A 144,179-nucleotide genomic window follows, 5' to 3' on the forward strand; every position below is an offset into this window, starting at 1 on the left:
AACTGGCTCACACTATTATGGAGAATGACAAGTCCTGAGATCTGCAGTCAGCAAGCAGGAGACCCACGAGGGTCAATGGCATGGTTCCAGTCCAATGGCTGGCACCCCCAGACCAAGGAAGACCTGATGTTTCAGTTCAAGTCCAAAGATAGGAAAAAAGCCAGTGTTCCAGTTCTAAGCCAGTCAGGCAGGATTTCCCTCTTACTCAGCCTTTCTGTTCTATTCAGGCCTTCAACTAATTAGATGCAGCCCACCTACATTAGGGAGGGCAATCTGCTTTACTCGATCGACGGATTCAAATGCTAAAACTCATCCAAAAATACCCTCATGGAAAGATTTGACCAAGTATTTGGGTACCCCATGGCCTAGTCCAGTTGACACATAAAATTAGCCATCACAAATGGTTTAACTTTTTGTTTTGCCAATGAAGGGCACTGCAATTATCATTATCTCATAAAATAAGAGGCATATTCATAACTTTAAAAAGGACTTTAAGAGGATGCAATTTCAAAACAATTCATAAATAGAATTAAGTGTGGCTATATGAAAACTATAGTACATTGTCCTTAATTTTCTCATTTTACTATGGACCAAAGTAAACCCTGCCAGGACAAAACAAGTCAGAAAACTGTGGTTTGAAGACTACTGGGATAGATGTCAGAGAGCCACCAAGGGAGTAAAACACTGAGAGAGGCCTCTGCTAAAATCCAGAAATGATGTGAACAGGCCTTGATTGTTCTGGTTGTGCCAGTGAGAATACAGACGGAGTGAGGAATTAGGCATCACATAGTGTATGATTCCATTAATATGAAATATCCAGAATAGGCAAATCTTTAGGGACAGAAAGCAGATTTGTGGTTCCTTAGGCCTGGGGAGATGGGGCAGGGGGTAAAGGAGTAACAGCTAAAAGGTATGGGTTTCTTTTTGAGGTGATGAAAAACTGAAAGTAAATAATTATGAACAAGAAAATGGATGCATAAGTTACTGTAGACTCATACCCACGGAATATTGGGGAGTCATTTATAAAATAGGGCTATTTTTTACTTTGAAAGATTTCCACAAGATATTATTGAAGAAATGAGAGGTGAAATAGCATGTACAATATGATCTCATTTTTATAAATAAAAGATAAAAACCAGATGTATGTCTAGATCTGTACAGAATATTATGAACATGGAAAAATGGAAGGAAGGGTACATAACATGGGCTACCTTGGTGGCTGTACATGGTATGTATGTGGGATAGCAGTCATGTAGATAGAAAGAGAGGGGTGAGGACAGGAACGCAATGCTAAAGAGGAAAAAAAAGGTACTGAACTTAAAAACAAAGCATGTTTTACATAATCCCCACTGAATCATTTAATAATCTGATTGACTACCATTTCTCTGCCAGGTCTTCTGAGTTTACCGTACCATTGAGCAACCTGGGAGTTAGGAGACTGGAGACTATTATCTCCATTTATTATCTCCATTTGAGTTTGAGACTATTATCTCCATTATCTCCAGATGGGGAAACTGAAGTTCATAAAGATTAAATAGCTTGCAAAACAATAGTGTTGGTGCAATTTTGATAAACAGGAAAGACTCCCACCTAAAAAATTTGTTTTGGATGTCAAGACTGATGATGCCATAAGCACACCAATAGGATATGAAACGGTTTATTACTCATATAATGAGGACTTCTGGGGAGAGCAATGCTGGCTTCTCAGGATGATTCAAAAATGGTTTGAGAGAGCTGGGAAAGAAGAGGTGTGGGGTTCTTATGGTGGATAGGGGTGGATTCCCACATGCAGGAAGGGGCTTGCATGGTCTGAACTTCCTTCCTGTCAGTGCCAAAGGAAGAAGCACTTGGGCTTTCTTAGCAGCTTGCCCAGATGTGGGGCAGGAGGGGAATAGGGAGGGCCGAGACTTAAAAGCTGTCAGTGAACATCAAAAAATGGAGCCAGATTTTTTATTGCAAATCGTTTAAAATTTAAAAATTATACATGTCATTATTTAAGAAAACTTTAGCTTTATTTCTGGATCTGTGTAAGTGAATTTCTTGTTTTAGTTAAAACAATTTAAATGTTTAAGTTTTTACTTAATTCATAATACCCAAACTGAAGTCATGCATGTAACATAACATGCATGGCTAAATACTTTAAATTTTACTTAAAGTCTTGAGGAATATTTATCTCCAAAAATTTACAAAAATTAAATAACCAAATAGTTTTTTATTGCTATAAAATTAATGTAAATCATTCTGTATGATTAATATTATTAGAATATAAGCTGTGAGAATCAGTGTGTCTTTTTCATTACTTTAGACCATAAGCACCTACAACTGTGCCTTATAAGGGCAGACAATAAATGAATGGGAGAATAAACTTGATAAAGTTTACCTTAAAAAACAAAAGCTAGACGTGAGTTGTAAAGAGCTTGTAAAAAATACCAAAAAAGAATATATTTGCTAGTGGGAATATGATAAGAATTTCTAACTAATAACTCAAATAGTAATTTAAATCTATCTTGGAAACACTTATTTTAATTGTGGAAAATAATTACTTTTAACAAATCAACTTTTGAATAGTTATCATTAATGTTTAATAATGCCAAATCTTTTTTTTTATATTTACTTCAAATTCCTAATATCAAACTGAACAGTATTTCAGGGGAAATGATGATGAAATAAAAGTGAATGCACGGTATACTTGTTAACATATGCAGAATTCATATTAGAATCTATGACAGGCTTGAGCTACTCTAGGAAAAGAACACACTGCAAGCAGCTATTTCATATTAAACCTTTTATTAAAACTGAGTCTTTACAACACTGTCATATTCCACAGTCATATATTTTTAAAAAATTCTATATGCAATTATTGGCACACAAATTTAAGAACATAATTATAACTAAGCTAAATCTCTCTGTATATCACATAGATAGATATATATCTCCAAATTCATATCAATGACCTGGAATACCTGAGTTTTTAATTTGTTGGTTTTCCAGATAGTAAAAAACACTTCTCATCCACTTTATAAAGGACACGGCAGATCTAGAAAGAATAACTTTGGTTGATAGATGCTGTTCCCCAAAGATCAACAGAAGGGGACCTCGACAGGATTAAGGTTTATCTTCAGAGTCTTCTTCCAAGTGGAGGTCGGTCTGTGATGTAAGGAATGATTCCCACGTAGCAAGGCACTGCATAATGGAAACACACCATGAGGTGATCAACAGTAGTTCCCTTTCAGTGTAAAAGGATTAATAAATCTTGACATATCTGTTCCTATAGCAATCTGCCCTACTCCTCTCTCCCATCAGCTTGCCAGAATCCTTGCCATTTTCTATGTATTTTAATTCTTAATGGAGGAACTATTGCTAAATAAGGGGAAAACATTAACAGTGAAAAGATTAGCATGAATTAGTGTGCTGAAATAATCCACTATTATTCCATTGTCAGGAAAGAAATCAGAGCTCTAAGTTTTAGAGAAAAAGATGGATCCACTTGTATCTGAGAAGCAGGGGTAGGCATGTAGACAGAAGAGTGATGAAACATGCATGCTGCAGTTAGATCTGAATCCCACTGCATCAGTGTGAGCTTGGGAAAGTTGCTTAACCTTTATTATAGTTTCTTCAACTATAAATTAGGACGATGATAGTACTTGCCATGAGGGCAACTGTGAAAATTAAATTTATATAAACTGTATAAATCTTTATGCACAATGCCTAGCACAAAGTAAGTGCTCAAAATGTTAGCAAGCATTATGATGGTCTGATAGGACTGGCTGGTAAGACTTGGTCATTAATGTGACACAGGAAATGAAACAGGTTAGGAAGGGTTTGGACGTGGTGGGGACACACAAATGTAAATGTGGCCTATTTGATTTTGCCTAGGGCTGATCCTCTTAATAGACTAGTCTAAAGTTTCTGTATGAGGTTTATCTACAGCATTATTTTAACAGTCTGTACATATTTAGAATTCTTCTAAAACATACTTATTTTAATGTATATTCAATCTAAGCTACAATTATCTAAGAAAGAAATTATTCTTTTTTTCAAATGTGGATAGGTTGCTATATACATGTCTGTTTCTATATAGCATACTCCAAAGCTGGACTAATTAACAGTTTTACTTGCCTAAACTGCTTTCATTATCACTTATTTTGCCTCTAATCCTTTTACAGCTTTAATGTGTCCATTGCTAACAACCAATACTAAATGAGTGACCAGAGATTTCTCAGGCCCTATAAAAACTCAAATGTTCAAGGCTCCCAAATTATAAGTGTGCTGCATTACAAAAAGTATACATGAATATATATATGTGTACATATATACACACAATTTTTTTCAAACTGAAGATTTACAATATGGGAAGTACTATGCAAAATCAAGTTTTTATAAAGGTTATGTACAGTTACTTAATTCTGAGATAGTCCCTGAGAACCTAGGAAACTAATAATATAGCCAGAAGATGTATATTTGCATGAAAAAAGTAAAAAACACTGTTGAAAGACCTAATTGTCAAATAAACAAAAAAGATACTGGGTAAAATAGTATTTATTTTGCAATATATTTATTTTGAAGGCCAGGCTTTGAGTAATGCGGATCTCATTAGAATGGTCAAGTCTATAAGGCTTTAAGAAATATTTTTACTTTTAAAAGCTTTAGTAGGTACTGGGAGCCAGGTACAATACAAGAAGCATAGGCACTGTTATGAATACAGCTGAGACTTGCTTTTCTCTTCCAGTAAGTTACTAACTTTCTGATATTCTACTTCCTCAGAAATATAATAATAATAACCTATCTCATAGGGATGGAGACATAAGATAGGAGTAGGCGAGGAGTGGGTAAGGGAAGAGAGAGAGGGTTAGGTAGCTACTACAAGAACCAACAGGTAAGAGTGACCTCCTCTTAGCACAGGAGAAGAAACCAGATGTTGTTAAGTGTACCTAGATATCTATACCCATTAAAGAGCATAAACAATACATCATTTTGTATATTTTTCAATTTTTGGACCCTAAGTAATCTATAATTGTTCAAACTATACATGATTTCAAGGGTAGAGGGATGGGCATAAAAATCCATTCACTCAATAAATATTTTTGAGTTCTTACTATATGCCAGGCATTAAGATAGGTATTAAGGAATAGCCCTTGACCTCATAGAAACTATGATTTACCATGAAACACAAGTAAGCAAATATAATTAACTACAGAATCTATGACATTCCAGAGTATGATGAGAGTAAACAGTAGCTAATCTAAGTTAGACTAGTGTGCTAACTAATGTTTCCGAGTGGAAGTGATCACTGGGTTGAGACTGAAAGATGAACAGAAGGTAAGCTCCATAAACCTCTGCATGTTTGTGGAAGGGCAACATGAAAAAGAAAGTACAGTGATCAGGAACTCGGGACCAGGACTTCTGTTGCTAACCACAGTGGTGTAACAGGTGTAGAATGGGCTCTTCTGCCTAAATCAATCAATCAATCAATCAGGCAGACACAAATTATATGAAACAATGGTTTTCAATACCCTGGACAACAGGCAACAAAGGAGACTGATCTCGGAGAAAAGAATCAAATGAGGTGAGTGTTATGATTACATTGGCAGCTGAATTTTGTTCCCCAAAAGTCATATGTTGAAACTCTCAGTACCTTAGAATGTGACTGTAGTTGGAGATGAGGCCTTTAAAGAGGGAATAAGGTAAAATAAGGTTATATGGGTGAGCCCTAATCTAATCTGACTGGTGTCCTTACAAGAGGAGATTTGAACACAGAGAAACACCAGAGATGAGAACAAAGAGGAAAGACCATATGAGGACACAGCAAGAAGAAGGTGGTCATCTACAAGCCACGGAGAGAAGGCTTAGAAAAAACCACCCTGCTGATACCTTGATCTTGGACTTCCAGCCTCTGTAACTGTGAGAAGATAAATTTCTGTTGTTTAATCCACCCAATCTCTGGTATTTTGTTATGACATCCCTTCCCAACTAACATACCAGCTCACTGGCTTAAGATAATTTCCAGGCCATGGTGAAGGGAAAGTGAACTTAGATATCACCTAGCTGACTCCTTGAGTCGAAGGGATGGAGCTAAGAGTTAGGGGAAAATGCAGCTGGAGTTCATAGTCCAGAGTACCAGAGAAGAGAGAGGTGCATAGAGAGAAAACTCTGAAAATGAAACCACGTAAAACTGTCTATTAATCCAAAAGAAGGAAAAAAGAGGAAAATGGGAACAATGAACAGATGGGACAAATAAACAACAAACAACAAGACAATAGACTCATGCCTGAACAGATCAATAATGAATTTAAAAGTCTGCAGATAGCCCAATAAAAGATGTGGATTATCTATTGAATAGATTTATCTGTATTCTGCTTAAATTTCTTACAAACACTTTAAATATAAGAACATAAATAGGTTAGAATTAAAAGGATGAAAAAATATATACTACGAAACACATGTCAAAATAAAATGGAGAATAGCTACATTAATAATAGACAAAGTAGATTTCAGAGCAAAGATCATTATTAGAGATAAGGAAGATCATTTCATAATTATAAAAGGGCCAATTCATCTAGAGGACATAATTTAAAATGTTCTACGTAATGATAGAGTTTCAAAATACATGATATAAAAACTGACAGAAATGCAAGGAGAAAGACAAACACACAATTATAATTGATTCTGATATCCCTCTTTCAAGAATTGATAGACCATGTGAACACAAAGTCAGCAACGATATAGAAGATTTGAACCACACTATTATCAAGTTGACCTAATTGATGTCTATAGAACAAAAACAGAATACACACTTTCTTTTATACACACATACATTTCTCAAAACAGACCATATTCTGGGCCATACAAGAAGTCTCAATAAGTTTTGAAAGGTCTAGTCACATTAAGTAATTCTCTAATCATAATGGAATTAAACTAAAAATCAGTAATAGAAAGATATCTGAAAAATATCCAAATACTTGAAATATAAAAGGGATAATTATAAAATATAGCCTCTATATCAAAGAAGAAATAAAAAAAATCAAAAATCAGAAATTAGAAAGTATTTTGAACTGAATGAAAATGACAACATATTATATTAAAGATTTTGGTTTGCAGAGTGGTACAATAGACACTGGAGACTCAGATGTGGGGAGGCTGGAAGGGGAGTGAGAGAAGAAAAACTACCTATTGGGTGCAATCTACAGTTGCGCTTGAAGCTCTGACTGGGGTGGGGCAAAGGCAATATATGTAACCTAAACATTTGTTCTCCTGTAATATGCTGAAATAATAAAAAAACACAATTAAAAAATAAATATAAATAAATAAAAAATAAAAACTCAAGTTTGATAATGTCAAAAAAATAAACTTGTTTTTTCTTGTTAACACAAAAAAAAAAAAAACCTAGACATCACCACTATACAATTCATCTATGTAACCAAAAACTTGTACCCTAAGTCTATTGAAATGCATAAAAAAATTTTTGGTATGCTACTAAAGTAGTACATAGAGAGAAATATATACCACTACATGCCTACATTAGAAAAGAGGAAAGATCTCAAATCAATGACTTTGGTTTCTACCTTGAAAACTAAAAAAGAACATATAAAACCCCAAATAAGCAAGAAAAAAAAAAACAGAAAGGATCATAGTGGGAACCAATGAAAGAGAAAAAAAATAAAGAAAAATCAATAAACCCAAATGTTGAATCTTTGAGGAAATTAATAAAATTTTTAGCCATAATATCATAAAAAGAGAGAGAAGACACAAATTACCAAGGGTCAAGAATGAGAGAGTAGCATAGGTTCAGCTTCTATTGAAAGAAAAAAGGAATAGTATGAAGAACTTTATGGCTATAGATTTAACAACATAGATGAAATGGACCAATTCTTTAAAAAAATATACTACCAAACTCACTCCAGAAGAAAGAGGTAACCCAGACAGATCTGAATATGTAGTTAAATATCTTCCCACAGAAACAAAAAACACTCCAGGCTAAGAAGTCTGCATAGGTGAATGCCATCAAACATTTAAGGAAAAAAATCATACTAATTCTATACATTCTGGAAAACTGAAGATATAAGAATGCTTTCCAACAAACCAAAACCAAAGACATTACAAGAGAAGAAAACTACAGACGAATATTCTTCAAAAACGCAGAAGCAAAAATCCTATAAATTTTAGCAAACCAAATCTAGCAATAAATATTAAGAATTATACAATGACCAAATGCAGCGTATCCCAGAAATGCAAGATTGGATTAGCATTCAAATATCAATCAACTGACTATATTAAATGCAATATCATCTCAATAGACACAGAAAAAGCATTTGTCAAATTCCAATCTGCATTCCTGTTTTTTTTTTTTAAAGTAGCAAATTAGGAATAGAATTTCTATCATCTAAGGAGGAATATAAAAAAAAACTATAGTTAACATCATCAATAGACATACAATAAATACTAGCTGTTATTAGTATTTTACCGCATTTGAATGCCAAGAAGAAAAAAATATTCACTAATATCTTTTACCAAATTTTGAGTATAAAAAAGAAGGAAATATAAAAATACCAAAAAGTAACTTTTAAAAATATATAGACAATGTTTACAAAACAGAAAACTATTAACTGGGTTGGGCGGGCTGATAGAAAACAAAACCATGCTTCACAACTGGGGAGAGCCCTCTGTTTCCCTTGCAACCTTCTTTCTGCTAGAGCTCTCTGGTCTCTTCTCTGCAAATCTGTACACAATCTAGTGTCTGTTAACCCTGAAGAGCAGCTCAAGGCAATTACTGCTTTCTGAAGATAACATATCTTTTTGATAACTATGCAAAATTATCAATTAAATAAACTTCTGAATGTTCTCAAGGTAGAATTCCAAATGAAATTCTCAACAGTCTGCTCTATTTAGAATACCCGTCAAATAAGTGATGCAAATTGCGCCAAAGATGGCATTAGTCCTCAAGTGAACAAACTTCTGTCACTGTCATATTTTGCTTCAACTATGTTAGTTTAATAAAAATATAAGGTATTCAGTAGCCATTCATGCTGATAAATGTTGTGAATTAACATCTTCATTTCTAAAAAAAGTCCTACAAGAACACTGAAACATGGTAAAAGACACAAATCAGCTATTTAACTATCTCCTTACCATCTTCCATGCTAGAAGCAGAAAAAAAGATTTATATATTTTGAAATATAGAGCATTATAGAACAATTAACATAGAATAGCAACAGAAATAATGTTAACAACTGCCATATATTAATATGAATACTTGGTCAGACATTATAACAACTACTTTATATAGCACCTTCTTAAACCTCATAATGACTCTTATGAATCCTTCTTTACAGATGAGAAAGCTGAGGCTCAAATGGCTTAAGTACGTTTATGATATGGTGGATTTCGTAAGTGGTACATCCAGTATTTATTCATCAATAAATGGAGAATAATCAACCTCCTGAATACTACCAGGGTACATTTAATAAGTCACTGGCCATCAGAATGAGATGCCTTTCTTTTAAATAGTGGAAGGAGGGCAATTTAGAAGGAGAGGTGGGTAAGGATGTATGACTGCAGGGGCATCAGTTTGATAAAATTTTAGGAAAAAGGATACACAGAAGTTGAGAGTATGGAAATTGATTTCCTCATATCTCATGGAAATTTTCTGTGTGTTTGCAGGAGCACATATATACTTTGAAGATGACTGAGTCAATACACTCCAGGCATATGCTAAGTGCTCAGAAAATATAGATGACTGTAGAGAAGGAATGTAGTAAACAACTGATGCTAAGATGCTGGTCATCACAAAAACTGTATTTTTCTATCTGAACACTAATCAATTGACATCCGGTTTCTATTGCTCTCTAAACTTATTAATGTTAAGTTTTGCCCTAAACGCCTGATCCTCATTCAAGTTGCTGAATAGTAAGGTTTCTGGATCTGCAAAACTGAGGATTTGACCTTGAACTATGTAGCTCGTGATATTACCAGATCTCTTTTGGAATCTTGAAAGCAAATTTTTTACCAAACAAATATGTTAACTGCCCTTCCCACCAATGTTTAATAGTCATCTGAGTTATCTGGTATCTTGCCCATATATCAAGTTAATGTACATAAATTTTTTTAAAAACAATAAAAAGATGATCTCTAAAGCTTCTTAAATCCCTTTACTTTCTTGCTTTCTTTTGAGTATGAAAACCTAAGTAAAATTCAAGAAATAGATTGTTTATACCACATAAACAATTCAGTTCAGTGCATATCTACTGTGTGCAGGATTGTGGTAATTGGTATATAAAGAATCATTAAAACAACAACCAAAAAAAATCTCAAAACCTAGTGTGAGACTTGCTTATAATTATAAATCATGTATTTTTAAAGAGTGCTTCTTTTTGTTATTTGGCTTTGCATTGCTACCAAGCAATTAGTTTTTTTTCTACTTTTAAATCAATACAATTAGTGAAGAAAGCTAATATCTATCAAAATCAGAGTAACAATCGAAAATACTCAGCTTCGCTGCTGGTCTGACCTTTAACAGTGCTGATCAGCTCATTCTAGCTTTGGATTCCCATATTATCACAGGAGAATCAACAACACCATAAGCTCCATTTTCATTTCAGTAAGGTTTCCTTTTCCATACATATTATTTCATACAACAATACTCTGATGAAATCAGGTAATTTCATTTTACAATTAAGAAAACAGATTCTCAGAGTGCAGTACTTTATTTTTCCCAGTGCTCAGTATGAAACCATAGCGAATATCTCCTTGTCACTGCAGGAAGAGAAAGCTGATAAATATGCTACACATGCCAGGATGTGAGGTGACCAGAAAGCAAGTTTATCACAAATCCTCATTAATTGAGAATCCAGTGCACGTTTTCCCTAGGTGGCTCCAGTTTATACATAGCCAAAGGCCCAAACTGCAGCTTTTCTTTGAGGGCAGAACTCTGAGCAAAAGAGCCATCACAGTTAGGAAAGTGAGCCAGAGCTGGGGGAAACAGACCCAACAGGTAAACAAAACACTTTTGTTCCTATGCACATGCTTAAAACCTTTTCAAATACACAATACATAAAGACAGAATACGTAGAAAATTAAGTTTTAATTTCAAAACTAATTTTTAGTTTTGAAAATAAATCTCTTGCTGCTTCAGTGAAGGTGGTGATGACATTTTGCATTACAAGAGATAATAAATGTCTCTTCTGTTCTCATAAGTAGGTAGTAATCCACAAGCAGGTGTGGCCAAATTTCCTAAAGAGTAAATGGTGACAATAATTGTGCTTCCAATGGAAGCTTCCACATTTAAGAATCAATATTTTCTCAAGCTTGTGGCATATGAGGAGGTTTTGTTACCATACTGTGATTTTAGGCAAATATCTTTACTCCTCTGGGCCTGTTTACCTATTCACAGAACAAGCGGTTTGGACTATGTATGTTCATTAAGTTTCATCCCAGTACTAAAATTGAAGGTTTCCAGAGGCTAACTGGCACACAAAAAGTAAGCTAATGAGATCACATACAATTTACAAACATGCTTTGCTCTGTTTGGGTTGATCCACTGTGGAATGCAGCAAACAAAATTTGGCTGGGCGCAGTGGCTCACACCTGTAATCCTAGCATTTTGGGAAGCCGAGGAAAGAGGAGTACTTGAGGCCGGGAGTTCAAGATCAGCCTAGGCAACAATGAAACCCCATCTCTACAAAAATTAAAAAAAAAAAAAAAAATAGCTGGGCTTGGTGGCCCATGCCTGTCATCCCAGCTACTGGAAAGGCTGAGGCAGACGGATGGCTTAAGCCCAGGAGTTTGAGGTTGCAGTAAACTATGATGATGCCACTGCACCATCGTAACCTGGACAATAGAGCAAGACCCACCCTCAAAAAAAAAAAAAGAAAAAAAAAATTTTACTTCTCCCCCCAGCAGTTGGTATTTATAATTATCATTGTAAATAATTTCCAAAGATAACATTCATAAATATATGAGAAATACTTTCAATAACCACTATAGCTGCTATTACAACTAGTAGCCTATTAATACATTGAAGGCTTATATGCTAGAAAATAAGTGCTTTTCTTTCTTTTCTTCTCTCTTTCTTTCTTTCTTTCATCTGTTTAGCAGCTTTAAAACCTATTTTCTACATGGGCAATTTCAGGTTCCAAGTAAAATTAGTGGCTTAAGGCATATGCTGGTCAACATTCTTGGAAAGAAATCTATGAGTATGAAAGCTTAAAAACTATTTTTGGAACTCACTGGAACTTTGCTTCTAAGACTTTTCTTTCATCTTCATGTATGCCATTACACACACACATACATACACGTATATGTACATACATTTATATTTTAGTATACAAATTTGTGAAGTAGGTACTATTATTTTTAGCACTTTATATTAATAGATGAGGATACTGAAGCTCACTGAGATAAAGAAAAGTCCTCAAGGTCACTTAGCTCAAAGTCAGAAGTTATGCCTGTCTCCTAGCCACCATGTGATAATACCAAAGTAATATTTGATATGTCTAGAGGTAATGGTACCAACTTGTGCATGGAAACAGCTAACAGAAAATTCAGTTTCATCCAAATTATTACCTAAGTAAAAAGCAATAAAATATGATCTATGTATCTCTATGGAAATGAAGTAAAATAACTACAAATTTGCCTAATAACATGATATCTATTATTATAGAATGTGATAAAGACAAATCTAACCATATATTTCTTTTAAAAACAGAAATTCCCATATTAAAGCAAAAGTGTTGTGCTTCTATTTTTCCCTTCTAATCTAGAAGTACCTTTTAGAGAGTACCATGATAACTGCATCTCTCTCAATAAACAAGGGCAAGTATGACTGAGTGTCCTCTAAGTATTTTAATATTGTCTCAAATGATCTTGGGCACAGACAATATCATCAACATTTGAGGCAACGTTGAAACTCAAATTCGTAATAATTTCTACACTAGGACAATTTTATCACAATATTATTTAACATCTATAAAAATTACATGTTATGCCTAAAATGAGGGCAACAGTTGTATAACATTTTAGTAATTGCTTCTTATCACCTAAACTTAAGATTTGAAACACTAATGAAAACTTTCAGAAGATAAATATTTTGAAATTCTGAAATGTAATCAATCCAAAAAGAAATTAGAGATAATGTTTCCAGGGAAAAGCAACTTTTGTTATTTTGCAGTAGCTTAAAATTATTCACTAAATTTCAGTTTTTGGAAAAGTCTAAATTCAGCTTCTGAGAATCATCTGCCAATTTGTAATTTTAGAAATATTAATAACTTTAAAATAACAAGATTTGCATATGTTTCTAAAAATTACTTTTATACACCTTGCAAGAATGTAAGTGATAAGTCTGCATTTGTAAATACTGCAAATACTTAAATGACTACAACACAGAGTTAATACAAGAGAACTCATTAACTACAAACGCCATCTTGTGGTCAATTTTTTATTATTCTGTAGTGTTATTCTGTAGATGCCTAACTCAAGACCTGACAGATGGAGCCTTAGATATTTATTCCATTTCTCTCGTTTTTACACATGGCAAAATTGGGGCTCCAGAATTATAATATATTGGAAATATTTATAAGAGGAACTTAAAACAAGAACCAAATTCGAATTCATATCCTGTCTACCCATATTTTTTTCTATACCCCATCATCATTGTTGTTGACTTACAACAAGCCAATTACATGAAGTTTGTCCAGTTTAATACTAGACACTTCAAACATCAAGCTAATCTATTTTGGTTTAACTGTATACTGACTACACAGAAGAGCACATGTACCTCTGGATTACTGGAAAATTTATCAAGGCACAACTATGATGTTTAAGCACATTATTTTAAAGCATTGGCATAAACTTGGTATAACTGCCCATTTCACATCTAAGCTCAACTTCATTTGCATAGATAATAGAGAAATAATTGTATTAGAGAATATAGGAGATTGTGAGGATATTTTTAATAGGAGTTTTTAAGAAAGCAGAAACCTGCAAAACAACAAAAATCTTTAAGACATATCTGAGACATAATAAAAAAGGTCCAAAGTTATGTGGAAACATGAGCTATGACTTTTAAATATTTAATTCAGAATAGAAATCATCATTTATCAAACAACAAAACTGTTAAGTAGATAATAATTTAGAATTCTAAAAATGAAAGGTATGCAATTTTAAGGTTTCCTTAAAAGTAAATAAAAATTAAACTCTGATGCATTTAGACTTAATTCTTTTGCTGATTGTGTTTTATATACTTTATATGATGCTTTAATATTAAATAGATTATAAACTTTTAGAGGAGAAAGGATCCTACCTCTATTAAGTCTAAGATATAAACAAACTCTTAAAAACTAGAAGAATTTTATAGCAGTGTTTCTGCTATAAACTCTGGCAAAGAACAATTGTTTTTTTCTTTCAATTTGCTAAGGACCATTAAGTGGTCCTCCTGACCATGCAGTTCATGCCACATATAAATCACCACAAAAGTTGGACAATATCTATTGTTCCATAGCATTCAACAAGTCAAGTCTACTAATCACCTACTTGGATGTCTTGGCAATGTCTAATTGCTACAGAGGATTCTAATTACTTTCAATTTCTGAACTGCCTCTGTAATAACTAACTTATGAGATGGGCACCAGTCTACCCTTTAAGAAGCATTACTTTAGAGATCAACATAATTACCTAAGGTTTCCCAAACCATGTTTGGTGGAATACTAATACTGCATACCACTATACAATTATATACATGTAACAAAATTAAACTTATATCCTCTAAATCTATTAAAATTAAAAAAGGGGGAAAAAGAAAATTGGTTGTGTAGAGAAACAGTTTCCCATTAGACTCTAAGCTCCATGAAGTCACAATATATAATTTTAACCACTGCATCCTGTTCATTTATTATTTGTTACATTATTTTATTATGTTTATTTACTTATGTTGTGAACAATACCTGCTCAAGAATAGTAAAACTTCATGTACCTAACTAACACATACCAACTAAAATTTATAGTTGTCTATTTGAACATAAAATTTATGCATAAGCCCTGAAAAAAGCATTTAAAAAGCAAATTCAAAGTGATATTATGAAGTATTTGACTTCCTTAAAAGAATAAAGTGGCTAAATGGTTTGGGGTGGGGGGAAGAAACACTGAGATCTAATCAAGGAAATTATTATGTTTCAGATTCACAAATCATATAAGTACATAAAATACTCTGAGGACTTTTTTAGTAAATATATCTGCTTAATTTAATTATGACTTTGCTCTATATTGTCAGAAGTGTCTTCTAACATGACTCTCATAAAACTTAAATTTTGATAAAAGCAGATTTCAAAGAGATCACCAAAATAAATACCTAGTAAATAAACTGATCTCTAAAAAGTACACTATTATTCTACATGCTAAATATTATCTTATGCAAAATGTACAAAGATTCCTGAAGAATGAAGCTAGTTAGATTTACCTCTTGGAATACGAAAGCAGGACCTTGTTAATAACATACAGGATAGTATTTACCTTCTTATTTGCTATGGTAGGGGAATACTCATCTATAGACCAGTGAAAAGCTGCATCATATCATTTAGACATAAGCTCAAAAGTTAGTTGGCTATAGCAGAACAATCTTTTAAGCCATGTGGAATTGGAAACTCCTAAAGAGTTTCTCAGAAACATGCTATGGTGCATTGCCAACCTTCTCCAACAGAGTGAAAACAGTATAACCTAGATGGAAGGCACCTGGCTATCAAGTTGCTCTGCTTGGTGATAGCTAAAGTAAAATCAGTGCAAGAAAATGATTGTGAGATCAACTATGTTCCCAAATATACAATAATTAGAGACTCAAAGAACTATGCCCAGGGACTTCCTCTGACATTTGTAATAGTCAATTTAAAAATGTTTTTATGAAATATCTTAAATATAGATGTTCCTAAGCTCAACTTATAATTCTTGCTTCTTGACTTATCCAAAATTTCTGGGTAACAATTTGTCAAACTGAGAAGACAGTTTATGGATGGTGTCTATGGTAGCTAATCTCCAAAGACATCCTAGGATTATATAAGGTTATTCTATCTCTGTGTATCTTGCTCTAATCATTTTTATAGTGTATCTTTAGATTCTATTTGAAATAAGAACTGATTGCTCAACAAAAAATGATTTCCATGGTATATACGGTAAAAACAGAGGACAAGATTAATCATTAAGTAATCAATCATGCTGGTCTCTTTATTAGAAACACAAGAAGAAACCCCTGGATATTCAATGGATTGTCATTTAATGGCATTAAGAAAATGCAAAGTGGGTGTTTTCCTTTTGCTGATGGTAACCATCCCTAAATGAATCAGATGGTCCATAGAAAAGTAGCGTGATATAGGCTAACACGTGATATTTCCTAATTCGTTCAGGCTTCCAATGACTGCCTCCCAGTGGATAGGACAGTAGACAATATGGACACAAGGATCTAATGGATTAGAAAATTGAACTGGTACAGAAATGGCTAGACTCAGTAAATTTCTAAGCCTTTTAGCCTCCCACACTGGTGTGTTTGGTTTGCAGGAAATCTATACTACCCATAATGGGAATCTATCAATTTTAGGGTGCCTAACGTAGTTCTGAAGTATTCTTCATATAGTTCCAAAGATACAGTCTGGTCTTTTTTGAAGAGCTGTTTTAGCACTATCAGGAAATCTGTCTTCCTGGGTCCTAGGGTTTAGGTCAGGGTTTAGTAACTGTTATGAGGCATGATTGTAAACAGAAATGCACCTTGATATGGATTAAAAAAATCCCTGTCTGAGATAACTCTGGATTATTCTAACTCTAGTCAACTTCTTAATTTTTATGATAAGGAAAGGGAGTTTAAATAAGGTACCTTTTTACTTATATTCATCGTAGGATATGGGCGGGGAGTTAGCTACGCTCCCCGCAAAGAGGTTGCTCGGGTCCCTCAGGCAGGGGTCATTGCAAAGGATGAAAAATTAGTAGGAAATAGAAATAAAAAATAATACGCAGAGCCAAAGATATAGTTTATAAAGTAAAGATTTATGAAGATAGACAAAGGAGGGTGTCCGGATGATTACATCTCTTCCCACGGAAATGCAACAAAGACTGTACTTTTACACAGGTACTTATAGGGCAGATAGAGATTCTTGGTTGTCAAGGGTAATTGGATTTACATAATAATAGGTAGTTTGGTTTAGGGTCAAAGTCTTCTAAAAGGCTACCACAGATCCTTTAACTAACTCTATCTAGGTGAACTATGAGTTACAAAATCTTCTTAGGGCAAACGTCTAAGTTTTATGATAAGGCTATTTCTTTAGCAAAAACAGAGACATCTTGGCTCTGGTCATCATGTGTTAGAACAGAGATTTCAGAAGTCAACACGAGCTGTGCCTTATGCTAATTACTTTAACCGCATAGTTCCATCTGGGCCCGGCTTGGGCAGTAGCATATCTGTTTGATCAGCTCTTAGCATATCTATTTGATCAGCTCTCATCTCCAGTAGCCTGTCTTTGTTGATCAGCTCTGGCAACCTACGGCTCTAGGCAAGACCTGCTTTGTCTTTCAAAACAGGTGACAGCCATAACCAGATTGCAGCCTTGGAAAGCAACTGCTACTGACCATTGAGATGCCCTCCTGAGGCGAGGCAGCTTTTGATATGTGAACTAACATGTTTAGATTTTCCTTTAAGGCAAAACCTCTCTTGACTTCTGAAATCATATCTGTCTCTAAAAATACTGGGGGCATTTCTATAAATTAGTATTCTTCGGCTCAACAGATATGGCCAATATAAAAAAGAATTAATGATTCAATACAGATTATCTATTATGCTTCTGTCCCAACATTTTGAAAGAAAATGCAAATATTACCTGTCACTCCTTAGGCTCAAAACTATGTTAACCAACTATGTGAGTAAATCTTCTATGACTTCCATTCTTTCCTCTCCAAGATAGGCTATTCACAAAGAATGGAGCAGTATTAGGTGATTGTGTACAATGTGTATTAAAAATTACAGAGGAGGTTAACTACTTTGGAAATGTGTCATTGTTCCAGTATTCCCAAAAACCTTCTCTGGAGCTAATTTTAGTATTCACCTAGGAAAGAAACATGGTCTGCACTTCTCCTGGGTAAGTGAAGGTCTGTCAATCTTCTCTCCAGGAGCAAGTTTAGAATTAAAGGCTTCAACTGAGGTTTTGTAAACACTGCTTTCAGGTTGGTAAAGGAAGGGCTTTTGTACTGCTCATTGAAAAAAATATACCCAGCTTTCTCTTTTTGTGACAATGAATAGTTTTTGTTTTACTATCTCTATAAATATACTGGATTTTAGTTATCTTTTATTTGTATTTGCCTCACCCTTTCAACTTATACTTTTATTCTCCTTGTTGGAGAAAACAAGAGTGAAAGAGAAAGAGACAGCTGCTTTCTCAGTTTCCATTACAAGATTTCTCCATTTCCACTAAGGATTCATTTCATTAATTTTTATTATAGTTTATTCCTCAATTCCTTGCATCTAAAGAGTCTTGTTATACCCATTCTCATTTGACTCTGGTACTGTTTGGAAGTTCTTCACTTTTTTCCCCCAAAACCTCACTTCTTCTTGAAATGTGCCCTCCCTGACACGTCCTGTTTTTTTCTTATTCATCCTTGACTGTAGTGCCTCTATCATCTTTGCCTTCCATACATAGTGCGTGGTGCACAGGTATAACCAAATCTGATTCTTTATCTGCTTCATTCTTTTCACTTTTTAGAATTGCTCACTCCTCTTAAGTCATATTCTCTTTTAGAGTCTATGACTTTGAAAGTATAATTTTTCAATAATTTTTAAAGCCTCTTACTAAATTTTAGGGAATATGACTGAGGATGGCCAGGGTTTCCTTCCTTTGCTTTCACCTCCTAGATTCTGAAAATAGTACTTCCCCTCTAGGTGGCTGCCATGTTAAAGTAACAGTACTTCTTTGTTAGTTAGAATTAAGTCCAGGGAGGCTATTCTCATTGCTCCTTTCAATTCATACAGATGAGCACAAAGTCAATAATTCCTCTGATTTTCAGCTTTTAAAGAAATGTTTAAATTTTTAAAAATTTCTGTCAGAAATCTAAATGCCACCCATACAAATCTTGCTTAGGAAGCAGTTTTATAATCATTATGAATATAGATTATGCTCTTAAAGTCAGAATACTTGGGAAGAGTCCTAATTTGGAACAGGGTATTTTCTAGTAAATATTCACAAAATCTACAAAATGTTCCAAAGTATGTGACACAACACTTCAATTAAAACAAACAACTCTTTCACTAGATTTTATTTTGCCATTTCCTCAACATGATATAAATTCCTAATAAACCTACAGCTGAAGAACCTTCTGGACACTCAATGCTCATTCATTACTTCATTACTGAGTCTGTAGAGGACTGCTGTGAGATCTACTTTTTCAAAATTTCTGTAATTGTAAAATGACCCATAAATAACTGGACTTGAATTTTAGGAAAACATTGGCAGTATTGCTCATTTGGATAGATGGTACATCTATGCAATGATTTTTTTCTTTCCTCATTTATCTTCAAGAAAATGTCCTTCACTATAATTGTTTTTCTGCCTCATAAATGTCCGTATAGATACATATAGTTATGTTATCTACTAAAGATAGAACCTTCTATTAAGTCTGTCCATTAAAACTTAAGCAAATAAAACAAATTTAAATATTCCTCCACTAGAAAAAGTAACAATTCGTAGGTCTGCATAAAGTGAATAAATTTTATATAAACATAAAATTTCTTCTCTAAAACTTAATCTCATAATGGAGAGATTTAAGTTTCAATTTGGATCTCTCCAGTGCTTAGAACAGGGCTTTGATGATAACAGAATCGTAAATGAATAATTTTTCATGAGGCAACTAACATTCTTAAGTAAGACTGATAGCATATGAAACGCAGTAATTATAGACCTGGTTATCTCTTGAAATTCTTAATAAGAAAAAGTTTTTAAAAAGCTAATGTTTATAATTATTTTTAAAAGTATTATTTATGATTATAAAAAAGAAAAAACACAAATGTTCAACTATTAGTAATTATCTAAAGTAATGAAGATATATCAATATGGTGTGTTATATGAAGATTATGACACTATGTGGAAATGTATGTAAAACAAAAGAAAAATATGGAACTGAAAATAATATATATTCACTTTAATCATCATGACACAAAATCAGTAATCATGTGTTTTTATGATGACACATTCAGAAAGCACCATGCCTCATAATTCTCTGAATTCTTAGGGAGGGGGGAAGAAAGAGCCATGCAGAAAAATTAACATTAATATCTTAACCTTAAAATAGTAAATTATTTTTCTATAACTATATTTAAATACATCACTCTCTAGAAAAAGGGTTATGGGTATTCTTTATTTCTTCTTTACACATTAGTGTATTTTGCTTTTGTTGATGTTATTGTTTGTTTTCAAGGAGCCTTAATTAATTCCATAACGACAAAAATAAGGCTATAAAACAAGGACTTACATATATCTACTATTAATAATAATTCTAAAATAAACTACACAAAGGATTAAAATATATTCTAAAACAAACTAGGCAAAGAAATTAATTATATTCCTTTATTATATGAACTTAACTACAAACTGCTTAATTTGGCAAAAATTAACATTACTGGAAAGTCAGGCCAGCTGGATTAGGGGGAAGAAAGCTACCTCCAAGAGTTACAGAGAAAGTTAAGGGAGATGCCATAAGGGACATACAGAGTAGGACTGACCATAGCAGGTACTCAGAAGTGTTACTATAGCAGGCATATATTAAGAATCTGCTATGTGCTACAGATGTGCTTTGACATAGCTCCCTTTACTGACCCTAGCTTTCATCGTAACTTTCTTTTGAATTCCCCAACCTTTCTTACATCAAGCTGTCCTTGGTATGTTAAAGACAAAGAAAACAAAGACATTAAGTTGATCAAAAGGCCTTCAAGCAAGAATGTAAAGGAAATCAGAGCTGTCTGACATCTTCTTAATTACACAAGTGATTTAACTGGACTGGGTAGATGGTTCTCTATTATTTTGTGATCATCCCTCCAAAACATAATTGTTCCTTCTAAAGTTCTTGCCAAGTCCAGAGCTATTCTAAAGCAATTCCTAAATAGCTACACATTCTTCCGAGAAAGCCCAAATAAGCTCTCAAAGTCTAACTGTAAGAGGTCATAAGATAGCCAAGTGAATTCAATGATATTAAAATTAAGCTTTGATAAGAATATATTCTTCTAATTCATCACATTTGCCAAGGATCCCTTCCTCTCAAGCCTTCCTCACCATTAGCATCATCAGCATCAACAAAAACAGATTCTCTTGTGTTCTTACAAGGGAACAACTAGAAAACATCTATGTGCTTCATCCAACATGTCATATTTTACTGTTTTAGAATCCCTTCATATTAGAAGGAAGTCATCTTTTTTGGTTACTTGGGTATTAACGTACTTTGAAATTATTTACTCTGTTCAATTGGATTTTTGGTTTTATTGTTCTGTTATTCTTGTTTTTTTTTTTAAAGACTCAATATATTTATCTTTAATTGTTAGTCATATAAAACAAAATGAGAATCATCATTTTACCCATTCAAAATTTAGTTGGAGATACGTATTTTGTATTTGGAGTCAACTGTCTCCCAGTAAATTGATAAATCTAAGAACGTTTCAATATGACAATAAATGGAGTCTGATATAAACGCATACTTTATAATCTGATTTTCCTCTGTCACTTTGATACTTAAGTTTTAATTTATAAACAAGCTGTGACCATTTCACTTCATACAAGTTAATCCAAAGGCAAATGCATATAACCTATTTCATGTACCACATTAGGAACAGACACCTTTGGAAATTTATCTATGTAAATATAGATGAAAAAAGCATTTCCATTAGAATGTGATTTAACAGGGAATGGAAGGACTCTGAAACCTTTCACTTTCCTATATATCTGAGATATTCTGACCTTAATAGACAACAGCAGATTGTTACTGTTTAGACCTCAGTCTTTCTGCTAAGAATCCTTGAGTGTTTAACGGTTTCAACTTCCTGATTATGTTTTACTGGACTGATGTGCCAAATCTACTACAAGTTTTTCACTCGGAAAAAAAAAACAAATAACTGGAGCTGTAGGGGTCTTTTGAAGTTATACTAGAAAAAAACAGTGATTCCTTCAAATTTATACAGCCAAGATGCAGTATACTTGATACATTTTTGTAACATTTAGAAATATAATACACTTGGGGAAATGACTTAAAAACATAACAGACTGATAGAAACTGCTGTGAAGAACAAACTTTGCAATATGGCACAGAGATGCTAATTTAACTGTTTCTAAGAAAATGGTGTTTTGTATCAGCTAAACTCAGTCTATGAGACTGAAAAAAAATACATATATATTTATATGAGAAGTACAGGCAAAACCCAAACATTTTAGTTGGAGTTCTATGGAATTGTTATGAACATTCCTCTTAAAAACAGAGTTCAAATTTGGAAAAAAAATGGCAGACCTTATCATTTAAAGGAAAATATATTAGGAATATTTGTCATGTGATTTTTACACCCTAATCTACTTATGTTTTATAATCATAATCATGTGTTATATATTGCATGTTCTGATTTTCAAGACATTCTCTTATAATATCTCAGGTGATTTTTACGATTCTATAATGTAAGTGTACACAGGTACTACTGTCAAGGAGAGGTAAAGTTACTTCTCTGGATTGAAATAGTCAAGTGGTAACAAAACCTTATGCTGATAAATGTGCATTATTAAATGGAAATATTTTAAATTATTCAAAATCTGAGATTTGTGGGAGATTCCTTTTACATACTTGAATTTACTTAAGGATGTTAATGCAGACTAAAAATTAAGGAGACATAGAAAATAATCTTACCAATTCCACGCACAAAAAAACAAAAACCAAAAACAGCCCACAAATCTGTTCACTAATCATTAGCCCACCGACTCCTGGGTCAGTTCACACCTCTGCCTTTGTTGCGGCAACAGCCTGCTGACTAGTCCCATCACGTCCAGTGTTGCTCCACTCTGACCCATATACAGCTGGGGTGATCTTTCTAAAAGGCAAGTCTGATATTGTCACTTCCCTGCTGAAAACTCTTCAATGGCTCCCACTTCTCTTAGAATGAAAGATAAAAGACTAAATTTATATGGGGCTCTTCAGCCTACCCTTTCAACTAAACACTATCTCCACCCCTCCTTCCTCCAAAAAAGAACTTCAGTTAGTTGAACATGTTCTCTCTCACTCTGTTCATCTTGGACGTGTTTTCTCTGCTTGGAACTCTCTCACATCTTTATCTGGAGTCCTCTTATTCATCGTTCAGGGCTTAGCATAAAAATATCAGTTGAGGAACCTTCCTCATTCCTTCTAGATTAGGTTAGATGTCCCACAATGTCTTTCTATACTGGAATTTACACCACTTCATTATGAGCTCTTGTTTTAAATGACCGTTTCCCTCGTTTGCTATAACTAGAAAAGGATCGTGTTTGTCTTGCACACTGTGGTCTCTCGGGGGCCAGGCACCATGTCTGGTGAGAGAAGAGGCTCCATTAACTCTTATTGAATGAAAATATCAGTATCAGTTAATCTTTCAAAATATATAATATTTCAATGTAAAATACCTTTAAGCTGATCAGCACTGCGGACTATAAAACATAATTTTCTTAATGTATCAATTTCACATATTCGTTAATTCAGCTGAGATAAGGATAAAGATACATGTTAAAATATACTTTCCAGAAAAAGTTTGTTTAGCATATACTGGGTAGAGAAAAGTGATAGTACTATAAAGCTCATTTAAAAAAATAACTTACTTGAGCAACTGTTAAGTTATAAAAACTAAAAATGAAATATAATCATTTGAAAAGCAAAATGATGACTAGGCTCTTTTCTGAACTTTAAAAAAAATGTTGTCACTCTTGTGCTAATAGAATAGATGCTCCTTTGTGATAATGTTTGAACAGCAGCTACGAAAAGCCGGGAATAGCAGAGATCTAGGGTACAGGCCAGAACTGACTTTCTGCTCATTCAAACCTCTGCTCCTTTCCTTCCTTTGCAAACTCTTTATAATATAGAAAAGAGAGAGGAAAGAAGAGAAGATAGGAGAATTATTAGGAAGCATTATCAGCGCTTTTGAAGAATTCCTATCCTCCCAAAATAACCCCCTGAGGGGAAGACAAACAAAACAACATTCTGAGCTGCCAGAGAAGCATTTGAATGTGATACTGGTTCTTTAATAGACTCTTTCAATATAGAACAGATAGAAAATAAGAGAGAATATAACTCTTTAAAAATGCAGCAATATCAAATATCACTAATTACCTGTTCGTAATAGTGGATATTCTCCTCAGCCATATCTGTAAATGCTGACTTGATATCATTTTGCATATTTTGTTTCCATCTTTCCCAATCTGCTTTCAGGGCATTATTAGCACATTCCACTTTATCTTCAAGTTTGCCAATCTCTTCTGTAAGCTGAATTAGGTCACAAAGAGATAAATTGATCTATGCATTCTTGCCATTAGGTGAATTCATCAAATTTAAGTTGAACATTATATAAAAACAGTCTAAGTCTTTTTTTTTTTTTTAATGTCACTAGTATTTACCATGTGTATGAGTTGAAATAAAAAAAAAAAAAACCTGGATTCAGTCAGGGCTGTTGAGTAGAGGTCTAAGGTCTGCCACTGATTAGCATTTGACCTTGGCTAAGTCTCTCAAATTCTGGGCTTCAGATTCACTATTTACAAAACAAATGAAATTGAAGTAAAAACTATCTCAAAAGTTTTTTGAACTAACACTCTCATTACCAGTATCATTTCTGGTGATAATATTATGTTAAACTTTTATTCACTTTAGCTTCCCAGTTCTGTTCTCCTATTGTTTTTAACAGAAAGTTCAATTAACTGAGAGGTTATAACATCTAGGCCCTGGGAATTAAACTGCCAAATTTCACTCAGATAGCTGGTAAGACAGGCAGGGTTATATCTCAAGATGGCTGACTCTCAGTCCATGCGCCATTAGATGGGCTTAGTGTAATATTTATGCTTGTCCCTACCTTACCTGCCAACCTTTCAACACATAATCCACTGATTTATTCTTCTATATTTGCATATTTATACATATTTATATTATAGTTATTCATATATTCAGCATATGTTTATTAAGTGCCTTGTCTGTACCAGGCATTCTTCTAGGACCTAGAGATTTATTAGTGAAGAAAACAGACAAAAATCCTTGTTTTCCCAGAGCTTATACTCTACTGGAGAGAGACAAACTATCAGCAAGATAAATAAAATATGAACTATCAGCTGGTAATATATGCTAAAGAGAAAAATGAAGCAGAAAGGTGGATGGAGAACATTAGGATGCTGCAATTCTAGATAAGGTGACCAGGGAAAGCCTAAATAGGAAAACATCATTTGAATATATATCTGAAGTAGATGTGAGACTGAACCATGGGATTCTCCGTGGAAATGCCTTCCTAGCACAGAAACAAGGGCAATGGCCTGGAGGTGGAAGCATGCTGGCTTATGCAAGAAGAGCAGGAAGACCAGCACGGTTGTAACAGACTGAAAAAAAGAGGGGAAAAGAGAGAAAAAAGAGGTGGGGGGGAGTGGGAAATGACATCAGAGAAGCAATGAGTGTCCAGATCTTACTTAGCCATGTAGTCCAGGGTAAGGTTCTTGGATTTTATTGAGTGAGATCCAAAGTCAGGAAGATTAGAGTGGAAATGACTCCATCTCTCTCATGTTTTAAAGAGGGAATTATACATTGCCACCATTTCATGACTGAAAGTATTTGTAAGAGGCCATCACATAAGAAGAATTCCTATTTTAAGATGTTAAAATATATGTCTTAGAATTAACAAGCTTTCCAAAGCTTGTTTGAATTAACTCTTCTAATATGGGATTTCACTTCTCTTTTTTTATTTCACTGCAGCCTTATGTGTTTTCATTTTCCAAAGAAAAGATATTTGGTATTATATAAATCTTGTATTATCTATGGAAGATCTATTTAAATGGTAAGGTTGACTTGTATGTTTTTGTGTGTTTTATTTTTTTCACTTTCTTGTTTTGGTTTTAGTGTAGAAGTATCTCAGTGAGGCCATTAGTTTACAGGTATGTGTATTCTTTTAGGTAATTATTTTGTTAAATCTTAGAGAACATGTCTAGTGGGATGTTACTGGATAACTCATAACAGTAAGCAGCGGATGCTGAGGGATAAGCTAAAAGTAAAACCGTTGAAGGCCACAGTCACACAGGACCTGGGTCTGCTAGGAAAGCTTAGGGACTGGTTAGATAGCCTCGATCCTCTGGGGTGTTGGATGGAGTCTTGCCATTTGCATAGCCAGATGGAGATTATCAACAAAATGTCTCTCCTGCATATAGGATCAAGAGGTACACACACCCGTTGTAATCATACTGTTATTCTCCTCTGTTTAGGCTTTGCAGTCTAAACTTGCTATGCACTAGAGTGGAATTACTGGCAGAGTGTCTTTACTGAAATTGGCTTTTGGGAAAACAGTGTCTAAATCATATATTCTATCTTCCTCCCTTTCCTAATGGCGCATAAAATGGTGTCACTGCCGTAAAGGATTTACAATGAAGTTTTCAGTTTGCCCTTGTCAGTCTGTAAATCCCCCTCATTAGAACCCTTGGAAGTGGTGGTCAGGTTGGTTGGTGGTTCTGCTCTGACCAAGAGCTACTGCATTCATAGAGAAGAGCTTAGGAACTCATTCTCAGAACTCTGGCCTCTCACCTAAAGAAAGGAGGTTTGCAGCCTTATCAGTATAGCGCTGTAATTAAAAAGACTGACAGTAGGTTAAACTGACCTCAGTTTATTTAAGTCTCAAGCTATGTGACATTGCATAAGACTATCTGTTGAAGCCTCGTTTTTTCATCTGTAAAATTAACATAAAAATAATAATACTCATTTCACAGGTATTTTTATGAAAATTGCATTAAATAATGAACATTGATTGATTCACACAGTCCCTGACAATTTGCCTACTAAATGTTCTCTATTACCATTACCACTACCGCCACCATCACTAACTGGTTAAACTGATATTGATTCTCTCTCCTCTTCCAGTATTTTAGTCTCTGGTAATGTCATTCTTCTACCAGAGTCTAGGTCTTAAGTCAATTTCTAGTGCTACTTCTTAATCTCTTCTCACCAGTGTAGAAGACGATATGCTTTAAATATGTATGATCAATTCTTGTTATTTTTTTCTGGCTATATCTTAACATTTTTTTTCTTTGATGAGTTCTTCATTATTTTATTTGGAAAAGGAGAAAAGAAACATTAGGTATTTCCTTTCAGTAAATCATCTTCCCATAATTTTAATTCCAAGAAACACTAATTGATAATAAGCACAAAACACATAAATTAAGGATGATCTGGTCTGTATCTTAGATGTCCTTCCCCTTAGCTGATTCAATTTTAGCAAGCTCTCCGGTTCAAGGACTATGCATTTTGACTGTGCCATCCACCCAGGCTCTGACAGATGTACATACTCAACAAAAATTAACCGAAGTGGTAGGATGAGTTGTTAGCAACCTGCCAGGCCAGAGAAGCTCTCCTAGTGCTCCACTGCCTCACAGCACCACACAGCAGGTTTCAATAATTCTAACCGTTGGAAATTCAAGTCATACTCTCTAACTGCAAAACAGCATGCAAGAGACTGCGTTTAAAAGGATTTAAAGCTTGTAGAATTCTTCTTTTCACAAATACTGGCAGCAATTTGGCCCTCCATTGGTGGAAAAACTGAAGAAGCAAGCAACCCTTTTTGCCAGCAAAATGTTATAAGGCTGCCAGAATAAGTACTAATAAAAGATTGTAGGATAGTGCAGAAATGGTTTAACAGCAAGGCTAATGGGTAACTTCCAGCTTCAGTTATATTCAGCTAGAAATTAACCACACAATCAAAAACCATTAATACTAAGAGCACAAACAAAACAACACCCTTCTCCAATGGCGAGTACATAGTGATAGTAACAGTAACAGCAGTAATAATTACCATTTACTGTATTTTCACTATGGGCCATATTTTAAGTTATATGATTTGTATATATTATTTGTTTAATCTGAATAAGCATGTTGCAAATTTAGTATTATCATCTTCCTACTACAAACTGGGAAACTAGGAGAAAGAAATGGCAGAGATAACATAGCTATTTGTGGCATAGTAGGGATTAAAACCAAGGTCTGCTTAAGTGAAAGCACACGCTCTATTTATACTGACTGAACAGCATCAGTCATTGATTGAACTAGCTCACCTGTGGCTTTCAAGGTTAAACTGACTTAGGTCTTATCTCAAAGGTTTGTAATCTATTAGGGTACAGATATATAAAAATAAAGCAAAAACCAAAGGCTATAATAAAAAGCAGAATGTTATACATACCATAATGGAAGGAAAAAATTAAAGTGGCATATAAAGATACAGAATGAAGGATTAAAATTCTGATTGTGGGGTAGGGGATACTTTGTTAATTCACTAGTCAGTGACTGGGTCAAGGAAACACCTAGCTGAGAGTATACCACAAACATAACGACAGACAGAGTATGCTACAATGTGTGACAAAAGAATGCACAACAGGCTGGTTTGGAGTCTGGAGAGGGAAACGAGGAAAGTGGGAAATGCAGATGGACAGGTAGACTGAAGATTGACCATTAGGGGCTAGAAATGATATTGGGCATGACATGGATCTGCAGGAAATGGTAAGCCACTGAATGTTTTGCTCAGGGCAGAGCCGTACTTCAGAGAGATTCTTGAATCAGAGGTACTTAAGAATTTTTCAAAGAGAAAGGAAGGAGGAGGGGAAGGAAGGAAACCAGTTCACCTGAAATGGGACCAAGGAGACAATCATGAGCAGCGGTGAGGAGGATTTGGTTTGTTTCTACTCACTCACCCAGCAGCTTCCACTCAGCACCATCTAGTCTGGGTTAGGAGCTAACATACAGGGAAAAGAAATGGACCTTGACCTCACAGACTTAAGCCAACACGGAGAAATTAAAAAGCAATTGGAAAAAGAAAACATGAAGAGCATTTCACATAAAGCAAGCTGCAGATGTAAGTTCACAGAAACAAGTTTACCTTGGAGATTTTGAAGAATTACAGGTGGTTCTTTAAGGTTGGTACCTAGAGTAAGACCAGGGGAATAGCAAAAGACCAAAAGGACAGATGGTGCCAGGTCCCAAAGGGGTTTCCCTGGGGGTATTCAGATTTTCATAGAAGACAAGTGGAGTCGCTAAAAGTAGAAAACTGGGAGCAGTGGCAATGATCAGATTCCTGATGCCACAGGAATTGACAAGAGGGGACTAAAATGCTGGAGAGTCTCTTACCTGACTATAGAGTGGGAATTGGGAGAAAGTTTGTATTGCTGATAAGGTTAGCTGGAAGGACAGGTAGGGAAGATAGGAGATGAAGCCCTGAAGGAAAGAGTGGTAATACAGACACTCACTGTCCCAAATAGTCTTTCAGGGTGAGGGACACTGTTATGCAAACATTAGAAATCATTCAGTTGCTTACAAAGCATCAAACAATTTTTGGAGGTCAACAGGAGGCAAGATTACACTTAAGCTTTGAAACTCCAAAGTGATTCTACTATTCTAATTTGGGAGGTTTGGGCATGTTGGGAGGTGACATGGTATACCAACTGACATAACAAGTGTACCCAAGCAGATCTGAATATTTTAAATAATGAAAAATCAGAGCTATATGTCTAAGGAAGAAAGGTAAAACCATAAGGAAACTACCTGGAGAAGTGCTTTGTCCCTCAGAGCAGCTGATATGCAGCTCTAATCCTTTGGGAGAGACCTCTCTCCACTGTCAAGGTTTTTAACTTGATATTTTAATAATGCCTAAATTGCTTTTGCTTTAGAATTCCTTCTAGAACAAAATAAATGGTAATGTAGCTCATTTGGAAACTGTTAAAACACTTGGTCCAATAAAACAAAGCCTAATCCACCCCATTAAAATAAATATATAAACCTGGTTCTATCTGTTAACTGTGACCACGTTTGATACAAATCAGTTATAGGTGCTCCTCCTCTTACCTACATCCTGATAAACCCATTGTAAATTGAAAATATCATGAGTTGAAATGCATTTAATGCTAGCTACACAGAAGCCTGTAGTCCTAGCTACTCTGGAGGCTGAGGCAGGAGGCTTGCTTGAACACAGGAGTTTGAGGCCACAGGAGCTACGATCATGCCACTACACTCCAGCCTGGGTGACAGAGAGACCCTGTCTCAAAAAAAAAAAAAAAAAAAAGCCCAAAGAAAAGGAGGGCAAGATTAAAGAATACAAAAGCAGTTCATGCTCAAGAAAACCACCTTGTGAGAATTATATACTAAAAAGATAATGAACTTTATTCACTCAGTTAATAAATGTTTATTCCTGTCTGCTATTTGCAAGCCACACTGCAGATGTTATGGGGAGATACAAACAATCTAATGAGCACAGATTCTTGAGGCACTTTGGGCTAAATACATCTTACAAAAAACAGTATTTTTACATTTTGGAGTTTTCCCCTGTTCTAAAAAAAATGGTAGGATTAAACTCTTAATTGTTTTTTTACTTACATGATCAAACTTTGGTAAGCTTGTGACACATTTCACTAAAAATTCTTACTATTATTCTTACAAAGTAAAAACAAAATTTACTGATATCTGAGAAGGAACAGTCACAGAGGAAGAAATTAAAGGAAACAATGAAGATAAAAACACTAAAAACTAAAAATAAGTCCACAATTAACATCAAAATATTAAATATTAAAGTAATTTTTAATTACATACTTCATTATTTCTCATCCACAGAAAGTACAGCATAAGGGGGGGGGGGGTGTCAAGTAGAAGAATAAAAGATCCGTGAGGTTCATGTCACATTCCATCGACTGGAGGTAACTCAGATTCAGCTGAAGGGAGTTTCCTCCTGTACTTGTTAGATTGGGTGTTTTGTTTCTTCCATTCATGAAGGTTATCTAGAGAATGCTCTGATGATTGAAAAAGTCAAGAACAAATGCGCTGGGCTCCGTAAACCCAGCTACAGCTGTGAACCCTGGTCATCATGCTGTGTTAGTAGGTCACGTGGGAAAGCGGGGAAAACAATGTGAATAAACCCAAGCAGATCATCATTACTAGAAACCAAACCAACATTCTATTGGCATGGGCTCATGGGACCATTTCTACCACTGTAGACCATTATACTCTGTGTAACAGTTATTCAAGTTTTGACGTACATATGGCTGCTGACACGACCACAGGTGCACTCACTTCTCAAGCCCATTTAACCACATTGGAGGTTTTGCTCCCTATAAGCTGAGCACTGACATTAGGTGAAACCAGTCAGAAACTCTACACTATTCTACTAATTTTCATTAAAAATGGCTTTTATACATTTTAATTTTATATTACTTTTACAAATTTAAATTTTCAAAAATAAAACTTCACATAAATACAACCATCAGAAACAGATCTAATATTACAGAAAAGTTACATAAATCTATCCAAATATGGTTAGCTTTTTTAACCAAATAATTAAAATATGAAAAGTAAAAAAATTCACAGAAAATTACTTTAAGATAGTATTTATTAACTTTACAGAAAAGATATAAGTGATGAACCATCATAGGATCTTATAAGAGAAAAAAGATAGTTTTTATCTTTTTGATAAAATGTGAATGAAAATTATATCACAAATATCTATAAATACAATATTACAGATGTGAATTATAGTCTCACAAAGTTACAGTAGCAAATAAAATAAAGATTTTTTTTTAAATGTTAAAAAGACCATGCTCCACAAATATAAATCTCCAAAATATTTTACAATAAATAAAATTTGGAGACAAATTCTATAAAATGGGATTACTTGAATACTCATCAACTATATAAGATGTAAAAACAATGTATCCAGAGTGTATACATTTGATCTAACACAAAACATTTGAAAATAATTGGGATTTTCTTCTCAGAGATTAATATGTGCTTAAAGATGATTGGGTCAGCCTTTTGTTCTTTAGACTTAAGTTTGATCTTTTCATGCTCTCTCTCTCAATATGTTTCCATCATAGAGGCAAGAACTCTCAAATTTACTAATAGAAATAACAATTATTTCACTGAATTCACTTGGCTATCCTATGTTCTCTTACAGTTAGAATTTGAGAGCTTATTTGGACTTTTTGGCAGAAAAGTGCAGCCATTCAGGAATTACTTTAGATTAGCTCTGGACTTGGCAAGAACTGGAAAGCAAAAGAATTACCTTTTGGACAGATGGGCACAAAAATGGGAACCATCTACCCAGTCCAGCGACATCACCTTTGTTATTAAGAGGATGACAAACAGCCCTGATCTCCTTTATGTATTTTTGCTTAAAGGCCTTTTGGTCAACTTAATGTCTTTCTTTTCTTTGTCTCTAACATATCAAGGACAGTTTGATCGTAAAAAAGGGTCAGGAATTCACAAGAAAGCTATGATGAATTCAGGATAGGGAGCTGAGTCCCAGCACACATAGCAGATTCTTAATACATGCCTGTGTTTGGCAAACTACATCTAAGTTGATTTTTTAATATAAAACTTTTAGTTTTATTTATGCATGCTCTTTCACACTTTATACATCTTATTCCATGTTAACAGTGCCTCAGAGTATATCAATCTGTTTTCTATTTTTCTTCATAAAATAAGGAAGTACTCCCCAAACTAAATTTTAAGAAATCTAGAATATCAGATCCAAAAATTCCCCTTAAAAAGAAAATATATATTTATATCCAATAAGTATTCCTTATTGCACTAAATATTCACTTGTTGACATTATACGTGAATATGATAAGTAAACAATCAAATGTAATCAACTCAGATTAGGTGACATCCTCATTTCCAGGACATTTCTCTACATTCAGTGCTCTGGCATGTGGGGAGAAGGATGTGTACCTGTTATGAGGGAGGTTGGAGCACCTGCCTCAGTGATAAGTTCCCTGTCTCTTAACAAGAAATGCTTTTGGCTCTAGGTTAAGACTTGGAATCTACATATACTGGCCACTTAGGAAGCTTTACTTTGAAGAAATAATATTTCATCTTTCTCAGCTACCTTAAGGTATTAATTGGTTTTGTCTTCTCCTTTTTTATTAAACTACAAAAATTTCATAATGACACACATTTATACGTCAGTATCTAAAGCCTGGGCTTTGAAGTCCCATGAGGCCAAGTCCTAACTACATAACCTCAGACAAGGTCAGTTCCTTGATAGTGTGCAGTTTCCTCACCTGTACAATGTGAAAGAAAATACTTACTTCATAGGATTGTCTTGAATAATATGGTAGCAAAGTGTCTGCAACTTAAGAATTTAACATATATATTCTAGGGTTAGAGGGCACTCTTGGGGTGATGATGAAAAGATTATTGTTAGCATATAGGAAGTTACCTGACTGAATCTGCCCCCTCGTTCACTTGTCCTATGTTAGGGAGTCCCTGTTGAAAGCCAGCATAAAAAAGGAACAATAGCCACAGGGGAAACAAGAGCTATTTTATTAATAGCTCAGAAAGCTCCCCAAAGGCCCCAATGTGCCTAAGAATATTCATGGCTGAAATGTACAGCGTCACAGGCCAAAGAGTCTAAGAAAGAACCTCCTCCAAATCAGATAGGTGAGGACAAAAAGCCCAGAAATTACCTCTATTTTAAGAAATTAGGTTGCCATGTCACCTCAATAAATTATTCCTCTGCAGTTTAAGAAGCATTTGTATCTTGCATATTATGGAATGATAAAACCCTAAAATAAAATATGCAAATGATATTTTCCCCCTGACTCTGGAAGAATTTTAGAATGTACTTCCTCGTCACTGTCACTTAAAAACCCTGTCCAGTCACTAAAAAAAAAGCTTTCTATCAACAGTAACTAAAAAAACCTGTTGAGCAATGTAAGAAGAATAAAAGCAAAGACCCGCGCTCTCGTACTTCCAAACATCATTTTAGGCCTTTAGTTTTTCTTGCCTATTAAAGATAAGTTTTTAGAAAATATATTAATTCATCCAACAACTATTTGTTGAGCACTTACTATGTGCCAAGTATAATACTAGGCATGGTGCCCTTAAGTGAAATGTTCTTCTTCCTTACTTATTCAAATTTTGGAACACTTCTTTCACAGAGGCAAATATTTACTTAACATCAAAAAAGTCCTCCCATTTCTGATACAGTCACATGATGAGACCAATATGGAATGTTTTCCTGTGTATTCCTCAAATTGGGATTCCTATAACCACATCAATACTCAGTGATGGCTTAAGGATAGCCTAAGTCATGGATAAACATGATATAATCTTGTCATAAATATTTTATAAATTCAGAGAAAAAAACATTTTAAAATTAACATAAACATATCATAGAATACTGATATTCAAATGAAACTTTAAAACAGGAGATCTTAAAGAAACGTTGAGCTTGCATTGGCCACTGATGGGTCTTTCTCAGATTTACTGGGGTATGTATTACAACTTTCTTATACCATTGAAAGTCAATTCTTTTGGTAAAATTGTTTCAAGTACATGACACATTAAAATGTGTTAGAAGCAAATCTGCTTGACTGCTGCACTATACATTTAATAAGTAATTAATATACTTTGGCATGATAATTCTAGAGGAGTTAATTGCCATGATTACCAACAGTTTTCTCAAAGTATCAATTATAAAAATTATGGATTGAGAAATCAGCACTCCTGCAGTCTATTTCTCTAGGAATAGCTGCCAGAATAACAGAAGAAAATATCCAGTCAAATTTTTTTTCAATCACTATGATTTATCACTGCTAAAAAGCAATCTATCTAGGGAAAAATTTCACTTACCTCTCTAAGAAAGAACCACCCTTATTGACTATTTAATCACCAATCTTTCATCACTTATCCCTGATATTATAATCTAGAACTAATGGTAAATAAGCATCTTTTATCTTTACCCTGCAATTCTCTCTATTTAAAAGTAAGGTCATATGGGTAGCACAATTACAATTCAAAGTCTCTCTAATATTATGACTGAACCCCCAATGTCTAAACAGCTTATAAGGTCTGCTCCTAATGCATTATTGAAAGAGTTATTCTTTCATTAACAAATAATGGAAATCTCACACAAATTAATCTGGCCTGAAGAAAATTATGAGGCTAGCATAACCTTGATACAAGAAATGACATTTCTGGTAGCAGTAACTGTAATTCCAAAGCATTTTAATTCAGAATGTTTATACAAAAGTCCTAAAAAATAAAAAATAAAAAAAGAGCAAGTCAAATCCAGCAAAGGCCAGGTTGGGTTTAGCCCGGGATCCAAGAATCATTAAAATGAGAAAATTTCTTAGTGTAAGTCACAATAAGATAATAATAGAGGAAAATCATACAATTATCTGAGTAGATATAGAAAATAATTCAATAAAATTCAACACCCACTTATGAATCAACCTCTCATCAAATAGGAGTAGATGAGAACTACCCTAACTTAATTGTAAATACACAGAGAAAAAAACTATAGCAAACATCATTCTAATGAAAAATATTTTGGAAGCATTTACGTTAGAATCAGAAATAATGCAAGAATGTTCCATCACTAATAATACCATAATGCTTTTTTGCTGGCTTACCAACAAATGAAAATGAAACAAAAAATATAATTATTGAATAAATGAAATAAAATTACCAATATGTACCAATGATAAAATTTTCTACACAGTCTACAAGTAAATTATTAAAATTAAAAATAATTGAGAAGATTGTTAAATACAAAATAAATACACAAAAGTAAATTATATTTCTATAACTCTGGCCAAAAAAAGTTAGACAATAAAATGCTTTAAAATACAAAATTTATGATAAATTGAAACAAAAAATAAGGTACTAGGAATAAATTTAACAAAAGGTATAGACCTGTTTGGGAAAAAAATTAAAACTTTATTGAGAGACATTAAGGGAGACAAATAAATAGTGAATTATCTTAAAAAGTATTCAAATTTAAATCTTCTAGCTAGTTCTCTTTAATTTCAGTTTAAATAATACTTCCTCAGATAATCCTTCCCAGAACAGCATTTATGTTTTCCTTCTTTTCTTTTCTTTTCTTTTTTTTTGCTATTCCCTATCTTAGTCAATGCTTCATTTCTTTAACATTGGTTAGAACTAGCAACTATTTTATTTATTTGTCTTGTACTTTTCTGTTGGATTGTAAGTTCTGCCATGAGGGGCCACACGTCTATCTTGTCAGCATTATTCACAGTGCTTACACTATGTGGGCATTTGATAAATATTTGTAGATTGAATGATTTAGGAAAATGAAATGTTAGTAATGAATCTAAGCTTATTCCTCTACTGGCTTTCTAAGGATTATTTCTTCACACATTTAAGTACTATAAAAACTTAAAATGTGCCTGCACCTTACTTTAGAGGTATATATCACCAAAATTTTTGAGCAAACTAATACAATTTGAGGATGATAGTTATCCTTACTTAAAAAACTATCATCATTGTTTTCCTTTTTAAATGGCTTCTCTATTATTTCCTTTTATGGAAGAAAAATCAACCCTTCAATCTATTTATTCAAATGCTAAAAATTTCTCTTCATAATTAGAAAAGCTGGGAAATTATCATTTTGAAAAGTTCTTGAAAATAATATACCTAAATACAAAGATTTAGATTGCCACTCCATCAGAAGACAATAGAAAATTCAAAAATTCAATTCCAATCTGACAGCTACCTCTTCTTAACAAGTATTAATTAAATTGCAGGGGAGAGATAAGAGGGCTCTTAACAATAAAATTGTATTATTTTCTGATTCATGAGAGAGATAAAATGTGTCTAAAGAAATTAGGCACTTGATTATTCAATGCTGCTTAAGCATACATGTGATTACTAAGTAGTACCTTTTTTTATATAGTTATAATACACACTTTTCTTAAAAAATGGAAACCTCTCTCCCTGAAACCCACTGTGGATTTTGTTATCCAAATGTAACTTACTCAGTAAAATACAATGCATTTTCTAAAAATGACAAACTGAGTCACAAAACACCAACAAATCAAGCCAGTACCTCTGACACCGTTAATATCCCTCAAATAATAATTATGATTTCTTGTCACATTACGGGCAACAGAAAGCCAATCATTTAAAGAGTCACATTTTAGGAAAGATAGAAATCTCCTCTGAGCCTTCTGCACAAACTATGGAATGACAAAACCCTAAGGAAAAATACACAAATGGATATTTTGCCCCCTGATTCTAGAAGTACTTTGGAATATACTTCCAAGTCACTAAAAACCCTGTCTAGCAATGTAAGAAGAATAAAAGCAAAGATCTCCTTGTACTGCCAAACATCTTTTTAGGCCTTTAGTTTTTCTTGTTTATTAAAGATCAATTTTTAGAAAATATATTAACTCATCCAACAACTATTTGTTGAGGACTCACTATGTTATCTTTGCTGTAATACTGTGAGCACTATACTTTTAATCAGGTGAATTCCCCTCGTGTTTCTGTCAGACATTCATTTCTTTTCTATCTGAATCCCTACCAAAGCTAAAATGTTCATGATAAATGACCTCTTCTTTGATTCAATCAACCAAAACTACCATACATACAAAACAGCTCTTAAAGTTACAATATACCCTTAAATTTTAAGGGTATATTTGGCACCAGGGACCAAATATACTTGTCTTTCATGGAAGACAATTTTTCTACGGACCACAGAGGGGTGAGGGCGATGGTTTCGGGATGATTCAAGCACATTACATTTATTGTTCAGTCAAACCTCTCTGCTAATGATAATCTGTATTTGCAGGGTTCCCCAGTGCAAGCATCACTACCTCAGCCCCAACTCAGATCATCGGGCATTAGATTCTTACAGGGAGTGCGCAACCTAGATCCCTCACATGTACAGTTTGTGGTAGGGTTGAGCTTTTATGAGACTCTAATGCCGCCACTGATCTGACAGGAGAGGGAACTCAGGCAGTGATGTGAGAGATGGGGAGCAGCTCTAAATACAGATGAAGCTTCGCTCTTTGCTTGCCTGCCACTCATTTATTGCAATGTGGCCCAGTTTCTAACAGGCCATGGACCAGTATGAGTCCATGGCCTGAGGGCTGGTTATCACAGCCCTAAAACAAAGCTAGCCAATAGAATATTCTGTGATGATAGAAATACTCTCTTCTGGACTGTCCAACATGGTAGCAACAGCCACATTTGACTACTGAAATGAGGTTAGTGCAATTGAGAAACTGAATTTTTAATTATATTTAATTTTAATTAATTCGAATTTAAATGTAAATAGCACATGTGGCTAGTGGGTACCATATTGTGTAGCATAGCTTTAAAAAACTGTGATCATGTAAATGGAATAGCGTATGTACTCAAGTACATAAATTAGGGATTCCCCCCAAAAAAGTATCCTTTGATAAAGATAAAATTGCTTTTATTTGTCTTTCTAGAAAGACTCTAATATTATTGAGTATTTTCTCAATCACTTCATTCTGAAAAACAAAATACTTTGGAAGAACTATTAGCCTAAAGAAATTCAATTAAAGGTACATTTGACTATATATATATATATATATATGTCTACTGATAGTTGTTTTCTTAAAAGGAGACAAAGAAACAATAGATTACTTATTTCTAGGAAATGACTTCATAATTAAAGTGTTTATTATTATAAATATTTCAAAATTTACTTTTAATAGAAATGTAAAAAGCAAGAAGAGAAAAAGTGGGCGTAGATAAGTCCTACGACATATAAAACATATTCTAAAGCCTCCATTATTAAAACAGTATAGTCCTAGAGCATTAACTAACAGACAGACCAAGAGAACATAGTTTTAAAATAGTCACACATGAAGACAAAAATTTAGTATATTTGACACAACTGGAGTTATCTGAAAAATATATATATATACACATATATATTTATAATTGAATGGAAACATCACATTTATAATCAAAATTAATTCCAAATGGCTCACAGGTTCACATGTAAAAAAGGAAAAACCAGGTGTGGTGGCTCATGCCTGCAATCCCAGTACTTTGGGAGGCCAAGGCAGAAAGATCACTTGAAGCCAGGAGTTTAAGACCAGCCTGGGCAAAATAGTGAGACCTCATCTCTACAAAAACAAAAAAAAAAAGAAAAAGAAAACCAAAAACCAAAAAACACAAAATTAGCCAGGTATGTGGTGTGTGCCTATAGTCCCAGCTACTTGGTAGATTGAGGCAGGAGAATCACTTGAGCTTAGTTCAAGACTGCAGTGAGTTATGATCAGGCCACTGAACTCCTGCCTGGGCAACAGAGCAAGACTCTGTCTCTAAAAAATACTAATAATAATAATTTAAAAAAATTGAAAAGGAAACCCAAAAAGTTAATAGAAGAAACTATGAGATAATTCTTCTGTCACCTGAAGCAGAAGAGGACTTTCTAACTTATCCTTAAAACTAAAATTCTTATGAAAAAGATAAATCTGACTCTCAAAAATTAGAAATGTTTGCATAGAAAAAAATCAATATAAAGAATATGAGTAATAAATAAAGACTAACTTCCTTAATAAGAATCTCCTAAAAAATCAGAGAAAGACCCAGAATAGGGAAAAATTAATGAGAAAAAAATAATCACAGAAAAAGAAATACAAGTTTTACTTAAATATATAATTAAAAAAAATGTTTGACCCCACTCATAAGAAATGCAAATTAAACCTACAATGGGATACCATTTTTTACTTTTCAGATGGCAACAACTCTACAGTTTGATAACCAGCATCGACAAGGCTGGAGTGGAGGATACAAGAACAGGCAAGATGGTAAGAACATGAATAGCTCTCCTTCTGGAGAGCAACTTGGTGTTAACAACAGCAGCTAATTCTTTTAGTCTTTCCTGTGTGCCAGGCACTATTCTAAGCACCATATATGGGTTAACATGTTTAGTACTATGAGCTATGTACTAGTATTATCTCTATTCTACAAATGTAAAAGCTGAGGTATAGATTAGTTAGCTAACTTGTCCCCAAAATCTCACATTTAGTAAAGAGCTATCAAAATTAAATATCCTTTGATTTAGCAGTTTCACTTGTAGGTATTCTACATATTGACAAGTACATTTACAAAATAATAAATGTATGAGGTTCTTCCCCAAGGCATTGTATATAGTAGTATAAGATTAGAAATATTCACCAGCACAGGCCAGGTTAAATAAATTCTGGTACATCCATATGATGCAATATCACGTAGCTGTAAAAAGTCAATAAATGTAATGACCCCCAAGATATGTTACATTAAAAAAGCAAAGTGCAAAAATATTTATAACATATTACCACAGGTATTAAAAAAGAAAATCAGAATGTATATTTGTATTTGTCATATATCTATAAAGAAACTGGAAGGCTACAGAATTGACTAACAATAGTATGTACTTACAACATGGGCAGTGGGACTTGGGAGGATAGGGTATGGGGATGAGAAGAAGACTTTTCACTGAATGTGTTTTTCTAAATGTATGAATTTTGAACAATGAAACTACGTTTCAACTCAAATAAATCATTGTTCTAGGTTTTTTTAAATTAACATGTCAAGTAGTTATGTTAGAGATCAAAAACATATCTTACAGGACAAATGAAATGCTGAAGTTTCTAATGTTATATAAATGAGTAGTGGAGGTTGACAGTAATACTTATAGTTACACATTATATAGGGATTCAAAAAAATGGGGCATTAAAACAGGCTCTGATCTCCTTTTTCCTGATTGCTGATCTGTATATACATTTCCTCTTCAAATAAAAGAAAGTGTTGGATGACTCAAAAGAAGTATTGAAAATGCACGTGAGTGAAAAAAGGTCATACTTCTACATTATTATTTAATATATATTAAAATCACACATTCATATGTATGTGATCTTAAATATGTATAATTACGTGAATGCAATGTTGACCCAGCAACTTCATTTCCTGGTGCCTCAATTGTCACATTTATAAAATGAGGAAAATAACAGTACCTACACCTCATTGTATTGTGTGAGGCTTAAATGAGATAATCATGTAAAACACTTAGAACTCTGCCTAGAATATAGTAAGTGCTTAAGAAATGTTAGCTGTTATTATTATCACCAATTAGTTTTAGCATAACTTGTTGATCTGGTTACAATACAATTCTATACAATAATTTCTTGAAATAAGAATAAAAGAACTTCCACTTTCTGACATCATAACTCTACATGTTCCAAAGTGTTTCCAAGTTGCAATCTCCAATTTATTATGAATTCTATTTTTAAAGGGGATAAAAGAATAAAGCACCAAACTCTTAAAATTCCTTTTTGTTTTGATTTTAGTAGTAGATAATTGTCATCTGCCTTCAAATTTTCTCCTTTCTCTGGACTTCAGATGCCTCCACCCCATCAGAAAAGAAAAATAGTATTTATAAGAGATCAGGGAATGCAGAGCTAGGTTACAGTTTAACTATCTGTATAACTGTGGGCAAATCACCTAACCTGTCTTCTCCAAGTGTCCACTACTATCCCCTTTATGCCATCCTCACCTTCTTCCCATTGCACCAGACTTAACACAGCTTTATTTTTCCCATGCTGGAAACATAGTGAGCATTTAAAGGCAACTGTTGGCCCTTTCTTTATTCTTTCCCTTCCTTAACAATTCAGTTATAAAGCAGAGCAAGACTGATGCCCATGCTGGTGGAGGATAGGGGAGACAATGTGGCGTGGCCTACAGCAGGTTGTGAAAACAAGATGGGGAGGTAGTCCCTGCAAAGGCCTGGAGTGGAGAGTGACAGCCCAAGCAGGGTGAAGAGGGCACCCTGTGGCAGTAGGGGGTGAGCCTGGCATGGGGAAACAGAGCCCTGGAGTGGTAAAGTGAAAGCTTTCTCTTGTATGTGGCCCAGTGCAGGGTGTAAAAGCCCAAATGGAGTAAGGAGAGCCCCCATGTAGGAAAGGACGTGGGCTATGCAAGATTGGTTACATACACGGGATTAATCAAGTAAGTAGATACATGAAGGATAATGGGAGCCTGTTTCCATCAGAAAGGGGACTACAAATATGGAAAAAAAAACCAAATCTAGAATGAACCCTTATGATTATTGGATTAAATTTGGAGGCATTGGTGTAAACTCATTGTTTTTTGTTTGTTTTTTAATTAGAGACAAAGTCTCAAACTCCTGAGCTCAAGAGATCCTCCCGCCTCAGTTTCATGTGTAGCTAGGTCTACAGGCATGCACCACCATGCCTGGCTTTTGTAGTTTCTAATATATATAAATAGACAAATAAATATAGATATAAAAATACATGAGGGAGTGTGATTACACATAGATATACTCTCTAGCTCTGTCCACCAAGAAGGTCTTAGATAGTTATTCCTCAATAGCAATGAACACATCTAATGCCAAGATACTGTGTTCTAAATCTGATTCTTTCCACTAAAAGGAACCAGGGCTCAATAGAGAAATGACTGATTCCAGAGCTGGGGCAGGTTAAGTATAAAAAAAAGCCTAGAAAGTTTTGTTGTATCAGAAGCAAACAAGTGCTCAAAAATGACAGGAACATGTCAAAGACCACAGAAGTCAGCCTCAAGATGGCCCCATAGACCAAACTGGGGGCAATTCATATATCAAATAAGTACTGATAATAATGGACTGAATATTATCCAGCCATAAAAAAGAATGAAATCTTGTCATTTGCAGAAACATGGATAGAATTGGAGGTCATTATGTTAAGTGAAATAAGCCAGGCACAGAAAGACAAATACCACATGTTCTCACTAATATGACAGAGCTAAGAATTTCATCTCATGGAGGTAAAGAGTAGAATGACAGTTACCAGCAGCTGGGAAGGGTAGTGGGAGTGGGGGGACAAAGAGAGTTAATGGGTACAAAAATACAGCTATACAGAAAGAATAAGATCTAATGTTTAGTAGCACAACAGGGTAATTACAGTTAATAATTTATTGTATATTTCAAAATAACTAGAGAAGTGGATATAGAATGTTCCCAATATAGAGAAATGATAAATGTTTGAGGTGATGGATACCCCAGTTACACTGATTTGATCATTACACACTGCATGCTTGGATCAGAATATCACATGGACCCCATAAATATGTACACATATGTACCCATAAAAATTAAAAAGTCCACTTAGTAAAATAAAAAAACCACAAATATAGACATGTGAGTAAATTAAAAGTTTAAAGTATAATAAGGAATGGGATAAACACTCAAAAATCAGCCCCACAAAATATTTATTAATTATAAAGGGAAAGAAGTGATTTTATAGTGGAGAAGCTAGCCAGGCATCATCTTAATCTGTGATCAAAGCGTACATCATCATTAATGGGACAAATAATTACCATGTACTACCTAAAAAGAATCAATGGAGTGATCACAGTATCACTTAAGCGATATTCCTGTCAGACACTGATAATTTAAATCTAATTATAAAGAAATATCAAACAAGTTAAAATTGGAGGCATTCTACAAAACTGGTTTGTAATCTTCAAAGTCAAAAGTCAAGGAAACATGAAGAAACTATTCCAGACTGAAGGAGACATCTAACTAAATGCTTTCAAGAACAGTACAGAGCACTTTCAAAACCTGTTGGGATCTGAGCAGTCAGTAATAGGAATGTATAAATGATAATTTATTGGTATTGATGGCCATATTATGGTTATGTAGGAGAACGTCCTTATTTATAAGAAACCTACTGTTTAGGGGTCATGAGCATAAGCTTTATAACTTATTCTCCAATGGTTCAAGGAAAATAAAGTTCTTTTAGCTATACTTGCGACTCTTCTGTCACTTCAAGATAAAAATATCTAAAAGCACATAACATATCAAATCACAACTCTTCCCTAATTAAAACCCTTCGGGGTTCCCCACTGCAACCAGAAGAAAACACAAAGCCTATGAGTTCTTCTGCTTGTTTCTAGTCCTCATGCCATAGACCCTGCCTCCCTATCCTCCACATTTCAGCTACATGGGACTTAACGAGGCTCCTGGAACATGCTGAGCTCATTCTCATTTCAGAGAATCATGGATCTTTCTTCTTCTTCAAACACTGGTGCTCCAGAATCCAGGTCGGCTGATCCTTACTAGCATTCAGCTGTCCTTTCAAAGTCATCTCCTTAGATAGGCTTCCTCTGATCACTTCCCTTCCTGGTATTCTTTAACACATTGCTCTATTTGAATTTCTTCATAGCACTAATTACTATCTAAAATTATCATATTCATTTAATGTAATTTTCACTTATATTTAGTCTCCTTCCACTAGACAGTAAGTTCATAAAGGAAAGGGGCTATCAGTCGTATACACTGCAGTTTCCCCTCTGCCTAGTGTCTGGACATTAAAGGAGCTAGTAACTGTTTGCTGATTGACTCTCTAGGACTCAATTTTCTCATCTACAAAAATGGGAACAAACTACTATTGACCTCATATGATTATTCACTGGAGATATATGCAAATGCATATGCACAGTGCCTGGAATACAAAATGTACTAAACAGATCGTAAATGTGCTTACAAAAGGAAAGCACTGGTTTGGGCCTAGAACTTCTTTTAAAGTTGAATGGTGATGTGATTGGGGTTACCCCCACTAAACTGACTTCCCTGCTTACTAAGATTCAGCAGTGAGAAAGGGCTTGTTCTCCAAAGCCTAGAAATATATAAGCACACCTCATTTTACTGCTATGCACTTTGCAGGACTTCACAGATATTCTGTTTTCTACCAATTGAAGGTTTGTTGCAACCCTGCATCGAGCAAGACTATTGGTGCCATTTCTCCAATAGCATGCACTCGATTCATGTTTCTGTGTCACATTTTGGTAATTCTCACAATATTTTACACTTTTCCATTATTGTATGTTTTGGTGATCTGTGATCAGTGATCTTTGATGTTACCATCGTAACTGCTGTGGGGCGCCACAAACTGCCCATATAAGGTGGCAAACTTAATCCATAAATGCTGTGTGTGTTCCGATTGCTTCACTGACCTGCTGTTGTCCTGTCTCTATCACTCTCCTTAGACCTTCCTATTCCCTGAGACATAATAATATTGAAATAAGGCCAATTAATAACCCTACAATGGTCTCTAAATGTTTAAGTAAAAGGAAGAGTCACATGTCTCTCACTTTAAATCAAAAGCCAGAAATGATGAAGCTTGATATGGAAGCCAAGGTAGCCGAGAGCTAGACCTTTTGAGCCAAACAGACAAGTTGTGAATGTGAAGGGAAAGTTCTTGAAGGAAGTTAAAAGCACTACCCCAGTGACATGTGAGTGATAAGAAAAATAGCCTTATTGCTGGAAAAGTTTGAGTGGTCTGGATGGAAGATCAAACCAGTCACGGCATTTCCTAAAGCCAGAGCTCAATTCAGAGCAAGGCTCTAACTCTCTTCAGTTCTCTGAAGGCTGAGAGGGGTGAGGAAGCTACAGAAGAAATGTTTGAAGCTAGTGGAGGTTGATTTATGAGGTTTAAGGAAAGAAGTCATCTCCATACCGTAAAAGTACAAGGCAAAGCAGCAAGTGCTGATGTAGAAGCTATAGCGAGTTATCCAGAAGATCTAAGATAATTGATGAAGGTGGCTAAATGAAACAATGGATTTTCAGTGCAGACCAAACAGCCTTCTATTGGAAGAAGATGCCATTTAAGACTTTCATAGCTAAAGAGAAAAGTCAATGGCTGGCTTAACAAACTGACTCCCTTGTTAGGGGTTAATGCAGCCGGTGACTTCAAGTTAAAGCCAATGTTCATTTACCATTTAAAAAATCCTAGGGCCCTTAAGTATTATGCTACATCTACTCTGCCTGTGCCCTAGAAATGGAACAGCAAAGCCTGGATGACAGCATATCTGTTTACTGAATGGTTTATTGAATATTTTAAGCCCACTGTTGAGATTTACTTCTCAGAAAAAAAAAGATTCCTCTCAAAATATTATTGTTCATTGACAATACACCTGGTTACTCAAGAGATCTGATAGAGATGAACAAGGAGATTAATGTTGTTTCATGCCTGTTAACACAACATCCATTCTGCCACTTATGGATCAAGAAGTCATTTCCACTTTCAAGTCTTATTCTTTAGGAAATATACTTTTTAAGGCTGTCATTCCCATACATAGCGATTCCTCTGATGGATGTGGGCAAAGTAAATTGAAAACATTCTGGAAGTAATTCACCATTCTAGATGTCATTAGGAACATTTGCAGTTAACAGGAGGAGGTCAAAATGTCTGCATTAATGGGAGTTTGGAATAAATTGATTCTAACCATCATGGATGACTTCAAGTGGTTCATGACTTCAGTGGAGGAAGTCACTGCAGATGTGGTGGAAATAGCGAGAGAACTAGAATTAGAAGTGGAGCCTGAAGAGGTGACTGAATTGCTGCAAACTCGTAATAAGACTATAACAGATGAGGACTTGCTTCTTATGGATGAGCAAAGAAAGTATCCTGGAGATGAAATTTACTCCTGGTGAAGATGCTGTGAACATTGTTGAAATGACAACAAAAGACTTAAAATATGACATAAACTTAGTTGATAAAGCGGTGGCAGGGTTTGAGAGAATTGGATCCAATTGTGAAAGAAGTTCTAATGAGGGTAAAGTGTTATCAAATAGCATCACATGCTACAGAGAAATCTTTTGTAACAGGAAGAGTCAGTCAATGTGGCAAACTTCATTGTTGTCTTATTTTAAGAAATTGCTACAGGCACCCAACCTTCTGAAACCACCACCCTGATCAGTCAGTAGCTATCACCATGGAGGCAAGACACTCTAACAGCAAAAAGATCATAGCTCCCTGAAGGTTCAGATGATCATTAGCATTTTTTAACTTAGGTATGCATGTTGGTTTTTTTAGATATAATTCTATTGCATACTTAATAGATCACAGTATAACATAAACATAACTTTTATATGCACTTAGAAACTAAAAAAAAATATTGTGTGACTTGCTTTATTGCAGTGGTCTGGAACCAATCCACAATATCTCTGAGGTATGCCTGTAATAATTGAAAATGCACCCAATTTAGTGATATCCGACTGTGCTAGAAGAACACTACTTGTTCTACATTTTGTTGAATTAACATTTTTACATTTTAGGACTGTTTAAACTAGTCATACTTTAAATAATATACTTTATCATACCATTATTTATTCTCTAATAGTTTATACTTTCACACTATTACTTATAAAAAGTTTTACTAACACAAGTTCTAGATTTATAACCATTAATGCATCTTCAAAAATTTTTCTTTAAAGTAAGCATAACTTCTGCACATTCATGGATAAAAAATAATTAATATCTGATTACGGTCACGAGTTAAGTAAAAGTAAATCAAAGCCCCCTCCAGGCTTCTGATTGCCAGTGTGTTATTGCTCTAAGCATAATGAAATATTTATTGAGTGCCCAGGCAGAGCCAGGAGTGAAAAAGACAGACCCTTAGGACACATTCTTATTAACAAACAGTCTGAATTAAAAGGAAATTGAATCTAATTTGAGTTTCAGCACAAGACAGCTGTTTAAACTATTCTATCTATGGAAGGCTAACCACACCACAAATCCAAAGGACATCGTAAGTAGAATTTCTTAAAATCCTGAGAAGAAATGACGGGAATTTTAAACTACCCCTTTTACTTATCCATCTGTTACTTTTTCTGTTACAGTTAAGACAGCAAAAAAAAAAAAAATGTTTCTACAGAAAGACACAGAGCTTACAGTCTTTCTTTAGAAAATCATCTTCAACAATGTTACACTGCCTCTCTTTTTCCAGTCTCTCGTTGTCTTTTCCCTTCTTCCACCCTTCCACTCTCACCCACCACAAACATACACAGGCCTTATTCATTAAGACTGTAAGTTTAAAAATTCTCTTTTTAAAATTAGTAAACCTTAATATGTAGTTACTTTCTTAAGCAAATTTTATTGGTAAAATTTTGAAAGTAGGACATTTTTTTCCACCTCGTCCTCAAATGTCTCCTGTGTAGTTTTCTGGGTAATGGTTACATGAGTCATTTGGTATTCAGGTTAGTGTTCACAACAGACATGCTGGTGTTCGTGGATTCCAAAAGAAATAACTAACAACATATATATATATATATATTTTTTTTTTTTTGCGGGGGAGTCACAACGTGTGGTAAAAAAAATGTGTTGTTCTTTGAGATGATTTGGAATACTTCACCTCTAGTTCTTATTAATTTGTTTCTAACTTATTCCATATTGGATTTAAGATGGCTTCCAAAATTGTACAAGTATAAAAATAGTAAGTAAAGACATTGGTGCCAAGAGAAAACAAGGACAAGCAAAAAACTCTATGAAGCCAGGGGTGAGTTTGACACACAAAAGACACTTGCCAGATAGAAGTACATCAGAACTGGGGCTCTCAAGAGCTGAGAAACTATCATAAAGAGTGGGATGAGAAGTGGGATAGGATAGGGTGTGCATGAATTGATAACACACCAGCTACTCAGCAGAAATAAAACCCTGTTGCTGGTGCTGGGATGTACGTGAAATCTTTCTCATGAGTCCTCCTAAAAGAAAAGTATAAAGTAGTCAGTGCTGCTGATGCTCATCACAAAAGGATTGATTGTTCTCCTTAAAATGCCCTTCATTAGACATCAATGGTACAATAACAAGTGCAGTTTGGTTAAATAATTCCATAGGGGTCCAAAATATAACTTTTTGATAGTCTGCATAAAGTGAAAGACATTTTAAAGTATCTCCTCAATCACCTGGAGTGACTAGATGGGGCAAGTGGGGATGGTCACTATTCAGCTCAAGCTAATTGCTGCCTTGTTGTTCTTTTTTTTTTTTTTTCTTTTCTTTTCTTTTTTAACAATGTGAAGGTATAAAGTCTGAAGGAAGGACTACAGCTACCACTTTCCAAACTTTGATCTTGAAGAATGAAACACCCAATATATACTTCAAACAAAGTTCCTCAAATATTATTTATAAAAGACATTTATAACCTAACCCTGCTTAGGCACTGGGCTAGGGTTTCAATATGCTCATTTAACAATACTCTAGGGAAAATATTACTCACATCTTTTATAGTTGAGTAAACTAAAGCAAGGAGAATATAACCTATCCAAAACTACAAAGGCAGTAAGTGGCCTGTCTGCCACACAATGCTATGGTTTAAATCATACACAACTCTGCAATTGGGATAAGACCTTATACAGCTACGTCTCGGAGAAGGCTCTGCTTGGGAGTGCCAGAGGCACAAAAATAAATAGTAGAGAGAAAAAAAACACTATATGGTAAAATTCCAACTGGAGATATAAGGCTCAAGAGAGTCTTATTCATTGGGTAGATATGTGTGTGTATGTATGAGATTAAATCAAAATATCATTATTATCCTTTGCATGTTCATTTAAATACGAGCACACAGATTTTCTTTTTCCTACCACTCAAGTCAAAGAAGCCCTGAATGAGAGGCCTGCTATAGAAGATATAGAGGGAGAAGAACTAGGTATTCCCCAGTACTTTCTTCTGGGAGAAGAAGGTTGCTGAGAGCCTTCTTGACTATAGCATCACTCATTCACAATCCCAGATTCCCACCCAGCTGTGTGTATGCAAATCCAATATGCTGTTACTCTGTGTGTGTGTGTGTATCAGGCAGTCAGTTTTTTACTCAGAAACCATCCTCCACTTCCCTTCTTACTCTCTGGAAGAGCCCCAATTTTTTAGGTATCTGCATCAGAGGGTGTATTGTGTCTGGTCTAAGTTAATTCTGATGGTCACATTTTCACTCCATGTGACTGGTTTGATCATCACTTTTCACAATTCTGGCCAAAGAGATATGAGTAAAAGTCTGCTGGATGCCTTATAGCAGCAGTCTCCAACCTTCATGACACTAGGGACTGGTTTCATGGAAGACAATTTTTCCATGGACTGGGGAGGGAGAGGAAGGTTTTAGGATGATTCAAGAGCATTACACATTTATTGTGTAGTCAAACCTCTCTGCTAATGATAATCTGTATTTGCAGCTGCTCCCCAGTGCTAGCATCACCTCCTCACCTCCACCTCAGATCACTAGGCATTAGATTCTCATACGGAGAACGCAATTTAGATCCCTCACACACACAGTTTACAGCAGGGTTCTTGCTCCTATGAGAATTTAATCTGACAGGAGGCGGAGCTCAGGCAGTGATGTGAACCATGGGGAGTGGCTGTAAATACAGATGAAGCTTCGCTCATTCACCTCCTGCCGTGCAGCCTGGTTCCTAAGAGGCCTGGGGGTTGGGGACCGTAGCCTTATAGGATAAACTGATAAAGTAAATATACAAGAAAAAAGCCTCTTCTCCTTCCACTGGATACTGTCATGTTCTTCACTGCTGTGAGTATGTGTATGTATACGTGTGTGTGAGAGAGACACACAAACAGATGCAAATAGACAAAAAACTTGCTATGTCAAAACTCTTTCTTTACAGTTTCCTAGAATTAGAAAGGAGGCAATCTTTCTCTGTGTAGCATTTAGTATATTATCAAGATCATCTGAAAATTAATAACCACTCTTTGAGGGTGAGAGTAAAATACTAGTTCAAAAATAGCAATTCATACAGAATAGGGGCCAGTTTAAATAAACTTGGTATCTGTTTGTATCTACTGAATATGGCTGTACATTTGCCCTGACTATAATGATCTTATGAAAATGCATTTTTTTTTTTGCTCACATAAAAATACTGCTAAACAGCCATGGCATTATATCTAGATCCAACTTTCTCATTCTATGCACATATTGCTAAATGTCAAATGTATTCATATTCATTTATATCTGAATGCTGCTTTGAGTGGAAAACTATAAATCATCCATTCAAAAATAAAAATGAAATGAATATGCAGCATTATTTAGCACCACAGATGAACCTTATTTACTTTACAGTTAAGCAGTGAAGTGAATAAGCATTTTCAAATAGTAGCTCTGACTCCGAAAACTTGTAACAAAACTGCAAAACCCATAAGTTCCTCCAAATAGTGAGTTCTCCTCATAGTCTCAGTTATTATTATACCTTTATGCCTACAGTCAGAAATTCTCTTACTTTCATATAACAAATCTATTGCACTGAATATCTTCTTTATTGGCGCACATAATGCACCTCAATATCTCCTAAAATATTTTATTATCTATACTTAATTACTCTATATCAAATTGTTTTTATAAATGCCTCAAATGGAGAAGTGGTTAAAAAAGTTGAATGACCCCTAATTAGATCTGTTTAGTTCATCTAGTTAGATCCAGTTATCTATCATCAGCCAAACTTCACCTCACCAGCTATTCCTTCTCTGATTCTTCTACTATCATTAACCTCTTAAAGTTGGTATATTCCAGTGCTCAGTCCCTGGACCTCTTTCTTCTTTCTTCTCTTCCTTTAATGACCTCAGCAAATCTCCTGGCTTTCAATACTATCCATTTGCTAAGAACTGCAAAATATCTATCTCCAGCTGACCCCTCCCCTGACCTAGGGTTTTTCACATGTACCTACCTACTCAATATCTCCCCTTGGCCATATCAACTTTACATGTCCAAATCTCATATGTCCTCATCTTCCTCATTAAACCTGTTCTTTCCAAAGTCTTCCCCATCTTAATTAATGCCAATTTTTACCTTTCAGTTGGTCAGTCCAAAAGCCTCAGAATCATCCTCGATTCCCCTTATTCTCTCACAGTCCACAGCCCACCACACAGCAAACAGCTCTTCCTACAAAACAGACTCAGAATCTGACCACTTCACACCATGTCCACACTAATCCCAGCTCTCATGTCTCACTGGGATTGTAAGAGCTGATCTCCAGCTCTGGCATTTCCCCATCCCATGCGTGCACCACGTATACATCATCTTGTGTTTTTTCCTAAGCACAGTAGTCATCTTAGAACTGAGGTATGATCATGTTACTCCTCTGTTTAACTATTCTCTTCCTATCTCACTGAGACCAAAACATTTTAAGGCCCTATATGATCTAATCCCTGGGTACTTTTCTGATGTCACTTCTCATAACTCATCTACTTGCTCACTCCATTCCTGCGACATTGGTCTCCTTGCTTTTCCTGGGACATGCAGACATACTTCCACTTTGCACTTACTGTCCCTTTGCCTGAAAGGCTCTTCTCTCATAGATATTAAACACTGCCTCCTTGGTGAAACCTTCCTGATCCCTAATGCCAAACTGCACCACTCCTCAACATTTTCTCTCCTCCACACTTATCACTATATGCAAATATACTATATATTTTAATTATTTACCACTTATTGCTTTTTTCTACCCACTAGAACATAATCCTCATGAGGACCTGGCTTCTTCACCACTGTTACCCCAGTTCTTCAAATAGTGACTCTCATATGGTAGATAATGATATTCGTTGCAAGTTTTCTGTTGAATACTTCTACCTTGAATGTCATCTTATCATGACATAAAGTTGCACATCAAATTTCTTCTTCCTTTTTTTATTCTATATCTCAGTTTAGAGAGCCACTATCTGCCCTCCTTAGAAGTTAGAAATGTTACAGTCACTAACAACTTGAAACAATGGATGTCCCTCATTCTTTAAGTGGTAGGAATTCTATCTTCTATGTATCTCTATCTCAAATTAACTCCCCTCTGTAATTCCACTGCCACCTCCTCAGTTCAGGTTCTCACTGGATCCCTGCTGCCCAAAGCACAAAGTCAGTATTCCCCAACCTGACAACTGTAAGGCCTCCTTTCCATTTGACTGTAGCCCATCTTTAAGTCACATCCCTTCAACCTTCTGTACCCTTCTGCTCTCCATACAGCAATCTGTTTTCCTCAATTTAGCATGCTTTTTGAGCTTCTACTACTTTTCACAATATCCACTGTACCTGAAGGATTCTCTCTACTCTTCAATGAACAGCAACTAACAACAACTGAGTGCTTACTATGATCTGAGCAATTTACTTGCATTGTATCATTTAATCCTTAAACAAGCCTGTGAGAAAGGTACTAATAATTTCTCCAAATTATAGATGATCAAATGAGGCTAAAAGAAGTTAGGAAGCTTGTCTCGGGTCACAGAGTTAATACACGGATGAGCTAGGATTTGATCCTGGGTCTATGGAATCCCAAAGCCTAAATGACAAAACTCTAAATGAATTGCTGAACAGACCTTCAAATCAATATTCTGAATGTCTTCACTCGGTTTAGCCATTTTCAAACCATTAATTTTATTGCTATGAGATAAGAACTACAAACTACAAACTCTAAGAAGGAGCCACCTTATAATTGCCTAGGTAATAAAACCAAGGAACTGATTGTCAAATATTATCTTAGTTTATGGAAAAACACATAACTTTTGTGGGCATATCTATGTGATGAGACAAGGTACACATAATGCCATTATTGCTAATTCCCAGCACATACAGAGTTAACATGCATGGTACAAAGCCCAGAGTTTTGTACCTGCAGGCCACAAAGCCCACATAAAGGTCACCTGATATACTCAACATGACTTCTGAAATGTTACATCACTGCTATCTTTCTACCCAATAATTATAGCCTCCCTAATCTGTGCCCTTCTTTGTAGAGCTTCATTTCACTGACCTTTTCATTGCCAGTCTCTTTGCTGGATTTGTACCCACCCAAAGGTGACTTCATGGAGCCTTTGAAGGCAGCCTTACAAGATCTCCATAGAAATGGCCCCAGGTTGTCTCCAAAGTGGTCTTGTCTGAGTTGCCATGGTAAATAACCAGGCAAATTGCTATATTCAGTTCTCTGCCAGGGTCGCCATGGTGACTGAAAAGGACAGCTACTTAGAAGGACCTCACAAGGGCATGTTTCCATGGTGACCCTATCCTGCATATTTTTAAGCAACTTCCCTTTGGTTGTTCTGTGACCAATCACGGCAGGTTCATTTTTAGAGCAACTCTGGAAGGTTGTTCCCAAAGATACTATCATAACACATAGGAATTTGAAAGTGAGAGGGTCTGAAACAAATTTACTGTTTGAAAATGTAAACAGTGTCATTTTGAAATCCTTACATCAGTTCCTATAAATTTTAGGAAGGATCTGTTTTGATGAGTAACAAAAAATAACTACAATGCCTCTGTTAAATATGTCTGTTTCAAATCTTAACAAAAAGTATCTTGCAGAATATAATACACATAATTAAAGTTTCAAATTTCTCCTATCTTATAACTGCTATGTCAGGTATTAAATACTTTATAGTGGGTATGACACACAAAAATGAAATCATAAATCCAATGGATCATTAGTTATAATGAGATCTCAAGAAAATTTTTATAGAGCAAAAGACAAATATTTGCAAGCCAAATGAAAAAAGAAATGTTGCTGTTGTTTGATTTTGTTTGTTTGTTTGTTTGTTGGTTTGTTTTTAGTTGAGTTGGGAAATCCTAGCCATATTTGAACCCAAGCTATTTTTCTCTTTGTGCTTTTGTGGTTGGAACAATCCCAACTAATCTTCATTTTAAAACATGAATATAGGCCATTCTGAACATATGCTTGGTTTGTAAGCCATGTTATTACTCTCCTGAAACTTTAAAATATGCTATTTTTCCTAGTGTTTAGTCAAGAGCAAAATTGTGTCTAACCACTAATTTCAATATCTTTAAAATGGTTTACCAAATAAAAAACAAAGTCTAAGTTCAAAAGATGTAATTACAATTTCTGAACATGTGTCCACTCTGTCATTGCTCCCTCCAATTGACTCTTTAAATATATATGTATGTTTCCTATTGAATGGAAAAGGTTAATTTTGGGTTCCCTCTCTTCTTTTCATCTTGAGGTTAAAATAAAGATGATTTTTCCTTCGAGCACTAGTTCTAGCAGTTCTACATTTTCTGTCATTCTCTCTAACAAATTCCTTTCTCCCACTCTGTCCACAGTGGCCCACTACTCCCCACTCACATTCCTCTCAGGAGAATAGAATTTCAGTTAATACAGTCACAAAACATGAGGATAATTTACAGTCACTTTTTAGTGAAATCTTGGTGTTTTTCACAGTTTTTATTTTATAGAGACTTCTTGCTTCTATCTCTCAATATGTTTGCACAAATCGGAGTAGTCACTGCAATTTTCATTCATTCATTCACTAAATATTTGAGTGACTAGCATGTGCCAGGTAGTGCTCAAGGGGCTGGGGACACTCCAGAAAACAAATGAAAATTTCTGCCCATAAGGTGTTTCAATTATGGAGAGGGAGAAGAGAAAAAAAATAAAGAAAACTAATTATGTTATAAAGTGATTAATGCTAGTGAGAAAATTAAAGCAGGGAGGAAGGATACAGAGTTCTCAGCCAGGTTGGGGTTGGGGAAGTACAATCCTACAGATTTACAGGGGGCTTCAAGGACTCCCACACTCACTTGACATAAGTGTGCTCAATACTGTACTCAATACCAATCTATATCCTTAAGCTAAAGGAAAAACTTAGAATGTATCTTTCATAGAGTTCTCAACAGAAGTGAACTAGAATAATAGTCAATTTTTCCTACTTCTATACCTGCTCCCTGACAGGCAGCATGGTCTGAGGCAGGCAAGAGTTAACAATCACCTCCAATCCTACGTCTGCATTTCAAGAGCTAAATAAACTGGGGCAAATTACTTCACCTTCCAAGTCTCTTCCTCAATTTTAAAATAATAATAATTCTAATCTGATAGTATTACTTGGAAAATATGAAGATAGTAAAATATAAATATAAAAATACTATAGATAAAATCATATATCTAGAATTTGTTTTACAGTATTTCTGCAAAAATAGAAAAATGAGAAGAGATAGATAAAAAACATTGGGGAAAATGTTGAGAATTAATGAAGCCAAGTGATAGATATATGAGGCTCATTACATTATGAGATCTCATTTTATGTTTGAAAATTTCCATAATAAAGTATCTGAAGGAAAGGATTAAACTTGAAAACAAAGATACTTCCTTTGTAAAGATTTTTTACAGTAAGTAGAAAAACGTGTACAGAAACATTAACTTATTTTGTATAAATATCTTATAAAACTAGAAAAAAGTATATTTATTTACTGAGTGAGTATTTATTAACCTGGAACAATACTAGGTACTTTTCATACCTTCTTCTAACATATTACGTTCTTTTTAAAAAACTTAACTTCATACTTTCCTTGCAAGTCAGAAACACAGAAAACCATCATTGTTAAGCTTGCAGACTCACATGGTACTTAATGTGTAAAAGATTTTTAGAAGAAATTTGACTATCATTTCCTGAATGCTTAGAAACAATCATGTAATGAAGCTTGATATTACAAATAAAAGTTTTAGACAATGAATCTTGTATGATCATATTAAGAAACTTAAAAACTTACTAGATCAGTATCTGCCTTTTTATAGGTCAAAGCTTCAACTCTGGAATCCAGTTCTGCTTGTATTTGGTCTCTTCTTTTCATAACACCCTTCATATTAAAACATAAGGATAAAATAGGAAGCACTTAGTTTTAATAATCTTTTATATAACAAAAATATACATTTCAGCATTTCAGAATATAAATGGCTTCTCTTCCCTAAGCTATTAGTCATTCGGGGATATAATACATCAAAAATTTTTTTTTTTTTTAATTTCTAAAAGCTAAATTGAAAGCAAGTATTTAAGAGAACTTTTTTCATAAATATTTTATTAGTTTTCCCAATGCACATTTTACCAATTTAAGCATTATATGTATGTAACATTTGATGAAGCACTCCAGGGATGTACAATTCTTCAAAAGGAGCAAAGAATAAACAAATAGTCAAACAAAAAAAATCAGTGGAAACACTGGAATTATATACTATAGCATAAACTGGTTGCAGCTGGGAGGGCCCATAGGCCACTCACCTGGAAATATCTACAATCAGTGGCAGCCCTCTTACCTGACTCCAAAGGGACAGTTAATCAAACAGGCAATTACAGTGGGGAATCAGAAAACTAGTGTGCATTCACATCTTAAGTATTTTATTGTAGCTCAAAATGTATAAATATTCACCATGTAGTCAAACTTTTAAAAATTTTTTTTCTTTTTTTTTTTTTACACCTGTGTCTTCTTTGACTGACAGAGTTTCATCTTTTGTTGAATAATTATGATTTCATGTTTCAGTATTTTAAACTTAAAGTACCCTTGTGAAGCAATCTGAGTGAAGACTCCACCTACATCTTTAATAATTTTTGCTGAACTTTTACAATGTCTTTCCTCTGGTGACCCATTTTTCTTCCAAGAGATTCTACCTAGACATCATAGACACAAGGACTCTTTATTTGCACTCATCTTGCACTGGTTTTCATATTAATTAAATAATGAAATTCTAATAATGAATATAACAGCCTAAACACGCTAAAGAAAAAATAAAACAACTCAACCAGTGAGAGAGGAAATACAGGACATATAAGAAAAGGGCCTTAACAAGGTACAGGCGTTCCGGGTGTTTTATAGAAGGGAAGAGCCCAGACACAGATCAATTGCATGGAGGTCAAATAAGAAGTCTCTACACTATTTGAATGATAACTTAAAAGCATTAAGGATAAAAAGTATCCTGAGAACCATCTTGTCTTGTTTTGCACCTGTTGGAATCACTCTTAAGACATTAAAGTCTCCTAGTTGCAAAGAAATCAATAGAAAATTCAATTATCATAAATTCCTTTATATTTGCTTCAATGCTTAATCGTCATTAATATCTAAAAGACCCCTTCCTTTCTCTAACGCAAATGACTCATACTGTAATTTAGTCCTATTTATTTAAGGTCTGTTTCCATAAAAATGAAGTACTGTGCTTCACATGCATAAATATATTTTAAGTAAGAGGTTGCTTCAGAAGACAACTAGTGAAAATTATGTAAATTTAATCATTTTTCTCAAGGCGTTATTTTTCATTATTTTAGCTCAGATTGAAGAAAACATTCTAATATAAAATAGCACCAGAACTGCAATATAAATACTATGAATAATACCCTAGGAGTCTATAGAATAATTCTTTCTGGTTGCTATTATAATTTTTCCATGCCCTTAATAACACAAGATTTCAATTACATAATTTCCATCCTGACATATGAAAACACTATTTAAGAGAAGAGAATATACAAATCAGGTCTTCTTGAAGATTTACACAAGGAGGTGATCAATAACAATGTAAAACCTCAGGATGTAAGGAAAGGAACCCAAGGAAATCGACAGGGTAAGCAGGAGACTCCTCAGCAGTGAAACATTGCAGGTCTTTGGGAAGCAAGAGGGTTTGTTCATAGGGAGACCCCAATAAAGTCAAGGAACAGCAGAATCCTGAAATGCCCACACAATATTGAATGGCTCTATCAAGGGAAACCTAAACATGATAAATAAGAGAGAGGCAGATATCATCCTGAAAGAGCTTTTCTTACCAAAAGAAGGCAAAGTAAAAAAAAAAGAAAAAGAAAAAACAAAAAGAAAGAAAGAAAAGAAATCCCTAGAAATCAAGAGTACATGACAACAGAAACCAGACGTAGCTCTAATTATAAACGGCAGAAGAAAGGGGCTATATCTGAATGTAAGCCAACTCCTTCCCCTACCATCACCCTAAAACACCAGAAACCTGAGGGTGCCAACTTGAGGGTGCAAAGTCCTGTGGGCACAGGGTAATACTGGATGAAAAACATTAGCTTTGCAGATAGCATTGCTAAATCCCAAATATCTGGAAACTTTCACTTGAACTGAGGAAGTAAAATACAAAACCTTGATATAAGAGGAATAAAAGCCTTTTCAAACAGTGAAAGAAAAACACTTTAACTTGAAAGATTTCTTTTAAAAGCAACTAAAAGGCAGAACAAACATCAAGATCCTACTCAAGTACTTCCTACATAATGGTACTACATATGTTGCTAAATCAAATGTACCGAGACCTGGGAAAGCAGTTCTAACATGAAAAGAAATCCCCAAAACGCTAAAAATTTTATAAAGTAAAATTTTAAAAAAGGTTGAAAAAAACTAATCATATTCCCTATGTAAATCTTGAGTGAGGATGCTTCAAGTCTATGCATAATTTTATAAATTGTCGGTGTTGCTATCGAGTATTGTATAGTCCTGACTTTCATCAATGTATTTTTCCCTTCATGCACTCAGTGAACAAATATTTTCAGAGCATTAACATGCAAAACATCTTGCTAGGATAAAAATATAGTGGCAAAAACAAAAAAAAAAACGTGGAAATAGAAATTGCCTTTATAGGGCTTATAATCAGGTAAAGGACTGAGGTAAAATTAGAATTCGGCGCTCTTACCATTAATATTTCGCTATAAAGCACGTACTCATGTACGACAGGAAGCAGGGCCTCTGAGAGTCCAGACATCCGTTTTTCAGTGGCTTTACAGCATTTGTCAATACAGCTGGCAACATCTTTTAGAGTATCAACCAGATCTTCTTCTGGTGCTGACCACAGAATATAAATTGGGCCATATTCTTTCATTTCATCAAGATATTCTAAAAAAAATTGACTTAATAAATTCTTCAATATACAAAGGTTTTCAAAATACTTATAGATAGTAAGAAAGAACCTTATATCTTTCCTTCTGCCCATGTTCTTATACATAAACATAAGAAAATGGATATTATCCTTCATTAAATTGACCATGCTAGTTTGCCCATGTCAGTCTTTGAACGTCTACTATGTAAGTGTAATCAATTATAGCATCCCTTTTTACTGTCAAAAGTGGAAGCTTGGAAGATAAATTACCTGACCACCATATCTCTTATGGACCTCTGCCTACCACACACCTACATATGAGTGTCTCATAGGTAACATGCCCTAAACAAAACTTGTCTTCTCGTTCTCCTTCTTCTGATTATACATCCTACTTAATGGTAGTCACAAATCAGAGCGCTTAGCAGAAAATCAAGGGGTTATTCTAGATACATACTTACACAATCACCAACTCCAATATTTCTAGATTTTAAACTATCTATCTATCTATGTATCTGTCTTTACTTCCACTGTCATCAGCATCTGTATCCCACACTACTCCAAGGGACTCCTTACTATTCTTCCTCTTTCCATTTTTGTCACTGTATATAAACATTGAAGGTTCTTAGATAATTTTGAGAGTTCTTTATGATCAGTCCTTACCTGCCTCTCCAGCTCTAACTCTTGAGATTCTCTGCCAAATACATTTTGACTCAAACCAAATTGTTTGTTGATTCATGAATATCCCATGATTTCTAACTCAAACATTTGCACATGTCCTTTTGCCTTGCCCTCTACCTTTTCTATTACCTGACAAACTACTTCCAATCCTTTAAATTCCTGTTCAAATAAATCTCCTCTGATTCTGTTCCAAAGGATTCTTAGTGACTTTTGTCCTCAATGAGCTTATCATAATTTTATGCTTCTATTAAAGCATTATCCCACTCTATTATAAGTACTTGATAACTCACATACTTCTAGGCCACGTACTCCTTAAAACATGGGCTGAGCGTTATTATTTTTGTATCTCAAAGCCTGATATGTAATGTGTTCAATAAATATTCTAATATCAATGAAAGAATGAATGAGTAACCAAAGACTATTCAATGCTTGATAATCCATATACTCAAAACTTTGGATTTCATTTTAAAATGTGAATATTTTTACATTTTTACTTTCCCACTATCAAATTTCAATGATAGGGAATTTATAAGCAGTGAACCTATTTTTTGTCCAATACCCATATAAATACAATGAAATTGTCTATATTTAACCATCTTACTACTCATTAGGATTTGCTGAAATCTATAAAATTGGTCTAAATTAAACTATAAATTAAACTTCAAAAGTTGTATGATCAAATAAACTGAGAAAATTAAAAAATAAAAAATTTAAAAACGGAGATATTAGTTGTCACCTACTGAAGGTATTAGGTTTAATGACCTCTAGAGTCCTTCTAAGCTGCACCCTACTGAGTCTAGGCCTATCTTTTATGTTAAATACTGACCATACAAAACTAATCTTTCTAGAAAACAAAATTTTCTACTTTATTTCTTTTCTCAATTTGTGTTTATCAATATGTGTCATTAAACTCTATAATGTTTAATTTTATCTTCCCTAAAATTCAAATCACATCTATATGTAAATATTTAATGAGTTGTACTGTAATTTATCTGTGTGTGTGTTTGTGTGTGTGTGTGCGTGTGTGTGTGTGTGTGTGTGTGTGTGTGTATTTCCCAACTAGACTGTGAGATCAAGGACAGGTACCATCTTAATTACTCCTGTAATCTCCAGCACAGAAAGGCATCATAACCTGTGGTCAATACAATTTGCTGAATAAACTGTGAAACACAAACTAAAACAAAATCAAAGGAAAAAAATTTAGTTATAAAAAAAAGAGAAACCACTACTTATGATTTATGATCACCAAATTATCCATGATCTAAATATGAATGAATCACCCTCAACAGGTTAGATTCCCAAAGCTACAAAAGAAAACATTCCATTATTTTTAATCTAATCTTGACAAGTAGGTGTCACATTCTAAAGACTAAGAAGCCCCTCCGGTTTCAGCCAGTGGCATTCACTCCCTGAAAATAAGAGCTCAAATTATAATCTACCACAAAATCCAGTTTTCATTTTGAGCATTTTACAAACATTAGAATATATCAAAGCTTTTAAAACTATCCCTTGTAAGAGCAAATACATAGCATTTGATAGCCTCTAAAACTCTAAAGTGTCAGCAGTTTCCAGAGGGCTCTCTGAATTGCTATACCACCAAACTATGAATCCAGAATCTACTTAACAGAATTAGAAACACAGAACCAAGTTAAAAGAATTCACTTCTTGAGATAAAAAAAAAAAAAAAACCAAAAAAAAACGACAAATGATAACTACAAGGGCAAACCAAGATGGCTTAAAAAAAATTATTAAACTATATTCAGTCACCACAATGATCTCATTAAGTATCAATGCATGAAGAAGAAAGTAGAAAAAGAGCAAAGTACATTCAGCTATATAATTTTTTTCTATATCTCTATTAATAATAACCAATTGACTCTTAATAAATCAAGTTTTCCTACCACCACTTCAAATCTTATGTTCCTTCATTTAGTTTTTCAATCACTGAATAAATTTTAACTGAACACTTACTATGTTTAAGCACTACCTAGATATTAGAAATAAAAGAAAATTTTCCTAGATTATCCTGATGGGCCTTACAGTTTCATGGAGGGCACAAATAACTCATCAACATAGGGACTTCTGTTTGTCTTTCAGTAGTCTCTCATCTCTAATACCAACTTATATTAGGAAATTATTTGCTGACTCAGCCATCTATTTTTAATGTAGAGATATGAAATTAGAAAATTAGAAAAAACCATCATGGAATTAGAAAAAAAATCATCATGGAATAAAATTTGACTTACAAACTAAAAAAACCCCAGAAAATAGTAAAAGGAAATAGTGACAGAAAATAGGTAAAGAGACTGATTTGTCAATATATAAAGCTCTCTGCCATACTTTGACAGGTTTAATACAGAGTACTTAAATAATTACCCTATATTATCTAAAACATCATGTCTTTGATTTTAAGTATGGTCCACGTTGAATACCAACTACATACAACTACATCTAAAATCTTAAGATTCAGGGCTTACTTTACCACTGTTACCTACAAATGGGAAGTAGAACAGCTATTGATTGACAAAAGCAAATGGGGACCATCCATGACGACTTTCAACATCACTTATGAATCAGAAATTTTTACAACGTGGGTGGGCAACAGCCACACTCTTGAAGGTGAAATTCTAACTTAATGTTGCGGCACTACACCAGCAAATGTGAAGATCCATCAGAAACTGAACAACTTTGAATCACATTTCAGTGGTTCTACGTACCTCTTTCTTCCTTGTAAATTCTCTGAGATATTTTATCTATCAAATTTATTTTCTGGCTAAATATTTCAATAAAGTTATTCATTTCCATGAACTCCTCTGGGCGGTTTTTAACTCCTCTCATTGAGGATGCAACAGCTCTGACTGTTTGCCCCATCCTGCTTAGCAACCCCGGCCCTTGCTTCTTGTGAGAGGAGAGTTCCTAGAAACAAAAAATGAAATATTTGTGGTGAAGCAAGTGTACAATATCCCAAGACTCAATTAAAGAAACCTAATTAGGAGATTAAAATAAAGATAAAATTGTTTCATATACATCTTTCTTTTTAATGCTAATTTGAAGCAGGTAAGTTTGATTAAGGTATAGTTTCTCCTCCAAGTGTCAGTCTCCTTGAGAATATTCCTTTCAAAATACTCACATAAAACAAGCATATAGTCTTTCCTCAAAGCATAAATCTTTAAAAGAACAGGGTTAACAGAGAGAATAGTGCTCAACGAGATACTAGAGAAGAGGATGATATGATATGCCATCTATATTTTATAATAGGAATTTAATGGAAAAATGATTGAGAGAAGATGTCTTAGGGCCTAAGTTACTCCCTGAAAAAGAATGTCGGAAAATTCATTAATTCTTTAGGTTTAACAACAGCTAACATTCATTGAGAGCTTAATGTGTTCTGGGCACTACACTCGTATATATGTAACTCAAAGTAAACCTATGAAGTAGGTTCTATTATTTTCCTCATTTTCCAGAAGATAGAAGTACAGGAAGGTTAAATAACTTGCTCGAGATCCAAGAGCAATTAAATGGTAGAACAAGAATCAGAATCCTGGCAGTCTGATTCCAGCGGCTTCACTGTTAAGCACTAACCTTAGCTTTACCTCCTTAGCTCATTAAGGTAGTTTGTAAATAGATACTACCTGACTATAGCTCTTCAACCAACTGAAGCGGGTAAATTGTCATCCACCTCCACTGGCTGCTTGTCTGCAGAGAAAGATTTTTAATAAGATATGTAACTAGATATTTCATAGTTAACCTAGGAGGGACAGCTACAGACTTGCAAAATAGACAGAAAAAACTGCTATAAAAGGACACACTACACACAAAAGGATCCCTTCAAAAGTATGCCATATTTTAAAAGACAACAGAAAAGAGGACAAGTGATTCTGATGATGGTTGTAGGACTTGCTGAAACATAAGCTTGGGATCAAATAAAAGTGAAGAGTAACACTCAGGGGAAAAACATCTGTAAAGAATAATGCTGGGAAAACTGGATAGCCACATGTAGAAGACTGAAACAGGACCCACAGATTTCACCTCTCACAAAAATCAAATCACGGTGGATAACAGATTTAAACCTTAAATGGGAAACAATTAGAATTCTAGAAGAAAATGTAGGAAAGACTCTCACAGACGTTGGTCTAGGCAAAGAATTTATGAAGAAAACCCCTAAGGCAATTGCAGCAACAACAAAAATAAACGAATGGGACCTGATTACATTAAAAAGCTTCTGCACAGCCAAAGAAACAGTCACGAAAATAAACAGACAGCCTACAGAATGGGAAAAAATTTTCGCATACTACACATCAGATAAAAGACTGATAACAAGAATCTATTTAGAACTCAGGAAAATCAGCAAGAAAAAATCAAACAATCCTATCAAAAAATGGGCAAAGGACATGAATAGAAATTTTTCAAAAGAAGACATAAGAATGGCCAAAAAACGTATCAAAAAATGCTCAACATCCCTAATCATCAGGGAAATGCAAATCAAAACCACAATGAGATACCACTTAACTCCGGTGAGAATGGCCTTTATCAAAAAATCCCAAAACAACACATGTTGGCGTGGATGCGGAGAGACAGGAACACTCATACACTGCTGGTGGGAATGCAAACTAGTGCAACCCCTATGGAAAGCAATATGGAGATACCTTAAACAGATTCAAGTAGACCTACCATTTGATCCAGCAATTCCATTATTGGGCATATACCCAGAAGAACAAAAGTCATTCTTTAACAAAGACACCTGTACCCGAATGTTTATGGCAGCACAATTCACAATTGCAAAGATGTGGAAACAACCCAAGTGCCCATCAATCCACGAATGGATTAGTAAACTGTGGTATATGTATACCATGGAGTACTACTCAGCTATAAGAAATAACGATGATACGACATCTCTTTGGTTCTCCTGGAGAGAGCTGGAACCCATTATACTAAGTGAAGTATCCAAAGAATGGAAAAACAAGCATCACATGTACTCACCAGAAAACTGGTTTCCCTGATCATCACCTAAATGTACATCGGGGAAGGATACCAATTGGATATCAGACTGGGATGGGGGGGTGGGGGGAGGGGATGGGTGTATGCCTACATGACGAGTGCGTTGCGCACCCTCTGGGGAATGGTCATGCTTGAGGGTGCAGACCCGGGGAGGTGGGGGGGGAGGGGATCGAGGTATGAATACATGGTGAGTGCCAGGCGCACTGTCTGGAGAGTGGGAGCGGACGCGCTTGGGACTCTGACTCGGGGGGATGGGCGGGACAGGGACAATGTATATGACCTGAACTTATGTACCCCCATGATGAGCTGAAATAAAAAAAAAAAAAAAAAAAAAGAATAATGCTGACTACCTAATCCACGGATAAAAATATTATTATGTGGTATTCACCAAAATATTACATAACATGTTATCTATCTTTATTCAGGTTTTCTTTCCTGATGGTCTTCCAGAAAATTTGTTTATTTCCAGGTCAGTATGATTTTGTGGAACAGATTCCATCTTGACCAGACAACACATCCATGCAAGAGTGCTACAGAATCATTTGATAGAGTAAACATTATCAGAGACGGCACAAGTCACAACTGGCAAACTATTACTGCAACTGTTAACCACAAAGAATGTTTCTGACACTTGCTAAGGTTCTGAAGTCAGGCCCCAAATTCATTTCACATAAGTCACAAAGGGCTTCTAGGAAGCAGGACTACCTGTCAAGATCGAGATGAATCACTTTTTAGCCTCTACCACCTTTGGCGACAACTCAAAGTATAAAACTCAACAATGGTCAGTAATTGTTTAATATTGACCCTTTGTCCTACATATTATCTTTCTTGCTGAGTTATAGCTCATAAAAGAAAAAAGAACTAGAACATATAAGGTTTCAGTATTAGAAATCAGACCCCTCCACCCATTTACATAATTGAAGAAAAAGTAAGGAGAGTATATTATCTACCTATCCATCTGTCCAACCATCCATCCATCCATCCATCTACTCATTTAATAAAGACTTTAATCCTAACTTAAAAAACCCTGATTCATTATCATTCAAAATACAGCTGACCCTTGAACAACACAGTTTGAACTACACAGGTCCATGTACATGCAGATTTTTTCAATAAATATATTGTGAATTTTTTGGAGGTTTATGACAATTTGAAAAAACTCAGACAAACCACATACTCTAGAAATACTGAAAAAAATAAGAAAAAGGTATGTTCTGAATGAACAAGATACATGTAGATACTAGTCTATCATTTACTACCATAAAATATACACAAATCTATTATAAAAATTAAAATTTATCAATACTTATACACACACAAAATGTACATGGCACCAATCAAGAAAAATGTAAACAAATGTAAAGATGCAATATTAGATCATAACTGCATAAAATTAAATGTAGTACATACTGTACTATGGTAACAATTTTATAGTCACCTCCTGTTGTTACTGTGAACTCAAGTATTGTATCTGCTTAAAATACTATGTGACACTAATCATCTTCGCATTCTAAGCAGTTCATCTCTCCAGTAAGTTGGGTATTGTGGTAAAAAGTGATCTCTTGGGGTTCTCACATATTTTTTCATCATGTTTAGTGCAATATCATAAACCTTGAATAACACCATGGGACCTATATGAAGTATGACTAATGATGCTGTAAGTACTCCCAAGAAGCAGAGAAAAGTCATGACATTATAAGAAAAAGTTGAATTGGTTGAGATGTACCATAGATAGAGCTCTGCAGCTGCGGTTGCCCACATTTTTGGACAGATAATTCATCTTGTAAACAGACAACATAAAGTTATGATATCAATAAATACAGTATAGTACTTTAAATGTATTTTCTCTTCTTCATGATTTTCTCAATAACATTTTCATTTCTCTAGCTTACTTTTTTGTAAGAATACAGTATATAATACATCTAACATACAAAATATGTGTTAATTGACAGCTTATGTTATCTGTAAAGCTTCCATCCAACAGTAGACTATTAGTAGTTAAGTTTTGGGGGAGTTAAAAGTTATATGTGTTGGACAAGAGGTTGTTTTTAAAAAAGTTGTATGTGGATTTTTGACTGTGCAGCGGCCCTAACCCCTGCATTGTTCAAGGGTCAACTCTTGTGGCAATAAAAAAAATATATCTCTATCTGTTCAGTATTAGCTATATATACAAGGAGCACCCTGACATTTCAGCTACCAACAAAATAAAAGCATGTATAGGTGAGAAAGATATAAGAATTCTGTAATGTTTATATGTAGATTTGACACAGGGTTACATCTAAAGAATATCTCTCCAGTGTTTTTTTAAAAACTCAATTTCAATTCAAGTACACCACTAACTGATTTATAAAAGTAAACAAAAGGAAGCTATACAATCTATTATACATATAGATGCCAAAAGATTATATGAGTACAAATAAAAATTATTTACCGAAGCTTGTGCAGTGAGAAACACTTTGAAGTCTTCATTAAATGTTAAAGTTGGATGATCAGCAATTCGGTTCAAAAACTTTTGTAATGCCTTCCTGCGTGTCTCAATGAAGTCATCATTAAAGCGTTCTACCATTCCTTTTACTATAAACTTTTCTGGCAATGGCTGAGGCCAAAAGCAAAAGAAAAAAAAAAATCTGAGTATTATGTGGCACAGGTTTATAACGCTATACTTTTCCTTTTGGGAACGTTAGTTGAACATCTAATCACTTCTTATGAAAATAATTTTTAAAAATTCACAATGCTAGAACCAAAAATGCAAAATCATAACATATTATAATAGTTTTAAAAAATCTGTACATAGATTGGAATGTTTCTAAGATAAATGAATTACACTGAATTTAAAGCCCTAAAATTAGGTTTTGGCATTCTAAAAGAATCACAAGAAAAATGACAGCTATTCTATGAAGAAAACTTGCAAACTTACTGGAATAATCAGAGTGGGGTGTGTTTCTTCAAGCTTTCCCTTCAACCAAAGGAAATCTTGATAACGTCTCCTAACTTCAAATTCACTGGAGTCAAATTCCCCACGAGATGTCTGAAGAAAGTAAGAGAAAATAACAGCACACGCAATATAAGATAAAAGACATTTGCCTAATGTTATTTTAGACATTATGAAATAAATGGGTCTCTAAGAAAAATTAACAAATCCTAATTATTCAGTGTTTGTCAGCCTGTATTTTTTTTGTCATCTATTCATGTAGCAGATGAAACAAAGCAAACTTTCCGGTATTTCCAGAAAGAAAGCAAATATCATGCTTAAATTTAAAATCTAAACTGAAAAATCTGTCTTACAACAACCATCTGCCTTCCACAAGATTTTAACTACTATTATCTTTGGCACGACTTTCTCGCTAACAAGAAAGTGTGTTCTGAAATTAGGTTTCAAATATATTTCTTTTCTCAAGATGATCAGAATTCAGAATTTGAGGAAAGTCCTATTTTTGCAATTTGGAAAATAACCTGAATATAACTGAGAAAAATGTTTTCTTGGAATTTGCTCAAATGAATTGCTGTGCTAACATTTGCTTTTGGTATATGAAAATTCTAACATTTTACAGAGTGCTGTTACCACTGTTTTAAAAGATGTAATTAATAGACATTTGATGTGAAAAGAAAATCTTCCTGTCATTTCTCAAGGAATTTTATTTTGGGTTATATGCCTAAACTCCTAAAAATTAAGCAAATACATTAAAATATCTGTTCTCAACAAACCAAAAATCTATGCCAACACATATGACAAGAACATGGGTACAATATTAACCTCACTCCTATTGCCTGAATCCCAAGCCAAAAACAAAAATATGGGTTATTTAATGCACACTCACCGCTCATAAGAAAACAGTCACTCACACTAACACTTTATTAAACTGAATGTTTGCATATTAAAAATTACATGCAGTAATATTTATGTTCAGATTTTTCTGGAGGAATAGGATGGAATAACACATTGCATATATATTTCACACTCACCAGAAATATCAATCACCCACACAGATAAACACAATTGTAAATTTAAGCAGTTCAAGTCATAAGATGCAATCTTAATTATCATAAAATAAGGTTTGTGAAAGCTATACTTTCCAGTTTATTCTTTTAAAATGAATGTTTAGAATATCATATATCTTAGTAAAACATTCCATTTATAGGGAGAAAAAAGTAGGGGCAAATGAATGCAAAAGTCTAAGAAACCAAATGTTCATAAAACACTAAAAAATCTTAACTATTATGCAAAATGGTACAAGATATGTAAATGGTAAAAATAGGAAAACTAAATCTGGTACCAACATAGTTTAACAATATACATACTGGTTGGTATGTGTACATATATAAAAATACACAAATGCATGCATACATACATATGCACACAAAACATGGTTTAGAGGAACTCATTTATAAAAATACTTGCTGAGTACCTTCTTGTGCCAGGTACATATGTACAGGTTCACTATCAATTTCCAAGAAAATAAATTGGTATAACTAACAATAAAAGCACTCACTGGGCAGTTAAAATAAGGTTGAGCTGTACATGTCCTAAAGAATACCCAATATTTTAAGTAAACATAAAACAATCTGGTATAAATTCCAGCAAGAATAAGCTATAAAATCAAGTCAAATAATTGGTTAATTCTGTTATCATCACTCTGTCATTGACTTAAAAGATTTTCTAACATACTATAATAGAGGAAGAAAACAGAGGACAAAATACAAGTATCAAGAAGAATATGTTATTTCTTACTACAATAAGACTTTATCCTGCTCCTGAAGGGTTATAAGAGATATATACATAGGAATATGACAAGGAAAACAGCTGTTATCAGCTGGATTCCCTACAGCAGGGATTAGAATCATCGTTCCTGCTAATGTGGCCAAATTTGGTCATTAGAAGACAGACAAAAGCTTCTAAACCGTAAGGATAATAGGTTTGGGTTTCATGGGTTTGATAATGTATCTCCAACTTAGAAAGGACGTGTATTTTATAAAGTTCATTTGGAGTACAAACAATGCTTCTAACCTAGAATACAGTTTTTCATGGAAGCCATATTGTAAATGGTGATTAATTTTATGTCTGACCATAAAAGATTGGGTACTTGAAGTTTAGTAAAAATGGACTCATGTGATCTATACCCCAACACAACCACCTTTGGTCAAGTGTGAACACTTATTCTAAACGCTAAGGATTTAGAAAACTTTTTTTTGAGGGAAAATGAATCCTAACAGTCAAGTCAGCCAACCAAGAACATAACTTAACTCCTACCTACACTTTGACAGGCATTTATAGGTTTGTCTTCATAATGAGGAAGTAGGAGGAAAGTCCGTTGTTAAATCTTTTAGTTCTTGTTTTTATATGTACAAATGGAACACACACCCCTAGATCTCCAAAAGAGAAAGTACTTCTTTACAGCAGTCACCTCAGATATGCTAACCTGGACAAAAAAGGGCAATTTCCCATGAAAAGATAACATGCCAGGAACATGGTCTTCCTGATACAATTATTAATAATCAGATCATTCTTAAGTATTCCTAAATAGGAGACTGTCAATGTACAGATGTGCATATGTATATGTGTATCTATCTTTATCCTTAGTGTCCATGAATATAAATATTTATAAAACTTTTCCAGGGAAGCCATCTTTGAACCTCCAAATTATATGGTGTACCCCATGCTCATAACATCTTGTATTTTCCTTCATAACATTTTTTACTATGATTAAATAACTAGGCAGATAATTAATTGTTTAATGTCATCACTCACACACACACCCATCCCCACACACACCTCCCCCAGACTGAAAGCTCCATGGAGGCAGAAGGCTCCTCTGTCAGGTCTGTCCTGATCACTGATGTAGTCTCAATACACGAGCACAGTACGTGGGACATACTCAATAAAACTTTGTGGAATAAATGAGTAAATGAATAAATTATAAGTGAATAACTGAGAGAAGTCAATTTGATACCATAACACACATCTACTACATGTTTACATATTTGTATCTGTAATGTATATTTCAGTATATATAGGTATAGTCGATATAGTAGGATGTAGCAAAAATAATGAGAAGCACCACCCCAGCACCACCATCACAATCCCCCCTGCAAAAGAAAACAGGAAAAAAAAAAGTAATGGGAAGTAGAACAAAGAAACTCAGTTTGTAATAGTTACGCTGAAAGATAGTTTTCCATATCCTCATATCCATATATAGATGTACAAAAATATAACAGAGAAAAATGTGCATTATGAAAGTAAACTGTCTGCATTTAAATATCAGCTCAGCTAATTTCTCTCTTGTGTAACCTTTGGCAAGTTACTGAGTTTCAGTGTCCTCATTCATGAAATGGGGGTAAATCACAATATCTAGGTTCTAGGATTATTATGAGTTTGAATGAATTAATAAGTAAAAAGTGGTTAGAATATCGCCTAGCAGAAAGTAAGTCACACGCTACTACCTTACACATTGTAATATTACTACTACTACTACTACTATCACTACTAATATAAGAGCAGTCCATTTAAAGTATAATGTAAATATGGATAACTCAGAAGAATGGTATGTCTATGATCAGAATGAAATCCATTAAGGTGGCTTTTAAAGAATGTCTTTCTGAGAGAAGCAAATGATGGGAAAATAATTTGGTTTCATAAATTCTTTGCTAGGAAGGATAATAACAATGGATGATTCTAACAGTAGTATAATAATAAAAGAAATCGGGCTCTATTCTTAGCAACGTGCCTGTATTAACATATTCAGTTTTCATAAAGACCCTATGAGGTTAATATTGTTATTCTACTTACCAAGGAGGAAACTAATATAGAGAGGTTAATTAAATTCTCCAAGAAACATAGCAAGGAAGAGAAATCAAGATTCAACTCCATGTGGTCTTGCTCTACTGCCTCTTAATATAAGTATAAGATACTATAAATCCCTCACACATTCATTAAAAAATTAAATTGCTTACTTACTATATCCTAAGAATTATGTTTACAATTATGGATAACTTAAGATATAGTTACCTTCCTTGAGAAGCTTGCAAACTTACTAGGAATAAACACAAATAAACACATACTTATCTACTCACATACTGGTAGGTGGCAATTACTGAACACTTATCATGTGTTAGGCACTTTGCTAAGTGTTTTGCATTGATTACTTATCCTAAATCAATTCTTACAGCAACCCTACAGAACTGGTTTCTATTATCATCTCAGTTTTATAGATTAAAAAAACCTGAAGCTTAGAAGGATTAAATATATGCTCTTGATTTCTTTGCTATACTGACTCTGACATTTAACATTCTTTTAAGAGTTTAATAGACACTATGAGAAAAAAGAGGAAACATGACTATTTCAGCCAGGGGATAGTAAACAACTATAGAAGCTTTCTGTACAGGCACCTAACATTTTGAGTTGTGTATTGAAAAGTAAACTAGTTCTTCTGTCTAAGAGGGGGATGGACATACTCGAGAGAAGGAGGAACAGTATATACAAAGTTATGAGAGCAAGAAATACCCTAAATATTCAGAGAACAGAAGCGGCTCTATCTGAGTGGAGAGCAAGGGTACTGAATGTGGGAAGTAAGGGATGAGTCTTATATGGTAAGTTGGCACCAGCCTGAGAAGCTCCTTTATACATCATATAAAGGAATCTGCACTTTGTTCTGTAGGAAATGAGGGACCAAGAAAGGATTTTAAGAATTTGAGTGAAGAGATTATATATATAATATTATCATATGCAATATTATGTATATATGAAACATAACTAGCAGCAATATGAAGGTTTCATTGGAAGAAGTGATTATAAGAACAGAACCTTTTCAGCTACAAGAGATGTACTTTTACACTTATGAACCATACAGGTCTAGGGTGAAGCTTCATAAACAAAATATTATAACTTTAAGTGGATTCTTCTATTAAACAAAGACTTCTATTAAACAAAGGAATTAAAATACAGATTATACTATTTGGTTGCTTTATTTTGTCTGAGTTAAACTGTCTTTTTGCAGAGCCTTGCCCTGGGATTAAAGAGACTTGGGTTCTAGATCTACTTCTGCCCTTGAATTATTGGACAAGTAACAGTATCTCATATACAAGATAAAGTAGCTACTTGCTCCCTTTTAGAAAACAAGTGGTATGACATTTTGTAACCTTCAGAAGAAATGTGAATACAAAATATTACGTCATGTTTTTAGCTATTTGCTTTTTTTTTATTAGCAATTTGAGGCCCTTTTTTCCAAAGGTATTTCTTCATAATTTTATAAACTAAAAACCTAAATGCTGCTATTCTAAAATGCACACATGCTATAAAATAAGTGACTATTTCTCAAGTCAATTTGATTTTCTCTGACTTCATACAGGACAAGTGAAGGGTGGAAAAGGTGCAATATGTTACCCAAAATGGCTGAAAATATAGAACGCAATTCAGCTAAGACTCTGTAATGTTGAGAGTTATAATGAACAAGAAACACTTCCGAAAGTTCAAAGAAAGCAGCTATATTCAAGAAAATGTTCATGTAGTGTTTACCTTAGTAATAATCCTATAAGTAATGAAAGTTTCAATGGTAGTAACATGGCTTTCAGGTTCATCAACTGTGATGAAGAGATCCTTTAAATCTGGCTCATCTTCAAACTTGATTTGGTTTATCATTGATAAAGGGGACGTTGGCATCATAGGGCTAAAGGAGTTCATGTCCATCAATGAGGCATCCTAAGGAATAAAATATTCAAAACTTAGTATCAACAGAAAAAATAAATTTCCCTCTTAGACCATCAATATTAATGAAATATATTAAGGAAAAAAAGGATTATCGTACTTCTAGTTAAATATGGTAGGTTGAACATGTATTTTTATCTGTTTCCTCTTAAAATCCCACCCAAAAAAATGACAGTAAAAGAAAGAAGCAAACAAACAAAAAGCATAAACCCTGAAAGATTGCTATGGTTTGAATGTTTGTGTTTCCTCCAAAATTCATGTCAAAACTTAATCCCCAATGCAACAGTATTAAGAGGTGGGGCTTTTAGGAGGTGACTAAGTCATAAGGGTGGAGCCCTCATGAATGGGACTAGCAACCTCATAAAAGTGTTGAAGGGAACTAGCCCCCTTTTTGTCCTTCCACCTTCTGCCATGTGAAAGCAATAAGGTGCCATCTTGCAAGCAGAGAGCAGACCGCACAAGACACTGAACTTTCCAGTGCCTTGATCTTCTGAGCTTCCAGAACTGTGAGAAATAAATTTCTATTATTCATAAATTTCCACTCAGGTATTTTGTTATAGCATCACACACAGACTAAGACAAGGATAAAAAGAAGAAACTATAGCAAACAAAATATGCCAAATACTTTTTAGAAATTGGAAATCTGATTGTCAAGTGGTAACTGGAATAGCAGTGCAGAGAAAAATGAAAAGTAACCTAGAAGAGAATGGTTAACTAGGAAAAAGCAAGCATATTTATGACATAGAATTCCAGAAAGGCTTGAGAATTGGAGGTACCTGGGACCTGTGGACATAAAGGTGGTGGTGGAGCTTGAGGCCAGGAGCTCAAGACCAGCTTGAATAACATAGCAAGACCTCAACAAAAATTTTTAAAAGTTAGCCGAGCATAGTGGTGCACACCTTACTTAGTCCCAGCTACTTGGGAACCTGGGGCAGGAGAATCTCTTAAGCCCAGGAGGCTACAGTGAGCTATAATCAGGCCTCTGCAGCCTGGGCAACAGAACAACACCCTGTCAGTGAGCTATGATCATCTGCCTGGGCAACAGAACAACACCCTGTCAGAAGGAAGGCAGGAAGGAAGGCAGGTAGGAAGGAAGGAAGGAAGGAAGGAAGGGAGGGAGGGAGGCAGGCAGGCAGGCAGGCAGGCAGGGGAAGGTAGGGGAGGGGAGGGAGAGAAAGAGAGGGATGGAAGGAAAGGAAAGAAAGGGGAGGAGAGAGGAGGGGAGGGGAGGGGAAAGGGAGAAGGGGAGGGAGGGAGGGAGGGAAGGAAGGAAGGAAGGAAGGAAGGAAGAAAATAAATAAGGGTATCAAGTGAAAGTGAAAGTCCTGCATACTAGACAGAAAGACATCCAACCCTCTTCCTTCACTTGGTCTAAGAATGCTGGGAGGAAGGTGCAAACTTAGTCCTCATCTTAGTCCGTTTGGGCTGCTATAACAAAATACCATAAACCTGATAACTTACAAACAACAGAAATTTATTTTTCACAGTTCTAAACTGTCCAAGATCAAGGTGCCAGCAGATCCAGAATCTGGTGAGGGCCTGCTTCTAGTTCACAGAGGGCATCACTGCACTGTAACATAGTGCCAGGGGTAAGGACTTCTCTAGGGTCTCTTTTATAAGGACACTAATTCCTTTTTATCTATTTTTTTTAATTTTATATTTTTTTGTTTACAGAGTAAGAGGAAGATATAGTTTTATAGAGCAAGAGCAAGATACATTCGTCACAGAGGATGAAGGTTGAGGGCACCAATTCCAATCACGTGAGTTCTACCCTTATAACCTAATCACCTCCCAAAGGCCCCACCTTCTACTACTATCACCTTGGAAGTTAGCATTTCTTTTCTTTTCTTCCTCTTCTTCTTCTTCTTTTTTTTTTTTTTTTTTTTAAGAGACTAGTTCTTGCTCTGTTGCCCAGGCTGGAGTACAGTGACACAATCATAGCTCACCGCAGCCTTAAATTCCTGGGCTCAAGCAATTCTCCTGTCTCAGCCCCCCAAGTTGCTGGGATTACAGGCATGAGCCACTGCACCCACCAGGAGTTACCATTTCAATATATGAATTTTGGAAGGACACAAACATTCATATCACAGCACCCACAGTGGCTAGAAGTTTCCTCTCTTCAATGATCATTCTAGAGAAAGCTGACAATTATAGTCCCCTAATGAATTAGCCAGGTCTCTGCATAATCACTCTACATCAAAGTCCCTATTGTGCATGCAGAATATCAACTGAGCTTTTTATTACCTGCTGCAGGAACTATCCAAACTATCCAAACATCAGGAAAGTCTCTGATGTGAAAGAAAGCCACAAACAAAAAAAAAAAAAAAAAAGAAAATCAGAGTAAACAGATAGAATAGAGAAATACTTAAAAAATAAAAACACTTAAAAAATAAAAACCATGAAATCATCAGGAAAATAACAGAAGAAATTAAATCCAGGAATGAAAACATGGTGTTATAAAAAAGAACATTCAGAGAACAACAGCAACACCAACAAAAAAAGGAGGCTCATGAAAATTAAAATATCATAGCAAGGCAAAAACTCAAAGAAGGTCTGAAAGCCAGAACTCAAGAACTGTCCCACTACATAGAACCAAAAGAACAAGAGATGGAGATTGAAACAGAAAGGATTTTTAAAAATTAAGGGATCCACGCACAAAGTACCTGAATAAAGAGATTCCAGAAAATAAAGAATGAAAATGTCCTTGAATTAAAGTGTTTCCAGGTTGACAGGGTCTGTCAGGTCTCCCCAAAATGAACAGGGATTGGAGGGTAAGTAGTATTTCTACAAGCATCCATCGCCATGACATTTAATAACAGTAGAGGTTTTTAAATTCCTGAAAGCTTTCAGAGAGAATAGAAGCAAGTAAAATAAAATAGTAATCTTGGGAATAAGGATGATATCAGATTTCTCAATGGTAACACTGGAAACTAACTGACAATAAACTAATGTCTTAATGAGTGCGATGCGCACTGTCTACGGGATGGACACGTTTGAAGCTCTGACTGGGGGGGAGGGTGGGGGGGCAAGGGCAATATACATAACCTAAACTTTTGTGCCCCCACAATATGCTTAAAAAATAAAAAAATAAAATAAAATAAAATAAACCGCCAAAATTTTAAGATAAAAGTATTTTGTACCCAGAATTATAAATAGCCAAGCAAATTGTAATTCAAGTATATAAATAGAATGAAGCCATTTCAGATATACAAGATTTCAAAAACTAATTTCCCATGCACCTATTCTTTGGAAGCTTCTTTACTTCTCCAAAATAAGCGTATATACCATGAAAGAAGAAACTGAATCTAAAAACAAGAGATGCAACAGATAGTAAAAGAATGTTCCATGTTGACAGCTTTGCAGCAAACCTAGAGAACAGACATACAGACTGGATCAGAAAGATACATCTCCAGAGAGAGAGGGAGATGACAGGAAGAGAGAATAAAGGAATAGAGAAGAAGGAAGGAGGAGTAGAGGAAAAAAAGAACAAGAAAGGGAAGTGAACAAAAGAGGGAAGGAAAAAGAGAAAAGGAAGAAAGGAAGGAAGTAAAGAAAAAAGGAAGTGAAGAAAAGCAGGGACAAGGGAAGGAAGGAAGAAAAGGAAACTGACAGACTACCTGACATATTTAAACAGGGGAGGAGCCTGCTTATGTTAGGCTTAGAGATGAATTATAATTGGTACAAGAAAGTTAAGGAGTGAGAAAGCGAGAGATGGAGCAAGGGAGGGCTGAGAAAAAGAGACAGAATCACCAAATGAATTATGAACATTCAGGAAAGCAAAAGCTGTACAAGAATAAAAACATAATCATAGTTCACTATATGGCTTAGTTGTGAATAAAAATGAATTTCTCTTAATCTTGGATTTACCTTAAAATGGTGATATAGTTATATTAAGATGATGGCAGAGAGAAAGACGTATGTATATGTTTGAGGAGATGGGAACACTGCCTGTAACATAGCTTTAAAAGGTCAATACCATGATGGAAAAGAAAGACAGAAGTGGGTCCAGATTGAAGGAGACCAAAGAGATACAACAGCTAACACATGATCCTGCATTTGATTCTGTACCAGAGGGGAAGAACTTTTTTTTTCTCTCTCTCTCTAAAAAATATTATTGGGATAGAGACATTGTAAAGGGTCTGTGTATTAGACTGTTGTATTGTGTCAATAATAATTTCCTGATTTGAATACCTGTATTGGTACTGTGGTTGTTGGAGAATGTTCTGGTTTTCAGAAAATACACAAAGATCTGTTTAGGAATAACGAGGCATTATGTTTCCAGCTTAATCTCAATGAGAGAGAGAGAGAAAGCAAAAGTTGTGAAATGTTAAGAGGTAGGGAATCTTTGTTCTTTGCAACTTTTCTCTGTTTGAAATTATTTCAAAATAAATATATGTTTAAGTTTTAAAAAGTCAAATCATTCTATAAGGCTTAAACAAAGCAAAACAAATTAAAAATAAAAATGCAGCATCCCCGTGCTCCATTCTGTCATTAACAGTTCATGATCCTCAAAAGGAAATTCAGAATTTTCTAAGCTATTTTTGTCCCTTGTTACATTCCTCGTTATAAAATATATATATGGTTACTTTTTTATTTCTCAACTTTGATATTATCAATAGGCTTCTTACTAATGAGGATAAAGAGTATTTGCATGAATACGGACTCAGAAGATTTGTATTTTACTCCATAGGTATAATTCATTAACACTGTAATTTGTTTTGATGTATAAACAGTACCAAATTTGACTGGTGAGAGCCCCTTAAAGCTGGTACCTGCGTCTTCATTAATATATCTTTATTACTCTTTCAGCACTTTACTTTTTGGAATAAGAAGATGTTTCATGTTTATTTTATTCTTTTCCTTCCCCAGCCCTGGATTCAGACATTTCTCTGAAAGGAGTTCTGATTTCTTTTAGAGGAGATTGGTATTTACAAACCAAGATATGAGTGCTAGGAAACATAAGTATAATACACATACATATACACACATATAACTTTAGATCAAGATCTATGGTTAAACAGAAATAGATATGAAATTCCAAGAGTTCACACTGATATCTCTAATTCTAATTTGACATAACATGGCTTATTCTAGCCTTCTCCCTTTCCATATTTATAACTCCTTTCTCTAGCAGTGAATGCTTGGCTCCCATTATCCTGAGTATGTTTACTTATTGGCTCCATCCCGCTGTATGTAATCTATCTCCTAACCATGCTGGATGTCTCTGCTGCTCTGACCACACAAGCCAAGGCAGCCTCATTCTCAATCCCAGCCACGCTGAATGCCTCCTCAGTCCCAATCTCACTGGCCACACTGGTCATTTGCTCAGTCACTTTCCATAGTTTTGTTTTGTCTAAGTTACAAAAAAAAAAAAAAAAAGAAAATGGGTAAAGAAGGGCTACGTGTTATTTTTTTATAAATATTTTAAAAATGAAATAAAAGGATATTATACAGTAAATTTTAAATGCAAATAATGCTTCATTCATATGCAAAGAAAAAACTAACACTATCAATAGGATATTTGAGTTATTTCTGCAGTAGTAGTAAGCACGTGTTCTCCAACTCTATGTTCTCTTTTAGATACATTTTTTTTCCCCAAAGTAGGGATATAGATGTTAGAATCGAGTTTTGTCTATTGTTATGTAAGACTAAAGTTAACTGACATATTTGAAGATTAAATCTGCAACAAATTCCATTTTACCTTAGCAACAAAGTTGGCCAGTCCTGAGTGGAAAAAAAACATCATTATAAAGGAGGCCAAAAAAGGCTTCTAGTCCTATCTCTGCCATTGACTAAGAGGGCAAACTTGAACCATTAATTCGGCCCTTCTAGATTAAATTACAGAGTTGGACTTGATGATCTCCAAAATCTCTCCCAGCCCCAAATGCATCAATATAGTAAAATGTAATAAATTCTGAGTTTTTCAAAAAATAGGTATTTTCTGTTAAACTATGAGTAGAGGGAAAAAAAGGATGAAATAATAATATGGACTTGTTTTTCCCTCAAGCCAAATCAATAAAAACGCTTTTGAAGCATCGGCAATACCCAGAGCACTGTTCGAAAGGTTCTTCCCACAAAAAGTTTAGCTACATAAACCATAATGCAACATTTAGTAATCCTTCAATGCAATAGCAGAAGAGATATTATTGTAGGGCACAATAATTGAAGAGACAAGAATAATAATGGTCATTAAGATTAAGACAGTTCAGCCTACTGTGATCACAAAAGGTTTTGTGAAAGGAAAGCAAATCCTTTCCTTTGTTTAGGCATGATTTGGACCAAGACGTAGAAGACAAAATAACAGAAGTTACTCCACATGCTGGGATTACATAGAACACATATTTTTTACACAGAATTATGTATTTTTTCCATGTGACTTCCTGAATTTTTCAAACAGCCTAAAATAAACATATTTTGTAACAGAAAAAATGTTAAAATTATTAGTCAACATTGTACATGATGTATTCAGAAACAGTAAAAACCACGGTGATACGTTAAAAGAGTTGTCTAGGACATTTTGGCACAATACCTTACATTACATTTGATTATTTCTCTTAACTCATCAAAGTTGTATATTAAATAGGAAATTTAAAAATATATCTAGAATCCACTGAAAATGGGATTGTTGAAATAAATTAAGAGAAGCTAACACAATGAAATACTAAGCAGCCATTAAAAACAGAATTTAGAGTTTCTAAATAAATGTGTAATCAGCATGAACAAAATCTCTCTAAAGAATCATTTGATATAAATAGTTTTGAAAGCTGACAAATTTTAATTTGGTGGGCAAGCGTACTTTAAATTTCACTGACACTGCGTACAACCATGTGCTTTGGCATTCTTTGTGCTCACCCTCCTAACTTACCACAGCCCACTTCTTTTACCTACTACATAATTTAGCATTCTATTTCTTCTGCACAAAATGTATCCTTTTGTAGACTGGGAAAGAGCTGCATGAATTTACAAAGGCTCACAATTCCAGTGAGTATAGTGTGGTGTCATAAAAATATGTTTCAATATCTAGCAAAGGAAGAAAATTACAGACTGAAATTTAGCAACATCCAAGATTTCAGCAGAAGGATTTAAATTACTATGAATCACTCAAAAGCATTCTTAAAAGCTCAATAAAACTGACTATCCAAAGTGTTTTATATTCACTTCAAAAAAAGGAAAAAAAATATACTGACAATACTTAAAAGACTTACATTTGGATGTGAATAACTGAAGAAAATAAGTGTTTGAGAAGATCCAAAGAAGCAATTAACCAAAAAGAACTCCATTTAACCTTTTGTGGTTGATGCTTTTCAGGAGAAATGGATCATTAAAATCTGTTCTTTCCAGACAAAGGTCTCACCTCCACAATAATGTGTGTGCACAAGGGAGCGCACGCATGTGTGTGTGTGTGTGTCTTTCTCTCTCTCTCTCTCTCTTTCTCCCTCTCTGTCTCCCACCATTTGGATATATGCCCATCATCCTAAGGTCAGTTAAACAATAAAATTACATTTTTTAATTTCTTTTTCAAGAGATTAGAGCGGAATAAAAATTATCTGTCTGACAAATCTCTATTTTTTTAAATAACATTTAATACCTTATTATAGCTAGTTTAGTGAAAAAAAACATAAAACCAAGAAAATCTTCAGATGGCTTCAGGCTGAGACTTGAATGCGTGTAAGAGAGAAGAAAGACCGATATATTGCAAGAATTCACTGTTTTTTATCCTTATTCCAAAATAACACATCCACTATAAGGGAAACCACTTAAGTAACTTCACTGAAATAGACTAGAGTGGTATCAGCATGATATTAGAATGTACTGGGGAAATCACTTACAAATTAAGTGTAAATTTATCTGTTCTTACTCTTGGCTTATTATAAGCATTGTTATGGGTTGAACTGTATCCCCCAAAATTCATATATTAAAGTCTAAACCTCCAGGTGCCTCACTCAGAATGTGACCTTATTTGGAGAGAGGGTTCCTACAGATATGATTAAGTTAAAATTAATTAAGGTCATTAGGATGGGCCCCACTCCAATATGACTAGCATCTTTATTTTTAAAGGAGGCAGGGAGTTAGACACACAAACATGCAAAAAGAAGGAGGGAAGAAACACACATAGGAAGATAATAGCCATATACAAGCCAGGCTGAGAGCCTGAAACAGATCCTTCCCTCACGGTCCTCAGAAGAAAGCAACCCTGCTAAACCCTTGATTTCATACTTCTGGACTCCAGAACAACATTTCTATTGTTTAAGACACCCAGTCAGTGGTACTTTGTTACAGCAACCATAGCAAACTAATACAGCATTTCTGCATCTAAAGTTGTACACAATAAAAATTTGAGGCAGAAGCAAAAGTACAAGGAAGGAAGAAATCACGACTAAAATACTTCATCCTTGCTCCATGCACTCATTCTTTTGACAGGATAATAATCAAATCCGGGAATTCTGGGGTTTTGCCTCCCTCTTTTAGTGCTATTTGATGGTTCCAAAGTTCTACTACTGAAATAAACAAAATACATGGTTGAAATTTAAAACAAATGATGGTTGGACCTCCCTAAGAGGTGTCCTTCATTACTGTCCCTCACTGAAATGCTACTCAGGAATGTCTCATAAATATAACATGAATTACTCTGATAATACTAAATCTCATCCACCATCTGTGCACAAACAGCTATTTTCTTTTTACAAGTAGAGGGAAAAAAATCAATGTGAGAAATGTGATAAATCAGAATACTGGCATGAAAACGCCATGCAAATAAAATTGCTGATGCACAAGAAACACACACACCAAGAGACATCTGGTAAAAAAGCAACTTAAAGTGGAAGGAGTTTGAGAAACCATGTTGTTAAGAGGGACACTCATCTTGATAGGCCTAAATTTAGACTTACCAGCTGTGTTTTGGTTTACAAATCCTTCCAATCTGCCCACTTATAATAATAATAAAAAATGAGAAAGGCTTTCTGTGGAACACTGTTGAAAATGTGATTGGGGAAAACTAGCCTCCGTCGTGTTCTATAAAGGGGCATACAACACTCAAATCTTATTTGACATGATTTCCATTGCTATGTAGTATATATACCCTTATATGCATATTCCACAATTTATTTATCTATTCTTCTACTTTTAGTTTTTTCTAACAGTGGTACCTTCAATGTACTTGTACCTCCTCAGGTTTTGTGCACTACAGAGCTATATATTGCTCATAGAAATTTTTCAAATAATTTTGACACAATTTTCTCTACTGGCAGAAAATTTAAAAAGTGGCATATTAAAAGAAAAGGTCTCCTTAATCAGGCACTGGTAAACTTAACCCAAGTTTAGACGTGTAACAGCTGTGTGAATTTGGTCAAGCAACTACTTTCCTGAGGTTCAGTTTTCTCATTTGCAATTTCTTAGAAAGGTCAGACCTCACCTTGGATCATGAAAGATTAAAAAGAGATAATAAAAGAGATATATGCAATGTCAGCTTGAAGGCTTTATATGAATTATCTTATGTAAACCTTACCACAATCCCGTAGAGTATATTTTTCCCTCTTTTTAACCAGACAGAAATACTATGAGTAGGTGCTCTTTTCCCCCTTGTTTTCAAATGAGGATATAGGTTAAATCACATGTTCAAACTCTTAACTGCTATCAATTAGAGGACCTCTTAATGCCAATAAGTCAAACTTACATCAAAATATGACATGGATCCCTGGAAGTCATCACTGAATTCATTTTTTTTCAGTTTCCCATGAAATTAAATAGAAATCTAAGGCAAGAATAAATAAATGTATTAACATATGGTCAATATATAACTCTGTAGTGCACAAAACCTGAGGAAGTACAAGTACATTCAAGGTAGCACTGTTGGAAATTAGAAAAAATTAGAAACAGAATAATAAATAAATAAACTGTGGAATATGCATATAAGGGTGCGTATAATACACAGCAATGAAAATCAACTAGTCTCATACAAAAATATGGATAAATCTCAAACTAAGTATTAGGAGAAAAAAGCAAATCACAGAAGAATTCACACAGAATGACATTATTTTTAAAAGTCCTAAAACATACAAGGTCCAAAAATTCATAAATCTTTAAAATATATTGCTTCAAGATACATATATAAACTTGGATAAAAACCAAACAAATGACAAACACAAAATTCAGATTATTAGTGTCTTTTAAATATGATAAAGACAGACAATCTTAGGAGGAACACATAGGATGTCAAAATTTTTGGATGCGTTTTATTTCTTAAGCTGAGGGGTGGTACATGGATGCAAACTTTATTATCTTATTACCAAGAGTCTGCAAACATTTTCCATACAAGACCAGATAATAAATATTTGGGGCTTTATGGGACATCTTGTCTCTGTCACGACTTCTACGCTTGGCCACTGTAGTGTGAAAGCAGCCACAGACAATACATAAATGGGCATGGCTGTGTTCTAATAAAACTGTATTTACAAAAATGAGGCCAACCAAGTGGATGTAGTAAAAAGAGAACAATTATACACTGTTGTTGGAAATGTAAATTAGTACAAACACTATGCTAAACAGCATGGAGATTCCTCAAAGAAATAAAAGTTGACCTATCATTCATTTCAACAATCCTACTACTGGGGATTACACAAAGGAAAAGGAGTCATTATATCAAAAAGATACATGTGCTCATATGTTTATCACAAAACATTTCACAATTGCAAAGATACAGAATCAACCTAACACATATATGCCATGGAATACTACTCAGCCATAAAAAAGAATGAAATAATGTCTTTCACAGCAAGTGGGATGGAACTAGAAGACATAATCCCAAGTAAAGTATCTCAGGAACAGAAAAACAAATACTGCATGTACTCACTTATAAGTGGGAGCTAAATGATGTGTATACATGGTCATATAGAATGGTATAATGGAGTTTGGAGACTGAGAAGTGGGGAGGGTGGGAGGAAGGTTAGTAATCAAAAATTACCTATCAGGTACAATGTGTATACTATTGTACAGGTACACTAAGACACCTGACTTCACCACTATACAATTCATCCATGTACCAAAAAACCACTTGTACCCCCTAAGTCTATTGAAATAAAAATATATATGTTGAATAAAAAAATTATTTTTTTAAAAATAAGACCGACTAGATTTGTTTCATGGGCTGTTTGCCTCTGTTTTCACTGCAAATGTTATATAGATAGCTATATAATATATAGAGACAGATATTTTATATATGTGAATATTCCTTTATATGTATGACATTATTCTATAATAAAAATAATTTTAAAAGTTTTAAAAAGCTTTGTTCAAGTAAGATAAGTATATAGTCTTGTTTACTAAAAAAGCATTCATTAATTTTCTTTTCACAATTTTCTCATCAAACTTAGAAATAAAGTCCTCCTGATGACTGGTAGATAGTTAGAAGGTAAGTTACAGATTTTTAGCATTTGCATTTCTATTAGGGACTTTTTTTTATACTCAGACACACACATACTCAAAAATCAATGTTTTTAATCACCTCAATAAAGACTACTGAATGTATAAGCAATGACAAGTAAAGAACAACTAAAATGCTAAGGCTGAAAGGTAGGTGAGGCTCCCCCACTAAGTATGTCCCTCCAACACACCGGTGCAGCTCACTTGTGTGCCTCAGGGAAATGTCATTTTACTGCATGTCAAAGATACTTAAATCTATGAACGCTAAATCCACAAATGATGAAAGGTCAACTGAAACTACCTTAAAACAACTTTGGAGTACTGGATACACACAAGAAACCACAATATTAGCCAACTACCCAGTTGTGGATTTAGTGATGACTAATCAGAAGCAGAACAAGCCAGGAAAAATAATTACTCTAACCAGAACTTCTGAAGAGGTTGAATATATATCATACAGACAGATAACACTGCAAACCCAACTCAGGAATGTAATCAGAAATGGTTTCTAAGGAGCACAACCAACTGTGCACTTAACATAGGCATGGCTAAAAAGGGTCCTGGCCTCCAGCAAACTGAAAGTAGTCCTCTAAACCAAAGTGTTGCCTGTATAGATATTCTCCAGGGAAAGGGCTGAGTTGCCTAGATATCTAGCCCTACCAACAAGCTTACAGAGCATTTTTGAAGATATGTACATAAGGAAAACTAATAGACGATTAAAACAGATGTACCAAATATTCTCATACCCTAGTAATTCTAAATTGCCTGGCAGATATTACGTGTAATAACTCACTCAGAGAGGAAATTATGCTCATACTATAGCACTTAAGAAACAATACCAGAATTTTGGTATCACTCTCAATAGTAATTTAAAAACATATGCTCTTATGCTCTAATTATTTCAAATTACCATCCTAAATTTTATGTCCATAGAGCCTCCTCTATATCCATGGAAGATTTTTCCATACTTAACCAAGTAGCTGTATATATAGCCCCATCTAGACTATTTATTGACACAATATTTTCCCTTAAATAAGTATAAGCTCCTTAAAGATAGAAACAAGTATGTTTTTGTGATCCCCTGAAGATCTCCCTAATGATTCAAAGTGGATGCTTACACAGGTCAGAAACATTAATCTTATATACCATAATAGCAAATACTGAGAGTTTTTTAAGTGCCAGCGACTGTGCCTTAGCAACACATACATGTATTATTTCATTTAATCCTCTCAATCACCTGAAGGAGGTATCATTATCATTGTCCACATTTTAGTTAATAAACTTGTGGTATAGGGATGATAATAATTTTCCTAAAATCACTTATCTCTTAATCTACAGAGAAAGACTCAACAATCCCCACACCCATATGCAAACAAAAAAGCACCTGGTGTAGTCATTTTATTTCATACAACAGTCACTAAATGTCAGCCATGTGTCAGGCACTGAGCTGGCGATATACCAGCAGCGAAGACCAGCGACTGGCAAGGTTCCTGCTCTCACGAAGTTTATGCTTTTAGTTGGGTGGGAGGGAAAGGGTATAGATAATAAACAAATAAATACATAGATAAATAATTCCAGATAAAAAGATAATAAGTATTGATAAACAAGAGAGTAAGTTCCAAAGAAACTGGAGCTGACTGCTGGAGAAAGGGGTTGCAGGGAGCAAGAAGAATGCTTGAGAGAGGGTTTTTTAAGGAGGTAATGTGAGAAAGAGCCAGCTATGTAAAACAGTGAGGAAGATTCCAGTCATATGGACCAATGAGGCCCAAGGTAGGAAAGGACTTAGAATGTCCAAGGACAAGAAAGGAGACAAATAGCTGGAACAGACTATGATGCAGGAATAATCAACAAGGCTCATTTTGACATGTACTGTGTCAGAATTTTAAGAATTCACATTTTTATCTTACAGTTTTTTTATAAAAGAAGGGGAGAACTCCAAGATAATTGAATGTTGCACCTAAGAATCCAAAAATATGACATTTGTTACACAACTAGAGATTGTTGAGTATCTACATGGTCTTATGCAGACTACTCATGAGTATTAGCCAGTTGGAGGTTATTAACCATAACTAGTGCAGTTCCATTTATCTCAATTACATATGTGATAATTTCTTACCTAGTAGAAAACTTTGTTTTTTATATTTAACACTCTAAAAATGTGGGGTTGTTTTAATTCAGAAAGATCCAACATACTATTTGCCTGTAACTGCTGCAAAACCATTGTCAGAGGTGGTATGATTGTTCCCAATGTTTCCTCTTCTTCCTGTAAGAGGATTATACCTCCTGGTCAACTGCCAGGTGACTTTTAGTGCCTACCTATGGAGGGAAAAGATAATAGTTCCTCACTCCAGTGGGTTGGACCATGACTTGCTTTGGACAATGGCATGTATCTGGGAAGAAGATTTGGGAGCCATTGCCTGTTTCCACCAGTGCTCATATTCTCTTCCCTCTACCATAGGAATGACATGGTCCAATTAGGCATCACTCCTTCAGTCTTGATCCCAAAATGAAGAAGACATGTGGAGCAGAGTCAAAGCCTAGAAGAGAATTACAGCTCAGCCACAGCTAACAGGTACATGAGCAAGAAAGAAATCTTCATTGTAAGTAAGCCACTGAGATCTTGAGGGTGTTTGTACTGCCACATAACCTAGTGAAAGCTGATGAAGACACCATTCAGTGTTCAATTATAATAAAAGATAGACACACACTTAATATTCTCAGAGTCAATACAGAAGAACAAATTAGGGATTTGTTTTTCCAGTATTGAATATTCATATATCAAGAATTTGCCATTTGTCTGGAGTCTCACATAATAAGGCTTTCATTTTAATTCTAAACAGACTTTCTCTTCTTAATATTTCAATTTAAATGATTAAGCTCTCTGCTTTTCATTTTAAAACAAAAATTACTTTATCAAAAAATAAACTATGAAATAAAATTATAATTAAAATGAACTTCAAAAATATTTTACTAAATGAAAGAAAGCAGGCATAAAAAACCCCACATGATTCAATTTATATGAAATACCTGAAGAATCTATACAGATAGAAAACAGATTAGCAGTTATTTATGACTGACAGAGAAAATGGGGATTAACCATAAACAGGCATAATGGATCTTATTGGGGAGATGAAAACGTTCTAAGACTGGTTTACAGTGATGGTTGTACAACTTAGCTAATTTGTTTAAAAAAAAATTCACTCAAAATGGGTGAATTTTATGGTACGTAAAATATACATCAATAAAGTTGATTTTAAAAAGAAGAAACAGCATGTCATACAAAAGCATATCTCAAAGTTAAAAATAATAAAATTATTCTGTTTCAATTTTAAAACTATTGGTTTAACCTGTTTTATCATACATGATTTTTATATTAGTATTTACTAATAATTTTGATTGTTTTTATTAATACTATAGGTAACACTGTTATCCAGCATGATTGATATATGCAGTCCAGAGTTAATCAAGTATTCTATTTAAAATACACAAAATCTTTTAAGCACATAACTCTTCACCTGTTTATTGAAAAAACTTTATACTTAAGGTGATTAACTGTAAATGTTTAACTTTTAGTCTTTTATCTTCTTTGCAAAGTGTGGGATGCAAATAAACACATGAATAAAATAAACTTTGAACACTAACTGCATAGCTATGGAAACTGTTTCCTTTTTAATCACACTCATGACTCACAAAACCATAGCAGGCTAGTTCAGAGCTGTGCTAGGGCATACTCTCTGGACCTTCAAGGATATACACATAAAACTCTACTTTTAAAACTCAGTGGAATAAAATATGCTTTTTAGAGTATATTAAGTTTAAATCTGGAGTCTTTTGACATCATTTTCCCAAATTCTTCATAATAATTTTCCCCACTGCCCCTCTAAAAAATAAATAAAACATTGTTGTCTCTGCATAAAAGACTGTAGTTTCCTTTCCTTATAGGTTCCCATGAATTCGTTTTTTTGTTTGTTTGTTTGTTTGTTTTCATTTTGGCTATACAGCATCTACTCCCCTTTCCAAATACAGTTATGTGCTGCTTAATGATGGGATACATTCTGAGAAATGTGTTGTTATGTGATTTTGTCATGTGTGTACTTATACAAATCTAGATGGTACAGCCTACTATACACCTAGGCTATGTTGCACAGCCTGTTGCTCCTAGGCTACAAACCTGTACAGGCAATTGTATCACAGTGGTAAGTATTTGTGCATCTAAACATAGAAAAGGTACATTAAATATATGGTATTATAATTTTATGGGATCATCATCATATATGTTGTCCATGATTGACCAAAATGGCCTTATGTGACGTGGCACATGACTGTATAATATTAGCTATAGTTCCTGCTAGTGTCTGTCCCTTTCTGCACCCGCATTTCCAGCCTTCTTGTCTACTCTGTGAGCAATCTAATATTCACCATTTCACTTCTTTCCTGCCAGAGTTGGTTTCTACTGTTTGTAACCAAGCTCCCTGAGACAGGTGCTATTAGCTTAAAACGATTTATTTTTTCAAGTACAAGAAGGTTCCTAAATGATTCTCCTGGGATTTTTTATGTTTTGTGTTTATTTCTTCTAATGCAATCTAAATAGGAAATTTTGTCCAGTATTGAGACTCAAAATAGCTCTGTGTCATCAGCAATAACATTACTCACCTCTGATTAAGGCCAATTTGTTTTAATCTATTTAGTATCCTGATAGAAAAGAGCAGAACAATACAAACTGAATTCATTGAAAACAGATTATTGGCAAATTATTGTAATAATTAGGTCTATAAATATGAGAAAATAGAGGCTATGTCATTCATCAATGTTTTCATTCCATAAATATTTAGAGTTCCTACCTTACCACCTTCAACAAGCTTACTCTATTGGAAATAGATAAGAAATCAAGGTTTTAGAAAAGAGAAATAAAAATTTCTAAGGTACAATATGTTAAACATTAGGTGATTTAAAACACTATTACCAAGAGCACAAATTGGAAAGAAATTCTAGCTGTAGAATGAAGAAGGTTCTTAGGGAAGAGGAAATTTTACACTGGGTGATGAATAACATAAAGGATTTTGTTTTGTTGACCCAACAATAATTATACAAAAGTAGAAAAATACAGACTAAGATTACACAGCGGCAAGTTGATCAACCTAGATCAGTGCTTTTCAAATTGTAAAGTGCAACAACATCACCGGGAAATCGTGCTAAAATACAGATTCTTATTCCCTGGGTCTAGAGCAGGTTCTGAAATTGCATTTCTAGCCAGCTCCCAGGAGACGCAGTAGATTCAGGGAACATATTCTGAGTAGTAAGGCTCTAGGGGAGAGAGGGTGGTAAGGAAAAAGGCAGATAGCCTGAACACCAAGAGCCCTGAATGGCAAAATGTGGCAATGTGATTAGAGTTGTGTACTATGGAAACATTGATTTTCTGGGAGCACAGAATAGACCAGAGGGAGAAGACTAGGAGAATGAAGGTCTTATGAGGCTATTTTAATGGTTCTCAGAAGTAACCACATAACTACTCTGATTATAGCAGAGGACACTGAAAAGAAGATACTAATTCTAGAGTGACTAAAAAGGTAAAACTGATAGGGACTTTTCAGATATATGAACAGACGTAAAGAGTGCATGAGAGGTATAAATAGAAGGTAAATATTTTATCCTGGACACTTAAGGAATTGTTGCATCATTTGTAGAAAATTAAATGGAAAAGGCAACAGTTTGGGCCAGAGAGATGTAAGAATTGAGAAATGGTAGAACATAGTTCAGTTTGGGAATTAAATAGAAGGGATGAGTAGGACCATCTAATTAAGACTTTCCACTACTATTACAGTTAAATTTAGTAAGTTAAAATTCCATTCTAACAGCCTCTTAATAGTGGAAAAAGACAGTTCAACTGTCACACCCTCCTCTCCTCTGGGACAGTTAGTCATCCAGCTTATGCTATAACTTTTTTAGTGACAGAATTCATGATTGTGCTGGGCAATCCCTTTTATTCTGGAAACTTCAATTGGAAAACTCTTCTTTAACTTGACCTGAAAATTCTCTATATATTTTTGACCCAGTAGTCCCAGTTTTGCTCTTCAAAACCACAAACATTTAATACACCTAGATCATAACAACTTTTCATAAAGGGTTGTTAAGAGAATTAAGCTTAAGTATTTTCCAAGCTAAACCATTTTTTGTTCTTCCTCAGACTTTCTTTCCAAACCATAGTTACCAGAATATATCATCAGTGAAATCTCTTTGTGTATTCTCCTTCATGGATGGCAACTGTGTGACAAGACTGCTGCTACTTCCTGTGCCAACAGAAGACAGTGCTAATAGATCCAAGCTCTCTTTCTGCTAAATCTAGAAAAGATCTCAGGCTTCATCTCAAAACAGCATTCCAAAGAATTGATAACAAGGTACTGGCATCCAAAGATGAGATAATATTCCTTTGCCATTTTCTGACATGGACTATCAACTCTACTTTTAAAATATAGAAGGCGGAATGAATCTTCAGAAGTGGCATAGTTCAGATTACAATACGATTAATACTCCATATGACCTTGAAATACAATGTTTATTTATATTTAATATCATGTCATTTGGGTACATTGATTTTTCAGTCACTGAAAACCAGTAGGAAGGTTTGCACATAAAATAGTCCTACACAAGTTCTTCCCAAACTTATACTGAAGTTTCCCTACTTGTTTTAATTTTATTGTTGATCACATATACTAACTCAAAGGAGAACTTCAGGATTTTTCATCTTCTTCCTACTTCACTTACCTACACTTCCTCCCTTGAGAAGAATATAAAAGAGTACTTAACATGTAAGAGGGCTATAATAGCAGAGAGAATTTTTAATGGGAGAAATACAATCCTAAATCAGCCCAATTTTGTTTTATTGGTTTCTCTTGTTTTTAAATCATCAAAATGGTAAGATCCACTAAGCCAAGATCCGGATGTAGGCTTTAGAGAAAGGGGAACAAATATAGTAAGTCATTTATTATCTGTTCTCATTTTACAGATGAAAATTCGGAGGCACTGACGTTAAGTACCTTGCCCAAGGAAACTAAGCCAGCAAGCAAGCAGTGCAGCCAAGATTTTGAACACAGAGAAGTAGCTACAGAGTCTCTACTCCTAACTACTAAGCTTATTTTTATTTACAATGACTAATACTGCTTTCTTCAGGACTTAACATATATCCCAATTAAACTGCACAGCCTGCTCCTGAACCTAGTGTTCTAACTTATCAAAAGATTGGAAAGCTGATTATATTCTACAGACTATTAGCTATTGTTATAGTTTCTACTGCTGTGTAACAAACTATCTGAAAACTTAGTGGTATAAAAGTATTTTATTGTTTTATGTTTTATTTTGCTCACTGGTTAAAGAGGAATTCAGGCAGCACACAGCAGAACTGGCTCATCTCTTCTCCATCACATGCGAGGCCTCAGCTGAGAACATTTGATGGCAAAGGTCACCTGGACGCCCCAGACTGAAATCATATAGATATCTTCATTCAAAAGCCTGCCACTTAATGCCAGATAGTGCCTGGGCCTTCGCTGGGGCTGCTGACCAGAGCATTTACATGTGGTCTCAATGCTGGGCTACCTCACAGCATGGAGGTCTTAGGTTTTATTTCTTACATGGTGCTCCAATATGCACAATGGCCCACTGGACAAAGTGGAATCTGTATTCCCTTTTATGATCTAGCCTTTTAAGATGCCCAGCATCACTTCTACCTCCCTATTGGTCAAAGCAGTCACAATCCCACACAGATTCAGGGAAAGCAGCATAGATTCCATCTCTTGATGGGATGGGTGGTTGGCCACATGATAGAAGAGTATATGGAAAGAAAAATGCTGATGTGACCATCTTTATGCAAAGTTACTCTCCAAAGTTTTGTACTATGCTGGTTATTTTTTTCTTTCACCCTCAGCCCCCACCCATCTATTCTCTGTGCCCTAGCAGGCTGGCACCTGTGAATGACATCACCTTAGCAGCTCACCTAGTGGCGAACACAAGCAGGAGACCCAATGGCAGGAGGAGAGGAGCTCAGGGAACACACTCCTTATCCATTCCCTGCTCTGGGACCACATTTCTGACAGTAGCTACAACTCTCTGTAGATACAGTTCCTGCTGAAGTAGCCCCTTCTCCACAGCTCCAGCTCTGAGTAGGTTCCAGCATATTACTTCCATTCCTCATCCCTTTAGAGCTACAGGTGCTAACAGCTTTGTGCTACTACAAGTCTCTAAGTGCCTCAATACCCCTTGTTTGTCTCTTAACTCTGTCCATAATTCTATAAATAGTTCCTGCATTAAACTCTCATTTAAATCATTAGAGAGAATTCTGATTTGTATCAGAGTGATGACTGATACAGGACCACAATAGAAACCAAATAGAGACTGTCCAAAGAAAAAATGTGAAAAATAAGTAGACTTGCAAAATCATCTTTTTCTATATATTTTATAAAATTGTTGAATAGTACAATTCTGTCCCTCCATCACTATGTTGAACTTCCAGATTGACAGAGAAAAAAACATATGTATGTATGCTGAATGCCTCTACAACTCTAACCTATTTATTAGTTTTTAAAAAATAACCTTTTCTACAAAAATGAGTAACTTTTTCAAAAGCCCTGCTCAAATAAATGTTTGTTATGTTTCTGATTTACCGTAAAAAATCTTAACTTTTTAAAACTTAAAATAAGTTAGCTTCTATTGATCACCTTTTTCTTTTCAAAGTGTTTATAAACAAAATACTAAATTATTCACTTTATGACTTTGCTGGAGATTGAAATTAAGCCCACTATTCTGTACCTTCCAGAACTCTCTTTTTGACATTTTAAAAAAGAATATTTACCCATCTCAAGTTAGGGACACTGTTTCTACATTCTATGACTTCTCAAAGATGCCTAGTGGTGATGAGGATGATTACATCCATAAGGTCTCTGATGATAAAGATCTCATTTTACAGTCTGAATACCTTTAAAGAGACCAATAATAATAAGAGCTATCATTCACTGAGTAACAGATAGCATCTCAATGCTTCGTTGTGATCTATTCATGTATACTGTTTCAATTGCTGCTTCTTCTATAAAATAGTGTTTAATAAAAATAATGGCAATTTATTTTAGTATATTATTTTTTCCCCCAAAAGATGAAATTTTTACTCTAAATGTGAAGAAAATGGTCCTTTTCTCCAGTTAAAGTTTTTGGAAGCCTCGTCTCATTTTGGCCTCATTCTAAAACAATTCTTACACTAACAATACCATTTGTATCTTTTCTCTTTTTTAATATTTTACTGTTTTTGTAACATTGGTTATAGTCTCATAATTCCTAACATCTATACGTGTTCTTGTTCTCCTCTCTTTTTTTTTTTGTTTATTTTTGTTTTTTAGAGATGGGGTCTCACTCTATTGCCCAGGGTGGAATGCAGTAGCACAATCATAACTCACGGCAACCTTGAAATCCTGGGCTCAAGCGAACCTCCTGCCTCAGCCTCTTGAGTAGCTAGGAATACAGGTGTGCGCCATACTTGTCACTTTAAATCAGTATTCTCTGAATTCCCTGTGGTCTCTTTAGATTTGGCATCATTTTTGCCTCACTGGATTATTTGAAAACTCAGAAAACACTGTGTTTTAATTCCATCCCTCTTGATTTATATTGCAATTGAGAGTTTCTGTCCCATCTTCTCACCTAGACTACAAGATTGTGATAGCAAGAAATGAATCGCACATTTTTTCCCAAAGAATACTTAGCATAGCATCTTGTACAAAAAATATGTATTTGCCATGTACTTGTAACATATTGAGGGGAAACTGGAGTAATAATAAGTTGAAGTTCATACTTTTTAAAAAGCTCCTGGAGAGGGGTACCAGATATATATTCACAAATATTCAAAAGGAATAAGGGGACTACAAATATGAATCTAAATTGAATATCAAAGTAGCCAATCTCAAAGTACTGAAGGGGAATGACAGTCTGCTTCATGAATAATTGTTAGATACCTCCTTAGAGTAGGCTGGACAGTGGCAGAGGTCTACCAAGGAGCAGGCTGGAGAGGCAGTGGTGGGAAGGACAGGCCACACAGAGAAGACTTTCTTAAATTTACTTGTCTAACTACAGTTAATAGTTGAAAAACTCAACTTACTGAAATGTAAGCAGATGCCTAATTTCAAAATTTTCCAAGTATTCTTTTCAGATCTTAAGCAATATTATATCTTTACCTGAATCTGTGTGGCCAGTTTCTACAGAATTAGTTCTTGTTCTAAGTGTCCAACACATGTAGTTAACACTAACAAGCAGGGTGGAGCCAGGTGTATGGGTCTGAAGTTTACAGAGTTTGGAACGTCCCTTTTTAAAAAGAATACAAAACTACATGTACAAAATTAGGTAGAAAAACAAATTTTTATTTAGAATAAGAAAAAAAATTTCTATAAATGATTGGAGCCATGGATGTTCCTTATTCTGAGAAAGCTTTAGGCAATTTACCAGAAATGTTTATTTAGAAATGTTTCTGGTTGCAACCTGTCATTTCCTTCCCACCTAGAGCAACTACCACTCCAGCAACCCCCAACACTCCCAGAGGCCTAAGCAAATGAACAGCTCTGAAGCTTAAATTTCATTAGCTTCACTTTAAATCAGCCTCTAACAAGAGCGCCTCACTGAAACAGTGATTCTTATAAGGCAGTGGGGCACCTGGAATCTGAAGAAAGAGAAACCACTTGACGAGTTTAAAACAATCTCAGATGACTCTGATACACAGTTGCCACTCCCAGCACCTGCCCTCCATGGTGGAACTTTCACAATGCATAACTATAGACTAATAGTCATAGACTTAGAAGTCAATGTAAAGAAGGATGTAAAGTAAATCATCAATCAACCGGCCAAATGTCCTTGATCTGAACATAATAAAAAGGCAGTTGTTTCCTTTTTACAACTAAACATAAATTATTCCACTGTTTTACAATTTAAATAAATGGAAAAGCCAAGGGCACAAAACTGTGATAGTCTGTTTGAATATTTGGAATACAACTGGGTCTATCAGTCCATTTAACCCTAAGTAAAAATAAGGTTTACATATTTCTCTTTGGAGTCAGAGTATGTTTGTTCACTTTCTAACTTCGGTTTGCTCTCCCAGAGTAAAGGCATTGGTTAGGTAGGTAGGTGTTTTAATCAACATCTCAAGGTAATATTTAAGTGTTGCATGGGCACCTTAGTAATTAATACAATGTTCTGATCTGAGCTCAAGTCTTCTATGAGCAGCGACTGGAGAAACTGGAGTGACATTCAACTGCCCTGCAAGAAAGCTATACTTCTTTTCTAAAACCCTTGAAGAAATTATAACCGCTAGTCTACACGTACCAAAAGTCTACCGCTAACCCCCACAAGTTAATTTCCCTCCAACTATAAAACAAGCTAAAAAAGGCCTCCGGTCCTAGATTTCCTGGGGGAAGGGAAAAACGAAAGCGGCTGGCTGTGGCTGGGTGGCAGGGGCTGACCGTCGGAAAAATCCCGAGCTCCGCAGCCGAGGTGCTGCCTTAGACACACAGCCCCTTCCTCCTGGAGCGGGGGATTTCCTCGTACCTATTCCCACAGGACCTGAGACTCACCTTGGGTGCCACCCAAGTCTCAAATCCACAGCCAACAACACTAAATCAAGAATAATTCTTCTAAACTCGGCAGATCCCTCTCCTAGAGAGAGATCTTTCCGGATGTCCTCGCCCGAAGAGAAGCTGGCGGGGACAGGGGCAGTTTCGGGCCACTCGCCTCCCGGGTTCCGGCATTGTCGCGAGCAGATGTCGGTGTCATAATAAGAAAAGGAGAAAAGCAATCACAACTTTGCAGAGCTATGAAGCCACGGCCCAGCCGAGCGTAAGGTCAAAGTGCGAAGAAGGGAGCGGTTCGGGGCCCCGCCGCGACGCAGCCCCGGGTGCGGCGGGAGCTGCCACGGAGGGCCGGGAGCCCGGGAGACCTCAGCCACCTCCAGCTCCAGCTCTGAGCCGCCGCCGCCCTGAAAGGGCGAGCGCGCCGAAGGCAGCTGCGGGCGAAACGGTGGCAACTCCTGGAGTTGCCTTGGAACTTTCCCGGGACGCGCCGCCGCCGTCCTCACCTTACTGAACACCTCCAGGTCGTCCTCGTCCTCGTCCAGATCCAGCACCTCACCCTGCAGCGGGGCCGAGGAGCCGCTGCTGCCCGGGAAGGGGGCGCCGCCCCCCGGGCTCTCCCCGTCAGCGCCCCCGGCCGGGAGGCCGGAGGAGCGCGCCGGAGACGCCGGGCGCTCGCCCTCCATCCCGGGAGTGCGCGCCCCGCCGGCCGCCGCCGCCAGCCCGGCTCCCCCGAGCGTGCCCATTGGCTCCCGCGCGGGCTGCGCCTCCCCGGCCGGCCCCGCTCCAGCCCCTCGCCCGCCGCGCAGACGCGGAACTGCTCGCGGGAGCGCCGGGCCGGGGAGGGCGCATCCCCACCGGGCCTGGGGCCGGCTGGAGGCGCGGGAGCGGGACTCTCGGACTCCGTCTAGGGTGGGGCAAGGCTCGGCTGTTCCCCGGAGGAAGGGGGAGGCTGGAAGGTAGGAGGTGGGCGTCCTCGCACCGACCCAACGCGAGGGCCCCCAAACGAGGGTTTCTGCGGTGGCGAGGTCTGGAAAGAAGCCACGTAGGGAACCGTCCACTTCGCGGGATCCACAGCAGGGCTGGAAGGCAGCCGACCTAGCCTGCCAAGAAAAAGAAACAGTACTGTATTTCCTGTATTTGGTGGTTGTCTTTCTTCTTGGTTGTGATTTTCGAGCTAATGCACAAATAAAAGACGTGAAAACTTCCTCTGTTTTGTAATTGATTTTTGACCCAGTGACTGGCCTGTGCGGTCATTTCACTGTCAAGCCAGGAAAGCTGAGCTTTAAAAACTATTTTCAGCCACTTTCAGATGGATCTTTACTCCTGGAAGTCTTCCTGAAGTTAATGAGCAAGAATGTTACCAAGAGCCAAGGACAACTAGCAGGACTGGAATCGCTACCCAGAAATAATCTTCAGTCCTTGTACTGTCAATATAAAGCTGTAATTATTTAACTGCTTGTTGCTTATTATTTAAAAAAAAAACGTTGAATTCCAAAAATAATGGGCAACTGAATGCATATTGATATATTTTTGAATTATCTTCAGCTTTTATTATTTACTTCCCTCAGCTCCACCTCTTTTCTGTATGTCCTTAATTTATTAAAAACTTTTAAATAAATTAAGATATATGTAAGAACTCCCTATTTGGGGAAATAAAGAGTATTTTATTTCTGATTAGAGGACAAGGTTTAAATAATACATTTCTTCTTAAGCATTCAAATGCCCCTCCCACGGATTTCAGGACATGTACCCAACCTTTCAGTCAGGTTGGTCACCGCCCTGTGACTATCCAGACTTGTTCCTGTGCCTTATGGTTCCTGTATCCAAAATGCCATTTCCACCCATCCTTCAGAAATTAACTATAAATAGTCCCACTTCCTTCAGAAAGACTTTCTAAATGACAGTTTGTTCCCAATTTAGCATTTAATTTTATTCCATCTTATAGATTGTATTTGTTTAATGTATTTGTCGTACATTCCGTAGTAAACTCTAACATTTTTAGGTCGGGACTACAATATCTATTAATAAACCACAATATCAGAGGTACTCACTCAAAAAGGCTTCTCTGCTAAGGTCTATAAAGAATACAAGTTAGTAAAAGACTTTATTTTTTCCTCTCTAAGCTCATTCTGGCTAGTGAGGAAGATTCAAGTTTTCTTAATTGCAGTTTGAAACAGGAAATTCTTAATAATATTGTAACTCACAGAATTGCCAGAAAGTATAGAGAACAGGCTCAGAAAATGAGCAGAACAAATCAAGGCTGCACAGCTTGGATCACAGCCAAAACCATGTCAGAGAACCAGTGGTGCAGATGTTACTGCTACCATTGCGTGATACCACCTTCATGTATTGCCATTGATGCTTATGTTACTGGACTGCAGTTGCTGTCCCTAACATCAACACCACAGCTGCCTCTGAGAACTTCCCCTGCTATCTATAACTGCCACAAAAATGACCCCCGCAGTCCTGTTTCTCTGTGTTGATTGTTTTAGTTTTAAAATCCTGGAGGATATGTCTGCTTGGCCCATCTGGCCAAGTTGCATGGAGATTGCTAAAGCAGAAAATTTTCCAAACATGGAAAGGCCATATTGATGCTGGTCAGCCAAAAAAAAAAAAAAAATAGGAAGAGGAAAAAGCAACCCAACTATCATTCACCCCTTTTACTCCCTTTGGCTGTCCAACATTAATATCTTTTTTCACAGGCTCACCCTCTTTGTGCAGAATATAGTCAACGTATGCCTCAAGCACGTAGGCATACAGTTCACAGCTCCCAAAAGGAAGAAAATCCAAAATCTACTCATTATTGGTACAACTCTAAATCTAATATGTCTCCTGTAGTTTCAACTTCCCATTAAATGGGACTGTCACTGGGTTCTTTAATAGAACCTTTAAAACCTTTAAACTAGCATAGTCCAAAACTTTGAGTACAGGTATAATATTAAGAGGAGCCCTACCCAGTCCTGTCCTGTATATGAGAAATAATACTGTATATTAATTTTTTATTCCAATAATATATATCTTGTCAAAATGCTCTTTCTCCCTCAAAACTCCCACACTTTCCAAGTGGGTCTCCTGAAACCATAACTGGGTCTTTAATATGCCATTCCACCATTTATAAAGTCAGCTGTTTCTGGCAATGAGATTCATGATAAGACAAGTCACCCCATGGGCATTGCCCAAAGGCTTTACTTCTTTTGCTAGAAAATGATTTAACTAGTTAGAAAAAAAATATGATGTGCAAAATTGGGTGGAGAATAGACCAGTCAATAAGTTCATGGATGAGCATGATGGGAGAAACTTGGTGAGCAAGAAAAGCAAATCCAATGTGTCTTTTCCACTAAAGATAAATCATGACATCCTCCAGTGTGACAGAGGAAGACCTCAGGAAGTCACTGTGGCAAGTTGAACACTTAGCAATGGAAGTAGCCAATTCTTCTTCCATGAACTGAAATCTTTACGGTTGAGCTGATGCATAGTATATATCCCCACCACTGTGGCCACTTGGTATGTGAAGCCATGAAACAAGCACTGGGGTTTCTTAAAAAGCAGATTAGCATCTGCAGAATAAAAATTCTTATCTAACTTATTTTTGATGACATAAACTGATCAAATAGGCTTTTTGGTAAGCATTGTCATGGTCTATAAATATGTTTTTATTCTGAGGCCACTCTAAGAAAACCATCCATATACATTTTCCCAAACTTACCCCAAAATCCTACCTGTTTCTTCTAAGTCCCATCAAGTCAAATCTTTAGCCTTTGTCCTGGAAACAGCATAGAATATTCATCCTAAACTCTCCTTTGAAAGGTAACGGGTATTTTTGTGTACCAAGGGAAAGACTTCCCTTTTCCACTGCCCCTTTCCACAGCAGTATACTTCTAGATGATTCTAGCATATGGCAAAGAACCCTCTGTAAAACAAATTTGGATTTTTTACGTCTTGGTTAACTGTTGACCGAACTCCCTATGAGATCATAAGAGTAGACCTGCTGGGAATGAGAGCCAAATGCTCTTGCAAAGTGTGCTTTTAGGACCACTTGCATGTATAATATTTCTACACGAGTATGGTTCACTGAAGGCTCATTAAATTTTATGATTTTTTCATTGTTATAGCACCTATTTCATGATGAGATGCTTAGGTAACAAGGTCACTTAATGTCCCAATGGCTACCTTCTGAAATCTAGCAAAAAGGCCACGTTTGGCTTTAAAACTTCAGTGTATTTTATTTTCTTTTAGAACTTGTCACAGGCCCCCAGAGAGCATCTGTATTTTCTACAAGCTCATCAATAATATTAACATTAAAAGCTTATTGATATCTACTTTGAGTCAGAAACTGTTGTAAGTATTCTCTGTATGTTCACTCACTTAATCCTCACAAATAACTTATGATGTAGGTGCTATTATTACCATCTCCATTTTACAGATGAGGAAGCTGATAAACAGAGAAGTTTAGTAACTTACCCAAGGTATGTAGCAGGTGGTAAGTCATTTTCTGCTTACTGAAAAGAATGTTATATATGTTGCCTTAAAAAGGGAAAAGAGGATTTTTAAGGATATTTGCAGATTCTCAGTTGGAATTTAGGAGAATAGATAATTTTAAATTTCTCCCATTATATATTCTGAATAACTGTAATAAGAATCTTTAAATTTATGGTTGAATTTTCAAGAAAGTAATTAACTACCAGGGGCAAGAAACAAAGTATCCTTATTATGTGACAGAATGGGACTGGTAAACTTTTGAGCTGCCCCCAGGGTGGAATGGGTGGAATTGGTTTCAGTAATTTAAAGGTTTGAGTCTGAATTATCATGAATAAATAATGGAAATGTAAACTTGTAAAATATTCATTCAATAACAAAAGTCTTTTGGATCAGCCTGGGCTCCATGTAGGAAAGCCATCTCCCTCTGCCCACCAAATCCTAACCATGGTTTGGGAAGTCACAAGTCAAAAAATTAAAAGTATTCCTGAGTTAGCGATAAATCTGGGATCTTTGGTATAAGAAAATTAAAAAAAATCTCTTTCTCAACCTATGTCTAAGAGTTTCTACAGATAAAGCCATGCTGCAGATGAGATCACAATACAAAATTTAAAACATTCAAAGAAACAATCTACCATGAATCAGAACCACCATACAAAAATATTAGAAGGAACAGAGCTCCAAAGAACTTTAAATAATCAAAAATACACCAAAAATATAAATTATTAAATAAAAAGGATAACAATAACTATAAGATACAGTAAAAAGAACCAAAAAGCCTAGAAATTAAAAAAATATATATAGTCATTGTGCTGATTGTTAATTTTTTTGCCTCTTAGCTCCACATTTATTCTTGTTGCCTGCTCTATGGTAGTAGAGAGGAATCTTGTAAATATTTCTCCATTGCCATCTGGCAAGATGTTACACTTTGTCAGTAGAGGATCTGGAGGGATACTGGAGGAGGAAGGGTCTTCCTCTTCCTGTTTCGATGTACTCTGTTACCAGTGTCCTGCAGAGAGATCCTTTTCTCCACTGTTCAGTGTGAGGCTCCTGCAACGCACAACTTTGTATGGTGTTTGACTTTCTGTAAAATTCAGATAGCTGTGTTAACATAGTCAAGAGACTCAGATTTGTAGGCCCACCCCCAGCCCAAGTTACTGTACTCCCTACCCTCTCCTTAGTCCCAGATGTGCACACACCCACCAGGGACACTCGAGTCCAGGTGTTCCCTGACTTTTGCTTAGCACAGCAGCATAGAGCTGACCCAGTACACTAGACTCCTGAAGGGTAGGACCTGTCAAGCTCCTGACTGAGAGTGTCCAACAGGCAACAGCTTCTCCTGGCACCTAACAACTTCTGAGGCCCACCACCCACCAGAGGTAGATTCCCAGCATGTTCCAACAAGGAGGCACTTCACTGACTTCTCCAACATTTAGACATCCAAGGTGGTGCTCTTTCTAATGACATTTGGATCTCAGCCCTAGCAAGGGAGAGCGTGTACTTGGGTACTTCTCTCAGTGCTACTGGTGATGGTCACATTTTATATTTGCTATTCCCATATTCTTTAGAATTATTTTTAACTCTCACTAGCCAATTCCTCAATTACTCCAATTCCCCATTAATAATTATTTATATTAAACTTTGCCTCTTCAAATGACTGTGTGGTTTCTATCTCCTGACTTACCCAGAACAATACAAAATTGCCACCAGGAATGGTCCCAGAAGGTACACCTGCAAAAATGGCATTCTGGGAATCTCCTTACAACCAGTTGATTGAGGAAGAAAAACATTGAGCCTAGTTTGCAGATGGGTCTTCACAATATGCTAGTACCACCTGAAGGTGGGCAGTTACAGCACTACAGCCCCACTCAAGGGTAAACCTGAAGAACAAGGGTAAAAGAAAATCCTCCCAGTGGCCAGGACTTCAAGTGTGACATTTGGTCATCTACTATGTCTGGAGAGAGAAGTGGCCAGAAATACAGATCTATATTAATTTATGGGTAGTTGCAAATGGTTTGGTTGTATAGTCAAGGGCTTGGAAGGAACACTATTGGATGATTAGTGAAAAGGAAGTTTATGGAAGAAATATGTGGATTGACTTTTCAGAATGGTCATAAACTAAGATATTTGTCAATGTGAAATGCCCACCAGAGGGCCACTACTGCAAATGAGGCACTTACTGGTCAAGTAGACCAAATTATGCACTCTGGGATATCAGTCAGCTTTCCTCCTCAGCTATCATATTCTTTGCTTTATGGGCCCATGAATTAAGTGGCTATGATGGCAGGGGTGGAACCTATGCATGGACTCAATGACATGAACCTCCCTTTACCAAAGCTGATCTGGCTACCTAATCTGCCAACAGCACAGATCAACACTGAGCCCTTAACATGGCACCATTCCTGGTTATGTGGGAACCAAGCCAGATATCTGATGGCAGGTTGATTAGTTGGCATCTCTGCCCTTATGGAGTGGGTAGAAGTTCATCCTCACTGAAATGAACACAGTCTGAATATGAATTTACCTTCCCTGCCATGAATGTTTCTGCCAACACCACCAGCAATGGATTTACAGAATGTCTTATTCACCATCATGGCATGCCATATAGCATTGCATCTGATCAAGGAATTCATTTTACAGCAGAGGAAGACTTCATGGGCTCATGCATGTGGAATCAGCTGTTCTTATCATACATTCCATAGCCTGGAAGTGGCTGGCTTGACTGATAGGTCAACTGGCTTACTAAAGACTCAGATGTGGAGCCATTTGAAGACAACATCCTGAAATAATGGTGTTCTAATGTACAGGATAAGGTATATACTTTGTATCAGAGTCCATTATATGGTACTGTCTGCCCCACAGGTGGAAGACGTAGGCCAAGGAACCAAGAAGTAGAAGCAGGAGTGACTCCTCTAAGCTGTTACACCTAATAATCCACTTGCAAAATTTTTGCTTTCCATCCCACTTCTTCTGACCCAGAAGTGACTGATATTTCTTTTGCTCACTACTCATTAGCCAGAACTGATCACGTGATTCCTTTCTACCTAAAGGCTGTCATGAAGTGAAGTCATACCAGATGTTTAGTGGGCAGAGGGTCAAAAGTACTGGAATAGAACGAATGACAGTTACAACCTAAAAGTGCTTAATTCTAGGTAATTAACATGAAGAAAGGACAAGCTGATGGAGGGGCCATAACGTCATACCTGTGATTAATAACCAATTATTCCGCAAGTGTACAGCTCGTTACATGAAATTCTGTGAGTTTCAGACTTACTGAAATTTGGCTTAGAGAACTCAGGCATGTACTTTAAATTATTAGCTTCAATTTTCTCATCAACAAAGTGGGGATAATTAATAATATATACTTCAAAGGTTAGGATCAAAGAAACTAATATATATGAAATCATTTGTGACTTGAGGATTTATACAAATCTTGTTTTATTACTATTACTGTTAATATTACTAATTTAAGTAGTAGCATATGGTTGCCATATTAGCCCCATAATTTCATTTAGACTCCCAGCAGTAGTGTCTGGGTTCTTGCAATGCAGCCTAATGCTTTACAGTTTCGACTAGAATATGTGTTTTATAAAAAGATTTCCTTTACTATTATGGGACACTGGCAATTTCAAGTCCCCTGTCATTTATTGTAAGAAATAAATAAATAAATGTGTTAGAATAATAAGGCAGTATAATTTTAAACATCTTTAACCCAGCAAAACCCAAAGGACATGGAATATGCATATAATTCCATAACCTACAATGGCCTGCTTTTCTCTTAAACTGGATATAGTAATTCTACAATCAAAGGCAAGAGCCTAGGAATGATCGTCATTAAAAATGAGAAGCAAACTTATTATTCAACAAAACTGAAAACTCTAGGCATAATAAGGTAATTATTCAATAAATATTTCCTAATTAATTTTATGAATCAACTGATTTAAATACATTTTAGTATTACCAAACTTGTTTCTAAATTGTTGATATTTTTAACTGAAAACAAATATTTAGCTCCACCATACTTCATTTCTATGGACAGGCTTATAGGACAAATCATTGCTATCACAGAATTTCTTTTAAGTGGTGCCAGTATAATAAAAATGTATCTGTAGTTTATTTCATTTCTAGAATAAAAGTTCCTTTGAAAATATTTCCTTTAAGAAAACTTTAGAAAAAAAATTGTTCCAATCATATATGTTTGGTGATGGCCTTAAGTGAAAGTGTTGTGGAATATAGAGAAACTATATCTTAAAAGCAAGACTCTAATACTTATTTTCTTTCCCTTTTTTAAAATTAACAGCTTTATTTATATATAGTTCACATATCATACAGTTCATCCATTTAAAGCATAATAGTGAGTGGTTTTTAGTATGTTCACAGAGTTGTACAACTATCACCAAAATCAATTATAGAATATTTTCATCACCCCCAAAAGAAGCTCTATACCCATGAGCATCCATTCCCATTTATCCTCATCTCCCAGGCCCTGGAACTACTAATCTACTTTTTGTCTCTATGGATTTGCCTATTCTTCATATTTCATATTAAGGAAATAACATGATTTTAATCACAGGACCTGGTAATAAGACATACTCTAAGGCAGTAGTCCCCAACATTTTTGGCACCAGGGACCAGTTTCATGGAAGATAATTTTTCCATGGGGGTGGAGCTCAGGTGATGATGGGAGCCATGGGGAGTGGCCATAAGGTAAATAGGCTTACTCACCAGCCACTCACCTCCTGCTGAATTGCCCTCCTTTTCCTAAGTTTCATGGAAGACAATTTTTCCATGGACTGGGGTTACAAAGGAGTGTGGAGCTCTGTGGCCCAGTCCTTAACAGGCCACAGACTGGTGTGCCTGTCCAGGGCCAGGGAATTGGGGACTAGAGCTCTAAGAGATCTCCTGTATTCACATATACTCTTTTTTACCTCAATTGTGGAACAGTAGTGCAATTTCTTCTTGGTAGTTAGGGTCAGTCACCTCAGTTAGCACTGTGACTGCCTTCTTTGCCTGTTAATTCAGAGACATGGGTAGTCCAAAGTGCCTGGGAAGCAGCCTTAAATTCAAGTTCAATGGAATCATAGCTGTGTCTCCTGGTAGAAGCATTCCTTCCTTTAAAACTAAGACCTCTATTCCAGCAAAGCACAAGGCAGGAACAGGAAGCAAACATTCTGCTAATGGGTCTACTAGGGGTGCCACTCCCTTGACTTCTGCTTGATTCCTGGACTAGTGAATTCTGGCTATGGGAGAAAGAGGACTATATGGTGGATTCTGCTTCAGAGCATATAAAGCCTTTTGGAGAAAAGTCGCCCCAGCTCTGCAAGGTATTGCCACCTAGCTATTATATTATTGTAACTGAGTCTTCAAAAGGTCATTATACCATTCTATCAAGCCAACTGCTTTAGAATGGTGGCAGGCATGATAAGATCAGTGAATTTCACAAGCATGGGCTATGACCACATTTTGTTTGCTGTAAAGAGAGTTCTTAGATCAGATACAACGTTATTTGGAATATCATGATGGTGGATAACACGTTCTGTAAATTCATGATGGTAGTTTTGGCAGGAGCATTGCTTGTAGGAAAGGCAAATCCATATCCAGAGTACCTATGTATTACAGTAAGAATAAATGCTGCTCCTTCCATGATAGAAGGGCTCAAATATAATCAACCTGCCACTAGGTAGCTGGCTGATTGATCACCCCAGGGAATGATGCCATATTGAGGATTCGTTGGTCTATGCTGCTGGCAGACTGGGCACTCAGCAGTGGCTGTAGCCAGGTTGGTGAGTGGAAATCCATGTAGCTGAGCTCATGCATAAGCTCTACCCCTTTGGCCACTTTGTTAATGAGCCCATTGGGTGATGAAAGTGATGGCTGAGAAAAGAGGCTGACTGGTATCCACAGAATGTGGATATTCCATCTACCTGATAATTAAAATCCTCCTCTGCTGAGATCACCATTTGGTAAGCATTTACATGGGACGAAATATCTTTACATATTTTTTACCCATTCAGAGAGCTCTATCTACATACTGCTTCCCAAAATTTCCTTGTCACCAATTTTTCAGTTATGTTCCATGTCCCTGACAATCCAGCCAAAACCACTGGCCACAGCCTATGAATCAGTATATAATTATATGTCTGGCCATTTCTCCTTCCTAGCAAAGTGAACAACTAGATGCACAGCTCGCAGTTCAGCCACACATGTTATTATATTTAGGCCTTCAATTGATTGCATGAGGCCCACTCCCATTCAGGAGGATAATCTGCTTTACTCAGTCTACCTATTCAAATGTTAATCTCATCCAGAAACATCCTCATAAACACACCTAGAATAATGTTTGATCAAATATCTGGGCACTCCCAGGGTCAAGACACATGTTAATTATCGTGCTTGCCTGATTGCCCTGGCTAGAATCTACAGTACAGTGTAAACTAGAAATGAGACAGAAGACTTCCTTGCCTTGTTCCTGATTTTACAGGGAAAGCATTTGATTTTTCACTATTAGGTTTGATGTTAGCTGTATGGTCTTTGGAGATGTCCTTTATCAGGTTGAGGCAGTTTTTATCACATTGAGTGTTTTTGTCATGAATAGGTTTTGTATTTTTTCTATTTTTTTTTTTTCCTGTGTGAATTGAGATGATTATAGGGTTTTCATCTTCATGGTATAGAACTTCTGCTCTATGACTGAGCTGTGTGAGGATGATCTGGGCTGCAATATATGCTTGGCCTGCTGTACCTAGGGTGGAGAGCCTCCACTCTCTGAGCAGGGACTGGTGGAGAAGACCCCCTACATCTTGGCTACACTTGCCTGGAATTTAGCCTCTATGACATAGAGAAGGGGAAAGAGAATAAAAATTCTAGTGACCTGTCCATCAAGGGGAGATACTATAGTCCTTGAATGTGAGCTGAGGGGGAGAAGGATCCTTGTCTTCTGAGCCACATCCACCCAGAGTGGAGCCTCCGTCACCATGAGTTGGGAGATGCAGGTGGGGGTCCCAATTGTGACTCAAGTGCCACAGACTCTTACTGAGATTTAGTGGATTTTCCTGAATAAATGTTTTTTCATTTTTTATAAGCCCTTAGGTCAATTACTAGGGACTTTAAGTGGTTTTTTATTAATAAACAAAATTATTATACTTTTTGGTTGTGTCACTGGGGCATGGCTCTGTGGACCTGCTCATGCAGCCCTTCTGGCAGTTGTCTCTCATGCTTATTGTCCGAGAATGACAAAAAGTCTACAAGATTGCTCAGAACAAGAGTAGTTTTCATCTTCTCTTTTGGGCTGTGATGCAGAATACCGAAGGTAAGATTTTTATTACTATTTATAATAAGGCATGATCCCAGGGAACACTTTTATTTCTCTTTAATTTTTATTAATGCAAATTGTATTGTTGTTTCAAAAAGGAAGTTGTCAAGCAATTTCCTTGGGATCTGCACTTAGTAGCAATACTTTGGCCTGGGAAAATATTTCAAATGATGTACATTAGATAACAGTTTAAGAAAATTAAAGTATTCTTGTTAAAAAGTAACTCTCAAATTTCTCCTGGATTGTAAATAATGATGATTCAAAATAAACAGATAAAAAGAAACAAATAAGTACATTAAAATACCCACATTCCAAATCTCCTGGAAAAAGACAAAATTTTCAGTAAATGATTAATATGTTTTGAGAACAAAGGCAATATACTTTGAGTGGTTGTAAGTAATCAACACCAATTATAACCTTGACATTATCCTTTTGAAAAAAACAGTAGTTCTTACCATGGGACTGAATATTGCTCCAAATATGTTAAGTAAATGTTTGATCTTACAAGGTAGAACTCTTTTATTTTGTTTTAAAAAAAGTAGCAAGAATGATTTTATATACAAAAGCTCTGCATAAAAATATTTCTTTCTCTTTTGGATAGCTATATCAAAAGAGTGATTTAATAGTGACAATCCTGATGAACCATCTGATCACATACTCTTTGAAGGCAGAGACCTTGACATATTGCCTTTCACAAGAATCTAAAGAGTATTTGTTGGTTGTATAATCTTACATATCTGTATTCTATTGAGGCATATGCCATTTAGATACAGCCTACCCTTCCTGTTCTCGATGATGCCAACTGTTTACTTCTGTGTTATTCCTCTTACTACATTTTGACATCGGGTTCACAGTCTTTCTTTCTGTTCAAAATCCTATGGTTATTCTAAGCGAATCTATTCGTTGTGATGACGTCTGCATTCTCTATCTTCTCCAACTCTAAAAGCTTTCTTGACTATTCCACCTTAGCTACTTATTTGTACTGTCAGAAAAAAATATATATACAAATGAATTTTAAGCACATATAAAATTCTTTAAAAAAGATTTTAAAAAGATGAAATCCATAATAAGTTAAAATTTTTCACCTATATGATTACCACAGAAGCCAAAGTTCACTTTTCAAATTTTGTTGCTTGGAGTATAATTTGGTAAAGGGGGCTATTTATCAAATGAAAATTGTACATACCTATTATACACTGAACACTACCCTCCTTCCCTCAAATTCATATGTTTAAGTTCTAACCCCCAATAATTTGTTCAATAGCATTAGGCTAAGTAAAACACTCTGACATATACAGCTATGATAGGGTGGTCTTTGTGTTGCAACTGGAAAGATTTGAAGTCATTGACCATAATGTCATACATTCATCTCAACAATAGGTATAGCTTGCCATTGAAATTTAAAATACTTGAAGTCCAGGGACTGAGACTCTCTATTCTCTTTAAGATACTTAGATGGTCATAGCCAATGCTTGCTTCTCTCACTCAGATTTAAAAAAAAAAAAATTGACCTATCTCTTCTGACACATATAGCACTGCTCACAATTGGTATTTTCATTGACTATGAATTATGAACTTATGAACTATGAACTTACAATTCAATTTCTAAAGGATAATCTGATTTTCTCATTTCTAAAAATTTAAATTTTTTAAAATTTTCAAGTTCTTTTTAAAAAGGTCCCCTTCAATCTTTATATTATATTTATCTAGGTACCAGCACATAATAAATTGGGACAAGTCATGACAAATGAATTCATTTTTTTCTTTTTCCATATTTTCTTAAATTTAAAATTCATAAAGTCATACATTATGTAAGAAATAAAGTGAGACATTTTTATTTTCTGAAGATAAGTATTAAAGCTAAATTAAGTGTCAAGTGATGATCCCTCTTGCTTTCCCACTCACCAAAGCTATTATTTCATGCCTTCTATTTTCTTCTTAAATTTCCAATGCTGACAGCCTATCCTTCTCCTTGCTTAAAAAAACTGTAATTGCTATCATATTTCATCAAAAAATTTGAAACTATCTGATGGGAACTTAATTGTCTTCCACTAGCAGATGTGTTAATGCCAACCTTCTTCCCTGTTAAAAGGGAAGAAATGTCCTTCTTCCTATGAAAGACTAGTCCCTTCTCCCATGCTCCTGCCTCTAAGCCTTCTCATTGTTTTGCTGGCTTTGATTTATCATTGTATCCATTTGTTAGGGATGACATAACAAATGTCACAGACTGGGTGACAAACAATGGAAATTTATTTTCTCACAGTTCTGGATGCTAGAAATCTGAAATCAATGTGTTGGCAGGGTTGTTCTGAGGCCTCTCTCCTTGGCTTGTAGGAGGCTGTCTTTGTCTTCTCCCTTTGTCCTCACATGGTCTTTCCTCTGAATTTGTCTGTATCTGAATCTTTGCTTATAAAGACACCAGTCATATTGGATTAGGGCCCACCCTAAAGACCTCATTTTAATTTAACTGCCTCTTTAAAAATCTTATCTCTAAATATTGTTATATTCCAACATATTGGGGGCTAAGACTTTAACTTATAAATTTGGAGGGGGCACAATTTAGCCCAGAACAATCAGTTCCTTTTCCTTCTACATTATCAAGTTTTCCTTCTTTCTCTCTTATAACTGGATCACTACTCAAAGCATAAAACATGCTGTAGAGGCTCCTATTCTAAGCTATCATCCCCACATCCCACTCTACCTACTGCTTCATTCCTTTGCTGTCATTCAAGCCATGTTAGTATAATTTCCTATACATGCTATCCACATTTTCTCACCACACGTTCACATCTCCATCATCCCCAATGTGCCTTCTGCCTGTCGAATTCAATAAAATTAAATATAGTTGATAACTCCTTCAGTCTTGATACAGCTACCTACTTTGGCACCCATGACATCTGCAGAAGACAATTTGGTTGTACAGTAACCCATGTCACCTTCCCCTGTCATGTAGCAAATGTGTAGGATTGGGGTAGGATTGAACACCTTAGTTTTAGAATTGGGTCTTCAGTGGACTCCTTGCCCTTGCCACAGTAATTGGTTTAAAATTGGGTATGGATCTGAGACCTATGTCAATCAGCTCATGGCGTTCACCTGACCATGCTGGTGGGATTTTTTTCATGGATTCCTGGACACAGTCTTCTCTCTCCCTTGGAAATGAATGAAAAAGCATGTAGCCCAGTATTCTGCCGACATCCATTTTGTGACAAAAGTGACACCATCCTGGGGAAAAGCTACTGCATGGAAGAAAGTAATGATGAAAGAATTTCCATGAAACAGAACCTCAGTCCTGATAGAATCAATGCATGAAGCTTTCTGTATGTCTGGAATTTTCACTTGAGAGCCAATAAATTCTTTTTATTGCTTATCAGCGTGAGCTAGTTTTTCTACTACTTGCAACTGAAAGCATAATAACTGTGTCAACAGCACACCCCACTGGTCTTCTTCCCATTTATCTGTCTCTTCATTTTTGTTCTCTGTCACAGAGTCCATCTTTTCAACTTGACCACCAAGTATTTTAGTTTCAATTATCTAGGATATGGTTCTAGGCCTTCTATCTTTCTTTCCAAACACTCAGGTGGCAGGCAGTGGCCCCTCAATCCAGCTTGAGAGAGAGATTATGTATGGAGTGGGTCTCAGGGGCAGTCTGGGACGATGACAGGATGACAGGAAGGGCTCCAGAGGCCATTCTTCTCTCAGGGACCTGCTGTCTCATAGTAATCAGTACATTTTTTGCTTGTCTATGTGTGGGTAATAGAAATGGGAAGATAGCTAATTAACAAATTAAAAACTCTTTCCATACTTCATATGTCTTGATGTGGTTTCATTTTGTTTTGAATTTTTAGCAAGGGGACAACGTGATCAAATATATATTTTTCAACATTACTCTGACAGCTATGGTAAGAGTAGATTGGAGTGGCAAGACAGTGAAGGAGGGTCTCTAGTAAGGAGAATGGCTGAAAGAAGAGATAATGACAACATTGTTTAGGGGCTACACATGTCTGGTAAAATCCAAACTATTGGCCATGGCCTATAAATTCCTGAATGTTAAGAACTCTACCAACCTTTCCGATTTAACTTTGTTCCCCGTTCCTCTCGCACATGGTGCTCTGGACACACTGCTCTTCTTTCAGTCCTGGCAATAGCAGAGCTCAATCATAAACTCAAAATGTTATCTTTTAAGTGAAAGCAATCCTGAACGTCTTGTCTGAGTTAACCATTTCTTCACCTATTATCCTCTATCACTTTAACTTGTTTGTTTCTAATAGCTCTTATCACAACTATGTAATTATTTAGTTCAGTATTTGTTTCCTTTTTTATTGTTTTATTTCCTACCGCTGAATTTGGAGAGGAGGGGTACATGAGGAAAGAGACCACATCTCTTTTGCTTACCACTATATATCCAATATCTAGTATAATGCCTGGCAAACAAGAAGTGCTAATTAGATATTTGTTGAATGAATGAATGATTTGGTATAGCTAGTTATTTAGAGAAATTTCTTTATTATCATTATATTGTCTTTCCAGTAGTGAATCAAAAGCAATTTCCAATCAAGCTTCGAATTCCAAATCTGTGGTTGTACAGCCAAAAGTTTTAGATTTTATTTATTTAATCGGGTTTCCTGCACATTCATGAAAGACCTTGGAATTGCTTGATTTAATTCTCAATAGTTAATTTAATTTCTAATAAACTCTTGATGTTCCAATGTCAAAAATTTCCCAAATTAAAATTTGGAAAATTATTTGAGCATCAATTTATTTTTCCTCGGCAAGAAGGCAAATTTAAGACTTAGAGATACTATTTTAGGCTTTATTCAAGTTGATAATCACGTAGAGAAAACATTTCAAAACCTCTCCATGGTAGCACTTAGTATGCTTTCAGCTGAAAGTAAGAGAAAACCCAATGAATACTGATAAATAACACAGGGGATTTATTAGTCCTCTTAACTCAACATGTAGTAGTAGATCTTGATGCAAATAAATTTAACAATTCTTGTTGAATTAATCAGACAGCCATGAAATAGTCGATCAATTAATATGACAAATGGTTAACTCTAAAATATGAATCACATTAAAATTTTTTCTGAGGAAGTCCCCAAAACTCTGGAACTGCAATGGCACTTGTTATATCAGCCCTGCTTATCCTAAGTCAGCATTGTCTGGTGTGTTTGACAGAGCAGCAGTTTCTTGAGAGGTCTCAAAGGAAAGAGATGCACAGCCAAATGCCCCTTGAGGCTGTGGAGTGGTTAGCCACGCAGCCATCAGAGGCAGAAAGTCTGGGTTCGAATCCTGGTTCAGTCACAGATATCTTATTTACAGTCTCTAGGCTTCATTTTCCTCATACACAAATGTGGCACAATACAGCCAACTTCATGCTAAAGGACTAAATAAGATAACATACCACAGTACCTCATTCTTACGGAATGCCAAATACATGCCAGAAACTTCTCTGAGAATTTCATGTGTCTTAACTCATTTAATTCTAACAGTCCTCAGAAGTTGGTAATGTTATCTTCATTTTACAGATGAGGAAATTGAGGCACATAAATGTTAAATAACTGCCCCCAATCACACAGCTAATAAGTAGCAGAGTCAGGATTTCAGTTTCTTTGCAATGCCTGTTAACATACTCACTTTAGGAAACAGTACTGTTGTAAATGCACACGGAGATGTGAAGAATGAAAGGAAATCGTCTTAGCAGTCAAGTCCTAGTGCTGCCAGGATACTAAGCAGAGCCAGCCTCTGTACAGGGTTTCATAACCATCTAGGATATAGCAAGAATTTTATTACCTCAATAGCTGTGACCACTACCCTCTTGTGGACTCCTTAAAGCGTGTATATTTACAACTTGCTGTTTACTCAAGGTAGATCTCAATTTCAGAATTTCCAAAAGAGAATATATATTTGGGACAGTTGGCCACCTTTTAATATGAAGACACGGTATCTTGATCACTAAATCAAAAGAGGATGACCTTCTTTTTGTCAAGCCTTTTCTTCTTATATCCCTGTTTACCTTGAGCCAAAATTGCTGGCCTTACCAGTTATAGCCTGGAAAGCCAGATGACATGACTCAAAGCTTGACACTTTTGTTTGGAAAAAATGGCCTGTGGCTGTTTTTTTCAGAAGACTCTAGTTATGGCAGGCACTTATGATTCATAAAATATTTAGTACTAAGCCTAAAAACAATTTTTATATTAAGATTGGCATATATAGGTATTAAAATCTAATCATTGATAATATTTATTATATTGGTACATACGAGATTTAATGAGCTCACCTAATGTGTAAAGGATAAAGAAGAAATCTGAAGATAGAGCCTACGGTGCTCCAATGATTAGAGTTTGGGAAGATGAAGGAGAACCAGCGAAAGAGACTCAGAAAGAGCAACCAGTGAGTTAAGAAATAATTTTAAAACATATACAAATTTAAACATAGATATGCATGCGAGTATAACTAATCACTATGTGGAAATTGTGCAAACTTTAACATTGGAATCAATAGAAAGACAAGTATTTTAGTTTCATAAAAGAAGAAATTTACTCTACATCCATCTACTTTTACTTCTAAAAGTAGAAACATGCTGATTGTTTTGGAAAAGTTAATAAAAATGTGCTAAGTAGTTTTAGGGCAAATAAGTCTTTCAGATAAACTAATATTAAAATAAAAGTCTAAAATACATTTTAAAATAAAATAAATCTTAATGTTTTTCAGATAAGCTAATATTAACATAAAAAATAACAAAAGTTTCCAAAGTCCCCTCTCTTGAGAGAAACTTAAGGTTCTCAAACTCTTCTGTTCAATATGTCCACTGAAGAGAGATGTACCGGCACTTTTAGGTTCCCAGGTTTTTAAAATCTCATTTTAACTAGAAGTATTATCAGAATGATAATAGAAACAACAAAGAAAGCATAATTGCAACCCCATAGAAAACCAATTTGGTTTAAATTGTCATGTGTCTTTCATTTCAAGATAAAATATTAGAAATATTTCATCTCAGAAAATAAAAGTAAAATTGGGATGCATTTCATGTTAGAGCTAGAAGTTTTTTACGAGTGCTGGGCAGCATTTTCATATTCTCCTAAGTTTTAAAGCTAATATACATCCAGATGTGAATACACTGTCATCCACTCTACTCATGTTCTGTTAGTGTGTTATTCCTCTTTTTTCAATATCAGAGCTAATCCATATGCCTAAATGTATACACACCAGATTTGAATATTTTAAATGTTCTGAGATGCTTATAAACTAAATTAACCTGTGATTGCCTTTGAAGAAAATGCATTTCATTTATTGTCTATTGCGTATGAAAGAATTTTGTGCTATTGTAGACATAAAAATAAATACATATTAGAATCTCAAAGAAATCACTATTAGGAAAAATGATTTTATAGCATGAGGTAAAATGTGATATTAGTAATAAAATCATAGTATTTTTAAGTTCTATGGGGGTAGGAACTTTGCCGATATCCTCATCTCCTAGCACAATGCGTAGGACTCAATACATTTTTTGAACACTTTCATAAATAGCCCTGCCTGGTGGCATTGGGGAAAGTTCTAGTGGAGGTGTCAGCAAGTTCTCAAAACATGAGGAAGTTTTCAAAATGCGGAGAAGGGAGGTTTGTGGAATCCAGGCAGAGAAAAAAAAGTATGAACAAAGACACAGAAGTTGGAAAGTGCGGAGCCTCTTTTGAGAGCTGTGAGCATAGCACAGGGTTCATGCACAATGGAAACAGATAAGGAAGTGACTGACTGGTCATATTGTCAATGGCCTGGTATGCCCCTGTTTTAAGAAGTTTTGGCCATACACTGCAGGCAGTGTGGAAGTCTCAAAGGTTTTTTTTTTTTTTATATATATAATATGGAAACTTTCTTTATATTAAAAATCTTGACCAAAATGGCCAAAAATTTTATTATAATTTCTGGTTGAGATGTTTGACTTAATGCACACATTTGCAAGCAAAAGAGCACTAGCAGGGGAACATAATTGAAAGTCTGTCTTATGAACTAATTATACTAGTTGCCTCCTGTTACAAACTTCATGTTTGTATCTCCCCCAAATTCATATGTTGAAACTTAAACCCCTAAAGTTATGGTATTAGGAGTAGGGACTTTGGGAGTAATTGGGTTTAGATGAGGTCATGAGGGTGGAGCCTCCATAATGGATTAATGCCCGTATAAAAAGATAAAGAGGCTAGAATTTTTTTTGTCTCGCTCTCTCTCTGCCATGTGAGGATATAATGAGAAGACAGCCATCTGCAAGCCAGGAAGAGTGTCCTCACCAAACACTGGATCCGCTGACATCTTGCTCTTAGACTTTCCAGACCTCAGAACTGTGAGAAATAAGTGTTTGTTGTTTAAGCCTGAGCTGCCTAAGACAGTTCTCTTCTTCATATCTTTGCTGTATGAGTCTGGAAGACTAGCAACTAACCACAGGTAAAACACTGAGGTCTCTTCTCCAAGGAATAAGGAACTGCTAGGGAAAAATATGGGTACTAAGGTGAACGCGAGTGCCCTAGGATAGTGTACTCCCTCCCTTTTCTAGCATGTGTACCCATCTTTTTTAACCTGAAGGCTAGAATCCAACCCAATCATCATAATGTGAATGTCAACAAGCCCAGTTCACAACAAGCCCAGTTCACAGATATACAACTTATTCATGAGAGGGAGTGTGCAGTGAAGAGTTACATAACAGAAGAAATGGCTTGAAAAGACAGAAAAGATGTTTTATGTCTCTCTAAAACATCCCACCGTAGGATGTTAGTATTTTAAGATAGGAGTTGGACAACCTCCTCATTTGCTGACACATTGATAAACTCCTCTTTCCTTCTCCTCAAACCACTTGTCCTAGTTCTTTTGATGCAGCATCCGAGACAAGTGCCGAACTTTTGGTAACAGTTAGAAGGCTTGAGACTGCTCTCACGAGAAAAGCCTGACTGCAAGTTTGGCCTGTGCTGGTGTCTGGGAACTTAGCCTGCAGAGTGTTTTAAGTCAACTGTTGATTAATAAGGGTTAAGGTGGTCCACTATTCCTAGACTTTAAGTACGATATGGTTTATGCCAAACACTTCCTTTTTTTGATGTGAGTTGGAATTTTGGAACATGCTAAGCAAAGTGTACTTATATAACTAGCCTCCAATAAAAATCTTGGGTGCTAAGTCTCTATTGAGATTTCCTGGTACACAATACTTTGTGCGTGTTATCCTAACTCATTTCGGGAGAAATGCAGTGTGTCCTGTGTGCCTGCTGGGGGCCTTGGAAATCTGTGCCTGATTTCCACCAGACTTCTCCCATATGCCTTTTCCCCTTGATGATTTTACTTTGTATGCTTTCACATTTTATAATAAATCATAATTATAAGTATACTATATGTCAAATCCTGTGTAACCTTCTAGTGAATCACTGAACCTGAGTATGGTCTTAGGGATCTCAAAACAGGAACCCAGAAGAAAAGAACAAGTTTACAAATATAATCAAAATCAGCTATTTAGAAAAAACAACTGAATCCTACATTTTACACAATAAATTGACCCAAAATTAAAGAAGAAATGGAATTGCATAACAGAGAAGTAGAATACATACTAGCATGTCACTCAAGAAAACAATCTAGAGAATCCAGAGAAAAATGAGGAAGAATATAAAATAAAAACAAAACAAAGCAACAACTACTACAATTCACTTGAGCAATATTTCAAAAGATATTTTATCCAAAAAAATCTTCAAAACAGGTAAACTGGGGAAAAATAAAAAGCTCTTAAAAATTAAATGTATAATTGAATAACCTAAAAAATACTTTTAAGGCATTATCCCTTAACAAAGAGAAAAGGACAAAGAGATAGGAAATTTGAGAGAGATAATCAGATATAGATAATGAATCCAGATAATTCAAAATCCTGTAACTGAGAGTTCTAAAATAAGGGAGAAAATAGAGGAAGGAAATTATCAAAGAGATAATGGAAGAAAAGTTCCTAGGGTTAAAAAGAGACACTTATCTTCAAATTAAAATGTTCGCTGTGAACAGAATAAATGTAGAAAGATCCACAAATAGACTTATCATCATGAAATTTCAAAACACCAAGATAAAGAAACAGTCCTAAAAGTTTAAACAGTGAGAAAAAAATATGTCATTTTTAAAGGAATGTGACTTAGGCTGAGATCTAATACTTTATCAGCAAAATTAAATCTAGAAGATAAAAGATAAAATCTTCCAAACTTCTAATTAAAATTATTTTCAATCTTGCATTCTATACCCAAAGTATTCATCAAATACGTGGGCAAATTATGTCTTTTCTGAAATGCAAGGGTTCCAACAATTTACCCACTAGGGAATTGCACTGAACAAAAGGAGGAAGAAAAACAAGAAAAGGAAGATATATACCAAAGAAATAATGAAAGTAACCCAAGAATCCAGTGAAAAGGATCCCTGTGATGGCAGTTTTGCAAAAGTACCTGTCCTACTTAGATCAGAAATTAATGGACTCCAAGAAAAAAAAATGTGCTCAGGAAGAATACTGAAGCATTAATAGATGGCAAGAAACATACACCATAAGTAAAAGATTGGACAGACGTGATATGAGTAATAAGGCATGCTTCTTCTCACAATAAGGAGAAAAGAAAAGCAAAAAACATGACTGCTTGGAAGTTAAGAAATACACTTCCTAACATTTTGATTAAAAATTTTCAAAAAGAAAATAGCAAACTATCTAGAAAACAATAAAAGATGAATACACCACACCAAAGCCTATGGACACAATGAAGTCTGAGCCAGAAGGAAATGTTTGACTTTCTTTGCCTTCATCACTAAAGAGATGAACAACAAAACAAAACAGCTAAACACACACTTGTCAAGAAATTAGAAAAACAACAGCAATAAAAAATAAAATAGGAAGTAGAAGTTACATAATAAATTCTGAAATATTAACAATTAAGAGAAAAAACATAGAAAAAAAGCCAAAGCAAATACAAAAGCTACTTTTGTAAAAGACCAAGAGAGAGAAATCCTCATGAGAATAGTAGAGGGGAAAAGAGAGAACCAAAAGATACAAGATTAAGGTTGAGAGGGGAGTCAAAACCATAAACACAAAGAAGATTGAAGTAATTATAAAAGGATGTTGCATAAACTCTGTGGCCACATATTTGAAAAACTGCAGGAAGTGGATCGTTCCTGGCAAAATACAAATGACTAAAAGTGACAAGAGAGTACCAAAAAAAAAAAAAAAACAAAAAACAAAGAGAAATGAAAAACTGAAGTACACAAATTCCATACTATCTGAAAGTTGAATAAGTCCAGTGAAAAAGTCCACAGGAGAAACACATTCTTTGCGTTGCTGCCTCTTGAAACCCCAAGAAAATTGGATCAAAAGAATAAAAAAGACATAAGCATGTAATGACAAAGAGAATGGGCAAGCAGATGAAAAAAGACCGGACAGGAAGCTAGATGAATGAAACTGAGATAAGTGAGCAGCTGCTGACAACACATCAAGGCAATCTGAAAGGCAAGTCTGCAGGAGTTAGCGAAAAAGTAGGGAAATTAAAAAAACTAATCCTTCTGAGATCCAGAAATATTCAGGAATTGGAAGACCCAAATACCTTTGACTGCTATTGCATGGGCTGAGGAACAATTCGATACACTGTACTCAGATTATGTTCCTCATCCCCTGGAGCCAGGCGACTATCCTTCCAACCCTGCCCCAGAAGAAGACTGTAAATTAATCATATCCACTGCTATGGATACAGGTAGAAATTACCCTCTTAAATACCAGATTATAGGTAAATTATTGAAGCAACTTTTTTGAAAGCAATCTCTTGATATATGTTAAAGTATAAAACATGTCTACCAAAATTTAAAAATTAACTCCTATTCCATGAAAGTGAAAGAACCAATAAATAAATTTTAATTGCCGCAGTATATATAGTGGCTAAAATTGGAAAGGATTTGAATGCTTATCTATAAATGGAGAGGTGAATAAATTATAAAATACTCATACCTTGGAATATTACATAGCCAGTACAATTAATGAATTTCAGCTATACATGTTGACTTGCAGGGGTTTTATAAAGTATTGTCATGTCTATAGGTAAAAATATTTCTATGAACAGAAATATGTTTTCTAAAACAATGAGTTTAAAAACCTATACTTGTATAGGCTTATGTATTTATATTTAATCTATAAATGCTTGGATATGATCATGAAATGTTTGAAGCTGAGTTTGGGGAACTAAATGGCCAAAGTAAGCTGCAGAGAAGTATTTGGGAGGTGGTGGAGACACAGCTTTACAAGTACTGAATAGAGATTGTAAGTGTGGCAGATACAGTGCTGGAGTATCATTCCAGAAATTTTTTCCACATAGTAGATAAAGGAGAAAAGTAATAAGGCTTAGTGGATATGTAGGAGATGGCTGGAGGCTAAGGCAAAGCTTCCCCTATAGGCATCTATGTCCTGGGAGAGATGTTAAAATGAGGCATCTAAAAGCCCTGGGCAAAAGAATCTAGCAAGACAGTCTGGTTGTCCTGTAGGAGTTTGGGGGGACTACCTCATTTAGTTGCTTAAATCTTAGGCTCTAGAGATCAGGAACAGTTATGATAATTTACAAACCTTGTGGTTGGTGGGGCAAACACTGGAGTAGGCTGGTCAGCTACTTTGCCATTGGCTGAAGAAAAGCTAGCTGAAAAACACCTGATATGGTTAGATGTAAAAGTCAACATAATGAACAAATAAAGTGAACAAATTTTATTCTCATGCCAGCATTTGATTACCTTTATAAGACCAATTTTTTAAAGTTTTTCACACCACCTTACAAATATGACAATTTCCATTGTGATCATTAAAAAACCTTTATAAAAAACATTTTGGTGACTTATGTTGTTATTTAATGCAGTTAATAGGCATTCATTTCTATTTCAAAAAGAAATTTTCTATAAATCTTTTTTTATTAGTGTTTTAAAAAATCAATTGAGCCTACAATCGCTGTGACTCATATTTTAGGTCTGATTTTATTTGTCAGTTCAGTTGACAATGGAATAGCTTTTAAAAAGTAATTGATGTTAGTACTTTAGGAATTGAAATATTGCGGACAGATCGTGTGAGAGAAACAAAAGTGGCTTTTGCCTTTTATTAGTATCTTTAAATGGGAGAAAGCAGAACATGAGAATGGAAATGCTCTAGCATACCATATATTTAATATTATAATATCAAAGCTTTTTGAAAAATAATAACAACTTTTTCAACAGAATTAACTTGTGAACATGATATCACATTTTAAAATAACAAAATTAACCATCCAAAATAATTATAAAAGTTAATGTATTCACTTCAGTAATTAATATATGGGTAATTTCAATTTTCCAATGTTAGTAAATCTTTGTAATATCTCAATAAAATTAAGGGAATTTCAGTTTAGTGTTAAAAGTCAATGATTTATATGAGTTTTATTTTATTTTTAAGCTTTATTGATGTATAATTGATATATTTTAAAAAGCTGTACACATTTAACATGTACAGTTTAATAAGTTTAAAGATATACATATACCCATAAAACCATCACTACGATCAAGGTAATAAATATATCTTTCACTTTCAAAAGTTTCCTAGTGCTTCTTTGATTTTTTTGTTTATTGGTTTGTTAGTTTGGTTTAGTTTGTTAGTTCATTTCTTTCTCTTTTTCTTTTCTGTGGTAACACTTAACATTTCTACCAACTTTAAAATATGCTATTATAACAAATCCATTTTTTTCTAAACTTAGAGATATGCAAGTAAACTGTACGAATTCAATTTTAATTTGTGATATAAAAGTTATATTTATTTATTCAGACAATTAGAATGAAAACACCCCTTTCCACAATATTGTTAAAAAACACCTCCATGTAGGAAACATTTGAGGGTGGTGGTTAAGCATGTGGGTTCTGGATTCAGAATGCCAGGTATAAACTCTGACTTTGTCCCTTACCAACTTTGTGATAATGACTTAACATCTCTAAGTTTTAGTTTTCTCATATCTAAAGCAGAGATAATAGTAGTTGTGAAAATTGAATAAACTAATCCATGAGAAAAACTTAGTCAAGTTCCTTGCAAATAGTAAGTTCTAATTGAGTATTAGTTTTTATTAAAAAAGAATGCCATGCCTATGTTTAGAGGGACCTATCAAGCATGCTGTGATCTGACACAGCTATAAACTCTCTCTGCCTCCCAGTAGCTTATATCTACACTGAAAGACAAAGAAACATAATGTCATGAACAATATATAGGATTTTACATTAGAAAATCCAGATTCTAATAGAATCTCTTACAAATTATATGACTTCGAAAAATCTATTTAAAACTTTACCTTTTCTTATGGTAAGATTATAAAAATAATATTTACACAGGCTATTTTATAATGCTACAAATATCAAAGCAGATCATACATGTGAACCACAAGGAATTTTGCCATTAATAGGATTAAATAGAAAGGTCACCGATATGCTCCCAGTTGGGTTCATACCTTTTTATTAGGACATTACTTCTCAAATTTTATTTTTTAAGCTGAAGAACTCTCTTTTCAAATGAAATCTTATAAAACTCTCTTCAGAATTAGAGACAAGGCTAAGCGCAGTGGCTCACACCTATAATCCCAGCACGTTGGGAGGCTGAAGTGGGAGGATCACTTGAGGTCGGGAGTTCGAGACTAGACTGAGCAAGAGGAGCAAGACTGGGAGGAAGGAAGGAAGGAAGGAAGGAAGGGAGGAAGGAAGATTGATTTGATTAGCCAGGTGTGGTGACGCACACCTGTAGTCTCAGAATTGGAGTTACATCATTGATCACTTGATTAAAACAGACTAGCTTAGTTCATTTTTGCTTTGTAGGTCTATAAAGTTTTTTCTAGCTTTCTTACATCTTTCAAAAATTAGCTCCAATACCACTTCTGTGAGGCCTTTCTGTACCATCTCCAAGTAGAATGTGTTAGTTATGGTTAAGTCAATTAAAAAATAAATCTGCTCTAAACCACCCAAGATATTTCACAAGGGAAATGTAATAGAAAGAACTGGTTACATAGTTGCCAGAGGACTGACAAACCAAAGCACAAGACTTGGGTAACTAAGAAATAATAACCAGACAAAGCAGCTACCACCCAAAGGCAGGGGAAACAAAGGGGAGAGGTTGGGGCTGTCCAAACTGGCAGCTCAGAGGGCAGCCCAGTGGGACTGAACTTGAGTCCTCTAAAGAGGGAGCCCTGCCTGGCTGCCAATGGCGCCTATGAATTAAAAGAATAATTAAAAGAATTAATTCCTTTTCCTTTTTTGCATTCTTGTTCTGTAACACTTTGTACCTACCTTGTAAATACTTTATTTTGCCATATATCTCTATTTGGATACATTTCTCACCTATTAGACTTCGTTCAGTACAGTTTATATGAACTCAGTGAGCACTTACAGAGTGGTTGCTGTGTCCAATCAGTCAGATGACAGTGATATAATGATGAATGTGATGCAGTTCTGTCCTTACAGTTTTCACTTGATAATTTCAATACAATAAGGTAAACACAATAATTACGTAGCCACTAAAAGACGCAGAAGGGGAGAAATTAGTCAAACCTCTAGGAAAGGCGTATTTAAAAGACACGAGAAAAGAATCCGTGAATGAAATTGACCTTAATCTTGAGAGATGAGTGGAAGTGCAGAGGTGAACAGCCTGAGCAATGTAATTTTCCTAGAACATAACCTTCAGTCTAAGAAATGAGAAAAGATAGGGCTGAAGATGTAAGTGGGGACCTGTGCCTTATGTCTACATGCAACCCTAATAATTTGTGTAATGTCAGGCACACAGTAAACACTCAATATATGCTGACAGACAAATGGAATAAATGAGAGATGATTCAGAACACATATTAATATAGATAAATCTTATCCAAACAAGAGAATCATGGTGATACGTTGTGAGAGGCCACAAGACAATAGCTTGCCATTAATTTTTTTAGTGAATCAGATAGCTAATGAAGTAGTAGTGGAACCCCACACATAAACTTTATAATCTCAAATAATATAGGTGTTCTTCTTATAGTGAAATTGCTTAAGAAATAGCTGTGACCGTACAGTCAACTAACATTTCTGGATGATGATTTGACATTAGATTCAAGCATATAGGATAGGAAAAATAAACATGTGAGAGAATATGGGAGAATATGGGAGAATATTCTTTTGACATTGACTTCATGTTTGTTTGAAGCTGCTGGTGGAGCCCCTGGGACATTACTGTTAGACTGACAGCCCGCAACAAGGTATTTAAGCCTAAGAGGATGACTGAATGATGGAAAGTAAGTTGACCTACTGCTACATGAAGCACCCATAGATCTCTGCCTACATTTGGCTATTTCATGTATATTTCCTATGAAATGAGAATGGAAACAATTTTAGGAATATCTCCTTGAAAAATTAAGTGCATTTAAATCTCTGGCCACCTATTTGTAACATCTAAATAAACAAAGTGGAATAAAGGCAAAAAGAAAGAGAGAGGGAGAGAGAGAGGGAATGTAGTAAATGATTCACACCTCATATATGCTCAGCTAATATTTTTATGAATGAATAAAAATGGATAACACTTTGAATTCAACTTATTTTAACAACTTTTTTCTTTTCATTTCAAAGCATTTCCTTGTTAATTAAAATTTTATCATCTAATGAAGTTGTTTAACCTGGTTATAGCTGATCAAAGGGAATTAAATTTCTTCAATGACTAAAGACAGAAATTTCCTGAAATATGCAGTTAGGACACATCCAGTCTGAGAATGAACCCAATATATGAAAGTGAGAAAATTTAATTGCATGTTTTGAAGAGTCAAAAAATACAAATGTGATGGTATCTTACTATAAAGCCCATGAATATTTTAAAAGTAGTTTAAAGTCAAAGTGAATTGAATCATCAAATATAATCCATTTTAATGGAAGTTAAATACAGAGTAACTTTTATCAAGAATTTCTCTAATGTTTATTTTTCCTTCCTCTCCAGAAAAGGCAATAAAGCTTGGTTGGAGAAGAGGGAAAGCAGTCTCAAATCCTTATCAGGGAGAAAATAGTTATAACAATGAAAGTAAATAACACTTCTTGACTTTATATTAATGATACTAACATATTTTCTTTTTTTTTTTTTTAGACAGAATCTCGCTCTGTTGCCCGGGCTAGAGTGAGTGCCGTGGTGTCAGCCTAGCTCACAGCAACCTCAAACTCCTGGGCTTAAGCAATCCTACTGCCTCAGCCTCCTGAGAAGCTGGGACTACAGGCATGCGCCACCATGAACGGCTAATTTTTTCTATATAATTTAGTTGGCCAGATAATTTCTTTCTATTTTTAGTAGAGACGGGGTCTCACTCTTGCTCAGGCTGGTCTCGAACTTCTGACCTCGAGCGATCCACCTGCCTTGGCCTCCCAGAGGGCTAGGATTACAGGCGTGAGCCACCGCGCCCGGCCTAAAGATACTAACATATTTTCTATCAGATGAGTGGCACAAGTTTTTTCCAGAATGCAATTGAGCTTTCACTTTTGCTTTTCTTGTTCTCTGGTGTGAGATTTTTATTGTTTATGAAGAAAATCTCTTTTACATCTCCAATGAATGGGAATGGCTCTATTGTTTGTAATGATTAAAAGTCTTCCTTTGCCAAGTCCTCCATTTTCCATCTGTGTAAAGGTTTCTTTAAAATCAGGATCATAACTTAGTTTATAGTGTTGTTGAAATGATAAATTGAGATAAATGCCCACTAAATGGTGAACACTATTAAAATGACTCTAAAATATGATGTGATCATTAGTGTAAGGCTTTCTTTATGTTAAGAATGTATTAATACCAAAAAGATAGTGGAGTGGTGGTGACCTCCTGGATTCGTGCTCCTGGAGAGGAAGGCATGGATCTCAGTCTGCTACAACGCTAGAGGATCGCTCCCCCACAAGAACAGTGGTGTGAATCCACGGAGAATCAGTGTGGGAAACACAGAGCAAGAAAAGACTGAGGTGAACGGGAAATCAGATTGTGAAAATCTGGAGAGTGCGGGACAGACAATAGAGAGGGGAGCGTGGGACAGCTGTACTCGCCTCACCAGCGAGTGAGGGGGGTTTAGCCCCACAGGAAAGTGGCTTGTTTCCCCACTGACCTCCACACCCACTCAGTTAGGGATCTGCCTGAAGCTGGTGCAGAATCACCTCAGGAGACGTGGGCTCTGTGGAGAGGAGATAATAGTGGGAGGCATTTTGGACCCCGGAGCCCTGTGGGCGGACTGCTACCCGCGGAAGAGGGTTTGTGCTAGGCTGCAGCAAAAGACACCTGGGGGACTCCGAACTGTCTCCTTTACGCAGGCGGCTGGGCTCCCTCAATCCTGGCTCCTCCAGCCCCTGCTGGACCCTGAACATTCGCCCCCAGCGCCAGCGATTGGCAGGCGGGCAGGCAGCCGCCATTGTCGGGGTCCACAGCCTAGCCGCTGCAGAGTGACTGGGAACTGGGCGGCTCCCTGGGCGGTTCCCTCCCCTAGTCCATGGACCCCCACTAGGAGCTCTGCCTTTGTGTGAACACTGAGTGCTTCCCCAGTAGCGAGGGAGTGGAATGTGGACCTTGTGGACATTGGGGCGGGGCAGAACATTGCCCGAGGGAGCTGCAGCAGCTGGGGCGCTGGGTGAACGAGGGCACTCCCCTCCCCCAGCCGCTGTCTTTCACACAAAGAGAGGCAGAAACCACCTCGGGAGGGGAAGAGGCAAGGAAAAAGTCACTTTCTGTCTGCAATTAGAACAGCCCAGTGACTGGACTCTCAAACAGGTTTCTGGTCAAATTAATTCTCTGGGGCTGGACCCACAGGAGCAACCCCCCAGCTGAGGTGGCAAAAACCTGAACAACACACGAAGGCTCCCCCTAGTGACAGAGGAGGCAGCTTACCTGGGCTGCTGCACAGCCCAAAATCAGTGTGCACGGAGTGCCTCTGTCCAGCCTAAAGCTGAAAGAAGGGACCTAACGATTGATCCAGATGGGAAGGGCTCAGCGAAAAAACTCTGGGAGTATAAAGAATCAAGCTGAAACCTTGCCCTCAAAGAGGATTACTAGTTCTCTACCAATTGACACAAACCAGATTCAAAATAGCAACATGTCACAGGAAGAATTTCAAACATGGATCATGAATAAGCTGAATACTATGCAAGAAAAAATGGATAACCAACACAAAGAAACCACAAAAAAGATCCAGGACTTGGAAGAAAAATTCACTAAAGAAATTGAAATATTGAAGAAAAATCAAACTGAACTCCTGGAAATGAAGAATTTATTCAGGGAGCCACAAAACACAGTGGAAAGTCTCAAGAGCAGGGTAGATCAAACAGAAGAAAGAATCTCAGAGATCGAAGATAACACTTTCCAATCAAATAAGTCAGTCACAGAGATGGAGCAAAGAAATAAGAGAAAAGACCAGAGTCTACAAGAAATGTGGGATTATGTGAAGAAGCCTAACATGAGAGTTATTGGCATTCCTGAGGGTGAAGAAGACAATAAGCAAGGGTAGGATAAGCTATTTGAAGATATAATTGAGGAAAATTTCCCAGGCCTTGCCAAAACTCTAGATATACAGGTTTAAGAAGCTCAAAGAACCCCTGGGAGATTCATACCAAATAGGAAGACATCACATCATGTAGTTATCAGACTGACCAAAATATCCACTAAAAAGGCCCACCTTCGAGCTGTAAGGAGAAAGAAACAAGTAACATACAAAGGAAAATCCATCCGAATTATGCCAGATTTCTCAACTGAAACCTTGCAAGCAAGAAAAGACTGGGGCCCCATTTTCACTCTTCTGAAACAGAATAATGCCCAGCCTAGAATCTTATACCCAGCTAAGCTCAGCTTTATATATGAAGGTGAAATTAAGACATTCTCAGATAAACAAAAACGCAGAGAATTCACCAAGACAAGACCAGCTCTCCAAGAAGTACTCAAAACAGAGTTACACACAGACCAGCACAAGAAAGACCCACGAATATAAAACTACTCAAGAGAAGATAAAAACCCAGTTATCACAATGGCTCAAGTGAGAAAACAGAATAATGAAATTCAACCCAACATGAGGAACAGAAATCAGTCTCACTTATCAGTTCTCTCATTAAATGTGAATGGATTGAATTCCCCACTCAAGAGACATAGACTGGCCCAATGGTTAAAAAATACAAACCAAGTATCTGCTGTCATCAGGAAACTCATCTAACCTGCAAGGATGCATTTAGACTGAAAATAAAAGGATGGAAATCGATATTTCAAGCAAATGGAAGCCAAAAGAAAGCTGGCATGGTGGTTTTAATCTCCGATAACTTAGTTTTTAAATCAACAAAAGTAATGAAAGACAAAGATGGTTACTATATACTGGTGAAGGGTACAATTCAACAAGAAGACATAACTATACTTAATATATATGCACCCAACTTAGGTGCACCCAGATTCATAAAGCAAACCCTAATTGGTCTGAACAAAATGATAGATAACAGTTTATTAGTCAGAAACTTTAACACACCACTGACAGTACAGGACAGATCCTCCAAACAAAAAATAAACAAAGAAATAATGGACTTAAATAGAACGCTAGAACAAATGGGCCTGACTGACATCTACAGGACATTGTACCCAAAATCCACTGAATATACTTTCTTCTCATCAGCTCATGGGACATTCTCCAAGATTGACCATATCCTAGGACATAAAGCATGTCTTAAAAAATTTAAAAAAATAGAAATTATACCATGCATCTTCTCAGATCACAGCGGAATAAAAGTAATAATGAACCCTAACAGAAATTCTCATTCCTACTCAAAGTCATGGAAGCTAAACAACCTTCTCCTGAATGATTATTTTATAAATGAAGAAATCAAGACAGAAATCAAAAGATTCTTTGAATTAAACCACAAAGGGGACACAACTTATCAAAATCTGTGGGACACAGCTAAAGCAGTCCTGAGAGGAAAATTTATTTCTACAAATGCCTATATCAAAAAGACAGAAAACATACAAATAGACAATCTAATGAATAGACTCAAAGACCTGAAGAAGGAAGAACAGATCAACCCCAAACCCAGCAGAAGGAGAGAAATCATTAAGATCAAATCAGAACTAAATGAAAAGGACAACAAACAAACCATAAGGGAGATTAATAAAACAAAAAGTTGGTTCTTTGAAAGAATAAATAAGATTGACACACCTCTGGCTAGGCTAATCAAGAGCAGAAAAGAAAAAACTCTAATAACCTCCATCAGGAACATGAAAGGAGAAATCACGACTGCTGCCACAGAGATACATGACATCATCTATGAATTTTACAAAAATATTTATGCACACAAATTAGAAAATGAGGAGGAAATGGACAAATTTTTAGAAACACACAGCCTTCCCAGACTCAACCAGGAAGATATAGAATTCCTGAATAGACCAATATCTAGATCTGAAATTGAAACAGCAATAAAAAATCTTCTCCAAAAGAAAAGCCCTGGACCAGATGGGTTAACACCTGAATTTTACCATACCTACAAAGAAGAACTGGTGCCCATCCTACATAAACTATTCTCCAATATTGAGAAGGATGGAATTCTCCCCAACACATTTTACCAAACCAACATAATTTTAATACCAAAACCAGGAAAGGATGCAACAAAAAAAGAAAACTACAGACCAATATCCCTTATGAATATAGATGCAAAAATTCTCAATAAAATCCTAGCAAATCAAATCCAAGTGGTTACCAAAAAAATAATCCATCACGACCAAGTGGGCTTCATCCCAGAGATGCAGGGATGGTTTAACATACGCAAATCTATAAATGTAATTCACCACATAAATAGAAGCAAAAATAAAGATCATATGATCCTCTCAATAGATGCAGAAAAAGCATTTGACAAAATTCAACACCCTTTTATGATAAGAACACTTAACAAAATAGGCATAGACGGGGCCTATCTAAAAATGATACAAGCCATATATGACAAACCCACAGCCAACATCATACTGAATGGGGAAAAACTGAAAGCATTCCCACTTTGAACTGGACCCAGACAAGGCTGCCCACTGTCCCCATTACTTTTCAACATAGTATTGGAAGTCCTTGCGAGAGCTATCAGGCAAGAGAGCAGAATCAAGGGAGTTCAAATAGGGAAAGAAGAGATCAAACTCTCACTCTTTGCTGATGATATGATGTTATATCTAGAAAACCCCAAGGATTCAACCAAGAGACTCCTGGAATTGATCAATGAATTTAGTAAAGTCTCAGGATACAAAATCAATACACACAAATCAGAGGCATTCATATATGCCAATAACATTCAATCGGAGAACCAAATTAAGGACTCAATACCCTTCAAAATAGCAACAAAGAAAATAAAATACCTAGGAATATATCTAACTAAGGAGGTAAAGGACCTCTATAGGGAGAACTATGAAACACTGAGGAAGGAAATCACAGAACATGTAAATAGGTGGAAAACCATACCATGCTCATGGATTGGAAGAATCAACATTGTTAAAATGTCTATACTACCCAAAGTGATCTACAGATTCAATGCAATCTCTATTAAATTACCAACTTCATTTTTCACAGATATAGGAAGAATAATTTTACGTTTTGTATGGAACCAGAGAAGACCCCATTTAGCAAAAGCAATTTTAAGCAACAAAACCAAAATGGGAGGTATTAATTTGCCAGACTTCAAACTATACTACAAAGCTGTGATTATTAAAACTGCTTGGTATTGGCACAAGTGCAGGGACACAGACCAGTGGAACAGAACAGAAAATCCAAATATAAAACCATCCTCATATAGCCATCTAATCTTTGACAAAGCAGACAAAAACATACGCTGGGGAAAAGATTCCTTATTTAATAATTGGTGCTGGGAAAACTGGATAGCCACATGTAGAAGACTAAAACAGGACCCACAGCTTTCACCTCTCATAAAAATCAAATCACAGTGGATAACAGACTTAAACCTTAGGTGGGAAACTATTAGAATTCTAGAAGAAAATGTAGGAAAGACTCTTACAGACATTGGCCTAGGCAAAGAATTTATGAAGAAGATCCCTAAGGCAATCACAGCAACAACAAAAATAAATAAATGGGACCTGATCAAATTAAAAAGCTTCTGCACAGCCAAAGAAACAGTCACGAGAGTAAACAGACAACCTACAGAATGGGAAAAAATTTTCGCATACTACACATCAGATAAAGGACTGATAGCAAGAATCTATTTAGAACTCAGGAAAATCAGTATGAAAAAATCGAACAACCCTATCAAAAAGTGGGCAAATGACATGAATACAAATTTTTCAAAAGAAGATATAAAAATGGCTAACCAACATATGAAAAAATGTTCAACATCTCTAATCATCAGGGAAATGCAAATCAAAACCACAATGAGATACCACTTAAGTCCAGTGAGAATGGCCTTTATCAAAAAGTCCCAAAACAATACATGTTGGCATGGATGCGGAGAGACAGGAACACTCATACACTGCTGGTGGGACTGTAAATTAGTGCAACCCCTATGGAAAACAATATGGAGATACCTTAAACAGATTCAAGCAGACCTACCATTTGATCCAGCAATCCCATCATTGGGCATCTACCCAGAAGAACAAAAGTCATTCTATAAAAAAGACACCTGCACCCGAATGTTTATAGCAGCACAATTCACAATTGCAAAGATGTGGAAACAACCCAAATGCCCATCAATTCACGAATGGATTAGTAAACTGTGGTATATGTATACCATGGAGTATTACTCAGCTATAAGAAATAACGATGATACGACATCTCTTTGGTTCTCCTGGAGAGAGTTGGAACCCATTATACTAAGCGAAGTATCCCAAGAATGGAAAAACAAGCATCGCATGTACTCAGCAGAAAATTGGTTTCCCTGATCATCACCTTAATGCACATTGGGGAATGATACCAACTGGATATCAGACTGAGGTGGGGGGTGGGGGAAGGGGATGGGTGTATGCCTACATGATGAGTGCATTGTGCACCATCTGGGGAATGGTCATGCTTGAAGGTGCTGACTCAGGGAGGTGGGGGGGGTTGGAGGTATGACTATATGGTGAGTGCCAGGTGCACTGTCTGGAGAATGGACACGCTTGAGGCTCTGACTCAGGGGGATGGGCGGGACATGGGCAATATATATAACCTGAGCTTTTGTACCCCCATAATAAGCTGAAATTAAAAAAAAGCACACACAAAAAAGAATTGCTACAAATCCTAAGCAAGGCAAATGCAAAGTAAACCACATTAAGCCACATCAGACAAAGAGATTATCAAGAGTTCTCATAGATGCATTGTTTAAAACAGAAAAAATGAGTGCTTCTGCTTCTTTTAAAGAAAAACATTGCAAGCCAAAACTAAAATCAGAGGGTTAAAGTGTTGAAAGAAACTTACTCCTAACCAATAAAATTATTCTTCAAAAAGTGAAAGGGAAATTAAGACATTTTTCAACAAACAAAAACAGAGATTTCTTTCCTAGTAGATTCACATAAAACTGATACTAAAGTGAATTCTGTAAGCCTAGGAATATGGTGCCAGATAAAAGCATAAAAGTGTAGACAGAAACAACAAAGTACAAAAGGATGTGAATGTAGATAAATTTAAGTGAATATTAACTGGCTACTACTATAATAACATCTATGGAGTTAAAAATATATGTAAAATTAAAATATATGACAACCATAACACAAAAGATGAGAGAGAGTTCAATGGACTTAAAGTGATGGAAGACCTTTAACTTGTTTGAGAAATGACAAAAGTGACATTAGCTTATATTAAGCCAATAATGTATGTTGTATCAGTATGATAATTGTTATTATATAGCTACCAACCTAATAGGGGGGTGAATTAAAAAATACTTCATCAGTCAAGGAAAAGCTAAGACAGTAGACAAAAAGGAACATAGAACAGGTATAAAAAGAAGACAAATAAGATAATTTTTATCTTCAAATATATCAATATTAGCTAACATACACAATTAAAATCAAATACTTTAACTAAGTGGCATAGTGTTCAGGCTAGATGAAAATGCAGAATCCAAGTCTAGACTTCTTGCAAGAAACATACTGTAAACAAGACGTGGAAATGTTTTAAAGGAATAAAAACATACTGTGATATTGTTGATCAATAAAGTTTATTTACTATAATATCCAGAAAAGTAGACTTTAAGGTAAGAAGTATTAATAGAAATAATGGGATATAATAATGATACAAATAGGTAATACACCAGGAATATATGAGCTCTAAATTTGTAACACCAAAAAGCGTGGTCTCAAACTACCTGAAACAAACGTCAATTAAACTAAAAGAGACAAAACTACAAGCCTGATGTTTTTAAGACCATTTACTATGAAAAACTTTAAGGAAATACAAAGTAGAAAAAATAGTGTAATTATCATATTCATCATTACCCTGGCCTTGTAGAGACAAGTGGTAAATAAAACTGATTTGATACCTTTAAAATCTTTCCATCTTTACATTATTCCAGGGTACTCAAAGGAAGCCCATGTTGGTTAGGGTATCCTCTACTGTTTTATTAATATTTTAAGTAGTCAGAGAAAAAATTTTACTCCTTGGAATTTATTTTCTTTTAGCCTGCAAGAGAGCATTTTTTTGAAATAGTTCCATGGATGCTTGACAGAAAAAGGGCATATTTTATGTTTCTAGTATACAAACTTATCTTTCTTGGGTTTCATTAAACAACTTTATTTATAAGCCTCCCTCTCCATATTTTTTTCTACTCAAATGGTCAGACATTGGTATTAATGTGTTAAATGTTAAATATCCCAATATAATTGTGTTTCTTTAAATTCCTGCTTGTGTTTTCAAGTTTTTATAATCTAAATAGCATGTACTATCTTTATCAGAAGGTTATGAAGTTTATCAACATAAAATTATTATCATCCATTATGAAGAAAGATTTTGATATTTTCACTTCTTTATTTTTCCTTGTGATTGTTTGATGCACACACATGCATACGCACACACACCTCCTACTATCTGTAAAATACTTTTATTTATTTTTGGGGATGGAGTCTCACTATGTTGCTAAGGCTGGACTTGAACTCCTGGGCTCAAGTGGTTCTTCTGCCTCAGCCTCCTGAGCAGCTGGGACTACAGGAGTTTACCACTGTGCCTGGCTAAAAAATTTTATTTTTATTAGGTCATTAAATATGAAATATCCAATTTCAAATCAAAAGGTTAGTTTATTGTATCTCCAACAAGAAGCAGTACAATTAATCAAAGTATGTCCGTAAACTATTGACACAGTTTTGTCATCTTAACAGTAGCTTGTTTATGCCAACAGTGAAGAAGCCTGGAGAGCGAGTGGTGATGAAAATTGTGAAAGGCATTTTCTACAGCTTGTTGAGAATTGAATATTTTTCCCTGTAAGAAGTGATCCACAGCCTGGAAGAAGTGGTAGTTAGTTGGTGCACAGTCTGGTGAATACAGTGGATGACAGAGAGTTTCCAAGACCAGCTTCTGTAGTTTGAGCAGCAGCATTGTTTTTTGCCACATGTGGTCTTGCAAGATTAGCCTGTCTCTATTGACCGATTTCAACTGCTTAATCACAAGTATTCTCATCATTACATCCAGCTGAGTGCAGTAGACATCTGCTATAACGGATTAACCAGGTTTCAGGAAGCTATAGTGGATAATACCAGTGGTGGACCACCAAACAGACACTATTAGCTTTTTTTTTGATGAATATTCAGTTTTGGACTGTGTTTCGGCACTTCATCTTTATCCAACCACTGTGCTGAACACTCGCAATAGTCAAAAGGAATTCATTTTTCATCACACATAACAATATGGTGTAGAAATGGTTCACCTTTAAGTCGCGACAGCAAAAAAAAAGGCAAGCTTCAAGATGATTTCTCTTCTGATGCTCTTTTAATTCATGTGGAACCCATCTATCCAGCTTCTTTGCCTTACCCATTTGTTTCAAATGGTCCAATATTGTTGAAATAGCAATGTCAAACCTTGCTGCTAATTCATGTATAGGTTGAGATGGATTTGATTCCACTACAGCTTTCAGCTCATCATTATCCACCTTGGTCTCAGGTCACCTACATGGCTTGTTTTCAACATTAAAGTCACCAGAATGGAACTTCTCAAACCATTGATGTACTGTGTGTTTATTAACCATATCCTTCCCAAACGCTTGGTTGATATTTAGAGCTATCTGTGCTACATTGGTTCCACAATGGAACTCATATTCAAAAATAACCCAAATTATTTACTTATCCATGGTTTCACAAAAATTGCTCTAAAAATTTTTTGAAAGGTAATCGCAAGCCAAGACGTGTGTTTGAAAGAATAAGGATGTATCTTCACAATAAAACAAAAAAGTCTGAAAGTGAAATGTCAGAGATATCAACTGTCCAAGTTAGTACTTAAGGAAATTGGACATCCCATACTTAATAACCTGTAAAATAAATAGGACTGGCAAACATTAAAACAGTCCCTCAGACTCTCCCTCAGACTCTCCCTCAGATCACCCACATAGTGACAGTTAATCATTGTCAGCTTCTTGTGGTATCTATTATCATAGGAATGTTCCATAGAAGGTAGAAGTAGAAAGATATACAAATTAATTTAGTCACATTTTACTATCCCCAAATATAAAATATCCACTTTGTCTTGCATCTTGTTTTTGACTTATAACTTTCAGGTATTCCATATCAACACATAGAGATATACCTCATTCTTTTTCATTACTACCAACTGTGTCATTTTATGGGTGAACTATGGTTTAATGTAATCATTGTTGGACATTTGAACAATTCAGTCTCTCTTGCTCCTTCCTATAAGCAGTGCTTGTAATATGTCATTTGGCAATTTTGCTAGCATTCTTGTAGGTATTTCTTGAAGTTGAAATACTAGGTAAAAGAGTGTATACATTTTTAATTTTGATAGACATTGTCAAATTGTTCCGGAAAAGTTTATGTCAATTTACACTCCTCCTGGAAGTGTCTGAGGATGCCTTTTCTCCCATTCTGTCTTCAACAGTGTGAGTTTTAAGACATTGTTTCATTCCTTAAAATAATAGGATATTCCCATTTTTATTTTGTGTATCATTAATAAGATAAAGCAACTTTTAAAAAATATTCAAACATCTTATTTTTTTATCTGAGAACTGTCCTTTCCTTTTTTTCACTTCTAGTGTTTTTCTTGTTGATTTGAAATGTCTGTACAGATAAAAGAAATTAATCATTTGTCAAATGTATTGCATTATTTCCTACTTTTTGTCTCTTGACTTTATGTTTTTATGCAGATATTTTGATTTTCATGCAGTCAAATTTATCAATCTTCCTTCATGGTTTCTGAATTTTGTTTCTTTTAAAGGCTTTCCTAATTCTAAGATTATTGGGGAAAAAATTCTTCCCATATTTCATTTTAGAACTTTTATGGTTTCACTAAATTATTGATGTTTCAAACTTAATTGGATAAAAAGAATTTGATAAAAGGAATGTAGTAGTGGTTACTTTAATATCTTTTATTGAATAATGCATCCTCTCTCCACCTTTATCACATATATTTTTTATAAGTACAGTTTTAATTGCTGTGAATTTATAATGTCTGGTAGGATTAGTCCTCCCTCATTTCCTTTTGCAAAAATGGCTGGCTATTCTCACTAACTTGTTTGTTTCTATATAGACTTTAGAATTAGCTTGTCAGCTTCAAAATTTAGAGAACTGTCATCTTTACAGTATTGATTCATCTTATCCAAAATATAATAAATCTTGGCGTCTATTCAAATCTTCTTTAATGTCCCTCAGTGGCACTTAAAATTTTTCATTATATAAATAACAAAAATCTTTTTTATTATGTTTCTTCCTTGGTATTTCATATACAAGGTTAATTTTGGAAATTTGACATTTATTTCGATTATATTTTCTAATTATCTAGAAATGTCGTAAGTTTTTTATATATCCAGTAAACTTATTAAGTTCTCTTTGTGTCTAATAGCTGAATAATCTCTTCTCTTGAATTATCTGGGTATACAGTAAAGCTGTATCTGCAATTAATGATAATATTACATTATCCTTTTGAATGTTTATGCCTCATTTGTTTCTCTTGCTGTTTACCTTGGCTAGAACTGCCTAACTAATTAATGAGAGTACCAATAATGAACATTTTTCTTCTTTCTGGTTTTAATGTTTTTAATGTTTATATTGTTGAAACACTCAGTCTGATGTTAACTTTTGGACTGATGTATAAACACACACACATTTGTGTTAAAGCTTACATCATATATACAAATACATGTGTATATTTATTTATCATAATAAGTGATATCTCTCTGTTCCTATTTTAATGGGAGTCATTTTTAAATGAAAATTTTATCTAATGCCCTTTAGTCTATGTAGGTAATCATTTTCCTTTGTCTTTGGGAGGAAGGATCATAGAGGGTGGATCATATAAATAGATTGCTTCGTATTAAATCATTCTCCCATTCCTAACAAGAGCCTATTTTACCAAGGTAAAATATTTTTTACACTCTGCTAATATTTTATTTAGGATTTTTTTTGCATTGATACCCAATAGCATTATTGGTCCTTATATTTATTGTGTTAATCTGGCTTTGTACAAAAAAAAAGGAAGCATTTTTCTCTCCATATTTGCTCTGGATAGAGCATTCCTCCGTAGGGAAATCTGGTATTATAGTTTGCTTTTGTGTGAGGAAATTTGGCCTTGAGTCTCTGTTTCTCTTAAAAAGGGACAAGTCAGCAGCCAGAGCCATCTTGCCACATGATTTCTCCTCTACCTTCCCATTCTGCTAGCTTGTTTCTGGTGAAGGTAGTGCTTTCTTGTATTTTTTCAGTTAGCCTAACCCTCTCTCACCTCTCCTTAAATCAATTAGTTACTTTTATTGTTTTCAAGACAGAGATAGTTCTCTTAACCCATTTTCATTTCCTTGCATTATTTTCTTATTAAATCATATTGGTTTTCTTTTCTACTTTTATCTTCAACGGCTCTAGCTCACTGTACATTGTGGAGATGCCTATTTGAGTTTTAAGAAGATATGAAGCGTGTTTCTAAAATTTTCTTCAGTTTCCTATATTAAGGCATTTCAAAGTTGGTGGTTTTGCTTCAGTAATTCTTCTTTTCTCTTGGCAGCAAAATGTTTTTCCAAGGCTCCATATTATTATTGCTGTTTCTGTCTTTTATCCTTATTAATTTTCAAATGGAAGAGATCTATGCAGATCTTAGATTAGCTTTCAGACAAAAGAGAGGCAATTCATTTTATAACTCCTTAAACACTGCTTGTTTACTTGGCAAACTTCACCTTATTATGTCTAGACCCAGAAATTAGACTAATATTCATATACAGTTCTTAGCTAAATTTTCAGTTTCAAAGAGATAGGGGACAGTGATTATGTCAGCAGCAAATCTGGAGACCTGTGACACTTTTCTTGACTTTCCATAAGAAGATACACACAAGCACACACACACACCCAGAATGTGCACTTGAAAATAAAGACTAAAAATAGTCTTGGAAATTTCTTACTAGCAGCATTTTCATAGGTATTTTTTTTAAAAGAATAAACTACTAGTATGTATGCTCTACATTCGGAAACAGGAAAGAATTCTTGGACAAAAGAAGATATAAAAGACTTTGAATAACCTCTAGAGATGGTACCCAACTTGGTTCGGAGGTCATTCTGACCAGAACATTAGGTGAGATTTGATATATAAATGTCAGTGTCCTTCCCTAAGCTTTACTCCTTTGCCACACCAACATCTCATCTCTTCCCTTCCCTTTCTCCCTTTCAGCACCAGCATCTACTCAATTTGTACATCTGTTAGGAGATTTCGATTTCCAGGAAGCAAGTGCTGGAGATAGTAGATGATGGGTTATACATTATGCTCTGCACTATGTTCTGGAATGTGTAGTCATATTAAGAAAAGTGCTACAAGAGGGCAACAAGGAGAAGAATCCCTGGGTGATTTTATGGTTTGAATATGCTTTTTCCCTTCCAAAACTCATGCTGAAATTTGATTGCCATTATGGCAGTATTGGGAGGGAGGACCTTTAAGAGATCATCATGTATTGAGAGGGATTAATGCTCTTCCTATGGAAATGAGTTAGCTATTGTGGGAGCCCAGCCCCCTTTTCTCTCATACATGCATGCCCTCTTTCCCCTTCTGCTTTTCTGCCTTACCATGAAGAAGTATGAGGCCCTCACCAGATGCAGCCACCCAATCTTGGACTTCCCAGCCTCCAGAACTGTGAGATAAATAAACCTCTAAAATGGGGATTAAGTGGTTAATGTACACATGGACTGGTGCATAAATATTAAAAAAATAGAGGCATAATTGGCTTTATTTATTAACATGTCCCTACTAAAAGAAGTGGGGTTTTTTTCTGTTTGAGAACATCCTGTGATAATGTTAGAAACATCCAGAGTTGAGTAAAAAGAGAACATTAAACTTCAATAATGTGTAATTCAGTGAAGTAAATTCATAGCTTAGTCTAAGAAATCTAAAAATAATGAAGTTATCACATATCCTAATTTTCTGTGAGAAACTAAAATACTTCCATTAATCTCTAACTTTACATTTCCTTCCAACTAAATGGAGATGAAAATATTGAGCTAGATCATTGGCAAGTGATGAGCTAAAACTTAGAAACAGTTGCATAGTACCTTAAATGCATCACTTTTCACAAATGCTATGAGAAGCAAAAAACAATGAATAATCCATAAAGAGTGTTGGGTTTATATTTCCATTAAAAGCTATGTTCTCTCAAGCCTTGAATATTCCATGAACAATTCTATTAATCATTTATTTATAGCATACATAATATAAGTCACTAATATGTTGTATATAACCATTTCATAAAATGAGATTTTTAAAAATTACCTAAAGTCTAATTTATCTTTTAATTTTTAAAAGGTTAGAGATGGTAAAATACAAAAGGTCAATTATTTTTGTCTCATATTATAATATACTTTTAGTTTAATGTACTTTTAAAGTTTAGTGGCAGATGAACACACTCTGGTCTATTATACATCATGTTTTTTCTGTTTTTTATATTGTCATCCAAAAATAAAATAGGTGAGTATAAGCTTTCAATAAGTGGGTTCTATAAAGTACAATAATCATGTTAGCAATTTTTTTCCTTTGCCACCTCTTCCTCTTCATTCCAAGCTCTTAATGATCTTCAATAATAGCTTATGAATAAACTTGCTTATTGGTCTCTTTTGTGGGTATTCTCTTAGACATATGGAAAGAAATTTCTGTGGTCTGGTTTATATATGAGTTTGAGGATGGAGATTAGTGTGTAGCTTTCAGACAGTAAATGGAAAAGTTTTTCTAAATCAGATGTGGATGTTTTTCTTTTTGTATGTATTACAAAAAGTAATAGTATTACCCATTTATTTGCCTATGTGCATATATACAAGGACAATGGTGCCATAGAGAATCAGGAGTGGAGAGCTGCCAATCTGCTACATTTTAAATTATAAATAATTATCCTGAAATGAATATTCAAACACCAAAAGAAAATTATTTTAATTCTACAGAGATTTGTTCTATTTCCTTTTATATAAAAAGTATGTACCAGGTACTGAGGGAGTTTTAATTGGCATTCCATGTTAAAAGAAAATTCCACATTGCTTCATATAAAAACAAATTTTTCTTAGATAGCTGAAAGGTATAAAAACTTGAAAGATAAAACTTTATAACTTTTTAGAATAAAATATAGAAAGATATTTTTGTGACATTTTGGAAAAGAAGGTGTCTTAGTCTGTTAGGGCTACTATAATAAAATGCCATAGACTGGGTGACTTATAAACATTGAAAACTGTTTTTCTCACAGTTCTGGAGGCTGGAAATTCCAAAATCAAGGTACTGGTAGAATTAGTGTCTGGTGAGGGCCCTCTTCTTGTTTCGTAAAGGCCATCTTCTCGCCGTGTTTTCCCATGGCAGAAGGGGAAAGGGAGCTCTCTGGGTCTCTTTTATAAGGGTACTAATCCCATTCATTAGGGTTCTGTTCTCATGACCTAATTACCTCTCAAAGGCCCCATCTCCTAATACAATGACATTACAGATTACATTTCAACAGAAGTCTTTTTGGGGGGCACAAACATTCAGTTATAGCAGAAAGCATTATTAAAAAATAATAAATACATATAATAAATAAATGTATCATGTGGTAAAAGAACAATATCTGAAGCTGTGGTATTTTAAAATCTCATCTATTGCTATAAACTTGGGCAGTTAAGTTCTTTTTGCTTTTAGCTTCCTCATCTATAAAATGGGGGCAATAACCTTAACTATCTCAAACAGTTGTTTTGAGGATAGAATTTGCTTAACTCTTATAAAGCAATTATGAAAATACCTGCCACATAGTAGGTACATGGGACGGTTGGGGCCCAGATTGAGGGGCAGCAGTTATCACAGGCATGTTCTTATATGGTCAAGGATGGAAGTACTTAGAGTGGCAAGGGGAAACACAGCAATGCCTTTCAAAGCCTAGACATGTCACATAGTCCATTGGCCAAAATAAGTTACATGGCCAACACAATTTGAACATCTCAGGGAAATAAGTACCTGCCATGTAGCTGTTGGGTAAGGAAGGAATATTTTGAAAATATTCTCAAATATACTACATTTGATGAAGTCACCACCTACAAGATTCATTCTTTAGGGTTTGGCTATGCAAAATTGTGGTATGGGATGGCAGTTTGAGTACAAAGGGCGAGATTTTTGCACATAGTCTATGTTTCAAAGGAAGAAACACAGAATCATCTGTGTTTGAGGAAGTGGAGCACAAGGAATTTTAAGGAGTGTGACTTTGATCTGCTTCCTCTTCACAGGTTTCCAGAATGGCAGATAAGAAAAAAATTTACTTTGAAAGTATTTTTTGCTTGCTGTTTCTTTGATTATGGCATCAGTCTGAGACTGGACTATATGAACAGCAGCCTTATAACATCACACACACAAAGCAACCAAGTCACTACAATCCCAATAAGCTTTTTAATACAATTTTACAAAGTAATAATTTAAATATCTCACTTATTCTGTCATATAAACTCATCATCCATATGTAACTGTTGGTGAAAATTTGGCCTATAACTTTTCCAAGGTTTCTCTAGTATATACAGATGTATCTAAATGTTCATACATTTTTATATGAGAAATACAGTAAATATATATTTGTATATATATGTAAATATAAAGTGTTCATTTAACTAAAAATGTTATCTTTATCTTTCTAGGTCATTATGTAAGGATCTACTTAATTCTTTTTAAATAAGGCAATTCCTTGAAAGTTCTAATATATTTATTTTTTCCTATGAAACTTAGAATGATTTTATCCAGTTTGAAAAACTTTGTTCATGATTGCATCAATGTTATTTAATTCCATTAAATATACATATATAGGCAGATGCACATAACTTTGTAAAGGATTGATATTTTAAGGATATTAGATCAAATAACAGTGGACCATGGAATGTTTCAACATTTACTTAGGTTACATTATATATCTTTCAACAAAATTTTATAGTTTTCTACAATAAGTTGTATTTTCCTTGTTAAAATAGCTCAGTATGGTACAGCATATACCATTCAATTAGATCTTGATAGTTACTAAAATATTGAAATGATTTACTTATTCATATATTTCATTGTCTTCTCATGATAATTAATGAGCCCAATGATTCATTACTTGAGAAGTTGCCATATTACTTGTCAGTGACTGCATCCATTTTTCAGAAGCCATAAGCCAGTTTCTCAAGAGTATAAACCAAGAGATTCTGATGTGTCTGCAATTATAAATATTTCATGCATTATTTAAAGATGCAAAATAGTTGACATGTTAAATGTCACACAGAGTAGAAATTTCAATATTGAATTATAGAGATTATATATGATCATAAATAATGATCACTCGTTAATTATCAGTGTTAACATATAAAATGACAAAAGCAGTCTGCTTTTTCCCCCACAAGATCACTAGATGCTAGTGCAATTATGGATTGGCACCATCCAAAGCAAACAACATGAGTTGAAGTTTGGCAAAACAGATGTAAAGTTAAAAATAGTTATTTTAAAATAGAAAATGGTTTACTAAGGATATTGAAAGACTTTAGTTTGTCCTCTTCTGCCTCTCTAGGTATAGGCAGGGAGAGTCCATATTTTTCACTTCAGAGGGAAAGGGAAAAGTTTGCCTAGCACTCCAGTATCCTACTAGGTAAATCAGCTTCAGAACAAACAACGGCACATGGAGGGCAAGAGTTCTTTGTGTGTTGGAGTCTATAACATGTGTAGCAGTAAATGATGGACAGCACTACTAAGGCTGGAAGGGGAAAATGAAAGTATATTGTTGTAAGGAATTTATGCTCAACATAAGTAGAATAATATTACTTAGAGGTAGACTGTGATGAGTTAAAGATGTATACCATAAACGCTGAATCAAGCACTAAAATAAAAAACAATTATAGCTAATAAGTCAGCAAAGAAGATTAAATGGATTAAAATACTTAATCCATAAAGAATACAAAAAGAGGAAAAGGGGAGAAAAAGTAGAAGGGACAAATAGCAAGAAGGGAAAAAAGAGCAGATGGAATAAATAAAAAGCAAATGCTACCACTAAATAAAA

The 144,179-nt window shown here is 35.4% G+C and overlaps 1 protein-coding gene and 1 long non-coding RNA gene across 3 annotated transcripts; one reads left to right on the top strand and one right to left on the bottom strand.

The window, feature by feature from the left end:
• Window positions 1-2,770: 2,770 nt before the first annotated feature.
• SNX7 (sorting nexin 7) lies at window positions 2,771-97,514 on the bottom strand. Of its 2 annotated transcripts, XM_045547466.1 has the most exons (9): window positions 97,273-97,514; window positions 73,572-73,754; window positions 67,980-68,090; window positions 67,494-67,658; window positions 62,782-62,980; window positions 59,204-59,403; window positions 56,293-56,379; window positions 24,337-24,489; window positions 2,771-3,183 (listed from the first exon to the last, which is right to left on the bottom strand). In XM_045547466.1, exons 1-9 carry the CDS (start codon window positions 97,510-97,512, stop codon window positions 3,106-3,108), a joined length of 1,416 nt encoding a protein of 471 aa, XP_045403422.1. In that variant the 5' UTR covers window positions 97,513-97,514; the 3' UTR covers window positions 2,771-3,105. The 2 variants fall into 2 exon arrangements, with proteins under 2 accessions (XP_045403422.1, XP_045403423.1); XM_045547467.1 differs by lacking the exon at window positions 24,337-24,489.
• On the top strand, window positions 75,326-80,072 carry LOC123635365. The gene is made up of 3 exons (XR_006734109.1): window positions 75,326-75,349; window positions 75,435-75,520; window positions 80,027-80,072. It is a non-coding gene; the product is annotated as an uncharacterized LOC123635365 (long non-coding RNA).
• Window positions 97,515-144,179: the final 46,665 nt, after the last annotated feature.

Source organism: Lemur catta, chromosome 3 (assembly GCF_020740605.2).
Source record: "Lemur catta isolate mLemCat1 chromosome 3, mLemCat1.pri, whole genome shotgun sequence".
NCBI classification, from domain to species: Eukaryota; Metazoa; Chordata; class Mammalia; order Primates; family Lemuridae; genus Lemur; species Lemur catta.

Coding starts and splice junctions, on each gene's coding strand:
- SNX7 (XM_045547466.1), bottom strand. CDS start 97,512: ATGGGCACGCTCGGGGGAGCCGGGCTGGCGGCGGCGGCCGGCGGGGCG. Junction 68,091..73,571: donor CTTATAGGATTATTACTAAG/GTAAACACTACA, acceptor TACTTTCTTCAG/ACATCTCGTGGGGAATTTGA. Junction 56,380..59,203: donor TTTATAGCGAAATATTAATG/GTAAGAGCGCCG, acceptor TTTAATATGAAG/GGTGTTATGAAAAGAAGAGA.